This window comes from Amborella trichopoda, chromosome 7 (assembly GCF_054954075.1).
Source record: "Amborella trichopoda isolate Santa Cruz 75 chromosome 7, AtrichopodaSantaCruz75HAP2 v2.0, whole genome shotgun sequence".
Lineage (NCBI taxonomy): Eukaryota > Viridiplantae > Streptophyta > Magnoliopsida > Amborellales > Amborellaceae > Amborella > Amborella trichopoda.
The window spans coordinates 42,026,695-42,130,513 of record NC_142342.1 but is presented as its reverse complement, the minus strand read 5'-3'; the positions used below and the strand labels follow the sequence as shown (position 1 = coordinate 42,130,513).

The 103,819-nt window shown below is 36.2% G+C and overlaps 5 protein-coding genes and 1 long non-coding RNA gene across 10 annotated transcripts; 1 reads left to right on the top strand and 5 right to left on the bottom strand.

The window, feature by feature from the left end:
* Window positions 1–10,466: 10,466 nt before the first annotated feature.
* LOC18422898 (tubulin beta-2 chain) lies at window positions 10,467–14,197 on the top strand. The gene is made up of 3 exons (XM_006827617.4): window positions 10,467–11,046; window positions 12,224–12,493; window positions 13,134–14,197. Exons 1-3 carry the CDS (start codon window positions 10,653–10,655, stop codon window positions 13,808–13,810), a joined length of 1,341 nt encoding a protein of 446 aa, XP_006827680.1. The 5' UTR covers window positions 10,467–10,652; the 3' UTR covers window positions 13,811–14,197.
* Window positions 14,198–15,035: 838 nt separating this feature from the next.
* SR (serine racemase) lies at window positions 15,036–25,351 on the bottom strand. 3 transcript variants are annotated; one of them, XM_020671530.2, is made up of 8 exons: window positions 25,261–25,351; window positions 23,732–23,801; window positions 22,674–22,873; window positions 22,357–22,443; window positions 18,487–18,717; window positions 16,536–16,609; window positions 16,242–16,428; window positions 15,036–16,018 (listed from the first exon to the last, which is right to left on the bottom strand). In XM_020671530.2, exons 3-8 carry the CDS (start codon window positions 22,856–22,858, stop codon window positions 15,766–15,768), a joined length of 1,017 nt encoding a protein of 338 aa, XP_020527189.1. In that variant the 5' UTR covers window positions 22,859–22,873; window positions 23,732–23,801; window positions 25,261–25,351; the 3' UTR covers window positions 15,036–15,765. The 3 variants fall into 3 exon arrangements, with proteins under 3 accessions (XP_020527189.1, XP_011626104.1, XP_088727579.1); XM_011627802.3 differs by having other exon boundaries at window positions 22,674–22,852; XM_088871453.1 differs by lacking the exon at window positions 23,732–23,801 and having other exon boundaries at window positions 22,674–22,852; window positions 25,261–25,332.
* An 8,138-nt stretch (window positions 25,352–33,489) lies between these two features.
* AAE3 (AMP-dependent synthetase and ligase family protein) lies at window positions 33,490–38,080 on the bottom strand. Its single transcript, XM_006827615.4, has 5 exons — window positions 37,828–38,080; window positions 35,971–36,611; window positions 35,078–35,481; window positions 34,636–34,739; window positions 33,490–34,039 (listed from the first exon to the last, which is right to left on the bottom strand). The coding sequence occupies exons 1-5, from the start codon at window positions 38,065–38,067 to the stop codon at window positions 33,812–33,814; spliced, it is 1,617 nt and encodes a 538-aa protein (XP_006827678.2). The 5' UTR covers window positions 38,068–38,080; the 3' UTR covers window positions 33,490–33,811.
* Window positions 38,081–45,460: 7,380 nt separating this feature from the next.
* On the bottom strand, window positions 45,461–65,468 carry WDR55 (transducin family protein / WD-40 repeat family protein). Of its 3 annotated transcripts, none has more exons than XM_088871450.1 (17): window positions 65,428–65,468; window positions 65,265–65,342; window positions 63,354–63,476; window positions 62,802–62,840; window positions 62,530–62,594; window positions 62,101–62,188; window positions 61,105–61,177; window positions 60,709–60,815; window positions 50,633–50,675; window positions 50,223–50,279; window positions 48,418–48,494; window positions 47,788–47,833; window positions 47,650–47,696; window positions 47,381–47,454; window positions 47,239–47,294; window positions 46,848–46,965; window positions 45,461–45,669 (listed from the first exon to the last, which is right to left on the bottom strand). In XM_088871450.1, exons 3-17 carry the CDS (start codon window positions 63,446–63,448, stop codon window positions 45,596–45,598), a joined length of 1,059 nt encoding a protein of 352 aa, XP_088727576.1. In that variant the 5' UTR covers window positions 63,449–63,476; window positions 65,265–65,342; window positions 65,428–65,468; the 3' UTR covers window positions 45,461–45,595. The 3 variants fall into 3 exon arrangements, with proteins under 3 accessions (XP_088727576.1, XP_088727577.1, XP_088727575.1); XM_088871451.1 differs by having other exon boundaries at window positions 65,319–65,342; XM_088871449.1 differs by lacking the exon at window positions 65,265–65,342.
* LOC148781437 (uncharacterized) lies at window positions 51,439–55,042 on the bottom strand. The gene is made up of 2 exons (XR_016058994.1): window positions 53,188–55,042; window positions 51,439–53,010 (listed from the first exon to the last, which is right to left on the bottom strand). It is a non-coding gene; the product is annotated as an uncharacterized LOC148781437 (long non-coding RNA).
* Window positions 65,469–75,053: 9,585 nt separating the features above from the next.
* LOC18423046 (FT-interacting protein 3) lies at window positions 75,054–85,484 on the bottom strand. Its single transcript, XM_006827613.4, has 7 exons — window positions 85,156–85,484; window positions 84,727–84,803; window positions 80,672–81,895; window positions 79,755–80,089; window positions 78,217–79,143; window positions 77,411–77,836; window positions 75,054–76,151 (listed from the first exon to the last, which is right to left on the bottom strand). The coding sequence occupies exons 3-7, from the start codon at window positions 81,617–81,619 to the stop codon at window positions 75,731–75,733; spliced, it is 3,057 nt and encodes a 1,018-aa protein (XP_006827676.1). The 5' UTR covers window positions 81,620–81,895; window positions 84,727–84,803; window positions 85,156–85,484; the 3' UTR covers window positions 75,054–75,730.
* Window positions 85,485–103,819: the final 18,335 nt, after the last annotated feature.

Genomic DNA, 103,819 nt, shown 5'->3' with positions numbered 1-103,819 from the left:
TCGCCGATTTACCAATTCAGATCGATTTTTTGGAAACCCGATCCTGATCACCGATCCGTTTTTTAAACAATTGGTTGCAACCTTATACCAACTACACCCAATTTTAAAATGAAAAAAATACTAAAATCTCCCCCGTTTCAACTTTATAGGCACAGTTGCCCCACATTTTTTTTATACCACTGAATGAAATCCCAACACTCCCGAGTTAAAAATTTGACCAAAATATCTTTATTTTGACAGCTCGAGAAAGCACAAAAGTTGTTGTGCTAACGCACGTATGTTTTCTTTTTTTTTTTTTTTTAACATTATCGAATGATTCTTATAAAAAGAAAATCAGTTACAAAATACATACAAAGTCATTAGAAGGAAGTAATCATCAATAAGATTAGTGTACTCTTTCTTTTGCAAGACAATCAGCTTGGCATTAGACTCCTTGTAACCATGGCGGATTTCAGCATTTATAGTTTTGAGAATATCTCATATCTCATGAAAAATTATAATGTTTGTTGAATCCCCTTTTATGATTTTCTTTCCCTCAATTCTTGACAAAAGTGTAATGCCTTCCAAAAAACCTTTAGCTTTAGCTTTAGCTTCAGCTTCAGCTTCGTTAATTGTAGTGACACCATCAGGGCCAGAATACGAACAAATAATATGCCCCATATAATCTCTTATCGATCCACCAAAACCCGTTACACATGGGTTTCCAAAAAAGCTTCCATTAAAAATCAAATTGTATACATTTGCGGGGGGTGGTGTCCAAACACCACCCATTCGACTTGATCTATGAAAAGATAAACTGGCCACTGCTCTAAGATTAGCAATGATCTGTCTTTTTTTGGATGAATTTAACATCTTTATGTATAGAAAACCAATTTGCTGCCAATGCCAAAATATTGTGCCCACCCCAAAGAATACCCACCCATATTGATATCCACAATATTATGCCCATCTTTGAGATACAAGAGGTAAACCATTGGTGAAGAAGTTGACTTATATTTTCAATAATATATATCGAAAGGTTTACACACTAGCAAACCCAATCCCATAGAGTCATTACACATGGACAATTAAGAAAAAGATATTGGGCCGTCATATTATCAACTTTGCAAAAAATACAGACATTAGTTAAAATGAAACCCTTTTTCCTCAAGTTATCAATAGTAGCTAGTTTATCTTGACACACAATCCATAATAAATAGTTATATTTTTAAAGGCACATGGAGCTTTTTTATCTTAAAAAGTCCAGCATTTAACAGTCTACTCCGATCACAAAGAAGGAAGTCATAGGCTGACTTAACTGAAAAGGCTCCGGAGTGATTAAGATCCCAAATGATTACATCTTCTTTTTTTGGTGAGATATAAACACTTTGAAGCATTTCCATAAGCGATTGATATTCATCAATAAATCTATCATAAACTTTTCTATACCTGCAAGGTAAAGATCAAACAATATTAGTAGAAAACCCCGCATTAGCCTCTTTAACAGAAGCTAATGGGTTAATAACTTTGGCAAACACCTCCGGGAACAAATATCTTAGTGGGGAAGTCACCCATTCATTTATTAAACCATAATAAAGTATTTTCCTCATTCCCAATCACTTTCCGAAAATGTCTCAGATATATAGGTCTATCATAGTCAATACCCCTCCAAGCAAGAGACAAATATGACTTATTTATCGGATTTGTGATTAAGCCATAAAAAACATACATCCCATACTTTTCTTTGAGAACCTCTACCCAAAAAGAATTATGTTGCCGGTGAATTTTCCACCACCATTTGATAAGCAAGTCAGAATTCATATTTTTCAACCTTCTAATTCCCAAACCTCATTATCTCATCAGTGCATATACTTTCTCTCAACTTACCAAATGCAATTTCTTATTCTTTTCATCACTACCCCAAAGGAAATTTCTCATTAAACTTTCCATACGCTTAACAATCTATCTCGGCATCCTGAGTAAATACATATAATAAATTGATAAATTTAACAAAGTTGGTTTGATAAGAGTATGCCTTCCTCCCAGAGAGAGTCGTAGCTTTTCATAAATCTAACTTTCATATAGACCTTGGAGGATTTGAATTCACAAGAGAAATCCCCATAAACTTGCTAGGTAAACTTTCCACGCTGCAACCTAATAAAGTAGCTAACATTTCCACTGTATTTTATGAATAACCTACTCCAATCAATTTGGTCATACTAAGGTTAACCTTTAATCCTGTTACCAATTCTGCACATTTAAGAAAAATCCACATACTTGTAACCTCCCTTTTACATGGATCACACAAAATATGATGGAATTACTGCATACTGAAGATGTGAAACTATCAATCAATTATTTCCAACATTTATACTAGATATAATACCTTTTGAAACCACTCCACTCAATATGGCACTAACGCTTTCAACCACCAAAGTATATACGAAAGGTGATAAATGGTTACCTTGTCTCAAACCTCTAGAAGCTTTAAAGAATCCAACAACTTTCCCATTAATTAAGAGCAAAAATTGAGTGGAAATTGAACTCCCTTGAATCCATAGTCTCCATCTTGATCTAAAGCCCATCCTTCTCATTACGCAATGTAAAACCTTCCAATTAACTTTATCGTATGCCTGATAAAATTTAATTTACAGATTAACCCAGGTCTATTCTTCGTAATTCTAGAATGGATGCGTTATTGGGCTACCAAAATACTATCCATAATCTACATGTATTTCAAGAATGATGACCGATGACCTTTGATCACTAAGTGAATAACTTGGCGTAACATATTGGCAATGACATTGGTAATGATTTTGTAAAAACTCCCCATCAGACTAACTAATGTTACAGATATCCTTCACCTCCTCGCATACATTTTTTTTGGGTATTAAAGCACATATGTTTTTTTGCACACATGTAATGACTCCCCAACGCACATATGTTTTCTTGCATTGAGCAACGGCTAGCCTAGCATGAAAGTCGTTGCCATAAATGTTTCTTGCTTTTCTTTGATGGCTCAAATGCCCACATGAACAAATATATCTCCATTTTGACCCATATGTACGTCACCCATTTTATTTTTGTGCCGGATCAAAAAATGAGTATGGTCTGACACTAATAACGTACGGGACCCATTCGACCCATTGATTTCATAGAGCCGCACTATAAAAAAAATGGGTAAAAGGGGGAGAGGAGGGTATTTTGGTTATAAATTTATAAATTCTTTTATTAGGGAAGTGTGAAAGAAAATAATATTAATTATTTTTGTAGTGTTTTGGACCAGTTGTAGGGGAGATGTCCATATAGTAGAGTCAAGGGGCTTTCAATGATTTTCCCTTACTCTTTTGGCTTACACATTTTCATTTGTGCCCCCATACATTCTCCTTTGCTTTGTATGTGCATGATTCAGTGTGCATCGCCCCTCAGTATGCGCCTTGGGGGAATCTAGGCCATTCGTTATTTTCAAAAATATATCCAAAAAAAAAAGAAGGCTAACTCTAAAGGTGCAATGAAGGCTAACTCTAAAGGTGCAAAAAGGCAAAAAATATATCCACGCCGGGTTAACTTTCGGTTAAAAAAATATTAAGGAAACAATAATGATACTAAACAATGCAATTGTATTAACAAATAACAATATGAACAACCAAGGCTATATGATTGTTATTATGGAAAATAAAATAAAAAATAAAAAAGATTGGAGTTACAAATATCTAATAAAACGTATGATTATAATGGTCGTTTCAAATTGTTATGTACTGTACCACAATGAAATGACAAGAAATTAAAAAAAGCTAAAACCAATCATATTTAACTGTTGATTGAATCACTTACTACTCTTGTTTGCAGTAAGGCTCTTGGTTTAGAGAAAATAAGATTTCTCATCAGGTGAATTTTCCTCTGTATTAATTATATTACTATATTATACAATTTTCTTAGAATATCTTTATGTAGAATACGTTCACTGATGTTTAGAGAAATATGTTTTTCTTTTGATACATGGAACTTCTTTTATTAAATCAAGATTATTAATACAGTACTACTTAAACTGAAACTCAATGATTTCAAATCAATGAATAAATAGAAGTTTGAAGAATGTTTGAAAAAGTGAAGGACATAAGTTAGGGAAGAAGTAATTTTGGAGAGCCTTTATGAGAAAAGATAAATTGGGTGTTATATTAATTTCATAAAAACAAAGGGAGTATGAAAAAAAAAAAGATTTCGAGTCGTATAAATAGTGTATCTTGCAACACATTATTTGGATCGTCCATTCTCAATGTTTTCATGTGTTTATATATATGATTGATTTGAACCATTTTTAGAGTTTAAAACTTTATAACTAAAGGTGAAAATAAATTCTCAAGCCATCTTACGAATTTTTTACACCTAATTTATATTTATGATAAATTTTGGAGGTGTGCCTTAATTTGATTGTCTAAGGTTGCAAGTTTCTACATACCACACCCTTGTTTTATTAGATGAACATAAAATAACTAGAATTAGTAGTCATATTACAACTTACAAAGCGAGAATAGAATTAAGGTTGTAGTGGCAGCACCCACTGAGGCCCAGCTAAAGTTAGGCTTTCATTCTCACCAAACGCATTAAAAAACTACTAACTATTTACAAAACGACCAGGGCCTCCTTGTCCCTACTAAATTACCCAAAAAAAAAAAAAAAACACACAAAGGACATCCTAAATACAATTTATGGACATTGGACAGAATCAAATAGGAAAAAGAAAATACAAAACATCAAAAACAAAACCTACAGAGTAACCCATAAACCTTATTCCTCTAACTCCTTAAACAATCATGCATTTTTGTACCAACGCACCTTGTTTAGCCAAAATATTTGCTTCTGGGTTCATTTCCCTTGCATATGATGAAGGAACACCTCGATTCCACAACATAGATCTTTAACCACCTGGTATTGAGTCTCGAGTACTGGGTGACTTTCATTTCTCCCTTGCAACGCTTGATAATGTTCATTGAATCTCATTCCACAATGACGTTTTGATTTACTTCTTTAACCACCTTCAAAAACCTTGCATGAACAACATCAATTCAGCTTCATATGTCGTTAAACTTCTAGTTGGTTCTACTGTAATATGGTCGGGCAGGTCAATGCCAACAAACAAGAATGCCACACACTCGGACCAGATTCATAGAAAGGCTGGTTCGATGTTAGTAGCATCAAATTGTTTTATATATAGGTCATATTTATACATGACGCAAAACTGCGCTATATATATGGGGTAGTTCACCACCCCCACATATAGGGCAGTTCAAATTATAAAGTATCTTACCACCCCAGAGGTCACAAAAAAGAAAAAATTAAAAGAAAAAAAAAAGGAGCGGTTCAGTGTTGGCAATATCAACTTGGGGGCAAAACTAAAAAGCAAAAAAAAAGTGTGACCTATATGTAAAATTGAGAAAAATATGGACCATTTAGACATGACACAAAACTGCTCTATATATGGGGTAGTTCACCACCCCACATATAGGGCAGTACAATTTATAGGGTATTATTGTACCACCCCAGAGGTCACAAAAACAAAAAACAAAAAAAATTAAAAGAAAAAAAGAGGAAGCGGATCAGCATTGCCAACATCAAATTGGGAGCAAAACTAAAATAAAAAATAAAAAGTGTGACCTATGTGTAAAATTCAGAAAAATATGGACCATTTAGTAATCCTCTCGAGTATGTAATATTTCCTAGTTTTACATATGTGCCCTAATGAGGCAGATAGACCCTCAAAATTAATTTTTATTTTATTTCAAAAAAAAAAAAGAAGCTTGAAGTTTTGTGCCATGTTTTTTAATTGACAAAAGAAGTCAAAAAAGGAGAAATTTGTACTCCAATTTTCATGGCAATTCACTCCTCCATGAGGGTGGAAGTCCACATTGAGAATTTTGGAATTCCTTATAAGGTGGGAAACATACCAGGCTTGGGATGGGCCAATCCTAGGCCTGGCCCTCTTAGTGTTGGGACAGGCCAAAAAAAAAAAAACAGAAGACAGCTGGGCCCGACCAAACTAGGCTAACATTGGTTCTAACCCAGCCCTCATACCACAACTTGTGACCCATCACTACTTTTTAAGGGTTGGGCCAACTAAGCCAGGACGGGCCGCCTGACCCTTTGCCAGCCCTATTCCCATATACCAAACTAAAAAATGCTGCAACTTTTCAGATATTTTGGCATCTGGTGACCAAATTTCTTGTTGCCAAACCCCCCTTTACTTTCCCATTCCATCTACAGTGATACAACATGCTAACAACGTAAGAAGGGGTACTAGAGCCAGTATTATAGCTGATGAAAAATGAAACACGAAAAAGAGAAGAATAATATTTTTACATATGATGCCACCCACGTGTAAAATATATGTGACAAATATCCTCAATTGTCCTAGTTTTCGAGTATCCATAGTCTCCTGATGTGGTGCTTTATTTTTTAACCCTAAATACAAAAGGAAAAATATCGTATAGACCCCCAATTTCTAAACTTATTGTGTTATAGCTCCTTCCAACTTTTCTCTTTCAAAGTTGTATTCCAACTCATGCCTTAGAGAAATGTGTGTGAGAAGAGAGAGATGCATTTCGTTCTCAAGTACTACTTATACAAAAGAAGAGAATTTCATTTCATACATGGATCAATTTCTCATCTTGAGAGTATTGCATAAAAAAGTTTGAATTTGGGAGTTTATTATATGCACCAAAAAAAAGTGGTGAGTGTTTTTCATAGAGGATGCTTAGGTTGTCCGTACCATCACATGTAAATATATAATGTTGTGTGTGACAGAAAAAAAAAGTTCAATAAAAATCAAACAATTAGTGATGCAGGAATGTAAGTTATCAATCCATAACAGCATTAAACTTGTCTAATGTTTTGTTAGGTTATCAAACCATATCACAGTGTGAGTGCTGATTCATATGGAAATTGGTTTGGACTGAAATGGTTTCGAGATGGTATGAGTCCACGCTTAGTTTTCCCCGATAACCCTGTATTTTTTCTCTCTCTTTAAGCTTGTCTAATGTTTTTTTATTTCCCTTTTAAATTCCCACCCATAAAGCTCTAATCTGACATGGATATGTAGGTGAATGATCCAATCCATATGTGTATACCTATACTATGCATGGGCCAAGGGGACAAGAGAAATATTTGGTTTGCTTCTTCTAGTTTATTTGCTGACCCAGTGGACCAGCCTCTCAAATGGTACAACTTAGATTCAAGTGTCCCTTGCCCATTAAGGGACATACAACATTGAACCCATGCCTCAAATGATTAAAAATCTGACCTTTTCACCACATGACTTTGGGGACACTCTTTGTGGGGTATTGCCTACAATAGATGATAGATGACCCTTGATCTGCCCTACTGTGGGGAGAATACGTGACATTTTGCGTAAATGGCAATGTTTTGCATGGATGTGTACTGAATACATCCATGTTATATTTCGCTTTTTAAGTTTGGAAAAAGTTTAGGTAAGGGCGAGGCCCTAAACAATTAAAAATTAAAGCGCACCTTAAAAAGCTCACTTTGAAGAAGAAGTTTCGTTATTGAAAAACCCTCAACTCGATCATCTCGACCACAAGATGTATGGATATGAGAAAAAATAGATTTCAAGTATTGAAAATAGTACATCATGTAATATATTATTTAGACTGTCAATTTTCAATATTTTCAAGTGTTCTTAGATCTGCTCTATCTACATTAATTTTAAATATTTAAATTTTATAATTAGAGATGAAATTAAATTTTCAAGTCATCCAAAAGATTTTTGATACTGAAACAAAATATTTTGGCACTATTTGAAAGTCCGCCTTACTTTGATTGTTTAGGGCCTCAGCCTTATACAACCTCACCCTTTAAGTTTTAAGGGATGTGCTTTAGTTTGTAGCCAATGATTTTTTGAGCATATGTTGTTCATTCACTCTCTTGGTTAAAACTCTGCATACGATTGTTTTGAGAACCCTAATTTGAAGATGCAAGGCTCTCAACTTAGCGACCAACTTTAAAAAAGGAAAAAGAAAATCACATGCATTCCATTCTTAGAAAGAATAATGTTCCAAGATCAATGGAAACTTCCCATTTTTTGGGTAGACGGAGTTAATTATTTTGAAACTAAATCAATTTTTTTGTTTAAAAATACTTGTATGGTAATTTTAAAGTAAATCTAAAATTTTTAAAGGCACATTTGGTTCACGTGAAATTGTTTTTTAGAAATCATTTTCACATGAAAAATTATCTCATGCAGTCAAGTGTGAAGAATATTTCTATACTAATTGGTCTCAGTGGAAAGTAATCGATATAAAATTATTCTCATACTTGACCGCATGAGATAATTTTTTCATGTGAAAATGATTTATAGAGAATAATCTCATGCGAAGCAAACGTGCCATAAATGTAAATGATTATCGTAAGTAGATGTTTTGTCCGAGGGAATAAGTGTGTGAGGTACATTTGAAGGAGAACCACAATTTTTTTTTTTTTGTTGTAATTCAGTGGGGAAGACACATCCTACCTATTTTTTCAGACAGCTTAGGAGTTATTTTTTTTTAAGGTATTGGTGTACTTATTTTTTCAAATGGTTTAGGAGTTATATTTTTTAAAGTATTAATAGTATGATGTCAATCGGAATAAAAATCACAACGTGATGACTAAGGTGAGGGGGTGCTACCACCGCCTCTTTTTTTGAAACACAATATATTCTTCCAATGAGGAAGGGGATTACTATCAAGAAGAATGTCATAACATGTTACTTTGAAGTTCTAAATAGGCTTGTAATGATGTTTGATCTTATTATTGGAAAATTTATTTAAAGAATTATGACTCATGAACGTTGAATTATTTAACATTCTATCCATATTTTTTTTTAAACTTCAAAATACATATATAGGTAAAATGTTGAATAGTTTATTTCTCATACGCATTCTGATAAAATCCCCCCTTTCCATTCCATAGTAGATGGGTGGTTGAATTTTGGACAAAATTTGTATAGAATCCTAATTTCTCATACTATTTAATGGTAGATCCTCATTTCGTTTTTCTTTCGAGCGGCATAAGTAAACCCCTAAAGATTTCACCCTATCTTTTTATATATTATCTCCCTCGTTTATTGATTTTTGATCATAAAAATTAGCTCTAATAAATATTTTTGTACCATTTCAACCCAAAAATGTTTTTAATAGGTGGAAAGGGGAACAGAAGGTTAAAAAAGTTTTTAGAATAAAATGATATAAAAAGATTTATTAGGGTTAATTTTTATGATAAAAAATCAATAAAAGAGGGTGATGAGGGGTACGGTGAAATCTTTGAAGGTTTCCTTAAGAGAAAAATAAAAAGAGGGTCTACTGTGAGGAACTAAGGTTTTATACGAATTTTTCCCTTGAATTTTTCCTCGTACTCATTTCAAAAGTAATTTTAATTGTGCAGGATCAAAGTAAGGAGTTTGTAAATGTGAGTACATATTTTGGTGGGTTAAGTAGAGATGACAACTTATAAACTAATGCGTCATATATCAGATTGAGGCTCGGTCTCGCAAGGGTTTGAATCCAATTCCCCCTATTTAACTTGGGTGAGTTCGAGTTGGGCGATACAGTGAACCAGAGTTGGATTGAGCTATATTTAAATTTTTTTTTTTTTTTATTATTATGCAACCTCGTGTTTCTTTAGCATGGGTTAACTATTGATCCTGTCCAACACTAGCAACTCATGAGTGAGAGAGGCAATTTTTAGAACACTCCCATTTAGTGAAGTTGGGGTGTTTGATCCACATTAAGAGGATGATAATCGCTCAATTAAAGGGCAATTCTAGGGAATAAAAATTTTTTTTGAAAACGTTTAACCCAACAAAAATTAGGAGAAAATTTGAAGCTAGTTTGTTGAACCCAAAATTTTGACCACATTTAAGCCAAGTAAAATCTTGGCGGTGACCCTTTATAAAAAGAAAAAATTTATATAAGGGCACAATTTTAAAATATAGAATTAAAGTGCATCTAAAAAATTTATCATAAAAAATTGTTTTGATCTTACAACACACCATCTGGACCGTTTATTTTCAAGTGTTTATAAATTTACATAATTTGAATTATTTATGATAAAATTTAAAGGTGTACTTTAATTTGATCGTTTAAAGTTGCAACTTTATACAAACCATACCCAAATTTTTTTATTAACTTTCGTTTATGAAATTAGAAGATAAGATTTGGCGCCTCTTCCTAAAATTCCCTTTCCAAGCAAGACTTCTAATATGAAGGGTATTCTAGATATTATAGGAATAAATAATCGGGTTTCCAGTCATTTGTATCTAGGGCTTCAACACCCGCGATCATTTTGAAATTCAAAACAACTGAAAGATGCAATCGCCGTCAAATTGACGGCGAACCCCAGACTGCAAACGGCGCTTTCCCGCTCTGGCCCTGCTCACCGTTGGGAGCCGTTAACGCAAAGAGGATAAATACGCTCTTTTCCCTCCTGTTTCCCCCATTTCTCTCACTGCACTCGCCTCTCTCACTAAGACCAAACCCTAACCCCAAATCTCCATCTCCCGATTTTCAGAAAGCCTAACCCTAATTTTGTCTGAAGACGAACATCATTTCCCCTATTCTTCTCCACCAAACCCTAGATTCAGTCTTCCTCGAGCTTTCCTCCATTAATTTTCCTCTGCGAAAATGCGTGAAATCCTGCACATTCAAGGTGGTCAGTGTGGTAACCAGATCGGTGCTAAGTTCTGGGAAGTTGTTTGTACAGAGCATGGTATTGATTCAACTGGTCGCTACCATGGTGACTCAGATCTGCAACTCGAGAGAGTGAATGTTTACTATAATGAAGCGAGTTGTGGAAGATTTGTTCCGAGGGCTGTGCTCATGGATCTGGAACCGGGTACCATGGATAGTGTGAGATCTGGGCCTTATGGCCAAATTTTCAGGCCTGATAACTTTGTTTTTGGGCAATCTGGTGCTGGAAACAACTGGGCGAAGGGCCATTACACTGAAGGAGCAGAGCTTATTGACTCCGTCCTGGACGTTGTCAGGAAGGAGGCTGAGAACTGTGACTGCTTGCAAGGCGAGTTTTCTTTTGTATTATGTTTTTATTTTTTGTAGTTTTTTTGTTATGTTTTTCTTTCATTTTCTTGTTTTGAGGTTTTTTCTCCACTCTTGGCTTCTTTGTGTTTGTTTTCATGTTTTGTATCATTTCCTATTCGTGATTTACTATGGCGTTGTGGTACTTTACTCTGGTTTGAATTTTTATGTGACGAATTCTTCTAGTTTTTTCTCTTACTGGGAAAATATTACGGGATTATGGACTTTTCTTCTTAATTGTTTAAAAATTTCAATTCTTTTCCGTGGTTCAGACCAAGTTTGTTTTCTTGGTCTACTTTCTGGATCTGCATTTTTTAATATGCGCCCAATATACTTACTCTTCCGCATTTTTGGTCACCAACTTCCTTGGTTTTCCTTTATTTTCCCTTCTTGTGTTATTGATATACTCTTCTTGATCGATCTGTACACGAGTGGATTTCTGCATGATTTTGCTGGTTGATCTAGTTGTTTTGTTGTTGAACATTTGAATTTTAGTAGTAAATGGTAATTACTAAGTGTAAATTTCTTTTTGTTATGTAGAAATTTACTTGCTCAATGCAAATGATTTATTTTATTTGGTATTTAATGTGTCTTGTATGCCTTATTTTTATGGGATTAATATGGATTATTTAACAAGCTCCTGTACCATTTTGTATTCCAATCTCAAAATGGACGAGATTGGGAATCAGAAAAACTCCAATGGCCTTGCAGAACTTATGATCACTAGATTTTTATTATTTTAGTTTGATCCATATTCTCTTGAAATTTTCCCTTCATGATTTTCTACCCAATACATAATAAGCAATTTGTTTAGTTTTTCTGATTCCCAATCTCGTCCATTTTGAGAACTTATCTGTTCCTTGTGTTCAATGTCCTTTGTAACTCTGTATTTCTTAAACTCAGATGTCTAACCCTTCCTGTTCCACGATTATTGCATACTAATCTTGACATACGAGTTTATTTTTATTTTTATTCTCAAATTTTCTTTCGTTCTTACATTGACTGCAACTTCTAATAAGCCATTTGTGTTCTATTATATTTTCTCTATACTTCCTTTCTCTCAAGGACACCTCCGTATTTTTGTAATGCCCCTAACAAATTTTGTTAATAGCCATTTAATAGACATCCTATCCTCACGTGGCTGTGCACACATGTAACAGGTTTTCAAGTTTGTCACTCTCTGGGTGGAGGAACTGGCTCTGGAATGGGCACCTTGTTGATCTCTAAGATCAGGGAGGAGTACCCAGACAGGATGATGCTCACCTTCTCTGTGTTCCCTTCACCAAAGGTCTCAGACACTGTTGTCGAGCCATACAATGCCACGCTTTCTGTGCACCAGCTTGTGGAGAATGCAGATGAGTGCATGGTCCTTGACAATGAAGCTCTCTATGATATCTGTTTCAGGACCCTCAAGCTCACCACTCCTAGCTGTAAGTTACACTTTGTATTCCTATTATTTATCTTGTATAGTCCCCATGTTATATTGTATACTGGTGGCTTAATTTGGGTTTCGAGCATTACTCTTTAAAAGAATTGTTAGTTTCCTCTTATGAAAACTAGATTACAATTTTATCCTTTTGTTTTTTTTAATGATTTGATTTGATAATGTTTCCTTCTTCATAGGTCTGGCACTTTCTGAAATATTTTTTATGCATGGCTCATGTGAGCTCTGTGGAATGTTAGATTTCATACTCTGATTTTCTCTGTTTGAACATTTTTGGAATCAAATTTTAAATCCTGAGATCAAACCTATTTTATTTTCCACACATTTCGTTGATATTGCATGCCCTTGTTTTGTTTCTTCTTTCCCGGGGCTGGATTTTTGCTTTTAATTGAAGAAACTAAAGAGATCTATCTCAACCTCATCTGTGAATGGTGTTTCAATTAGCCTGAAAATCGGGCTTTAAACCATACCCTGCAAAAACATTTGGCAAACATCATGCTGATTTTTTTTGGCTGTTTCCATAGCTGAATGCATACACATTTCATTTTTGTTGCCACTTTTTCTATGCCATGTTTGTTCTTTTTCTTAGCAATGAAGTCCTCTCTCCCTCTCTATTTACTTTGCAGTTGGTGATCTAAACCACCTGATCTCGGCCACCATGTCTGGTGTGACCTGCTGCCTCCGTTTCCCTGGGCAGCTTAATTCTGACCTGCGTAAGCTGGCTGTGAACCTCATTCCCTTCCCTCGTCTCCACTTCTTCATGGTTGGCTTTGCCCCCTTAACCTCCCGTGGTTCCCAGCAATACCGAGCCCTCACTGTCCCTGAACTAACCCAACAAATGTGGGATGCCAAGAACATGATGTGTGCTGCCGACCCCCGCCATGGTCGATACCTAACTGCCTCTGCTATGTTTAGAGGCAAAATGTCCACTAAAGAAGTCGATGAGCAAATGATCAATGTCCAAAACAAGAACTCCTCTTACTTTGTCGAGTGGATCCCTAACAATGTGAAGTCAACTGTTTGTGACATCCCACCGACTGGGTTGAAGATGGCGTCAACTTTTATTGGGAATTCTACTTCGATTCAAGAGATGTTCAGGAGAGTTAGCGAGCAGTTTACTGCCATGTTTAGGAGGAAGGCTTTCTTGCATTGGTACACTGGTGAGGGAATGGACGAAATGGAGTTTACTGAGGCTGAGAGCAATATGAATGATTTGGTGTCTGAGTATCAGCAGTATCAGGATGCAACTGCAGATGAAGAGGGAGAGTATGATGATGAAGAGGAGGAGCCCCAAGAGGTTTAGTGAGTTGAGAGAGCAGGTCTTTCCTCCCTCTCTCTCTCTCTCTCTTATCTCTCTATAGTTTGTTCCCCAGGATGTGTTACACTTGTCCCCCCCCCTCTCTCTCTTCATACTGTGTGGGATTGAGTGCAACATCCAGTTGCTGAGGTTTGTGCTTGAGCTTTGAGGATTGACATTGTTTAGTTGGGTTTTTTTATAGTTGCAAACTCAGTTTAATTTTCTTTTTATTCTGTTTTTTTTTTCTTTTTGGGAGAAGTTTATGGTTGTGTTGTTACTCTACTACTTTTGGGGCAATACTGTTATAGTGTTAATTTGGGGCTGAACCTGTTGGTTTCAAGTTTTTTTTTGTCTTCCTTTTCATGGATATGTTGAACTCATATTCCAAGATTCTACTTGCTTCTCTCTCTCTCTCTCTCTATATGCAATGTGTTGAATGCTGAAGATCTGTTTGTTGCATGTGTGTACTTATTTTTCATATATGGACGGGGATGAATTCCAGAATGCCTATGGCTTTTTCTTACTTGCTTTTCCCACTGAGGATTCCTAGTGGCTTTTGCTGCTAGTCCATGTGGAAAAGATTCTCTCTCTCTCTCTCTCTTCCCTGCATGTGAAAGAAGGTTTTCCTGACTGCAATTTGGAATCATTCAATTATACCATGCAATATGTGGAATGCCTCTGAGTGTTACCTGTCAATAAAGAGAAGATTCTTCAGCAGAAAGAGTTCACCTGCTTGCTTGGTGATAAAGGTCTCAACAAAACCCACTGAAAAGCGGATTAAGATCTGAACATCTGTTACTGCCTTATTTGGTTCATTCGGTGGCAATGATTTTGCTTTAAAACACTCTTATTCTCCTTCCATGTGGAAGGAGATGCCTTCGCTTTGTTGCAGCCTGCTTGGTTCTCTCTGTGTACGTGCATTTGGACTCTCTCTACCCCCATGTGAATGGAGATTTCTTTTGCTGGCATGAGGTGGATGCCTCTGGGAATAAACTGTCTTCATATGGATAATCTACAAAGGGCATAAAGACTATCGTTTTTTTCAATGTGAGCCATATCTGAAAATTTTTAGATGAAATCTTGCGTTTGTTTCTGGTAGATCAGCTCGGTTTGCAGTTGTCTTACAAACCAGTCAATGGTTTGGTTGAAGAAATTCAGTAAAATTTGCTGATAGGGTAAGTCCCTTATTCATGGTAGGAATGGAATGGAATTTAAGACCTGCACCTTATTGTTTTGAACAATGAACACTTGCTTGTGACTTTATTTTCAATTTTTGGAACAAAAAGTAAACATTACACAACAAACAGAGAGAATTGTACAAATGGATTTAATCATACTAACATTCTTATTTGCATTCCAAAACAGTGGTGCCTGCGTTGCCATGAACAATAGTGATAGTTGTAATAATTTATGAAAGCCATGCGAGTAGCTCACGTGAAAGGTTAATTGCAGTCTTGAGGTTCAACCAAAGTACATGGCTACCTGTCTCACACCACTAGTGTAATTGTTAGCAAGGCGTCATCCCTCTCTCTCTCTAGAAAAAGGTGTATCCCGGCTGTCTTTCCCCATGTGATTATGCTTGGCCTTTCTATTTTGCTCCTCCTGCATTCTCCATTAACTAAACTGACTCCCCCCCATATTTCTCTCCCATCCGGTGCACATCTCATCCAACATCATCTCTCTCAGTGCACATCTCTCTCTCTCTCTCTCAGAGCGCACAACTCATCTCCAATAATCTGAATGGTCTCACTGAACATCACCATAAACATCAATGTTGGGATTTATGGTGGATTGGCAGAAAGAACCATGCTGGTTCCAGGTTTTGAGACCAGCGATATTCCATAATTTTGCCTTCTGTTTCAATTTAAGTAGAAAAAAATATATATATGAGAGAGAGTCATATACTTAATTCTATTTGGAATACCGCCACACAAAAAAAACAGTGATGCTCAATATGGGTATCAGCTTTGCAGGCTCAATGATTTCCAAATTATTTCAAGATCAACATTCCCTCCTGAAAGAACAATCACGATGTTTTTGCATTGATTCAATGTTGGCATCTCTCTAAATTGCTGTGACAGAACAGCAGCAAGGCCAACAGCTCCACTAGGTTCCACAGCTACTTTCAGTATCTCATAACACATTCTCATGGCTTCCACAATTTCACCTTCCTCCACTGTGATCACTTCGTCCACCAAATCTCGAACAATCGGCCTGGTTTTCATTGATGGTTCATATTTTTCAGGGTCAATCTTTATGAATAAAAAGGATATCACGTGAATGGAACTATAATAAATACACAAATGGACAAGTGAACAAATTCAGTTAAGTTGAGCTAACGTGTGTGTGTGTGCAAGAGAGAGCGAGAGAGAGAGCATGTTGAATTACAACCAAAATAGATAGATCAGAGGTTGCTAAGATTTAAGCATAAATTTACCAGGTTAGATCACCAAGATGAGCTCTCAGTCCATCTGCAATAGTATGGGTTTGAGCCAGTGTCACTATCTTTCCTGCTGCTTTGGATTGCGCAACATCATCTGCCCCTGTAGGTTCGGCTGCAAGTATCCGAATTGAGGGGTTCATGGCCTTGGCAGCCAAGGCCACCCCCGAAATCAAACCCCCTCCTAAAATTTTCAGAGGGAGAAATCAAAGTGAAGCAACTTCAAGTTTCAAACATGTTAAATGAGAACTTGAGACTAGAGAGAGAGAGATGACTTCAGTGAGAACGAACCACTTATTGGAACAACTATTGTGTCCACCATGGGTACTTGCTCCAGTAACTCCAATGCTATCGTACCTTGGCCACTAAAAGCATTAAAAAGCATATCAACAGTTGATTGTGATCACAGATTAAGTGCAAAAAAGAAAGTGTGAAAAATGGGATGGATGGTTTTTTTGGTCCCTAAAGATGTTAAGCATATTTTCACTTCTAAAATGAAAGGAAACAAGAATAAGGTCTTCCATGTGTGGGTTAGCCATTACTGTAATCTGACAAAGCAGCAGTATATGCCTATTTGATGATCATATATTTCATGCAGGTTCTTAGCATTTACATGATAATAATTTAAAGATGTAAGGATCAATCTCGTTGTGCATCTGATAATTTGCAGACATTTCTTTTACTGAGAAAAGCAGCAAACTATGAGGCGACCAGTGAGATTGAGATTTCTTTATTGAATTGGTAATTGATAATACCCATGTAAAAATTATCAAATTGGTAATTGATGATACCCAAATGAAAATTATCTCCTTTGCTCTGTTCTCCATTACCTCAGGGCCAGTTTGTATAGCACACTTAAGTCGCCAAACCAAGCCACCATCTTGGGAATAGGGAAATACAGGTTTTCAAGGTTTTACCCCATCCACAATATATCCAGTGTTTACATACTAATGAGACAAATTTTCTTTTTCTAAACATGCTATTAGTTAGCACCATAGCTTGAGATATGTAAGGTTGGTTCATTGTCAAGGATATTATACTTCCTAAAGGTCTTTGTGTGAAGAAGGTTCATCATTTATATCTCAGCTACAAGATGCCAACTTTTATTGATAATCAATGCTGATTTATAATTTTTCTCAGTTGAGTACAAATGATTTACATCAATATGAATAAAAGGAAAAGTTTGTAAGTGCTATTCAACAAGGATCACAAATGGCGACGATGCCAGTAGTGCAGTGTGTATATTGCTTAAAACGTGGACCAGGCAAAAATTGGCAATATTTATTTTTCCTCTTCAAAAGAAACAACCAAGTCAAGGCATATAGAGAAAACAACAAAGTAAATGACAAGAATTTTATGCATACAAGTGAAGTTGATTATGAAGGAAAAATCAATTATCTTGCCAAAATATATTATTGTTAGCAGAACCAATGGTCCTAGACCTCATAAATTAGGATAGAAAACCACCAGAAATTGATTCTTGGTTAACACACCATTGAATGCTTGATCAACTTCAAAAGGGCATAGTGTCACATTCCAGTTAATGATATAAATTTCTACATGGATTTCTCAATTTTTTAAAAGAACTTAGCATGGGAACCAGAAGATAGTTCTCAGGTAATGTATTATTCAATGCTTGATCAACTTCAGAAGATCTTAGTTGTGCCTTGCAGTCCCCTAAAAATCTTGGATGTTCTTTGTGTATTTCTGAGTATTTTTCTTAAATTCGGATAAAAAAAATGGCGACTTATGGCTAGAGTCATAGTGCACAGCATATATTGCTAGTTTCATGTGGTTGTCACTAGTAGAGACCATTCCCCAAGTCTAGCAGGTTCAATTATACGAAAACAAGAACAAGGTTTCCTTGGAAAAGGAAAACATATAGGTTGAATATGGTTTTCATTTGGCTAGTTCTAGTTATATATGAATGTCATGGTTCTCTTTGCCTCTATTATAACCCACTCCATCTAGTATAATACGCTTTTCCATGTAACATCTTAGAAACAATTGAAGGTTGTATTAGGTAATCTATGAACTCGGCATATTCTTGAATCCAATCAATCCACATAGGATTCCGTAAATCAACTTTTCTTTAGTCAGGCTATATTAGTAAATCAACTGTTCAAGGGTCATCACAGGAACCTTGCATGATATCTAGTTTGAAGAATTGTTTAAAAATAAGTACATAAATTAATATGGCACATCCCAAAAACTTAAAACTCAAAAAAGTAAAGGTACGTACCTTATAATGCGGCCATCATTAAATGGGTGAACCAACAAGGCACCAGTTTCATCTTGCACCTTTGCAGCAGTGCTCTCCCTTGACTGCATTGTGGGCTTGCTCCAAATAACATGGCCATCATAACGTTTGACATTCTCAACCTTACATTTTGGAGCATTTTTGGGTATAACAATATAAGCTGGTATTCCTCGTAGCTTTGCTGCCAAAGACACCGCCGCGGCATGGTTACCACTATATGAAACACCCCAGTTACAAATATGATAAGAAAGAGGCAATAATAAGTACAAAGAACATGGATGCTTAGATCCATGCATCAAGATTTTAGCTGGTTTTAAATCTAGGCAAAACAAATTTTGGTTTAAATTGGGCATTTAGGTTGGCAGCAAGTAGGGCAAGGGCTGGAACTTAGCGATTCCTGTCCAATAATGAATTGATTTTTTAATTCAACAGACTGAGTTTCTTTTAACAAATGGGCCAAAATTCAGAATCCATTTTTTGTAACTTCTGTTCAAAAGTCAAATTAGGGGAAATTTATTCACTACATATTTGGCTTTTCTTAATATCAATACTTTATAAGGATTTGCTCACAGTAAGTGCACACAAGTTTCCTACAGTGCCTTCATGTCAACCTAGCCATCCAGTGTCAATAGCAGATGGCCAGGGTGTGTCGCTCCTCTGGTCGAATTCTGTCATTTGTTTAAGGGACTTTACATGAGGAATGACACACCTTAACCATCCCTTGCTGATATCTGACAGCTGGGGTAATGTGAAGACACCATAGGAGTCTTTGATTCTTACTGAATATTTTCCCATTTCATATTTCACTAAAAATAGACAGGAACGGAACAGATCAAGGACTTCAGGCCCATAAGCTTGTTGAACAACAGCTACAAAATCCTTCCAAAATTCCTGGCATCTCTCTTTGGTAGTTACTAGACCAAGGGATCGCCTTGCCGCAGAGTGCCTTTGTCAAAGCTCATCAAATCCTAGATGAAGCCTTGGTAGCTCATGTGTGTATCAACACATGGTTTTGCTTGAAGAAGCCAGGAATCATTTAGAAATTGGAAAATATAAAAATCCTATGATCATTTTAGATGGCCAAAATGTCAAAAGCCTAGGATCATTTTAGATGGGTATTCTTAATCAATTAACATGCTCAACGGGATTCCCAACAAAATTGAGATCAATGTTCATGGTATCTCGATAACCCATTATTTTGGTCCTTATAAATGGTAGACTGCGAGGCTATTTCAACTCTACTAGGGGAATCTGACATAGTGACCCATTGTCTCCATTCTTATTTGCCATTATTGCAGACAGCTTTGGTAGATCTATCTAGCACCTCTATCAACAAGGCTTGCTGGAGGATTTTAGTACCCTCATATAATGAGCCAGTCATATCCCATCTCTTATATACCAACGACACTCTGGTGTTTTGTGATGCGTCCCCATGGCATATTTACAAAATTTGGTTGTTCCTTGAGTGTTTCGGGTCAAGCACTGGTCTACACATGAAAATATCAAAGAACAAGTTTTGGGGTAGGAGGGTCTATGGCTGATCCACCAAACCCATGTTGTCATCTTAGGTGTGTAACAGACAAACTAAAAACAAGACTAAAAAATTACCATTTTGTGTCAGAAAACCCCATAAATCACTATTTGGAATGATCGCTTTCTTTCATGTGAGGTAGAATAACTTCAATCAAAGCCACTTTATTCAATATACTAGTATATTACATGTTAGTCTCCAAAATGCTCATGAATATAGTCCATGAGATCAAGAAAATGATCTGATAACTACTGCAGAGCTGGACAGAAGCAGCCACGAATTTCACGTGGTTATTAGGAGGAAGTATGCAGGACAAAGAGAGAAGGAGGTCATGCAGTTGGAAAATTCAAAGGACAAAACACCGCTTCTTGGAAAAATAGCGTTGGCGCTTTGCAAACTACCAAAATCATCTATAGCAACAAGTCATCAAACATAGTTATGGCACTCAAATGCAACAAGGAGAGAACAAAGACTATTCTCAAGGATGTGGAAAGGAATTCCCTCCACATACGTTTATGAAGAAAGGGAATGGGTTAAAAAAAAAGAAGGGTAAGTCAGTGGGGATTTGGGCCCCTACTCTTTGGTGAGAATGGAGTCAGAGATTTCATCATAGGGTTTGTTGGTACTACCGCAAAGGCCCCAACCCATTCTCAGAAAGGGAATGGGTTAGTTGTTGGAAAGGTGTATGATCCAAGATTGTACGGTGGAATCAGAGTTTGTTACTGGCCAGAAATCGCAAGATGCAAATAGTGAGTGTGATTGATTGCCTGGGTGGCAGCAAATATGGACACCGACTTTCAGGTAAAACCTTTGTTATGAGAAGACTTTGGTGCTGCTAAACTTGCTTGAGATGGTCAGATCCTGCTTCATTCCTGACCATGGTGTGGACAAACTAATTCGGGGCCAAAACGTCTACGTCAACATCAATGTCAATGTCAACTTTTAGGTTTCATCTTTCTACAATGCACTATATACTACAGACCAAAGGCCAGAAATTGCTACGTTGTACGGTCTATTCCTGGCACCTCAAAAGTACAGGCCTTTTACTGGCTGTCATTTCCAAAAAGGCTCTGACCTGGACCATATTAAGAACAGGGCAATACTCCGTCCAAATTAACGTGCCATGTGTTTGGAGGAAGAGGAGATTGTAGACCATCTTTCTCTCAACATTGTAGTTTTGTAACATGCATCTGATCTTTTGTCCTTGGCCTGTTTGACATGGGTCTGCCTCGCTCCCTCGATAACCTACTTCTATCATGGATATCTCCCCCTTTTCTTGCCATTCGAAGGCTGCTTTCGTGCATCAATGTCTTAGCCGTTATCTAGTGCATTTTACTGGAGCACATTCAGCATATTTGGCTGTTTTCCAAGGAGTGGCTACCCAAAGAACAACACCATAGTCGAATCACGTCTTCAGTCATTTCCTGGGCCAACCTGAAAAGAATTTCTAAGTTTTTTCGCCAATCATGCTACAAAGCCAGTGAAAAAATGTCATCTGAACTATTTGACACAAACCACAGAACCCCTCAACTAGGATACCACCAAAACCAGGTCAAATCAAATTAATTTTTCACGGGGGACTAGAAAAGAAACCCAGGCGTTACAGACATTGGCAGGTTTTACTGAAATCATCAAGTACAAATCCTTCTTTCCTATTCCAGCCTGCAGAAGTCAGAGACTCATTGCATGTAGAACCAGGAGCTCTCTTAGCGGGTCTCCAACATTTTGACAGAAATTGGGGTGACAACCTCAGGATTGAGGGAACTTAAGCAAGCATTATCACATGGGCCACAAAACAGATCCTCTGCCCATGGAAATTTTACCAAGAGTTTAACAAAATTCAAGATTTTTGCACATGATTAATATCCAATTCTGGTATACAAAGTGAGAAGCAGATGAGCTCGCTGATGGCCTCACAAAAGAAAAAGCTCACTTGACTGTCACTCATGATCGCCATACACAATATCCCCATTATATAGGCAGGTTCATCAATGCCACAGTTTTACCCCAATTTCCTTTTCTTTTGCCTTTATCATTTTAATTGTTAAGGTTCAACACATGACTCAACACAATTTTTTATAGAGAAAATTATGCTTCTCATTTTTGTCGGGCCTTTGGGGCAAATCAGAAACGAGTACATTTCAATTTCATAAGGAAATTAAAGGTTATTTATCAAAAAGGAAAATGGGGACCTTGAGGTTGTTTCGGCCACCATATCCAAATTTGTCTTGGCAAGACATTGACATCAAAATTTAGGCAAAATGTCTCTGAAATGTAAGAAAACATGATGAACTAGGCATTCTCGAGAGCTTAAAGCGAACCTGCTGTGCGTTACGACCCCTTTAGCCGCTTGGTCATCCTGAAGTGAAAATATAGCATTGCAAGCACCTCTGAATTTAAAAGCTCCACTGGGCCGGGTATTTAGCAAAAAAAAAGTCCATAAATCAGAATGCAATAATGTAGATTCCCGTAATATATTTTCTAGCATACTTTTACAAATCTATAGAAGGGGAAAGAATCAGGTTTGAATTATCTTGTATCATTTTTGTGTAGAAGTCAGAGGTCAATGGATAACTCAGAAAAAAGGTAAAAGTGAGATAATAAAATGTCATGTTCATAATCTATATTGAATTCTTACCCCTTTTGAAATAACTCACACTTAAAAAACAATTTTCTCCCAGAGATAGAATCCAACGTGGAAGACGTGAGGACTGGAGTGGTGTGTATGTATGGCCCAATCCGAGTTTTAGCTTCTCTTATGGATTCTAGATCTGCAGCATAATTCTTTTGGGTGTGTGACAAATTATCTCCATCCATCTGCATTTATGAACAACGTAACTGCATCGTCTTTCATTAAAGAACATTACAAAATGAAAGACAGAAAAAAAGCAGAGTAACAACAAACAATATATCAAAATTTCTAAAGTACTATTCTCTTTCTTTCACTCTGAGATGTAGATATTATTTCTGGTGCTGAATTATTTGCAAGGTAGGGGGAGCCATGAGAACTTCCCTATTGTGGGAAAGGAGAAATACAAGGTGAAGGGCATTGACATTTGTTGAAGTGTACTATAACTCGCAAGCATTATGTTAAGGTGGTTGTCAAGCTAAGTCGAAGCAAGACATCATCACCGCAGAAATGGTCAAGATAGGAAGTGGGGCATTCATTGAACAACTCTTTCTGAGCAAGGTTGCAAGGGAAAGCTACGGCAAAATAGAGGCTATATTGGGGCCTCACATATTGTCGTGCTCAAAGTGGGCTGAGGGTAAATGCAGATGAGTGGAGTATCTAAATTACAGAGTAGGTGTGACAACATAGGCATATGCTTTTGGGAAAAATTTCGTCAATGTAGAGGGAGAGAAATGTGAGGTGTCATTAAAAAAGAATAAACAGAACCACTGTATGCTTGTGGGCTTGTATACTATGGACCATTTATCTTTGTTACAAGGAGGTCACAACTACTCCAAGTCATTAGATGTCAAATTGGATGGCTTGAAATGTTTCATGAAGTTTGATAATTTTTTTTTGAACTTTGAGTCTAGTCAATGACATTCTCACAACCATCTGATTTGAAATTTGATGGGCGAGTAATTGTGACCTCCTCGTATGAAAAGTAAATGGTCTCTTTGTACACTTTTCCTATGCTTGTCAAATACATTATGAACCTTAATAGGCACAAGGCAAATGATGCTCACAAGTTAACTGGCCCTTGATCAATGTATGGGCAATTCGTCCCCAAAGATAAGATTGATATTTGAATACCAGCTGCACAAAGACATAATTTATGATTGAGATTCTTGTTCATAATGAGCAGCTCCAATGCAGAAAAGAAAGGGGAGTGTGAAACCTTATTTAAAGCCTTGTTTGCAATCCCTTTTAAGGAATGCCAGCTCAATTTGAAACTAAAAGTGTAATTGCTTTCAATTTTTTTTATTAAATGACTTAAAAACACTCTGCAAAAGGTTGGAAGGAACCAAAAAAAAAAAAAAAACACAAGACGAGAAGGTGGAAACACCAAGCAATTGTTTAAGAATCAAGGCTTCAATTGAGATTCATTGGGGTCCTAATCCTGAGTCACGCCATCCGACTTGGCTGAGTCAGAACAAGACGTGGCCAAGTCTGTTTAAAAAAAATAAGAAAGTAAAAAAAATAGGTGAGATTCGGGGCAGTTCCTAGATTTTGCCTCCAGAATCGCCAGGGTTCCAGTTCTTTAATAAATGCCCCAAGCCATGGACAATATTGGAAAACTCCCCTTAAGCTAATTAGGTTTCTAACAGTATGGCTTCTTATGAGGCTCAGAATTCTGTATAGATGGTGTCATTTAAGTAGGAAAAAACATGTCTTGTCATTCATTTTCCACCAATTTTTATTTGTTTGATGGGTGGTGACTTTTATGTTTTTGTATTAATAAAATCATATTACACATCAATTTGCACCACTTAATTACAGTCCAAAGGGATCTTCAAGTCCAGTTGAAAGACCCAAACCAAAATTACCCCAACAAAATAGCGGGAATTTATCAAATACCCAAGAGATTAACTACTTAACATTTTACCAATTGCAACTATTCCAACTCATGATCATGTATCTTTTGATGGGTGTTTTCAAATTAAATCAAAAGATATAGGTAGAATGTTAAATAGTATATCTCCCATGGGTATTTGGATAAATTTCCCATTGAACAATTTCAGAGAAATTGACAATAACCAATAATATTCCATCAATTTTTGCGACCTATTAATGTTCATTTTTTGCAAAATTGTAAATATAGATGTATGCATTGCAGGATGAACTGTTGCATCCATTACAGGTCATCAGCTGGAATCCATCAAACAATAGTTTGAACACATTTTTCCTGTAACTACACTATAGTTCAAAATTAGCAACATAAAAAACTTAAAAAAGAAACCAATTCTTTTATGTCTTATTCTTCTAAATGGAATTATATGTCTTTTGGAATAAGGTTACGATCAGACAGTTGCACAAATAAATGTGCACCAAATTTCCCAGAAAAAAACACAAAATTCCACATTATCCTGCAAGTTACGCATTAATAAAACTAGGATTAGGTTCAAGCTCCGCAGAGATAGAAAGGAAGCTCTTTTACACCTACTGCGATAAATTTCCATTGTATATATCTTTAATGAGATAACTAATTTTGTCAGAGGATTAGTCAACCATCAATGTGCTCATAGGGATTAAGGGAAAAGGAGTAAGCACTTACATGATTCGTTGCAGAAATAATGCTTAGGGTTTACAGTGGCAATGGAGCAGATGCACCGTTAAACTGTGTATATATTTGAGAAATTTGAGCCCCATTTTCTCGTCCTCCTTATTTTTTCTGAAAGAAAAGGTTTGTGTGCGGCGTCGACCTTGTACTATTAAAGTAAGCCGCACCCCAAAACCACGGGTATATACTCTTAAGATGCTTAAAAAAAACTCTCAAATTGATCATGTCAACCTCGAAGTATGTATACATATAAATAAAACGGATTCCAATTTATGAAAATAATACATCTTGTAATATATATCTTGGACCATCTATTTTCAAAATTTGTAATTGTTTATAGATATACTCTACATCATTTTTTGAGATTTAAACTTCATAAGGGATTGTTTATAAAGAGTTCATTTATCTTTCGTACATCAAGATTATAATCATTATTGTTTCTTAAATTTCAAAATAGATGGTTGTAAGAGTGTATTGAATAGACACAAAAGTTCAAAAAAATCTTAATAATTAGCATAGTTTTGAGGTGCCACGGCTTTAATAATGGAAAAAATTATAAAATACCCTCAAAATAGACTTTCCAAGTATTTTACTCACCACTTAAGCTTTCCTAACAACTCCCTCCAAAACCTATGTTTCCTGGCAAAGACCTAATACAAAAAGTTATTTGTTTTTTAAGAAAATATCCTTCATTTACATAAAAAATCATTTTCGCCGGAGAGGGTAGTCGGTGTTTGGAAGAGGCGGTTTGGAGTTTGGAAGAGGTGGTCCGGTGATTATTTTGTTGGAATGGACAGTCTGGTGTTTCATTGTGGTGGTCCGGAGATTATGCTATTAGAAAAATGGGTAGCCTGACATTTTGAAATGGTAGTCCGGCATTTTGAAAGGGCAGTCCGACGTTTTGGCATTTTAAAGGGGTAATCCGATGTTTAGAATTTGTGGTCCTGCGCTTTGAAATTAGCAGTCTGGCGTTGTACAAGAGAGCTCCGGTGTTTCCTTTTATTGGGATCCAAAAATGATATGTTATGTATGAAAAAGGTATTTTTGTCAAAACTATTTGTATTGGGGGTATTTGCTACGAAACATGATTTTTGGAAGGAAAAGTTGTATTGGGGGTATTTGTTAGGAAACATGATTTTTGAGAAAGAAAGTTGCTAAGAAAAGTTAGGTAGGGTAAATTGATTGGAAAGTCCATTTTGGAGAGGTTTTTACAATTTTTCTTTAATAATTTTCATACTTAATACACGCTTCACCCTTTTTTGAAATACCTCCACTTTGGACATTGACCCTTTTCTGAAATACCTCCAATTTGGACATTGACCCTTTTCTTCTGAAATACCTCCGCTTTGGATATTGACCCTTCTCTGAAATACCCCCACTTTGGACATTGACGATCCAAGGTTCACACTTAATACACGCTTCACCCTTTTTTGAAATACCTCCACTTTGGACATTGACGATCCAAAGTTCACACTTAATACACGCTTCACCCTTTTCTGAAATACCTCCACTTTGGACATTGACCCTTTTCTGAAATACCTCCACTTTGGACATTGACCCTTTTCTGAAATACCTCCACTTTAGACATTGACCCTTCTCTGAAATACCTCCACTTGTGACATTGACAATCCAAAATGTCAGCTTCATGTATATATATATTTTTGGTGAAGTACCTCCACTTTTTATTTATTTTTGGTGAAATATCTCCACTTTGTACATTGATAATCCAACATTTTTTTTTTTTTTTTTGTGAAATACAGAAATACCTCCACTTTGGACATTGATAATAAAAAATGACAGCTTTGGATTCTTTTTTTTTTTTTTTTTGGGGTGAGTAAGTTGGGAGATGCCCCCTACCCATGATTGCAATTGAACCTAGAACGTAGAATTGCAAATCGTCAAGCGCTAACCAATTTTTGAGGTAGGCTCTTATTTAACTCTAAAAAGAGTGATTCTTTTTAGATTTCAAAATTAGGGATGTACTTAAGAATTATCAGATAATTATTTTTAGTAAATAGGATTTAGATTTGGAAAACGTTTATATAAGTGTGAGGCTCTAAACGATGAAATTAGGGTGAAAATTTCACTAGAAGAAGTTGTTTTGATGCATAAATATCATCAAGTTGAACATCTCGACCTCAAGATGTATGGACATGAGAAAAAAATGGATTTCAAGTTTTGAAACTAGTGCATCTAGTAATGAATTTTTGGACCGTCAATTTTCAAGATTTTCAAGTTTTCATAGATCTGCTCCACCTACACTAATGTTGAAGCTTTAAAATTCTATAATCAGAGATACAAATATATTTTAAGGCTATCACAAAGATTTCCAGTATTTAAACCACATTTCTTGATACTTTTTGAAGGTGTGCTTTACTTTAATTGTTTAGAGCCTTGGCTTTATACAAACAACACCCTTTAAGTTATGCAGCGTGAGTAACTTAAGTACAAAAATTTGGATACGAAAAAAACAACTCTTGGAAATAAGGTATCTTGTTATGTACTATCTAGATCGCTAATTTCCAAGATTTTTAAGAGGTCATAGATCCGCTCGATCTACACTTTTTTTTGTCTTTAAATTTTATAATTAGAGATGAAAATAAATTTTCAGCCAACAAAAAGATTTTTTATTCTAAAACTACTTGTATATGCCCCATTTGAAGCTGCGCCTTACTTTGATTGTTTAGGTCCTCAGCCTTATACAAACGACACCCTTCGGGTTTTCTCCTTTCTTTGTATGTGAATCACATTCCTCATCTACTTTTAGTGCTTTAGTGAAGACATCTCATTGACAAGTTAATCTCCTTGCTTAATACCTTGTTATGAACAAAGTGATAGTGTACATGGATTTACTTTATGCATGCATTCAGGATTAGATTTAATGCCAATATGACAAAGAAAGAGTTTATAGTAGAGTTGAGGCTCTAAACAATTAAATTAGAGCCCACCTAAAAAACTTCGCTAGAAGAGGTTGTTTTGATGCTCAAATATCCTCAAGATCTTCTCGATATCAAGATGCATGAACATGAGAGAAAAATGGATTTCAAGTTTTGGAAGTAGTGCATCTTGTAAGGCAATTTTGGATCATCAATTTTCAAGATTTTCATAGATTTGCACGATTTACACTTTTTTTGAAGCTTTAAATTTCATAATTAAAGATGAAATATATTTTAAAGCTATCACAAAGATTTTTAGTATTGAAATCGCATTTCTCAACGCTATTTGAAGATGCGCTTTACTTTGAATGTTTAGAGCCCCCACTCTATACAAAACCGCACCCAACAAGTATTGGTGTCACTGTGCATCGGGACAATGTAGTCTATGGCCACTCCAAACTTCTTGAGCAACCAAGTTAACGGCACACATCCGCATGTGGCCATCATAGCTGCTCTACATTAGGCTTAAATGCAGCATTCGGCTGCTTATTACTTGCCCACGAGACAATTTGCTATCCATTCATATATGGAAAAAGTTTATATTAAGGATGCTACCTTATAATGTATAACTATGGATGCCCCTCAAAAATCTATCGGAAAAGGTAGTTTTAATGTTGAAAAACCTTTTGATTGATCATCTCGATATCGAGATATATGACTATGAAAAATAAAAAGGTTTTACGTCTAAAAAATAGTGCATTTTACAACATATTATCTACATTGTTCATTTTCAAGATTATCATATGTTTATAGATCTACTTGATTTTAACCATTTTTAAAATTTAAAATTTTATAATTAGATATAAATATAGATTTTGAAATAATCCTAATAACATTTTACATCAAAACTATATACCATGACAAAATTTGAAGGTGCACCTTACCTCTACACCTACGGATGCATCCGTTTGCAAACTGCACCCCTTCATATATTGCGCTATGAGTTTTTGGGTCTCCTTCCCAATCAGCATTGCATTGACTTTCGGGCTTGACACACTCTCGCACTCATAGAAACACACCCTTACTGATGATTTTCTTCACATATCTCAAGGCTTATTGTTGTAGCATTTTTCTTCTCTTGTTCACTAATGTAAATAGTCCACCCATCATCAATATGATCAGAGGCAACTTTTTAAAACTCAGCCGAGGCCACTTGGACTCGGCCAAGTAACTCACGAGTTTTGGGCGAGTTAGGTGTACATCATTGTTTTTAGTTCAATTATCTTAATAGCTCAAATTTAAGTCAAATGTGTTATGAATTCTTTCTGGTTAGTATGATAGAATAAGTTTTAACCCCCCATTAAGCTGTTAGGGTTCGAATCCTACTCCGGGCTGGCCCGGTAAGGCCTGGCCCAAAATAAGTCCGGCATCAGCCCGGCCAAGTAAGCCCAGAAAATGTATAGAGGCCCGGGTCCGGCACGGTAGGTTTGTGGCACTTTCCTTTTACCAAATTTTAATGCTAAGTTTCAAACAAACTAAACAAGAAAGAAAAAAAAGAAAAGGAAAAGATATAAAATTGGTGCTATGTTGAATAGAGTAAGTTTTTCAAGATATCAGCTGGACCAAAGTATGGAAGAATGATCCATATGTTATTGGTGAGGGTAACATGGAAATGATGGATTGGCTATATCTTCATGAAATTTAACTTTTACAGTATTTTCCATTCTTCTTACCTTTCTTAAAGGAAAAAAAACGTTCTGCTTGCTGATGTATGTTTTTTATTAATACTGTGGACCTACATCATTCCATGCCATGTCAAATGTGTGGACAGTGCAAATTAATATTCATGGAAGTATTTAATGGATAGGAGATGCTTGCTCTTAAATAATTTAGAGAGTTGTATAGAAAATATTTCTAATGAAGTGGCTTTCAACTGCATATTCACGAAATATGCTTTAGGATCAGAACATGATGTAAAATTATTTTTGAGCTCTGCATTCTCATCCCTGGACCCAATCTTTATAGATAAGAAAAATGAAAACATAGTTCAAGAAATATCATCAGTATTCAATTTCAATCAGCAATGATCAAGTGATGGTCGAAGATTACTTCTTGTATTAGCTACTTATATAACATGTATAAACAAAACTTTCATGTCCCTTTATGTAGCTAGCTGCATCTCAAGTTTAGGAGTTCCATTTATGTGTTTTCTCTCATCTATCTGCACCAAAAGAGAGAATTTTAGAATTTGAGCATGTGTTTTCTTTCATCTATGTGCAGAGCCCATAATTCCCGAAAAAGTGTATAGAAGCTTTTGTTTTTGCCTTACTATACACATTAAAATTTTGAAGAGTGAAGCTTTTATTAAAACAAGAAAGAAAAAGCATGTTAAATGGGCTGGGTTGGGCCTTATTTGGGCCAAGACGAGATTAACGAGCTACCCAGGGACAGTCTGGCCTGCTGGATAAATTCCAGCTTTATCAAGCCCGGCCCCGCCATGCCCGATAACAGCTTATATTCAAAATGGACCGGGCCCAGCTCGAGGCCCACTGGTGGGCCCTGCCTGGTAGCTCGCATGCAGGCCCAGTCCATTGGCAGCCCTACTTGAACTCAAGACCTCGTGCAACAAGGTCAGTGCGCTATTTTGCGATGCATGTGAAAAATATGGTGCTTATGATATATAACCATTATTTTATCTTCATTTTGTTTAAAAAAAAGAAGAGCTGGACTCAGGCGAGTTACTCGGATTCGCCAGAGTAAATCGCCTTGGCCAGGGACCGAGTAAATTGCCTCGGATAGGGCCTGAGTATCTTGGTCGAGTCGATTTTTTTAACACTGATCAGAGGTGTTGACAAGTCAAGATTCCGGGATAGTCCGAGCATATTTCATGCAGTTTGAGGAGTGGACATGCATCCAACTTTAGTAGGATGGGGACCTAGTTGAATCTCTGATTGATTGGTTAGCACTACTAAGGTAGTGTCAACTGTCAACAGACGCTATCTCCCTCTTCGATGATCACCTTCTTTTCTTGGATCATCTTTTAGATAAAATATTTGACAGATCAACAATCTTCCGTTACGTCATGTAATCCATCCAGTTTTCAGGATTCCTGGTGCTTGAGAGTTCTAGTTACCTAATTGCAACAGTCGTTCAAATATCTTGGGAAGCAACTCATTGCTGAAGGAATACTTTTTGTTAAATCCTTCTTTTAAAGTAAGAACCTTTGCCTTTCCTTTTGTTTTGGGGAGGACGTCGTCCACCTCTAACTTATTTAGTCTTAGAAGAATCTTCTTGACTTTCAGAATCTTTCAGGTCCTCGTTAAAATTTAAGGCTTGTTGCTTGTTGATCCTTAGGATACCTTAACGACGATTCAGGATCTGTTTCTGGTTTGGGCATCGTATTAGAGAGGTCGAACCTAAATTAAGTGTGCTCTGTTTATTTTGAATCCATGAGTTTGTCCATGTGAATATCAATGTGTGTAATGGAAGCAGACAAAGAATTCCTCGTGCATTTGCTTCCAAGATGTGATAGAACCTGGGGATAGATGGCATGTGAGGTATGAACCCCAGAGCGTCTCCACAAATTGGCTTAACAGTAGGTGTTTGTTCTTGGTTTTATCCCCACAAGCCTCTAGGAGGTGAGCGATACGCTAATGTGGAAACCCACTGCATTCAAACTTGGGGGAAAGTGTGTATCATAGGTGTTGTTGATAACGATTCTCGTAGGCCAAAGGCCATCTGACAAATGAAATTTATGAGCTCTTCAAACCATCCATTGTCATTCTTTAAACCATCTCATCTGTAATAGCTGCCTGATTGAAGCATACGGAGCATTACAAAGAAGAAGGTATATTAGATGGGTCATTTTGATGAAGAGCCCTAATCAAGGGAGGAAGGACTGTGGCCCTTCACCTTCAGAGGAATTGGGATTAGTGTCCCATGTTGCAAGCTTCATCTGAGCCAGTTTTGATTTCAATTTAGCATCTTTTAGGATAAAAGATTCCTTACTTCAGTGTATTGCTTCTCTAGAGTGGGTTTGTCCACACCCACCAGCATTGTGTTTGCAGTACTTTCCGTGGATGAGATGGGCTCCCCTCATTCCTCCTTGAAAGAGTGCTTCTAATGCGATTCTCATCGTTGCATGGAAAATGTTATTCATCCTTGAAAGAGTGCTTCTAATGCGATTCTCATCGTCGCATGGAAAATGTTATTCAGAGAAAGAAGACTCTGATTCCTGATCCTTGATAAAAAGGATTTTGGAGAAATATGAATCAAATCTAGACTTGAGCCTTTGCTACACTTGAGGTGGTGGACCCCAAGTTATGGTTTTTGCCACTTTAATGCATAGGGGTTTCCTCCCATGGACTCAGAATAATTCTCTTGTCGACAATGTTGATGAAGCATCTTTGATCAAGTGGAGATGGGTGGCATTTGCTGTTGCTCCTCTATTTGGCTGGGTTCCATGTCCACATCCTTCCTAGGTTTTCGTCTAAATCGTTCTCAGCTTTTTTAACTTGAATCAGTCATGATTTTGAGACAAAAATCTTGTGGTTAGCCGAAATGGGTAAATCCTACTATTAGCCAGTCAGTTTTTCGGTGCTTGACACACTGGTTTGGGATATGTTTTGGTACTTTTTTCACCAATTCCAGTGACGAGCAAGTGCCACCAGGTATACCACACATCGGCTACTTCTTTCAATGGCTGTCCTTTGCGAGTGAAAGAAGAAGGGTTTGCTGGCGGTAAAATGACACATGCACAGTTTTACCACAACGATTCACCAATTCCAGCGACGAGCAAGAAGTGTGGCCACCAGGTATACCACACATCGGCTACTTCTTTCAATGGCCGTCTTTTGCGACTGAAAGAAGAAGGGTTTGCTGGCGGTCTTTTGCGACTGAAAGAAGAAGGGTTTGCTGGCGGTAGAACGACACATGCACATTTTTACCAAAACGAAAATTGGGCCACAATGGTTAGCTCTATGCCAAGCATGGAAGCGTTGTTTCTTGGACCTAGCCATACTGCCCTGGGTGTATGACAGTCGCTGCCCATGCCTCATGCAAGGCTTGTGTTCAATAAGGCGAATTTGTTATTCCATAGGTAACATGGATAAACATCTTTTTGATGTCAGCTGATGATTTACATGTTCTGATTGGTGAGAAGTCCAGATGAGTTCGGTAAAAAGAATCTGATGCTCAACTCTTTGTTAAATTTCATGGGGAGAATCCCCAAGAAATTATTGTATTTTTCTCGGAAACATTTCCGAGCAAAGATCGCTTCCTGCTTTCTGGCCATGATCATGCCAGTTTGACCTACAAAAGGCTTCAAGATCATTCCAAATGAACCATCTTTCACGCTCCAACCCTGTATTTGATCATTGAGATTAGATTCAAGCTGATTCAAGAGATCAGCTCTCTTAAATGAGTGTACCCTGCATTTTTTTACCGTAGAACCCTATTGATTAATTAAAAAACTACCCAAAAAGGGATCTCATGTCTTTAAAGCAGTAAACATCTTGATTGCAAACACGTAGGAAAAACAAGAACAAGAACGTGCACATTATTCTCGCTGATAAAGCTTCTCATAATCCAATGCTGACTAGAAAATGGAGAAAGATGGAGAAGCAAAAATGGGTATCGTAGACATCTCTTTATTTTTACCCTTTTTTACTCTATGAAGCTCCAACTTTAGGGGCATTGACGGCTGGGATTTTGGCTAGGAAATGCTGGGCAACTATCCGCCGTTGGATCTTGCCGGTTGCAGTCTTCGGGAGAGAATCAGGATCAGTGATGAAGACCCTCTTTGGGATCTTGAAAGAGGCAAGGTTCTTTTTGCAAAACCTCAGCACCTCGGCCTCATCGATTGAAGACTCCTCTCTTGGAATCACAGCTGCGTTAATCTGGAGAATAAACAAACATCGATTCAAATATTGTCCTTGCATGCATGGTAATAACGGAGAAAACTTATTTTGTTACTTTTTTTTTTCCAGAAAGTAATGGAGGAGAAAACTGATGGAGCAGAGTCTAATCTTTTCACCACCAAAATTGTATATGAAAAATTTTGGAAAAATAGCTAGAAATAAATGTGTTCTTGAATACACATAGGAGGAAACCAACAGAACTGTTCTTTTCTAGCAAACACAATCACTGTCAAGACCAGGACAAGATGATAAAATATTGTCACTTAAATGACCTGCTTCCTGTAAGTAAAAATAGGAGATTTCAAGCATCTCAATGAGCTCAAATAATGAACTTCTCTATGTTGAGAGGTAAATTTGAGCTGAAAACTAAACGCTCATTTTTTTATTTTATTTTTTTGGGAATCTTAAAATGCTAAAAAATTTTGAGTTGGAAACTGAGACTTTTGTGCTTTTCAAAGCAATTCCAGCCTTATTTTTCTTCAAAATGCAACCCCAACGTTCAAACCAGGAAATTTGTGTTTCAGAGAGAGAGAGAGAGAGAGAGAGAAGAGAGAGAGAGAGAGAGAGAGAGTCACCTCTTCGCCATATTTATCATCAGGAACTCCAAAAGCCACAGCCTGTGCTACATCAGGGTGCGACAGCAGAACTGCATCCACCTCAATTGGAGAAATCTTCTCACCTGATTCAAAATGCGCCCCATTATCAACATCATTAAAAAAAAAAACCCAGATAAACTGAATTCCTTCAAGACATTACACAATACTAATGGGAAAAGGCAAAGGTAAAATTCAGCTGCCCGCAACAAAATGAACATGCCGTTGAGAGAGAGAGAGAGAGAGAGAGAGAGAGAGAGAGAGAGGGAACCAATTAAGCCACCAACAGAGATATAGAGAGGAGAGAGAGAGAGGGAACCAATTAAGCCACCAACAGAGATATAGAGAGGACCCCTTAGAATTCATTTCAGTGAGGCAAACAACCACAAAGAAAATTAAAAAAAAATAAAAAATAAAAACTCACCTCCCCTGTTAATGAGCTCCTTGATCCTCCCCACCAAATGCAAATACCCGTCTGCATCAAAATATCCCACATCCCCTGTATGAAACCACCCAAACTTAAAAGCTTCTCTGTTCGCCTCCTCATTATCCTTGTACCCTTTGGTCACATTCTCTCCCCTTATACAAACTTCCCCTTTCAAGCCCACCCCTAACACCACTCCATCCTCGCTCAAAATTGCCATCTCCAAACCAACCGGAATTCCAACTGAACCCGGTTTTCTCTCTCCTCGACTCGGTAAAAGGTTTGAAGCCATCAAGTGAGCTGCTTCAGTCATAGCGTAGGCTTCTAAAACTGGTGCGCCAAAAGCCTCTTCGAGTCGTGCAAAAACAATCGGCGCCAAAGCCGCACTGCAACTCCTCATAAACCTGTGGTAAAATGGCAAAATATAAATAATGGTCATTGAGGGTACAGTTTGTTGTGCTGATCTAATTTGAGGGAGAAACATGAAAGAATGGCGAAAGGAGGAGGAAAACTAAAATAACAGAAACATTACAAAGAAAAACAAGTGGCAACAGATTTCACAATGTTCTCTACTTTATTATTTAAAAAAACAGCCCCCTCTCCAAATAACAACCATCTTCCTTCTTCTCACTGCTTTGAATCTGAAACTCAAGGGCCTCTACAAAAAAGCATTGGTCATTTCTAACAGAAAATAGCAAGCACAAGGAAAATTGGGGAAAAGAAAAGCAGAGAACATAGTAAAATACAATCGCAACTACATATATTTAAAAAGATGCTTCTGTCTCCTCCATTAGAAGTGCCTTATTTTAGACTAATAGCCATGATGAAATCGAGTTTCACAGTCATGATATTGTTATATAACAACAGCCACATTTTGAAATTTGACCATTTACCTGAGTTTCGGATAAACAGGCTCTGGTGCCGCAAGGTGTCGGTCCAGGAGGATCTGATGAATTGTAGGCACTGCAGTGTACCATGTGCCACCATATGATTTCATGTCGACCCAAAATGTTGAAGCAGAGAACCGACCCAAAGCCGGCAAGATCACTGATCCTCCAGCTATAAGCGAGCCCAAGAGCGAGCACATCAAGCCATGTACATGGAACAAAGGGAGGACCACCACCGTCCGATCATCTCGGCTCAGATCATAGACACCTCGGATGTTCTCCACCGAAGCTGCCAAATTCCTTTGAGTGAGAGGAACACCTTTAGGTCGGCTCGTTGTTCCAGAGGTGTGGAGAAAGAGCGCCACATCATCACCTTTGTATTGAACCGAAGGGGCTGGGTTCGGGTTGGAGTTGAGTCCTGAGAAAGCAAGTCCATTTGAAGAGTCAGTGAGAGACTCAGTGTTGGCGAATGGTAAGTTGAGTTTTGAGGCAGCGGCTTCAGCAGATTTGTTTCCATCAAAGGGGAGGAGGAGGAGTTTGGCTTTGGAATCAGAGAGATAGAACTCAAATTCCTCGCTCGTGTAGGCCGAGTTTAGTGGTGCAGCTACAGCGCCAGCTTGTATCGCAGCCAAGAAGCATATGACAAACTACCAAAGGAAGAAAAAAGGTAGAACAAGTGCTATTAATTTGCTGAAATATTAAGGAAAGTCTAAACAAAATTCAAATGCAAAAAGTAGTTTTTGAGAAGTCAGAGAAAAAAATATGGTGTTTTGCTGAAATTCTGGCAAGACCATTGTTCAAAAACTCAAACTCGAACTTAACTTGCCACTTTGAAATAGCTAACTCAAATGCCAAATCAAACAGTATTCATATGGCGATGCCATCACATTGGAAGAAACCACTAATCAGTCTAATCAATATAAGCTTTCGCTGTATAAAATTCGCATACTTGATGTGTGGACTAGTTCTAAGCAAAACACAATATAAATTTTGTTTCACATTCATATATAACTCAAGCAATATTTGAAATTGTCTCTACATACGTTCGAGTCGTACATTCTAATGTGTGTTGTGGTTTCATTAACATGGAAAAAAAGAAAAAAACCTAGGATATGCGCGTTCTATCAAGAATCAACCAGTTCTCCCTAGAAACAACATATAATTAGATGATTTGAAATTGCTATTTTACGTGCAATTAACTCCCATTTAAGCCAAATTAAATTTTAAACATTGCACTGTCTTGCCTCCTAATTCTAGGAGGTCAAGGTCACTATGATTTAGATCCCAACGAAGCCACAAGATGAGGAGATCGACTCTATATACATGAGATGGTCATGCGGCAAAGAATGAAATTCCTGCCAAAATTTGCACAAGGCAGCAGAAATTTGAATAGGGTGTTGGGTTCTTATTAAGGTGATTCAGTCCCAATTCTTAGTTAAATACTGATTTTAAAACATAAATGGCATTATGACGAAGACAAAATATCGTTCGGCAGAGTCAGGGGCAGTGTAATCCAAAAGTTTCAATGAAATTTTAAAGAAAACAGTTGAAATTTGGAATTCAAGTTTGGTGAAATTTTGAGCAAGGAAATCATAGTTCGAAATCCAGAATTGTGTTTCAGCCAAAATCTTAGAATTAATTTTCATAATTAGATTTCAAATTTGTTGGGAGTTTTTAATTAACTAAAATTTCAATCTTTATCCGAATTTCACAACGAATTTGAAATTCCCTGTTTCTGCTAGAAAGCTCAGAAAATAATATAATATTAGTTCGCATCGATTTTTCTCCATCAAAGGGCTAAAAAACTGCAAATAAAAGTTAAACTAAACTGAAAAAATATAATCTCAGAAACGAAAAGCTCACCTCGACTGTGTTAGGAAAAGTAAGGGCAACAACGTCGCCATGTTTTACACCGGAATCCTCCAAAATTACGGCTACTTCATTAACGAGCTCCTGTAACCTTCCATGACTGATCTCAAACTTCCCTGAAACTATCAGAGCTGTCCGATCATGATTCTCAACGGCAGATTTCTTCAACAACCCGGTGAGTGTTCGGTCTCCATGGCTCTGTGATGAAAGCTTCGAAACACACTCCTCCGTCATTAATGGAAAATATGAAACAAACAGGAATAAAAAATAATTAACTTATATTTTTTAAAATGGAAATCGGAAAAGTCTGCGGGATTTTATAGGCCAAGAGCGGGGCATACTTCGGATAAGTGGGAAACGTGGCAAAATCGTGGCCCACGATTGGCCCCCTTTTTTGAACGGTCGTTTGGGATGGTCAAGGCGATGGGTGGCGCCACGTAGATGATCATCTAGAGACCTCCTTATGAGGTTCGTCTACATACACATCATTCAACTCTTTAAGAAAAATTTTGCTTTTATAGAATTTTGTATCTACTTAATGTCACTCTTTTAAATTTAAGGGACAACACTGATTTGTAACCTTATTATACAAAAGAAATGTTTCTATATTTCCCCTCCAGATTTATGCTCCCCTTATCGTCTCCAATTTTGATCAAATCAAGAGAGTGATGTATTATTTGATTTTCGATCCGATGTCTCAATGTATTTTTTGTTTTTAATTTTTTTTATACAAATTGTATGAATATGAAATTTAGTACGTGTCATCTTCTCATTGAGACGTACCTATAAAAATATTTAAAATAGTTTTTCCATAAAAATATAATAACCAAACTACCTTTTGAAACTTTTAAGGGTATTTTAGTTATTTTATTTTATTAAAATTATTTTTTAATATTTTTTGCTAGTGCGAGTTTAATAAAAGATTGGACGTCTAAAAATTGGTGTCAAAATAGTTTATATAAAAAATAATAATAATAAAATATTGTAGAGATGTGACATTGTGATTGGGTCAATCTTAGCCCTCCATTCAGCATGGAAGGTTGGATAAGGGGAAGTATATAAATTTTATGCTGTAGGAAAAACATAGAAGCTTGCCTTTATGTAAAAGGTAAATAGTCTATTTGTAAACCACCTATTTGTTTTGTTTATCTTGTGGAGAAGAGTTGAAAATGACGAAACTATCCACAACAGTTTTACCTATGGCTAGTCTGGTCGAGACCATCAAAATAAGCATAGATGGACGAGTCGCCTCAACTTGGTGTTCGTAAAATTGAACTGGAACCGTTAACTGGATATGGGGCCGGAAGCAGTTTAACTGGTCTAATTGGTCGATTCAACTGTTCTAACAGGACAAATCCCAAGGCGGTCAAAAAATTCCTTATTTTCGAGATGTTATATATTATTTATTTATTTATTTTTTAGATTTTATATACTTTTTTTTTAAAATACCGATCGATCACCAAAATCGCCATAAACCAGAATGGGCCAGTGGTAAGTTACGATCTAATTGGGCGGTTACTGATTAGATCGCCCACTTTTTCCAACATGGCCTTGACTAGAGTTCTCAAACTTCAATCGGGGTTCGGTCGACGAGTGAATTATTTTTTTCTATATTTTTGGAAATTGTCGATAAAGTTATATCAACTGGACGTAGGGGGGCCGCACATCTACAACTAAGTCAGCTCACTCACTAAACACTTCTCCTTTAATTTTGTTTAATTTAGTCACATCCCCAAAATCTACGATCCTAAAAGTAGGAATCAAAATAATTCAGCTAGAGAAAAATGGCACTTCGAAATCGTGCCATTTTCATCGAGATATAACGAAGTTATTGGTCCAGCTATGTATAATTGGTAAATAATTCAGCTATAGAAATTTGGCACTTCGAAGTCGTGTCATCAATGTATTTACATGAACACGATTCATGCCAAAAAGTAGATTCCCAAAAGTGTCCTAGAAAAATGGTATCATAAGTGAAGAAGGGAGCATTTATTTGTTGGGTTGGTTAGGCATAGGTCAGTGTCATTAGTTTTTCAAGTTCAGGTTCAGGTTGTTATAACCGATACCACGCATGCAAAAGGTGTCGGACCGATTCGGAGTAGAGATTGGGTCGGGGTCTATTGACCAGACCACAATTGGTGTGCATCGGGCAGGGTCTAAATCAATTTGTATGGCACCATGAGAAGGTTTATAGATGGTTTGGTTGAGTTGGGTCCGAGCAGAGTTACATAGCACTACAAAATCATTTACCTATATAAGGTCGCACTTTTAGCATTTTGGTTCAAGGGTGGAAACGGGTCAGGCCAACCTTGGGTCTTGCCCGGTACTTGTCCGCATAGGGCTGGCCCAAGCTCTATTAGGGCTAGGCTAGACCAGGCCGCACCAATGTTGGCCTTTGGCCCAAGCCAAACAACCATGATACTCCTAATTGTCGAGAGTTGACAACATCAAACTATTATTATCATCATCATTATAGCTTTTTTCCAATTAATGGAGGTCGACCACACGAATCTTGCAATGTCATTCTGTTTTATTAAAGGTCATACCCACAATGAGGCAATAAGTCTCCATATCTTCTCGAACTACTTCTAACTGCATCCTTTCGGGCTTACCCATTGTCATTTTAAGTTCTTCCACTTGGACTAACTCACAACTCCTAAAATGTGTTGTACTTGGTTAGAGCCACACATGGTCAGCACACCTAAGTCTACTCTCTCTCATCTTATCGCCTATTGGTATCATACTTAAATTTTGTTGAAATGATTCATTTCGAATTTTATTCTTTCTTGTTTTGCCACTCATCCATCTCAACATCTTCATCACCGCTATACTCATTCTATTCGTATGTTGTTTCTATCCACCTAACCTTCTATCTTATAGAGCAAAGCTGGTCTCACAACTGTCATGTAGAACTTGCCCATCAACTTCATTGATATGTTGTGATCATATAAAATTCTAGTTGCATATCTCTTCTTCGTCCACCCAACTCTAATTCTGTGTGCAACATCTTCCTCAATTTCTCTATTTTACTGGATTATCGATCCAATATATTGAAAGTGTAGTATTTTTTGTACTTCTTAACCATTTATCTGAACTACTTCCTCGTCCTTACTCTTATTATTACTAAACTTGTATTTCATATACTCTGTCTTAGTCCAGGTAAGTTTAAAACCTTTGGATTCTAGAGCATCTCTCGACAGTTCTAACTTTGTGTTGACGTTATTTCGGGTCTCATCGATCAAAACCATGTTATCTGCAAACAATATGCGCCACAGTACCTCATCATGCAGGAAATTAGATAAGTCGTCCATAACTAAGATAAAAAGGTACATGCTCAATGTTGATCCTTGATGTAGACCTATTGCCATTGAAAATTACTCGTCTCTCCACTAGTTATTTGTACACTAGTTAACGCTCCATCGTACATATCTCTCACCAAGTCAATATAATGTCTGGAGACTCCTTTCTTTTTCAACACCCCACCAAATCACAACATAAAACTACCAAATTATGATAGTACTCTTGATTGTTATGCGTTTGCAATATTCTTGCTATAAAATCCTGTTTCATGTGGCTAACTCTAAATAATCATTGGTATTTTTATCATTTGACTCAAGCCACTAAATGGTGCCAAATTAGGAAAATGCACTTATTTGTATAAGGTTCCTAATATTGAACAAGGACAATTTAATCATTTTGTAACATAGTTGGTGTTGGTGAAACCGGGGTTGTAAAAATTCAAATTGTTGGAGGTTTTTGAAAATAAATTGAAGAGTGATCTTCATGTTTTCATGCACATCAACATATAATTTCAGGACGATATTGCTTCCAATCAATGACAATCAGTGAGCACAAGGTTCTTTGGGCAAAATTGTTCTCAAACTACCTGAAAACAGAATATCGTACAGTTATTTTGCATATTTAGCACCTAGAAATGGCAAGGTCTCATAGCATACGTGGTCTATGCTTTTCCTGTATGTATAATCCATACCTAACCTAGACCCAACCCTACCCAATTATCACATCTATGATATTGCTCCACAGTTACATTCTTTCAATATCCTCCAAAACTTGGTTTCTAAAAGGAAACTAGTTGGTAAATAAAGCAGTGTTCAAAACCACTATTCGGGCGAGAACTCGGCCCATGCCCAACCTGAGTACACAACCCGAGTTCGGGCAATGCAGCCCAAGTAGGGCCACATACCGTAGCAGCAAAAAAAAGTCAAAAAATACAAAAATATTAAAAATCCAAAAAATAAATAACAAATGTATGTTTAAAGTAAGATTAAGAAAAACATATCAATTTAAAGTAAGATTAAGAAAAACATATCAAAATAAGGTTAAAAGTAGTAAAAATATAGATTTTAAAAACTCAATTTCTGGCTGAGGGTATTTTTGAAATAAGTTTAAAAAGATGGAAAGATTTAAAACTAAGTATTCCAATTTTTGTCAAAATGATAGAAAATATTTAAAAAAAAAAAAAAAACAAATGTATTTCGTGTTTTATAAATTATTTATAATTTATAATTTTTGTTTTAATATTCCCGACTTAAACCGAGTAGTCAAAACACAAAGCAATTTAGGGTATAGTCGCCGAAGCCCTGGGTCAGGTCATACAAGGAATTTGTTATTTTCAGTGGCTATTTTTTGTGATAAAATACCACATAGTAACGTGGCATTGTCTGTTTCTTAGTTGTTCATGTGGAAAACCAGCTACTACTTCATTTTAAATGGATATTTTATCTAGAAAATAATTAAAAACAAAAGTGGCATTTATATTTTTTTATAGGTCATTAAATTGAATAAGAGCAACTAGTTTATTTTAAATGATTTTTTTCTGAAAACTAGTGAAAAAACAAACGTGGCATTTGAATTTTTTATAGTTTATTTATTATGAAAAAGAAGCCAATGATTGGTTTGAACTTATATAATGCAATAGTAGTTTCTTTTTTTAACAATTCCTTCTTCTTTTTTTACTACAATGGATATAGCATATTTTAACTTTTATTATTTATTATGGAATAAACCGGGAACATCTGTTGTAATGCTACAAGGCTAATAGAGACAGGGCAGTGCGGAGATGTAGTGCCAAAATTATTAATTAATGGGTGTGGGTTTTATATAGAACTTTATTTTTAATATTGATGTACTTTGAAATCCACGTTAAGATGGATTTGGTGCGAAAAACATGTACGAGCGGTTACACATTTAAAAAAGAATAAAACTTGTATTGTGCCTGAGTTAAGGGTGGATAAGTGTCATAAAAATAAATAAAAACTCTAATTTTATAGAGATTGTCCGAGACATTCACACATTTAAGAGAAAGGAGATATGTATACACTACATTATTAAAGGGAGAGAGAGTACATAAGAGGGAGCAAGATATGAAAAGACAGGGAAAGGAGAGAGAGAGAGAGAAAGGGGTGCAAGGTAGATAAAGGAAGTTTCAATTTTTTTGCAATAAAATCATGATAGAGATATTTACCATATCGAGAATAAGTGAGTGGGAGGGAGATATGGAAAGAGAGAGAAAGAAGTGTTATGGATGAGAGAAATGGGTGCGTAGTAGAGAGATGAAGTTTTTTTTTTATATAATAAAATCATGAGAGAGATACTTATTATTGTTGAAAATCTTGAGAGAAGAGATGGATCGACTCCCAAAGTCCTGAGACTAGCGACCGTAGAGATCAATCTTTTATCAGAACTGTGAAAATTCTGTAAATTTCTGTGTACCTCTCCATGGCATTAAAACCTCTCTTGAAGAATAGAAGACACCGTTTTCCAACATTCGGTTTCCTCTTGAAATTTAACAAAAAAACGTGGCCCTGTAATCTTGGAAAGTGGGTGGTTACTTTTTAGCCGTTATCTAGTGGGTGGTTACTTTCTAGCCGTTAGATAACGGTACTTTCTCTCTCTAAGAAATCTCACTATTTTAGTGATAAACATTAAATTATAAAAGAAGAAAAATTACACATTTAAAGCCCCCTACACACATTTAAAGGCAGTCGAGCTTGGCACCCTCGCGAGCCTGAATTACTTTGATCCCACTCGGGGATACTAAAAAATTTCACAAAAATTATAAAATATTTCACAAAATAAAGAAATTTTTTGTGATTTTTTTTTTGTATTCTCTATCATTTTGGTAAAGATTTAGAAAGTGTTTTTGTCCGTAAATACTTATTTTCACATTTTCCATTTTTTTTAGATTATTTTGAAAATATCCTATGTCAAAAGTTGAATTTTTAAAATATATATTTTTCTTAATCTTACTTTAAACATACATTTCGTATTTTTTATTTTTTACAATATTTTAACCTTTTTTTTTTTTTTTTGCTACCAACTCGGGCATGGAGCGAATACTCGGGCCAAGTTGACCTCTCTCTCTCTCATCTACCTATTTGTTTCTCTCTATTGTCATCCAAAGTTGGCAGCGCACCTTCCTCTTGCTCATCCAAAGCTATAGTAACGTCACTCTTTCTCATCCTGCATTTTCTCGGTCCTCGATTACATAATATGGTGGGCTGATTCTTACGATCCTTGCCTAAAAGGAATAGGGAGAACATTTGCTTTGCCAAAGGGCGAACCAGAGAAATGTCCACCCTCCCCCATTTTGCGGGCTTTATTAGTTTTTGCTTCACTCAAAATTTTACAGCACAAATAACTTCTTTACAGGAAAAGAACTGAAAATACTTTTTAGTAAAGAGGAAATGCTGTAAAAGAACTGAAAATACTTTTTACTAAAGAGGAAATGCAGTAAATACAGCCTATCCTTTCTAAAAATATGGGTAAGAGCTCGATGCCCTAGAATGATTCACTATACAAACACTTTAAAATGGGAAAAAAAATGAAGTTTTGATAAACCTAAAGAGCAGACTGACAATGAAATGGATGGCTTGAGTCGAATATACTATCTATAACAATGTTGTCAGCTTAGTTTCGAGGTCATCTTCGATTTGATGAAAAAATATGAAACAATTCGGTACTTTGGACAATTCGGAGGTAGATTTCAGAATTTTTAAATTTTTTATATAAATAAATTAGATATTATATATATAATATATAAATTTAATAGAAAAATTTTAAAATAAAAATTTCAAAAAAAATAAAAACTACTTTTATGTAGATATTCCTTTGCTTCAGCCTAATCGACCCGAATTTGACCGAAACGGCAGCACCAAACTTTGTTTCTCTTCGTTCTAGGCTTAAAATCCGAACGCTTCAACCTCTTTAGCCGAAACAAAACAAATTAGAATTTGGCCTTTAATAGAGAGCAAAATAGCATAACACAATTCATATAACCTACCCCAACCAACCTACCCCAACTAATTGGAATAACGATGATCCTTTTTTTTTCTTTTTTTTTTTGGGACCCACAGCTTACTTAAGCGCTTACGCTTGTGCTGATGTAAAGTGCAGGTGCAGCAACCAACAGAGCCCACTAACAGTCTTCTTCAGGTAAATCGGATCCTCAACAATGAGAGAGAGAAGAGAGAGAGAGAGAGAGAGAGAGAGGGGTGGGAAAGGGTTTGAAAGTTAGAATTGGAGTCAAAAGATACCCGGAACGTGTAAATATTTATAGAAGAGCTCGTCTGCTGCCCAGCTAATGCTTGTATTTGAGAGAATGCCATGGGAAACAAAATTTCACTAGGTAATTATCAATGGTCAAAAGATACATAAAGTGAAAAGTCTATTGTTCATTGCACAAGAAAGGAGAACAGAACCAAGAAAGAAAGTTCACCAAAAAACTCATATTCTCAATTAATCATAAATCGGCAAAAAAATCTGCATGACGAGAAGAAGAAGGTTGTTCCCCGTGTGCTTTGTTCTTATTGTTTTCTGCATGAGGAAGTTATTATCAGCTATAAGCACTGTTTTGTTAGCTAATAGCTCAAATTTTCTCCTAAAACCAGATCAGGACGAATAAAACGCTAGATGGATCTGTTGCGAGCAGGCATACAAGAGAGTGTGTGTGTGTGAGAGAGAGAGAGAGCATGGGTTTTACAATGTATCTAGTCCTCTTTTGATGATAAGAAAGATGGGTTTGAGAGAGAACATTCGGTAATATTTCGGGCCATTCAAGTGGATGGTGTGTGGATAGCCAGAAGAGTAGAGTGCCAAGTAGAAGAGATAAATATGCTCATCACTGTCATGTTTATATAAAAACATAAGCCATGAAAAATAGAAATAATGGCTTAACGTGGAACTCTAGAAATCTACATCAAACTACTACGCAAGGTTTCTACACATCAACAAAATGAGGACCATACCCAACCAAGGTGACAATGATAGGATGAATGAATTAATAATGGAAGAGAATAAATATCATGAACAGAAAGAATGGCCCACATGAATGATCATTTGAAAGAGAGAATGAATCCATGTTTACTATAATGATTATGATCAAGGGCAATACTCATACCACGTGAAGTGCAATAATGTGCATTAATTTTATTGCATACTAGTCATTATACTTGTGAATTGTGATCCATGAACAAACTAGGAGGGATGGTCTTGTGCTAGACATTCTCTACTAGTGTTGAGGAACAATGTAGCAATCACTTCAAAGAGAGAATGAACCCATGTTTACTATAATGATTATGATCAAGGGCAATACTCATACCAGGTGATGTGCAATAATGTGCATTAATTTTATTGCATACTAGTAATTATACTTGTGAATTGTGATCCATGAACAAACTAGAAACAGTGTAGCAATCACTTCTACATTCTGTCAAGAGTGGAAATTTCTATCATATAGTTGAGATGAAGAGCTCAATAACCGATAAGAAACACAAAGAATATGGGCAAGAAACCTTGGCCCTACGGTTTTGTGATAAGCATGGAATTTCAAATCTACCACGCAAGTGTCTCCTAATCTTTTTGGACATAATGTAAGGGATGGCAGCAATATGTAGATAAATTTTAATCATACAAGCTATTCTAGGAAATTATTCAAATGCAGGTTCAATCAATTTGTCAAATTTTTACCAAAAATACTAAATTAGTCGCTTTACCATTGGAATCTTCTTCGATCGGCATATCGACATCCATATCATCATCACTGTCTCTGGAAACCTCTTTCGTACACGAACCATTTTGCCAGTCTCCCAATAAGGAAGGCAAATCCCACAACTTCACAAATCCAAGATAAACAATCAGTGCTTGAAGAGTTAATAAGTATCAAACGTGGGTAGACATCAAGCACGTGCACACATTTGTATATCTACTAATGAAAATTGTGTGTGCGTGTGTGTGTAAGAGAGAGAGAGAGAAAGAGAGCTGGGACAACCAATTATTACTATAAACTCACAAAGCTGTAAGGCAATAGTCCATCGCTTAAATCAAACTTCTCTTGCATATTCAAATCTACAACAGAAGAAGACACATGAAAGAATGCCAACCCACCTTTAACATGTGATCATGAGAAATACTGCCAAGAAACTTCCTATCGTGCGAAAAGGCTGCCAAGGACATTTCAAAACCTTGAGAAATGAAGGGAAACCTTATCAGAAATCAAACACATAATTTGAAGGCACAGTGATTATACCAAGGCCCTCAATTGGATATTCTGCATGCTCTGCAATTGGCTGAATTATTCTGTTTGGTAGAATGCCAACCAACCTACAAATAAAGCTAACTTGTAAATCATAAATACCATAAATAAAAGGATTTTAATCACAGACAAGAAAACAAAGCAAACATGCACAACTCACAAAAAAGGAAACAACCCTTTGTTTTTTAGAGTAAATGTTTAACGCAAATGAAACTCATCTTTTAAAAAGAAAAAGACAGAAGAATTGGCTATATTGAAATAACCTGATGATGCCATCCTCCGAGCCAGAAATTAAAGTATCCTCGTCAAGCTGGTAAATTGGCCAGCATTAGAAAGATAACATTAAAAAGAAACTGTTTAGAGCCAAACAAGGAATAACTAGGTCATTGGCAAATTTTTACCTTCAATAATGTCTCAACTGACATGGGATGTCCAAGGAAACGGTCACTGTTAAGCCCCCAAGGAACAAGTTCAATCAGAGGTGCTGAGCAAACACATAAAAATGGCTTACATTTATAATTGCTGAGCAAGCATATACCCATGGAATAAGGGATTACGAAAAACCAAATGCTGTTGGGGTCATGACTGTCTGTTGAAATGATGGATGGCGATGGTGAGGGAGAGGGCCCCGTCATTAGGATCATCCGTCTCCTGTGGGGTCCCAATCTCTCTATCAATGTCTAATCATTTCATCAGATGGTCATGATGTTAATGGCCTATAACTTTCCACAGTCCATGTAGTACAGGTATACTTGCCCATTTTGTGCACAATAAGAACATTATCTTTCATACACCAAGGTCACAAACACCTCAAGACATCAGATGTAAAATTGGACAATTAGGGAGTGTCCTTTCTCTACACGAAGTCCATAGAAAATTTTCTTAGACTTCCAGTGTGACCAACGATACATCCCCTACAGTCTGATTTCAATTTGACAGCTAGGCTGATTGTGAAAAGAAGCGATCTTCTTGTATAGTCGCCAATAAGATAAAACTAAAGTTTGCATAAAGATTAGAGCCCAGTAGCCAACCTGCAGTCCTTGAAATATCCCCAGGAGTAAAGAAGTACTGGACCAGACTGAGTTCCACAAACTACTTTTCGACCATTCTGAACAAAAAATGAAATTACATGTCAAGCTTATTGAACACCTTATTTGTAAATAAATACTCACTCATAACTTTCTAAAGCCTGGAAAACATATAAAGTGTACCCAAAATCATGGTGTCAAGAATTTTATTGACATAATTTATAAGCAAAACAAATAATAAGGGAAAGTACACCATAACCCACTTGAAAATGGTTTCCAGAACTCCAAAGGCACCCACCATATGTTCCTAATGTTTGACAATGGAGTTAATTGTACCTTGCTGACCTCCATTGGATAGGTTTTTTATTATTATTACTATCTTTCCCCTTGCTTCAATTTTGGAATTTCCATAGAGACACTGTTTCCATCATTACCCACTTCAAACTATGTATCCATTTAATATTGCCATGCGGTTTCCTCAACCAAAAACACAAATCTTGGCAGTATACTCGCCTTCTGCTCTAAGAACAATTTTAGAAAAAACAATACACAACTTATGTGTTTAACAGCAAAATAGGCTTCGACAAGACAAAATCCACTGTCACAATGAAATTTACAGTTTTGGGTTACAATATATATATATATATATATATGGAAACACCTAAAAAACGCCTATAGGCGAACTTCTACAGTGTTTCACCACCACCACAGACTTGCTATGTCCGTGGCGGTTCATTAAATGAACCTATAACGGACGACACGCCATCCGTTGCGGTTCCACATGAATTTTTGACCGTCACAGACCTAGCATGTCCGTGGCGGTACTGTCCGTGAAGGTACTACCACGAACATGCTAGGCCTGTAGCGATCGAAAAATGCACGCCTTCTGATTCTTTCAGACGGTGATGAGCCTATGGGCAAAAATACTATTCATTTTCGCCCATAGGCATTGCGTAGTCTCTTCCTATATATATATATATATATATATATATATATATGGGTGTGGTTTCTATAAGGTTGCAACCTTAAACAATCCAATTAAGGCACACCTCCAAATTCTATCATAACATATACTTTTCGGATAAAAAATTCTTAGGATTATCTCAAAATCTATTTTCATATCTAATTATAAAATTTTAAACTCCAAAAATGGTTAAAATCACGTAGATCTATACACATGAAAATCTTGAAAATGGACAGTGTAGATAATGTATTGCAAGATACGTTACGTTACTTCTGGGATTCAAAATCTTTTTTTTTTTTTCATATTCATACTTCTCGTTGTTGAGATGATCAATTAGAGGGTTTTTCAACATTTTTTGCCCATTTAATGCTGCTAAAGTTTCACCTAAACCTACCAATTAGGGATAAACCTTTAAGTACTTAAAACACATATTCTAACAAGCTGCACATCATTTGCAGCATTAAATGGGGCAAAAATACACAAAGCAGTAGGATCGTAATTACTTGTTGCATTTCCAAGCAAGAAAATCAACAAAAGGAAGAAGAGAGCCACCACTATTCAATCAACCAAGTATGATCAACCTATAGAAGAAAATTCTCCAAGTATGAGATAAAAACAATACTATATGAGAAGAATATATGAGACAGTTCTGGAAAATTGAACCAAACAAGAATAGAAATCCTCAGATCTATTGCAAACTAAACTATTTATGTAACAGACAATTCAGATGGTTACATCCCAATCTAGAACAAGCACCTTAGGCTTTCTTCACCACCTAAAATGATGCTTTAAGGAGGTAACATAAATGGAAACGATAAAACATCATATAACACGCACAATATACCTTCATCACGACTACAGATAGCAGTTCATCTTCAGAGAACTCGGACTTCTCTTGTACCTGCCATTTGGAGCCCACATTTGATTCCAAATCCAACACCGACAAAATAAGTTAAAAGGGATTGTATGCTACGAGAACATTTATCATTGTTACAAGGTGGTCACAACCACTCCTAGTCATTGGATGTCCAATGGGATGGCTTAGAGTGCGTCACAAAGTTCGAGAAACTTTCTTTTGAACTTCAAATCTAATCAATAACACACAACACCCGATTTAAAATCTAACGGACAAGGGTAATTGTGACCTCCTTGTACTAAAAGTAAATGGTCTCTTTGTATACTTTTCCTAAATTAAATGCGCGCCCTTTTCTTTTCAGATAAATTAGATATATGAAAAATGACATGATAACGTGCCTTATCTTTCCGTAGATTACAAACTGAAAGTGTACCATCACCACTGTTCACAAAGAAAACCAGATAAATATATTAGCGCTACTGACCAATCTTTGATGCCAAATAGATATCTTAAAAAGCATTTTAATGTAAGCCCTAAAGAGTGGCACAACTCAAATGCCGAAGTAATATGTGAAGGGAATTTACACTTCAAATTCAAAATCATTTACTTCTAGTACAAGGTCACAATCACTCCTAGCCATCTAATGTGGACACAAACGGCAAAAAGTGTTTCACAAAATTTGAGAAATTTTTTTTGAGCATTGAGTTCAGCCAATAATTCCATCCAAAAATAAAAGACGGAAATTTGGTCAATAGCATACCCTTGACAGAACATTTCACATCTAACAGCTAGGAATGATTTTGAGCTTCTAATATCGAAGATAAACACTCTTATTGCATACTTCTCCATACTTGAATTATAGAGAAAATAAAATATTATCAAGGTAGAGTATACTAAAATCTAGTTGATCAGGAAAACCACCGTCAATCAGGGCCATCACTGTATGATGAAACAAATGGTGATGGAAAGACGAAGGACAAATCGTTGGGAGCATGTCATCCAGTTTGATTCATGGCCAACTGAGTATACTATAGCCTAATTAATTATAGTATACTTTTCCTTCCATCAGAACAAAATAAGGAAGAGAAAACAAAGGAAATATGGATAAAACTTTGAAGGACATAAAGTTCTAAATTCAAGGGTACACAATGACTGAGTGAGTTAAAACTGCATTTTTTTTTTTTGATAAACATTAACATTTCTATTTATAGAGAAGAAGTACAAGTATGGTTAATCCGAGAGTACCCTCTAGGCAGGACTCTTAGTAAAAAATAATAGGTCAACCGCCCCTGTACAAAAAAGGGGTTACAGGATGGTCCCCTTACAAAGTTTACAATGTGTTAACAAAAATTGGCCCCTTGCAAGGTTTACAATGAAATTACAAAAAATGGGCTAAAAACGTTGCCCGTATGCAGTAAGTTTTTCTTCTTAGTATGTCCTCAGCGGTCCAAGGCAGAAATGGGCCGGGTGAGATCTACCGTCATGGGGCCTTGCCCCGTCCTTCGCCAGGAGGTCGGCGAACTCGTTTGGCGTCCTCGAGGTATGCATCCAGTAGACGTCTATATCCCTGCGAGTGTATACAATCTCATCATAAATCGGTGCCAAATACCAAGGGGGTGAAGATCTCCCCGTGGCCCACGAAAGGATGTTTGAAGCATCACTCTCCACTATCAAATTTTGCCCCCAGAATCGATCGAAGCTTTGCAAGCCCTTTAAAAGGGCCATAGATTCGGCATACTGGGAATTATGGAGGCCAAAATATTCAGAGTAAGTGAAAAGGATATTGCGTTGGTGATCTCTAAAGACCCCACCTGCTCCAGCATGGTTGGGTTTCCCCAAGGAGCACCCATCGAAGTTTAGCTTAATAGCTCCTTCAGGAGGTGGCTTCCAGATGGATGGTCTTTTCTCCTTCTTGAACTGTGAACAAGGACATTCTTCCATTGGCATAGGAAGCAGTTCGTAGTGATACCCTTGAAAAGGTGTTGGTTTGACACCCAGAAGGTTACTGAGGTCGTAACCTTGTCGAAGAGGATTAAGACCGAGCATATCTGTCCTTGGAAAATCCTGGCATTTCTTTCTGTCCAGATCGCCCAAATGGTTGCTGACACCACTGCCCTCCATAGGATTTTACCGGCCTTCGGCCAATGAGAGGCAAAATCGACAGCTAATAAGTCTCCAACCGTCGGTGGAGTTACCCAATGGATGCCAAAAAGTTGATGCACAAAACTCCATAAATCGTGGACAGGGGTGCAATGGATGAAAAGGTGGGGATTGGATTCCTCCACACACAGACACATGATGCATCTGTTGGGGATTGGAATCCCTTTCTTTTGTAGGTGGTCGACTGTAAGTGCCTTTTGAGAACCTGCTATCCAATTGAACATTTGCACCTTGGGGGGTGCTATAGTATGCCTAACTTGAAACAGGACCGCTGGGGGATTAAGTGGGAAAGTGGGGGTTTGGATGAGTTCCTTGTAGAAAGAGGCCACTGAGAAAACCCCTGACAAAGCGAGGGACCATACCAGCTGATCCCTTCCTTGTATGGGGAGAAAATAATGGTGTCGCAGTGCCGAAAGGGAGAGAAAGTGGTTTGTTTCCTCCTTTGAGAGGTTTCTTCTGAAAGAGGGGTTCCACACTCTTCGACCTCCCTCCAGCACCATTTCTTCCTCTATTGTGGCTTCACTGTTCACTGCGATAGAGTGAAGGGATGGATAGAGGTCCCTTAGTGGAGCATGGCCAATCTAGAGATCAGACCAGAAGCTCACTATTGTTCCTTCTCTTGGAAGAAACCTGATGTATTTTTTGAACAGCAGGAGAGAGGAAGTGAAAGATTTCTACGCTCCGGATGCATTTGTCCAAGGTCTCTTCAAGAATCTTATATTTACTTCGCACTACCTGGGCCCAAAGAGAGTCTGTTTGGGTGGTTAGGCGCCACCCCCATTTACCTAAGCGCCTCGTTGTGTTTTCTTAAGAGCCTGATACCCACCCCCCCTGTCTGGGTAAGCATACCTTGTCCCAAGAAATCAAATGGAATTTGGTTTTCTCAGCCTGACCTGACCTGAGAAAGTTCCTCATCAGTTGGTCAAGCCTTTTAGCCACTGAAGCTGGTATTTGGAAATGGGACATTAGGTACACAGGTGCATTGGCTATTGTTGCTTTGATAAGAGCGGATCTACCCACTTGAGAGAGGTATCTCCCTTTCCTCCCCGCCAAGCGTCTATCAACATGTCTATCATATGGGAACGATGTCTCTTTTTAGGTTTGCCCAACCCAAGAGCTAGACCCAGATAAGTTGTAGAGAGGTCCTCACCTTTGGATTCCCAATTTGCGATGAGCTGTCTGATTTGGGCATTGGCAATAGCTATACCCATCATCTTTGATTTTACCATGTTGACCTTGAATCCTGTGGCTAATTGGAAGCATTTCAGAAAGAGCCTCAAATTATCCACTTCTTGGGGGGAAGCATCGAGGAAAACCAAAGTGTCATCTACGTATTGCAGATGTGACAATATAGGCCCACAATGAGAGGTTTTGAAGCCTGTGAGGAGACCAGCCTGGTAAACCCGGGACAAGGACCAGCTAAAGACTTTGGTTGAGATGGCGAAGAGGAATGGAGAGAGGGGATCCCCTTGTCGTAAACCCCTTGAGGAAGGGAAGAATCATTTTGGGGTTCCGATGATGAGTATTGAAAAATGTGAATTAGCGTAGCAACCTCTCATCCACTTTCTCCAACTAACTCGGAAACCCATTCTTGCCATCGTCTCATCGAACAGACCAATTGACGTGGTCGTACGCTTTCTCCCAGTCGATCTTAAAGATGAGGCAAGGTTTTTTTGCCAAATACCTGGAGTGTATACACTTGTGGCAATTAGAGCTCCATCCAAGATCAGCCTATCTTTAATGAAGGCCAACTGAGAGGAGGAGATGATTTAGGGAAGGACCTGTTGTAATCTTGATGCCAGCACTTTTGCCAGAATCTTATCAGAGGAGTTGAGCAAACTGATAGGACGAAATTCCTTTAGTTCTTCAGCCCCTTCAATCTTTGGGACCAAGGCTATGAAAATGGCATTAATGGCTTTATGGAGTCTTCCCCGGTGAAAGAATTCAGTGACGAAGCTAGTAAAGTTATGGCGGAACGTTTCCCAAAAGATTTTGAAGGGGGCAATGGGAAACCCATCAGGGCCAGGAGCTTTGTCTTTGGCTAAGTTATCTAATTTCAAGATTTCTTCTTCTAAGAGAGGACACTCCAGCCATTGAGTATGTTCTTCCGACAAAGTATGGAAGTCGAGGTCTGGAATGGCAGATCTTGGACCTCACGGGGCAGTGTACAGGTTCTGGAAGAAAGATAGGATAGCCGACTCAATTTCTCCCAGTTGGACCACATAGCTATTATCATATTTGATAATCGAGATAGAATTATCTCTCCTATGACAATTCGCTATCCTGTGGAAAAAACGAGTGTTAAGATCCCCTACTTTGAGCCAATTGACTCCAAATCTCTGGAACCAGTAGAGCTCTTCTTTTTTTAGAGTGGAAAGGTAATCGACTTTGGTTTGGACTCTCAATTCCGCTTCAGAGGTTGAAAGTGGATGGAGCACCTCAAGATGGTCAAGTTCTTGGATGGATGAAAGAAGAGAGAGGACTTAACTTGGGTTTGGTACCTTGGAATGGACTGACACCAAGCTTTCAGGGAGGCTTTAAGGAGTTGAATTTTAGATTGGAGTATAAAACCTGCACTTTCCGCTACCTGGCCAGAGAATGAGTTCCACCACATGGGATCAATGAAGAAAAGGATTTTTCTTCTAACCATGCTAGTTCGAATCTGAATCAAGGCTGGGGTCGTGAGAAGAATGGGGCAATGGTCAAAAGTGGGTTTAAGCAAGGCCAGGGCGTGGGAGCCAAGGAAACGTTCCTCCCAATTCAGGGCTAAGAGGAACCTGTCGAGTTTTGGGACAGTAGGTTGGGAGGAGTAGTTAGACCAAGTGAAGCGGTTTCCTTGAAGAGAAATGTCTAGGAGATTATTCCTGAAAATGAAGTCCGAGAATTCCATCATTCCAGGGGAGATGAGAGAGCTGGAGTTTCTCTCATAAGACCATTGGGTTATATTGAAGTCTCCACCCAAGCACCTGACTGGATGAGGACGAGAGGCCACAAAGTCCAAGTCAGTCTAGAGGCGAGCCCGCGAGGATGAAGTACAAGGGTCGTAGATGGCTGAGAGTTTCCATTCTAAGCTATCAGAGATGCAAGACAGGAGGATAGTAACAGAAAGTTCCTCAATATGTGAGGATAGCAGGAGGTTTTCTGTGGGTCCCAGATGACTCATATACCCCCAGAGGCCCCTATCGCGGGTAGGACGGCCCACTGGAAAGGCCTCCTACCCCAAACCTGTCGAATAAGATGGAGAGAAGGCTCGGATAATTTCATTTCAGTGAGGGCAAGAATAGTGGGACAGTGTTTCAAGGCCAAGTCCTTGACGGCCTTTCTTTTGGAAAGGTGTCCCAGGCCTCTAATGTTCCAAGAGAGGATCTTCATGGAGGTGGAGAATGAGAAGAGAAAGAGGCTAGTCTAGCAGACCGCCTCAAAGGGAGGAGGAGGTAGAGATGTGGGGAGGTGAACTTTAAAGCAAAAAGGGAGCTCCTCAACCTTTTCTCTTATGTCTCTTTTGGTGGCCGTCTGTTAGGAGAAACCGGTGGGCAGGACCTTCAGGGCCATCATGCAGAAATCTCATGACGCAATACAGTTCCTTCATTCTTTCCACGTCGCGGTTGTGCCCGTCCCCGTCGACTCCCTCGTCATGATCACTCGCCGAGCGAGGAGAGACGGGCGAACCAAGGTCGTCTTGCGAGTCTGAAACCAACTCTGAAGAAAGGGTGGGAGGAGAAGGGGACGGGTAGAGGTCTGAAGGAAGGGACGGAACAGAAAAAAAGGAGGATGAGGGGTAGTGAGGAGGGGGAGAAGGCAGGACTGATCCAGAGAGGGATCAAGTTGCAACAAGGGAGGAGATAGAGGGGGAGAAGGGAGAGGAGACAAAAAAGCCAAAGGAGGAGTATCCAAGTCCCCGGGGGAAGGGAGAGGGGGTGAGGAAACAACAAGAGGGGAAGGGACAAGGTGGGGAAAGGGGTAAGAGAGATAGGGGGAGGCAGGGTACGTGAGGAAGAGGGACTGGGAAAGAAGAGAGGTGGGACAGGCAGAAAGGCCCAACGCAACGGTGAGAGGAATGAATCATGGTAGACCGGATCAGAAAGGGGGGGGAAGACGAGAAAGGGGCCAGAGGAGTGAAAACAGGGGTAGGGGAAGAGGGGTCCGAAGCCGGCGAGGAGGCAAAGCCAGAGGGAAAAGGGGTGCGGTCCATCTAAGAGGAGAAGGGAGAAGACAGGGCAGAAAAAAGGGGGAGAGAGGAAAGGGAGACCGAGGCTAGAAAGGTGCCAGACCTAAAAAGAAGGAGGCGGAGAGAAGGTGACAGGGAGGAGGCGGAGGGAAAGGAAGAAGGCCGTGGTGTCCCCTTAGACGAAGGAGCAGCAGAAGGAGAGGAGGCCAGAGGGCAAGGAGGTAGGTGAGGGGGCAGACACAGGAGGCAGAGAGGGAAAAGGGGGCACAGCAGGAGGCGGGAAAAGGGAGGAAGGTAAAGAAGGGCAGGATCTCGGGGGACGATTTGCAGGCGGAGGCGACAAAGGCTGGTGTGACGGAAGGCTGGCTGGGGGCAGCACGACAAGAGACGTGGCACCGGAGAGGAGAGAGGGGTCAGAGGGCGTACCAACGGGGCCAAGGGATGTGGCACGAGGAGACAAACAGGAAGGAAACAGATGATGAGGAAGGCCGGGATCGAGGGAGGGACCCGACAAAGAGGCAGGCTGGACAGGCAGAAAACCAAGAAGAGGTTCTTTACCAGGTCGACGAGTGGGGGTGGAGGCCCACGCGGGATCTTAGACATCTGAAGGGGGGCATGTCGGGGGAAGCGCTCTATCAACCACCGACTCCAGTCCTGACCAAAGGACACTTGTAGCCTAGTGGGTAGGGTAAGTGAGAACAGGGCTGTAGCGTGGCCGTTCCCGAGGCAGACATCTGGGTTGCTAGGAGACCGAAGGAGGAGGTTTGGGAGCTAAGCTCCGGGACCGTACCGAGAGGTTCGGAGGAGGAGTTGCGACCCGCCAGGAATGCCTCCTAGGTCGGAGGTTCTTGCACACCACAGTGGTCCAGGGAGAAGGATCAGAGGGAGGGGGGGGGAGCCGAATGATTCAAGAAAGAGGCGGAAAGGAGGCGACGCTTCCACCCAAAAGAGAGAAACGCAAAAAAAGAGAGAATTGACTTCCAGCCAAATGTAAGAAGGGATAAGGATGGAATCCAGCACCTCCAGCAGCAGTCGAATGCGTCTACAGGTGATAGAAGGATCTCCCCAAGTGTGTTTTGCCCACCGTTCAATGACTCTCTCATCTTTGTGTCTGGGCCGGAAACTGGCCACCAAAGAAGTGACTAGTTTAATCTTAAGTTGGGCGGAGACAGCAGAGGGGGTAGAGATGATGCAAGGGAGAAAAGGGGAGGGGCAAAAGGAGGGGGAGGATTTTTCGAGCAGTTTAGGAAGGCCAGCCGGGCTAGAAGAGGGAGGAGCAGAGGAGACCACATGGGAGAAGGAAGCGTTGTGCGGTTGAATGGACACAAGCTCTTTGATAATCATTTTGATCAATCTCTCTATCAACTTTGTTCTAAGCAGTGACTAAAAATAGTTGATCCTACAAGTAATTGCCCAAGTTAGATAGGTATCATAACCTAGGCAATTTCTATTCAAAGAAACCATGAATCGGCCCGATTCTCCAGTTTTTTTCTTTTTGTTTTGTAGTTTTTTTGTTTAGTGTAGTTCAATCCAGCTTGGGAATTGCTCATGTTGAACAACGAAATGAGTAGGGATCCGATATCAATTTTTAAGACACTGGTCTTCGGGATAATGAGCTATGGATTGATTCCACCCCATACAAGTTCAAAGCCCTAAAAGTGAGAACTAGGGTGAGAGGAGGAAAAATTGTGCATCATCCAATAGTGTTTTAAAAAGATGCAAGTAGTGGTATTAGGATCGAACTGGCCAACCAAACCAGTGAGGGATTTGGTCTAGTCAAAACTAGCTCGACCATTGTCAAAGTAGTTGGAGCAGATTTTCAAAAATTAAAGAAAAAAGATGAGTGATAGTTTTAAAATAAAAAATATATTACAAAGAAAAATGCGTAGCTTTATTTAACCGATCTGACCAAGTATTAAGTGGCCGGTCCAATCGGCCAAAACTGGTCAAAACATTAGTTTTGACTAATTTTCGATCAATCTCGCTTTTTGCTTTAGACCAAACAGACCAAGGCACCAGTTGGCAGTTTGCCCATTAGACTGGGCAGTAGGTCGAAGCTTGATAACTATGGCTACAAGCATCACCACCTAGGATCTTGCCTCAAGCCCAAGTGCCCACCTCAAACACGCTTCACTGGAATGCCAGAAATGCCCACAAGTAACAATATTTGAAGATAATCTGGACTAATTTATCTATTTATTATATATTAAGCGAGAGGTCAATCCCAATTAATTGGGAAAAGGCTTTGATGATGATGATGATATATTAAGTAAGAGGAGGTCCCCCCTTATTATTTTGACAAGAGTCCCTTAAAATTCCAAATTAGCCCTCTTGATTTTAATTTATATCATATTGATCCTTTAATCTCTTCATAAATCTCTCTCCCAATTAATGTGCATCACCTCACTCTCACATTCTCTTTACAGATGGGGAGTTACTTATTCTAGGAGTCTCTCTCTCTCTCTCTCTCTCTCTCTCTCTCACACACACACACACACACACAAGTGGGATAACTGATCGTTAATTTAATGTGCGTCACGTCACTCTCACATCCACATATCTCTCTTTAAAGATGGGAGTAACTTATTTCAAGACTCTCTCTCTCTCTCTCTCTCAAGTAGGACTCGAGTAGGATACACATCTCTCTCTCTCTCACATCACCTAAAGATAATTGATCATTAATTGGACATACTATTATATTAGTAAAGATAATCATAAAATTAACATTTTAGATGAAAAAAAACATATATTGAATGTGTTAAAATAAATCATGTAAAAAAGACACAAATGACTTGAATTAAATATGCATAAATACAATGATAAATATGTATTCAATAATAAAAACATAATTATCTATTCAATAAATATTCTCTTATTTTCAGATTTTTGGTTGATATTATAAACGTAGTATGTGTATATGAACAATAATAATTATATTTAAAGCATTTTAAAAAATAAAATGTTAGAGATATTTTTATTACAAGTTTATCATAATTAAAATTAGTGTAATTTATTTTTTACAATTAATCTATTTTTATTGTAAATATTTTATTTTCTAATATGTTATTTATCAATAAATATTTAAATTATTATAATTAATTAGTTTCTTATAATAACTACGTAATAGTAATTGTTATCATGATAAAACTAATGATAGATATAAATAATATTAATTATACTAATAATATAATTTTTATAAATATTATAATAATCACAAAAACAATTAAAATATTATAAGTGTCTTATAATTATGCAATTATTTATTGAATTTATTGATTTATAAAGTGTCTTATAAATCCTAACTTTATTTATGGAATTTATTGATTTATATTATTATTTTAGTTTAATATTAATAAATATATTTGCAATTGAACTATAATCATAATAATATCATCTTTAAGTTACTTAATTTGTTACATTAATTTTTATATGTTATTTTAAATATCACATAAATAACTTACTCAATTTGCTATATCTCATAATATTTGCAGCAATTAACACATTAGTAATAAAACATTTCGATGAGACCTGCAAAGCAGGTGCATCTCACCAGTTTATTTTATAAGACAATTGGGTGTCAATAAAAATTTGTATCACAACTAGTCATTAAAACCATGTCAATCGCATTTTCCAGCAAACAAAACTCAATTCAATTCATAAAAACTCTCCAGAGTCAACTGAATTCATCAAGTAGTTGAATTTCATAAATAAAAAACTCTCGATGCGTAATTTTTCCTTATATAGAATTTTCTAAGTCGATTTGACAAAATACATGGTCTCTACAAATGTCACACGAAAACTTGAGAAAGCTGCTGTCTCAAATAGTTAACTCGGTTTTGACACTAAATGAATTGGCTACCAAATTTGAGATACTCAAAACTCAATTATCTTAATTCAAAATTTTGATAACCCATCATGAAAAGTTCACTGACAGCAATCACTGGGGACAGTGAAAGAAATTTTACTTCAAGCTGTCACTGAGTTCATAAGGTCAAAAAGAGTGAAGGAAAAAAAAGAGCATATATCCGCCAATACAAAAATTTATAGGCAATCAAAAATCGATTCTTGAACCTTTACGTTCTCACAATTAGTCTAAGAATCTAACTTACTCTTTAAAGGACCAATAGGAATAGATTGAAGTTGTACCTCGTTCCCAACAATTGCTTAGAATCAGAGATGAATTCCATGTCTGAAATGAATTCTTCATGAGCGTCAAAGGAGTTACAACAAGTACGACTCCGTGTATCCCACACCTGAGAAGACATGCAATTACCTCATACACAATCCCTATATAAAGGAGAACACAATTTTATAGGTGCATCATCTCTATAATAGTCCAACTTTTAAGTAACCTAGACCAGGAATGCAGGATCTAGATCCACTACAAAGAACTTAGTTCTCATACTGAAAGGGAAGAAGTGTATTGATTCTATACTACATGCACCTACTGAAAGATAACACATATAAACACACACACAAATGGACTTTCCAAACTTTCCAAAACCCCACATGCACTTGAGGTCACGAGTTCAATGAGAAGACCTTGATAACTCCCTCATCATCTCCTGAAGAAACTGTCGTTTCGGTCAAGTTGATCAACCTATTGACAGCTGATCTACATAATGACAACACAAAATTTCCAAAACAGACAAATTAGCAACAAAAAATCTATGTTATACTTTCAAAACAGACAGCAAGCAAAAGATGGCATGAAAGTCAGATTTAGCCTCCAAACATAGAAAGCATATAAATCATGCAAAGCGTGCAAAGAGTTCCAAAGCTCAGTAAACCAAAGTTATACTCTCACAAAGGAGAGCACGGAACAGATGACATGAAAGAAAGATTTAAGCCCCCACTATCGGAAGCATACAAATAATCACCATAACCTTTTCCCAACTATTTGGGGTCGGCTAATGGGAAGCAAGTTGTTGTTTGCATGATTTGTACGCTTATGGGAAGCATGCAAATCATGCAAACAATAAAAGGAATTCCAATACCAGTACAAAAGGAGCTTTGATTTGCCCAAGAAAACACATACTTATAATGTCTTGAAGCAAATGTTCAGAACACAGAAGATGCTGAGCAATTCTTATTTGGTGAAAATACAGTAATACATGCATTCCCAATCCTTACTTCATGATGACAGGATAAATTTAAGTTTCAACTTCAATTCAGACCACTTATATAACCATGATGGAAAAATGACCAAATTTCCTCTTCCGTTTTTCTTTTCCATCATATATGAATGGGAGGCTTGAACCTAGGATGCAAGTCACCAGCCCCACTCCAATTTTTGCATGTCAATTGCAAATTAAGGTTTTATTAAACAAAACACATTCAAGAATTCAAAGTTGCCTTAAGAAAAAGGTTGCAAAACCAGAGAGCAATTTCTTTTTCAAAAAATAATAAATAAAAGAAAAGAAACAAGTAATTTTGTGTTAAAAGGGGAAAAAATGAATTATGATTTAGCTGAGACCACACAGGTATAGAAATGGGTGAAACTGGAAAGTTGTTTGAGCAGTAAAGAAAACTACGCACTCATGAGCATCGTCGACACGGGTAATAGCTTTCCCAGTCTCAACATCAGTAGCGAGAATTGAACGGTCTGTTGATGCCGTAAGAATAACTGAAAATGCATAGCACAGCAATATGTAAATAGATTGCATCACGATTTTCACCCAATAAACATAAAACCAGGCTATTAATTCAATAATAAACCATTTAATTGTTAAAATCAACAGATTGAAGTCAACATTTTCACCAGAGAAATTTAGAATGATGCTCTCAAACTAAACCATAAAGTCATTAATGGCTAAAACTCTATGGACTGGGTAACCATTTTTACATAGAAAATGAAATCATGCTCTTGAAATTAACAATACAAACCATTTTTTTTTTGAGAATGTTAACTGTTATATATATGGTGAGGCTAAAAACCAATTAAAGGCTAAAAACCAGCATATTTACCACGCCCATCATCAATAAACCTAGCCGCTCTACATGACTTGCGATGAGCCTTGACTCTGATTAACCTGCAAAAAAGAAAAAACACACAATTAAAAAAAAAATGACGCAAGAGATTAAATTCCTTAAGCATAATTATGTACTGGATATGAAAATGACTATAATACATTCAATTTACAAAGACTAAAACCCCTAAATTTCAATGACCCATTTCAGTCAGCCTAATTTAGTTACAAGAATAACATTCTAATTCGGGAAAATCGAGTTTAAATTACTTTTTTGGTTGCGATTGAGATTCTGGGTCATAGTGGTACCTGCACAAATGCCACAAAAAAGGATCAATGAAATGCTTGTACTCATTAAGACACTCAAAATTGCGGGGGGGGGGGGGGGAGGGGAGAGAGAGAGAGATCCGATTCAAATTTGTTCTACATTCCTGGTTCCTGTACCGATACTATTGATTTCATTTTCATTGTTTCTGGCCTCCTAGCATTCCACTAATTATCCATTTTCATAAAGTTTGCACTAATCAAGGATGCAGAAGAAAGGGGCAACTGGATGCCACGCATAGGCGAGAAAGGACTAGAGAGAGAAGGCGACCAATCAAGTAGAACCTTACAGGGAGGGAGGGAGAGCGGGAGAGAGAGAGAAAGAGAGAAAGAGAGAGGAAAACAAAAATGACAGAGAGAGAAAGAGCAACTAAATCAAATGCATAGCTACTAATCAAAAACTGGTTCAATATTTCTTTTTTCGATTGACAAAACATGATTTATTAGAATAGATAAACAAAATTCTTAGAGAGAGAATAAGAAGTGAGAGAAACTCACAAGCGGACATAGCCAGTGATCAATCCAGTAGCAACAATGGGACTGGAAGGGTGGAAATCCAAATCAAAAGCGATCTTTTTGAGGTCGATCTCCATGTTTCTTCAATCATATGAAGTTTAAAACCTGTGAAAAATAGATAATAAACCACCTAAATAAAATTAGGTAAATCTAGGGTACTTTAGCCATAAACCCAAACCCATCATTTGGCTTGTATAAGTCTTTCTTTGAGAGAGCACACCAGTGCTGATAGCTCAAACTTGGGTGAAGCCCCGACTTTACAAAATACAAAATATGAAATAGGGTTTCCTTTCTTTTGTATAAGCCCATAAGCCATTGTTTCAAAAACCGTATTGTCCGGGCAAACGGGCCTTCCTATTCAGTTTACCTATAATTTACTTTGTATACATCCAGGAAAGGTTTCGTGGATTGGATTTTCACTGTATTTAGTTGATGTGAAGGGCTTGTTTGGTTCATGCGTAACAGTTTGCATATGTAAAACAGTTTTCATATATAAACAGTTCACAGTGCAATAGTTTTCCAATCCTGTTTTTTCCCATGTTTGGTTCACATTTCTGGAATTCTTGTAACTATCTCCCACGATCTGGATTAATACATATTTTTAACTGTCCAATTGCAATATAGTTGATTTGATATCGACATCTATCCCATTAAGATGATTTTTTTAAAACATTCAACTAAAATTCAATTGCAATATAGTTGATTTGATATCGACATCGACAGTTAGCAAGGCATGCAATTAAGATTCTCTTGCATGGGTGTTGTTGATAATGCTAACAACTGGCATCTAGTCAAGACTAAACACATGTAGCTTATGCACATCTAATAACATAAAAATCAGTATAAAGTTTAATAAAGAATGTACACCCTCCTTTTAGTAGCATAAAAAAATTTAGTCTTTTACAATGTTTCAAACAGTTGGTACAATATTTGGTATGGAAAAAAATTATTTCAAGAATTTAAATAGATTTCTAAAAATAGAAAACCAGCATTGCATAACTAAGTTTATGCCCTTCAAATAAGCAGTGACAAATATAAAGAAACTAAAACAGGCAATCAATATCCAACAAAGATACATAACTATGTCACTATCGAACTGCTTACTATGAGATCATAATCAGAAAGCACATCAGCGCAAAAGAAATGGAAAATAATCCATATTCTAATAAAGAGAAAAGCATTCAAAACGCAGCTTCAAAATTCATGGGAAGTTTACTCATGAAGCATTTGAGTCGAATCTTTTCTAGTTTTAGGATATAATGGTGGCTTCATTTCTCAGTACCCTCATAGTGAAAGCACTCAAGAATGGCTCACTAATGATAACAAGGCTTACAATCAATGATATTTTACAGAATGTTATAAAGTTCCAAACTGTAGACAACCCACATTAAATCCCCTACTATGATCTAATATTTACTAATGACAGTTTATTACTTCCCCAATGTCACTGCTTACCAAATACTTAGTAAAATCTAAACCGATGAAACAGATTTATGCACGATAGTGCCCATCCATTATATTAATTTTGGAATGACTTGGAGGGATAGTTTTCAAAGTCAATCCGGCTCAGCTCTTTCTAGTTTCAGGATAAAATTGAAAAAAAAAATCAATGAAATGTAAAAATCACAAAATGGCATCTATACAACATCAAAAAACCAGACAGAAATAATAGTTAAAAAAAAAAAACAGAAAAGGACAACAAAAAAAACCATACCCATATTTTTCTGTAGTAAAAATTGTGCTTCTATTCTCAATAAAATAAGCCAAAAATAAAAAAGCAACAAATTTCCCATGGAAAATCATAGAAAATAAATGTTTGCATTGGTAAATTAAAAAACAAACAGCACCATCGAAAGGGAAAAACCAGGAAAATCACAAGAATAAAAGCCATACCCTTGTTGAAGCAGATGAGTATTTTGTACGGGAGTTCGTACGAGGAAACCCTACCTTGTTTGGTGAAGAATCTTTACACTATGATGAAGAAAAACAAGCAAAAATAAAAATAAAAGAACACCAGCCAAAAAAATAAAAGAAAAAGAAAAAGAAACAACCTTACCTTGAAGATGAAAGCTTGATCCTCGCTTGTGCGTCTGTGAGCGATGACAGAGAGGGTTGAAAGAGAGTGGCTAGGGAAGCTTGGCTTGGCCAGAGAGAATGCAGGGCTTTGAGAGAGTGGCGCGATGACTTTGTGAGAAGGTAAGGGTTGTGAGAGACGGGCTACAGGTTTTTTTTTTTTTTAACGGATGAAGTTTTTGCAGGGCCTAGGTTCTATGCAAACAAAATAAAGCCTCACCTCAAATCCTCATTTAAAAAGCACTTTTTTTTTGGTATCCCAAATCTGTATCTAAAATTAAAAGGGTGCGGTTTGTATAGAGCCTAACCTCTAAATAATCAAATTAGAGCCTACTTTCAAATAGTATCGGAAAATGTAGTTTCAACACTTGTAATCTTCGTGATAGCTTTAAATTATATTTTTATATTTTTTTATAAAATTTAAAGCATAAAAAATAGTGTAGATCGACATATCTATGAAAATCTTGAAAATTGACCGTCCAAAAATATATTACAAAATACACTATTTTAAAAATTTGAAATCTATTTTTTTCTTATGGTCATACATCTTGAGGTCGAGATGATCAATTCGAAGATATTTGGGCACCTAAACAATCTCTTCTCGTGAAATTTTTGAGGTAGGCTTTAATTTGATTCTTTAGAACCTCGGCTTTATATAAACTTTTCCCAAATTAAAATTTGAAACTCAATAAATAGGATAGATCTTGGATATGTAAACACTATTTTTAGGGTGAAATCGATGGTCTAGATGATTTGTTGCAATATATACTATTTTTAGAATTTGAAATCTTATTTTTTTTTTCACAACCATAATGTTCAAGTTGAGATGATAGATCTAAGTTTTTTACTTGAATTGCAAATTTTTTATGAATTATGAGGTGAGGCTTTACTTATTGGGTGTGGTTTCTATAAGGTTGCAACTTTAAACAATCCAATTATGGTGCACCTCAAAATTTTACTATAACATGTAATTTTGATGTAAATTAGGATTATCTGAAAATCTATTTTTATCTCTAATTATAAAATTTTAGAGAAATTATCACTAATATACTCATATTTTCAAGAAATTGAAAAAAAAAACCCAACTTCCCAAAACCTCATCCAAACCTTTTTGCCCCATTTTCATGAAATTTCGGACAAAAGTGCCCTTTACGGTAGTCGTTGTACCGTAAAAACATTTACGGTATTTTTAATATCATAATCTAGATTGGTCAATTGATATAATTAAGAAAAAAACACCATTTAATGGTTTTAAATAACATTACGGCACTAAGAGTACCGTAATGCTCCAAGATAAGAAAAAAAAAAAAAAAACATTATGGTACTTTTAGTACCATAATGGTTTTAAATAACATAACGGTATTAAGAGTACCGTAATGCACCAAGATTAGTCAATCGATATAATTAAGAAAAAAAAAAACCATTAAAGTACCGTAATGGTTTTAAATAATATTACGAAACTAAGAGTAACGTAATGCTCCAAGATTGGTCAATCAATATAATTAAGAAAAAAAAACCATTACGATACTTTTAGTACCGTAATGGTTCTAAATAACATTAAGATACTAAGAGTATGGTAATGCTCCAAGATAAAAAAAAAAAAAAACCATTACGGTACTAAAAGTACCATAATGGTTTTAAATAAATTACGGTACTAAGAGTACCGTAATGGCCCAAGATTAGGATGGATCTATAATTAAGAAAAAAGACCATTATGGTACTCTTAGTACCGGAATATTCTTAAAGAAGATTTTTGTTATTGTTTTTATGGTACAGCGACTACCGTAAAGGGTATTTTCGTCCGAAATTTTGTGAAAATGGGGCAAAAGGGTGTGGGTGAGGTTTTGGAAGTTGGGAATTTTTTTCCAATTTCTTGAAAATATGGGTATATTAGCGATAATTTTTCAAAATTTTAAGCTCAACAAATGATTAAAATCAAGTAGATCTATAAACATATGAAAATCTCGAAAATGGACGGTCTAGATAATTTGTTGTAAAATGCATTATTTTTAGGACTCAAAATCTTTTTTTCTTTTTTTATATTCATTTATATCGATGTCGATATGATCAATTAGAGGTTTTTTCAATATTAAAACAACTTTTTTCGATGGATTTTTTATGTGCATATGTAATTCTACATATTAAGGTTGCACCTTTATATAAACTTTTTTCTTACTTATTTTGATAAGGTTGTAGTTGCAACGCTATTAAACTATTACCCCTTTTTTACCGTTAATTTATGTGGTTTCAGCGTCTACGACAAACTGGAATGAATTTTTTTTCTTGTCCGCTCAAGTAATGGTCCCCATAAACTTACTCCCCACTTTGTGGGGTGGGGATTTCTTTTCACACGATTTTTCCGATGGGACAAGTTTTCACCATCTTTATGCATGAACCAAATGTGTGTATATGTTTCATATGAAAACTGTTTCATGATGCAGTTTTCATTCGAACCAAATGAGCTCGAAATGTTTATGATAGTGTTGGAGTGCACGATCAGGGCACAGATGTGGGCTGGTCCGAGTAATCCAAAACTGGTTTTGGATAACTTGAAAAAACCATTCAGGTCTTGGCCCCACCAAAACTTTTCATGAAATAAAAAGACATAAATCCGAAAACATAAAAATTATGTTTAGAGTAAATTAAACAAAACACATCTAAATAAAGTATAAAAAGTAGTGAAAGAATTTGATTTTGAAAAAAGCAATTAGTGAACAGGGGGTATTTTTGAAATAATCTAATGATATTTTTAAAATAATTTAAAAATAAGAGAAAATATAAAAATAAGTATTCATGGCCCAAACACCTTCCAATTTGATAAAAAACATTAGAAAACACATTACAAATACGTTTCTTATTTTCGTTCTAGGGTCTTTACATTTTTTTCAACATCTTGGTGTTTAACCACAAAAAGGGGCTAAAATCAGACTGGTCAGAGACTAGTTCTAGGTAATCCGGTCAGTTCAACTTAAATAGGTTGTCAAACACCCGTCTAGAATATCAAAGCTTAATATAACACATCTCATATCTCAATTGTACATTGTGGCTTCCATTCCCACTAACAGTCCAGAGTATCAAAGCTTAGTATAGCACACCTCATATCTCAATTGTACATTGTAGCTTCTATTCTCACTGAAAGCTTCAAAAACCACTAACTAAGTCAAAAACGTATAAGGGGCCAGTCATATCCATTGAATTACCCAAGAACAGAAAAGCGGTTGTGCATAAGGAATTGACAATACAGTTATTGAATTAGATTATCAAGTAATTTCAAAAGATGCAATAGCTTTGAGGGAAATGCCTCATTTTGAATGTACCTTGATGAGATTACTATATTGGGATTTACTTATGGTGTTTAACTTCCGTTCTTATATTTATCGAGTCATTTGTCCCTTGTGTGATAATTGCTTAAAGAATGTGCATTTGAATAATTCTTTGCACTTTGCACTTCACTAGTTTTAGGTACAAGTGGGCAGTTTCCCTATTTATAACACTGAGAAAAGGTAGGTACAGGTGATTTTCTGTCAGTTCTTTTTTTAGGAGAATTGGTGGCAAATTGATGTCCAAATGATGGGAGAGCCTACAAGTATAGCTTGATGAAACTAATCAGCAAGCTTTTGTGAAATTAGTTTGTATCAACAAAATATTAAATGTTTAATTTGTGTTTGTTTAACCAAAGCTCTCAATGACAGTTATAAGAATTAATTGCCAAGGCCAACAAGGAGACTACTAGGTTATGGTAGATTTTAATTTAGATAAGGTTATCTAAAGCCCCAAAAAAGTTATATTTGAAGTGTATCAATGCCATATGGTGAGATTATTTCAGGTCATGGACATTCTTGGATCAAGTCTCTGGAATGTTTGGAAGTCTAAGGGTATGAAGTAAGAATCAGTCTCTTTTGTTTAATATGTCCATTATACACAGTTATTTGAAATGGGCTAATTGCTCTGACACATGGAACTGATGTACATAAATTGGGCTCTTTGGATTGCAGTGGAGGTAATAGCCATTTTTAAGGATCTTCAATCATATTCTCTCTCTTGCTAGGTTTGGTGATAACCAAATTATCATACTCATATTTTCTTCTAAAGATTAAAGGTATTATGATAAAATGAAAATCGGTTTTCTTGTAAAGTAAAAATTGATATATATATAAGAGACTCAATGAATGGAATTGGGTCTCCAAGAAAGAGAGACATAGAACGAGAGGCGGTATTCCCATGAGTTTTAGATTGGTTAACTTTGACAGAGAGAAAGTCTATTAGTTGCTCTAGAGGTAATCTTTCCGGTCAGTATTTGGTTAACTTTGACAGAGAGAAAGTCTATTGGTTGCTCTCGAGGTTATCTTTCTGGTCAATATTGTGGTTGGAAAGATGATGTTGATCGAAGATGTTGTTCGGTCAAGAGCGCGGGTTTAGAATGGAAGATTGGTGAAAGTCTTGGAAAGATGATGTTGATCGATGGTGTTGTTCGGTCGGGAGCGCGGGTTTAAAATGGAAGATTGGTGATGATCTTTTACCGATGTTTAAAGATATGTATTATCTATTGTAACAAAAAACTGTAGATGTAGAACCACGTAAATCGTGTGTTGTTGTGGTGTGATTTTTTATGTTTACTTTATTTTTACACTCAATTGTATTCATCTACTTCGCATATGGCTAATTGAGTACACAATCTTGGGTGGGATCTCGGTTCTGCAAGCTAAGGGGTTCCCGAGGACCCTATCTCTCTCTCTCTTATTCATGAATTTTATAATCTGGACTCTTTCTATTTGATGTCTATATTCATTCTCTCTATTACTGGTGAATAGAAAGAAATTCATGTTTTCTGTCACAGGCTTGTGCATGGAGATGTGAAGCCGGATAATCACCTGGAACTATTTTCATATTCCCATTAAATTCAGCATAATACTCAAAAAGTCCAGACTCATGTCTAAAAAACCTAATAAATGGTCCTAATTGACAGTGCTTTGTGTCTATACCCTAATATGGCTTGGAAATATTCAGCAACTCTTATCTGATTTCTAATTGCATTGTCTGTTGTTGGAATCCTTGTAATCTTTTTTAATCTTTTGGTGTAACAACTAGATGAGATGAAGAGTGATCTGTGAATCACATGAAGAGACCCAATGCCTTCATGCAAGTAAATTCATGTTATCCATGAACTTCCAAAGGGGAGAAGTGTAATGTGACATGAGATACAATCGTGCACGTGTGGTAAAGAGCTTTTTTTTCATATGTTTTTTTTTGCTGTGTACGAAAGCTCTAAAACTTGATGGATTGATTTTTTTTTGCAAATAAACAGCGATAAATATAGAACAAACAATAAGCTAGAAAAATAATGTATGAAATAAATAACACAAAAAAAAACGAAAATTTTATGGGACTCGTTATATCCATGGGCAAAGACAATAGACAATATTTCACTAATAAAAAAAAAAATACAAAACACCCACAGGAGAGAACCAGATACACAAAAGTCAATCTCTCAAAAAGCCTTCCTCTCTTTATAATTTATCCCTCTCTCCACCCGAAGTTTCCCTTCACTTTTCCTTATATTTCTCTCTACAAGACAAGCAATAAATAGAGAAGAAAACCCAAGAGGTACCTACATGAGGTCCCTTCAACTTTTTCCTAATTTTTGGAAATCTAATAATCTCTCTTGAAATATGGACTCTCATTACCATCCTAATCCAATATGACTTTATCCCCAAAACCAACTCTTAAATAGTAGCAAATTAGTTAATGGTAATTCCAAAATAATTGGAAACTTTCTAACTAACTAGGAAACCCAAAATAAAAAAAAGGAAACAAATCATTTAATAATAGGGATTCAGGACAAAATCGACATTTTTTAATTGAGGAAGTATACTATGATACATGTGACATGCTAACAACATGATTTAAACGTTTTGATTTGTATTGGTAGGGGCACATATCTAAATGCAAGGGTACAGGCCCATTTGGTAAGGACTACAAGCAGAAGGGATGACCTTGAGTCACTTCCTTACACATTGATATTATCAGTTGAGGGTTCTTTACCTTGGCAAGATTATAAGGTTGCATAGTTTTTTATTAGTCTCAATTTATATGTTAGAGGTCTTTTATTCATTGGATTCTTCTTGCCTTGAATCATAGGCCAAAGTGCAAAAATTATCAAAATTATTTTTTGGAAAATTATCGCAAATATACATTAATTTAAGGTTAATTGGAAAAAAAACCCCGAACTTTTGTTTATCTCGTCTATACTATTTTTTTTTTTCATTTTTAGATTTTTTTAGACCAAAATGGCATTTACGGTAGTAAGACTACCGTAATACACGTTATTTTATACGGTATTTAAAATACCATAGTAACTTCAAATAATATTATGGTACTTTAAGTACAGTAAAACTCTGGTCGGTACTTTAAGTACCGTAAAAACTAAAACCGATTATACGACGTTTTAAGTACCGTAAAAACTAACCCATCTTATACGGTACTTAAAATGCTGTAAATCCTTTTCTCATGTTGTTTATATTTATCTCTTTCATTTCTATTTATCTCTTCTTTCTCTCTAATTATTTTTAATATTTATATATTCTATCTCTCTCTAATTTGTTTTTATCTCTTCTTTCTCTCTCTACAATCTCGGCACTTAAAATGCCATAAAATCCTTTTCTCATGTTGTTTATATTTATCTCTTTTATATCTATTTATCTCTTCTTTATCTCTAATTCTTTTTAATATTTATCTCTTCTCTTCTTTCTCTCTCTACAATGTCATCATCGTTTCTTTAGATAGATCATGTCCTCCGTTTTGCATAGCCGAAGTTAGTGTTTGATTACTCTCCCTAAAAAACGATGATGAGATTATAAAGAGAAAGAAGAGATAAATATTAAAAAAAATTAAAGAGAGAAAGAATATATATACATAAAAAGAATTAGAGATGAAAGGATAAACATAAAAAAAAGGTTTACAGTATTTTAAGTATTCGTATAACATGGGTTAGTATTTTCGATACTTCAAATGCCGTATAAGGGCTAGTGTAAGTTTACCGTATAAAATTCCTTAAGTATTACAGTACTTAAAGTACCATATAACATGTACTAACTATTATGGTAATACGACTACCATGAAGGTCATTTTGATAAAAAAAACCAAAAATGAGGAAAAATAGTATAGATGAGATAAACAAAAATCTAGAATTTTTTCCAATTAAGCTCAAAATAAGGTATATTTACAATAATTTCCCTTTTTTTTTTTTTGCAAGGAAAAGTTATATGCTCCTTTCCATGGCCTACCTGCCCCATTCAAAGAAAATCTAGAGATGGTGACCAATATGAATTTTGATGAAGAACCAAGATATTCTGAACTAAATTTCACATTTCTATTGCATTATTGCCTCAAAGGTGAAATGAACCTACTTAGTATTCCATTCCTGGATCAGGGTCCCATGAAGTTGCATTATAAGAAAATGGTTGCCTGACTAAACTGTTTCAAACTCACCTGCATAGTAACAAGATGATATGTAGAAAGATGTTCACCAACCATGGGCTAGGGCTTAGGTGTGGTCCCCCAACCTAGAAAGAACCTTCTTTTATTTTACCAAATCACTTGGGTTTCAAGTTTTAATAGAAGGCTTCAACCCCTCGTCCAGAAAACCCCTATGATGATGACTTGAAAAATGTATTTCTAATACTAATTATGAAATTCAAATCTTCAAAAATAGTGAAGATCGAGCAAATCTAATATTTGAAAATATTGAAAACAGGTTAAGTCCAAATAATGTGTTGTATGGTACATTATTTTTAAATTGTCATTCTTTTGTTTTTATTTTTTTCATACCCATACATCTTGGTGTCGAGATAATCGACTGGAGGAACCTTTCCAACATGGGAACAACCCTTTTTGGTGGTTTTTGCACCTTACTTTTAGTATAAGGTTGATGCCTCATAAAACTTTTTCCCTTAACAAATATAAGAAAACACTAACAAAATTACTTTGAAATAGGTTTGATTTTAAACTCCCCTACCTAGCAGAATGTAGAGCTAAAGGTTGCTTACAAACCTATTGTGAATGAGATATAAATAGTGATTAAAAAATTGGCTGAATAAGAATGGCTCGAGTAGGCTTAAATTTGAGACTACTGCGATTTTGGAGGGAGCCGGCCAAATATTGCCCAAGTCTCCTGAGCCTAGAGTCCGTGTTGTTATATTCCCAGAAAATGGACCGAGTCTCACATTCGAGTCGGGCATGGGGCGTCGTGGTTCGATCAAGAGTCCGCATTTTTAAACTTGAGCTACATCCAGCAGGGCGAGAGGAAGTTCGGCTCCCTAGCCTCCAAAAACATTCAAGTTCAATGTCTATAGAGAGAGAGAGAGGCAAGTAAGCAAAATGAGTGCCATTCTCACAGTCTCACTCAGTGTTCGAGTGAACGACTCGAGCCAAGTACTTGACCTATGCCCCAGCCGAGTACTTGGCCCAAGTCCAAGTAATTTGGCCTGAGTTGTGACAAGTACTGTAGCAGTGAAAAAGTATTAAAAAATTAAAAAATCCAAAACAACAAGAAATATATGTTTAAAGTAAGGGTGCAGTTGGCATACAGACACCTCCGTAGGTGTAGAGGTACGGTGTCCTTCAACTTTTAGGTACAGTGTCTTTCAAATTTTATCATGGTATATAATTTTGATGTAAAATGTCATTAAGATTATCTCAAAATCTATTTTTATATCTAATTATAAAATTTTAAATTTAAAAAATAGTTAAATCAAATAGATCTATAAATATATGAAAATCTTGAAAATGGACGGTGTAGATAGTATGTTGTAAAATATCCTATTTTTAAGACTTAAAATCTTTTTATTTTTCATAGTCATACATCTCGATGTCAAGATAATCAATCAAAGGTTTTTTCAACATTAAAACTACTTTTTCCGATGGATTTTTAAAAGGCATCCGTAGTCCTACATCCTTATATAAACTTTTTCCTTAAAGTAAACATTAAACAAAGGTTAAAAAAGATTAGACAAATATATTTTAAAAATCAGTTTGCTAGGGAAGCACTTGTGCAATAATCTCAAAATGATCGGAAAAACATAAAAACAAGTATTCATGAATGAATACTTTCCAATCTTTGCCAAAATTATGTAACACAAATAAATAAAAATATATACAATGAGACCATTTACTTCTGATAAAAAAAAGTTTGTCATTATATTGGTAGATTTAAAATTGAAGGGTCGATGATATGTCATAGTTTTCCAACCAAAATTTTTTTTAAATTTGTGACACTTTCATTTATTGGATTTCACATCTAAAAGCTAAAACTGACTTGACTTTTTTGTATTAAAAATAAATAGTCTCATAGTATACACTCCTCTAAATAGATACTTTCCGATACTTGTCAAAATCATAAAAAACATAAATATACATGTTACAAACAGATTTTTTTTTTTCTTTTTTTTTTTTTTTAAAGATCCCAAAGTTGGACCCCCTACTCAGGAGAACTGGGCTTGGGCAGTTTGACTTGGTCGGGTCTGAGCCGATTTTTCAAACTCTGGTCACACTAGACATGCATACATCTTAGTCTTAAGTAACTATGTGCTCTTCAGACAGGTTCACCAATCATTGAATCTACAAACAAATATCATTCAATAATTATGAAATGATCGTCTTCATATTTGATACATACAGCATATGGTTTAATTGTCCATTCAACGTAAACAAAGGCTTGCTGACATTATTCTCAAAATGCATAGCTTATGACAAGGTAGTATATGGATACTTGGGCAGCTGTGCGTGGAAGATCAAGAAGTCAATTTACATAATACACCTTAAATAAGATAAAATGAAGCAGAAAAAAATTACATAAAAGAAAAAGAAAAATAACGAAAGATACCTATCATACCCCTAACCCTAGTCCACCAATGACCAGTAATCCTACCGCCAATGATTACAAACCCAGTGCAAAATCACAAACAAGTTGGCAACAATTTATTCTTCCCAGAAAGCTACAATGCACAAATTCCTGCAATAGTCGGCATATCAGGGTCTAACACATTTTAAAACCATGTAAAATCACAAAAAAGAAAAAAAAACTAATGCAGTTGCCTTCTTCATAGCCATATCCGAGTATCGGCAATTTTGCTGGTACCACTTCACATTGAGATCAGGTGTGTGAAAGTGGATACTACCTGCTTTTTCTAATTTTGGGTAAGCAAGGATTCGAACCTTGGAGATTTTGCCGAGGCCATCAACACCTTAAATGCCATGACAAGAGCCCAAACCCCATAAGATGCTCCTCTTCATAACAAACTATCAGTTCGAGCTGGCAAGCGCCTAAAGAAGTTGAGAGGAGCAGATGGAAGCCTGTGTCTAAACCTCGGGTGCCTCATATGGTAGAATCCATAAAACACGACCACTGCCTGCAGTGGTGTAACATAAAGAACCACAGCAGAAATAAAGCAAAAGGCCACAAAGATAGCGGTGGCCCTAGAGTCTCTCCAGCTGAGCAATCCCTGGAGCCTCTCCCCTTGTGTGGCCACATCCCCAACCACCGCCTGTATCCGCCCGGCGACACTCCGTAGCCTGTCATATCGCATGCGCACTATGTCAGCATGCCGAGATGTGGGGAATGAGTCAAACTCCTCGTCGAGCTCGTCTGGGTGTACAGCCTCAGCGTACGAGAGTCGCGTGTCCATGTGGGGTGGGTACCTGGGTCGATACCTAACGTCCAATGAAATAAGAATGGGTTAGTTAGCTTGGTTTCTTTCAATAAACTTCAAGTTCCATGAAATGGAAGCTTCCTTTATCTTTGCAAAGTTTATGGTTCGAATGTGTGATCTCTCTCATACATGCTAGATGTCTTACCACTACACCAAGGTTCAAAATCTTTTATAAATAGTGCTTAAAAAATGGGAACCAATGACCAAATCAGTCACTTGAAAAACTCAGTCCGATAGCCAGTTCCAACTCAGAGAGCCCAATCGGGGCATTCCTGTTCAAATTGATGCAAAAAATAAAACGTGATATCTTTTTTGGAATAAGTTTAGGTTTATCATGTATTCTGGGTTCCTTTGTAAAAGGAGTAGAGAGAGAAGGACCTAGAAGGAAGAGGAAGCAAGTAAACCAGAAGGAAGCTGGCCTGCTAGAACTGGGAGAAGACATCATTGAAGATGAACAGGTAATAGGGTGTGCCCTGCCCCTGAGAAGCCATTGCAGACATATGAATCCCAATCCCTAGTATCAATCATTCTCTTGCTCTAGTTTATTCAAAACCCTGATTTCTCTAGGGTTTCAGAAACCTGTATAAGGCTGAAGACTCGATCTCTCCCTATCAATCAATTGCACGAGTTCTCTGTGATTCTATTGTCATTCTCTGTTATTTTTGCGTATATTTCTCCCCTTTTTTCTCACAAAGGCATTGCCAAAAGGGATCCTTTTTCTCTGAATTCTATGCCTTCAGACTTTTTGCTCTTTTAAAACCTCGATTGAGGCATTCATGGCAACTTAAGTAACGCTGCAGCTGATTGGAATCTAAGTTTTCAAAAAAAGGGAAAAACAGGAGAAAAGGGATGCAAAGTTTCAGAGTCAGCTCAGCAATTTTCAAGAAACTATTTATAATGATCCATTTCAGATTTCATTACATTGCATAATGGCAATGACCATTACAACATACACAAAACAGGCAATGGTAATGACCATTACATTGCATAATGGTAATGTTTATAAATGAATAAACCTGCCATCATATTTGTATCTAATAATTCTTCATTAAATCCTTTATAGATTACAATACTACTAACGGATATAAAAGCCATTTTATTTAAAAATAAGCCCATTATTTATTCATCAGGCGGTTTACGTGGTTTTTCCATTATTGTTATATAATTTAACAGCAGAGGCATGTGTCCGTTATGATGCCCATTTTATAACTGTTAACGAGTTTTTTAACGATGCACTACACCAAAGCCTCAAGAACATACCTGAAGTTCCATAACCCAATCAAGAACATGTACAAGAAGGCGGTTGGGAGGATGAGGTCAGGGAAGCAAACGAGGATGAGGAATAGCACGTGAAAAAGCACCGTGGTAATTGGATTCCGCCATGCACAAATATTCCCGAGCCATTTTCCGGTAGCAAGGAGGCCAGAGAAGACAGACATGAGTCTGAAGAAGTTGGCCTTGCTCCGACGCATGCTCCATAGGTGGGAATCAACATCAGACATGTACTCGATAACCTCCTTTCTGAGGGGGGGTTCAGAGCGGCTAAGGCGAGCAGCCACAATGGCCGTAGCTTGGTACCTTAGTGAGTCTAGCTGGATAACAGAGAGCGGGCGAATGTAGTGCATCTTAGGCAAAAGCGGTTTGGAGTATAGGTACATCATGTTCAACATGGATGTACATGAGAACCTGAACGATCAAATGCTAACCGTTAATATGGGGAGAGATAAACAAGTGAGGAAAATATCACACTAATAATGTATGCTACTTGGGATAGAGTTTGTTGAAGGAGATAAAATGGATGCATGTGCATGTGTGCAAGTATGCAGATGTGCATGTGTCAGAGAGAGAAAAACCATTCACAAAATTCTACCAGCAAAAAGTCAGAGAGAGAGAAAGAGAGAGAGAGCATCTCTATACTACCACGAACTAGAAAACATTGAATGTTTGCGGTCCCCCCTAAACATCTAGAATTCGAACTATCTCCTCTAAACTTATGCAATTCAAAAACACAAAATCCAAAATAATAATATTAAAAGAAAATGAATAACAGCACCAAGAAGAATTACCTAATAGCAAGATGAAGCTCCCCCATTTTCTTTACCCCTGATGGGTGCAAGACAAGCAATGGGTATGAGTGTGTGTACACCCTCCCTGTCTCCAACGTTGATAGCCGCACTCGCACCTTCCCTATCTTCAAATCCTTGCCCAAACTTGCTGCCTTCTCTCCCGCTTTCTCCCCAGCCTTCTCTGAACCATGTGCAAGCTGCCCATTATCGAACATTCCAATGGTCAACACAGTGCAAGGGTCATATACCTCCCATGTGTATTGCTCATTCCACTTGGGTGCCAAACTATCCACAATTGTACGAGTACGAACCCACTTTTGCCCATACTTAGCCACGCAAAATGCATCACAAGTGCCTCGAGTTTCCCTAGATTTCATTGGGTTTAGGCCTTGAGCACTTAAAATCCCAAGTTCTAATACCCCAATTGATGGCTTCCAAAGCTGTTTAGCAGTTGCCCTTAGATCACTACTATAATGAGTCGACTCATCCAACACATGGTATCCACCATCTAAGCAAACCCTTACATGGAGTCGGCTCGAGAACTTCTCCTTTTTAATTGCCTCTTTAACTGCATCCCCATCGATCAAGATGGCATCCTTAGGCTTCTCTAGGTAGAGCCAGCGAGAGTGGATGAGCCGATCGTCGGCTCTACGCTCGACAGAGGTGAGAGAGAGATCAGCTCGACACAAGACTTCATCCTTGTTGGGGCCAGCTCGGTCTTCTACAGTGAATATGAGTGGTTCCTCAAATGGCTCAGCAGCTACAAACAGGAGGTCCTCGTTCCAAACTGGGCTTAAGGTTCGGCTTTGGACTGGCTTGGTCTTGAGGAATTGAGAGCCAAGCTGAACCTTCACAAAGGCATCTGGGAGCCGGGTTTTGTCTGGAATGTGCAGATCTTGGGCCTCAATCACATTCACACGCACATACCTATGATGAAAAAGATCCATGATTATCCACACCATCGGCATAATATGAAATATGACCATCATTATCCTCATCATCATCATCACTGTTTTCGGTGAAACATTATTAATTAGGAAAATCATATAATCATTAATACCATCATTCATAGTCATTATATTGTCAGGTTCCTTGATATTCGAGAAGTGAGGAATTTCATGGGGATATTACAGGAAGAACTTTTTAATAGGCATCATTGACAATTATTTTTCTACAATTAGCAGCTAGATTAGTGAAGTAGACAGTAGAAAGAGGTAGTCAAGGGAAGTGGATCACTATCCACACTTTAAACTCTCATGGTTAAAATAGATAAGGATACCGCTCATCCAAGCTCCAAAATTTAGGTGTAGGATTACATATTTCACAAGTAATGATGTAATTTATCAAAGGCAGGAAGTTTACAGTCCAAATACATTGGAAGGCATCAACAAAATTCTCCCTGATGAGAAGCTAGCTTACCCCTTTACACGCATTTTTTGTGTGACAATATCTATTGAATTATTTTTATATATATTTTGTTATATATTGATTTATTGTTGTTCATATTAAACCTATCATGGATACAGATTCATACATACCAGAGTCTGGGTGCAACGTACACCTTTGACCGAATGCTATTGACATTATCAGTCTTCAAAGTAGCTGCATCTGAGTGCCACGCTTCTGAAAAGGCCTCATCGGCTTGGGTCCCAAGCCAAACAGCAAGCATAAGCTCACCCTTTATCTTCTCTCCCTTCTTGTCTTCAAGGCGATACCATTCAGGGGCAAGGGGGCTATCGGGGGGCACACGTGTTGGGACCTCATTAAGGTCAAACCTCACACAACCCATTATATCATCCTTTACCAAATCCTTGTCCTTCACCACCACTTCAACCACTGATGCTTGCAACCGCTCTCTTGAGAAGGCAAAGACCTGTGTATCAAGGCCCAAAAACTATAAGGCCATGATATTTCTCGATTGAGGGTTATTGTTTAGACAACAAAAGTATTATTCAAATTTATAGGTTGGTAGGTCCACTCTTTCTCTCAATACATGTTAACTTAAAAACTTAATAAATTTTGGATTTGGATGTAAATTTGTTGAATTTAATGTTTTCCTAGCTAATAAACATTGCAGAATCTTTTGGGAATGTTTCCATAGGTGGATAGACAATGACACAAACCCCAGATAAGAATACTGAAAACCATTAAAGCAAATAACCTTCAGCAGAGAGAAAGATTTCCTTAACCTTGTTGAAAAAAAGATAATACTAATAACTCTACAAATAAAAATGAAGTTTTTTAAGACTGTTATCATGGTGCTTTTTTCTCTACCCTTTAGAATGAAGAAATATAGAAAAAGAAAATCTTCAGTACATGGCTGGCTACCCTCATCACTCTTTGAAAGACTGCGGTCTCAAAGGACCCTACATATGTGTACTAAATGTTAATTTGCCTTGCAAATACACACACTCACAGACATATTGGATATATGAGAGAGAGAGAGAGAGATTACCTCATTCCAATAGGGGTTTTGCTTCTTCTCGAAGTGAGTCGTGATGCCTTTGTAATTCCCAACCTTCACCTCCACAAAAGGATCACAACCCCCAGTCATATCAGCAGAAGGGAGGTCTCGAGCCTTCACTACTCTCACAAACAAATATTGCATGCTCTCAACCAAGTCATATGTGCTTGTTGGCTTACCCCCACTAGACCCAACTTGCACCACTCTCCCCCCTACCACTCTTCCCCCTCCCAAAAACGGGCTTGTTTCTTTTAATGCATAGTCACCTGAGGTCGAAGACATAGGACCTTGATAAGCTGATTGCTGCGGCCTTACAACCAATGGCGGGGGCCTTAGGTCACTTTGTACCTCACCCTTTGTGGGTTCTGAGTGGTATTCATTTCGGTTAAGGTGATAAAATTGCCTAGTGTTCGTTGTGGTGGCAGTGGTGTTTACATTGGGATTGATATGAAGCGGTTCATTGAGATGAAGTGGATCATTTTGCTGAAGAAGATCAAACAGTGGGTCAGACAATTTTTGCGGGTCGTGCATTTGTGACATAAAGGGATCAATCAGATAGACTTTCAAGGCTACCTCTCCTTTCACACGAGATAAAACCCATCGTTTCTCGAGTTGGTAGTGTTGAACAAGGGCTTCTGAGTCTGGGACTAGCGTTGTGCAAGAGAGGCGAACATATCCAAGGAAAGACTTGGCGTGAGAGGGTTTCACATCATTGTAAACGTAAATTTCTATGTATTTGTGAGGTAGAGATACGGGATCAGTTACAGTGAATACAAACTTCTCATTCCATACAGGGTTGAGATCTTTCTCTTTGATAGTGGTGCGAAACTTTTGGCCATCAAAGTGGGCCTCGACAAAGGGGGAGGAGGATCCCTGACCATCTTTGGGCATGAGGTTGAGGGCACTTACTACCTCCACACCCAGTTTCAGGTTGCTCATGGCTGCCTAATTTCTTCTTTTATCTCTCTTTCTTTTTTTGATGAATTCTCTTTCGCTCACTTCTTGCACTTCCTTCTCTCCAATGCCCTCTTTGATCAATTTTGCAATTAATCTTGAACAGGAGAAATGTGAACTTGTATCTTTTGGGGCCCTTTTGTGCTGTACTCTCTGTCTTCTTTATTTGGTGAGCTTTATTGCTTCTCTTCCTAAATTTCCTTCTTTCTATGATGCTCTCTATTGTGATTCCTTCAATCTTAGATGGGAGAAAATTTTGACCTGCATAGATAGAAAGTAGTTTGCATTTTTTGAAGTTTTGACATGGTATCCACTCTAAGTTTCAAAATTCCAGAAATGAAGCCGGGAATTAATTTACGTTGCATCATCCAAATATATCCCATTTTCATCCAGAATTCAGAATTTCAGATTGAAATTCTGAATGAAACTCGACATTTATTTTTATTAACTGGTTCATCATATAGTAACATAAACAAAGAAAACAATTGAAGCGAAAAAAGACTTTGAAAACTGGATCAATTATATGGACCACAAGAGTACAATACATAATAAAATGAACAACAAAGTACAATGGAATACTACAAAGGAATTTCCACAAACTGGTTAAAACTTGTGAATCTGAGCTCTACACATTTTCCTCATATTTAAATGAACTAACAATAAATGTAAATACGCAGAAGCCTCGCATCTACTGGAGGCATCCCCATAACTTGTGGAAGAATAGGACAGAGATGAATAAGTAATAATGCAGACTGCCTTTCGGGAGAGGAGTATTTGTGTACGGGTGGGGTTGGGTGGGTAAGATAACTTCGGATTTCTTTGGAAACTTCGGATTTCTTTGGTTGAGCAATAGGAAGGGAGCATGAAAAACAAAGACAAAGTTGATGCATAGAGTTATCTAACACTGCAATATACGTAAAGAGTTCTAAATGACTCAAAATTTATCATAACTCACCTAACAGATTTTGGCACAATATTTACAAAATATAACACACACACACTCTCATTTTCTCACAAACAAATTTAAGCTCATAGAGGTCAGCCAGGATTGTGAGTTTTTCAGTGGTGTTCCCTATCTTTCCTTAATAAAATAGTAATAAAAAAAAGTGTGGTTAAAATAGTAATAAAAAAAAAGTGTTTTTTTAACAAAATCATGGGGCATTCTATAGAAAAAGGTTTCCTTTTCTCTCTTCAAGAAAACTGAACAGGCACAAATGAGAGTCATTTCCCTGGTTAGGGACAGACTCTTCTACTAAATTGTAGGCTTTTCCTAGCATTGTGTGTCACAGAGAGAGTCCAAATTCAAAGGTAACAGATGTACTAAAGCATAATAGATAAGCCAAAAGATATTCTACTCCCACGGGAGTATACTGTCCATTTAATCCCTTGGGCAAAACCCCACTTAGGATTAGTTTTAGGACCAAATTTTGGGGATATAACCTCAATAAAAAAACTTTCCTAATTGCACGCTCTAAGCACTTGAAAAAACCAATGCCTGAGGATTGAATAGAAACCGTCCAATTCTTAGAGCGTGAGATGTGTTAGAAAACTCAAATTTCATTTTTCTTTTTTTTTTTTGAGAATAATCATCTAGTGTTCTAAGGTGGTTACCAAAATTTCATGCTGAAAAATCCTCCCAAGTAAGTCACCTGACCGTGGGAGTAGAGGTAAACTATGCTCCCTCGAATAATGTCTCAAGATTGAATAGAAACTGTCCAATTCTTAGAGGCTGAGATATATGTGTTAGAAAACTTAAATTTCAAATTTTTTGTTTGAGAATAATCATCTAGCGTTCTACGGTGGTTACCAAAATTTCATATTGAAAAATCCTTCCAAGTAAGTCATCTGACCGTGGGAGTAGAAGTAAACTATGATCCCGAGGGAGCATAGTATGCATGCTCAATAGATAAACGGCAAAAGAAAAAAGATAAAATTGAGACGCTATGATAATTGACTGTACGATCAAAGAAGGCACAGAAACCCAGCAGTTCTGGTGTTGAAGAGAGAAAAAAGATACCATGATTTACTAATCTTTGGAACACAAAGCTAAAAATGCATATTATTTCAGAAGCAACCTAGAAACAGGTGAATCAATCGATCAAAGCAGTAATTAGAATTTTAGAACGTCAAGTGCATCTGTCTAGCTGTAAAGGTGAACATAGGACTGAAACTTAGCCCAATATCACTCCTTTCTCAGGTTGAGCAGATGCAGAAAAGACATAAAGCAATGAGATATAAGAACTTTTCCAAGAAACCCTTCTTTTTTTCAAGTATATTCAGAAGAATATTCAATATTCTAAAACAGCTGAACTTTATAAAGGTGAAGGTGGGGAGAGAGAGAGAGTATTTGAAGCTCATATTTTTAAAGGCAAAGCAATGAAATGAACTAAAACCTAGCAGGGACAACAGAGTTCCCAAGTTCAAGCCAGAAGCCATTAAATCGCAAAGCAACAAAATCAACCAAAACCTAGTAGAGAGAAAAGAGTTCCCTTCTTAAATCAAAGGATTAGGGGGTTTACTGAAAGAATTATTAGAAAGGTAGAAGAATTTAGCATCGGACGAGAATCTCTCTCATTCAAAAGGCCACTAGACAAACTAAACCAAAAAGGCTAAATCAAATAGAGACGCCATCTTCTGCTTTTGAGCCTCCTAGAAAGAGATACAACACAGGATCTACAAATTACCTCTCACTAGACGTCATATATCCTAAGCATAAACCATAAAACGATTAAAATTCTAGTGAAAACAGAAAATAACAGTATCAGAAACTTCTTTTCCCCGGTGAAAAATCAAGAAATCATCTAAATTCCGACACATACAAAGAATTCTGACTTTTAACCGTTGAAGATGACAACAATTGTACAGATCTACAAGTTTCTCAAAGATTACACAAAAACTCATCGATTTACAGAGAAACATTAAAAACAGCACATACTGAGAGATTTGACTTAGCGAAGCTCTCAAACAGCAAAAAGTTTACTCCTTTCTCTCTTGGCTCGAATAGAAATCAAACTGATTTTATAGAGGAGCCTAAGAAGAGCAGAAACTGAAAAGATTCAAGAAAATAACTGTAAAATAGCAGAACAAATTACCTCTTCATTCATCTGTTATCTAATTGCTTCAAGTTCAGTTGAAGAGATATTGCTCCAAAGGCCAAGTCTTCTGATTTCTGTAAGGGAAACAGTTTAAATACTCAAAGAAGAGTACGAGACCCAAAGTAAGCCATAAACAGAGAGGAGAAACAGTTTAAATATTCAAAGAAGACTAAGAGACCCAAAGTAAGTCATAAACAGAGCGGAGGAAAGAGTAGAGTTATTCTCGGAAGAAAGAGTAGAGTTATTCTAGTGAGAGAAGGAGAACGAACTGAGGTACTATAGCAAGACAGATATAGAGAGAGAATGAATCGAGGTTTTTAGTTAGATTGGAATTGGATAATGCTTAAATGCAAAACAGTTCAAAAACTGATACGAAAATAATAGAAAAGAGTCGCAGAGAAAGAGGAGAAGAGATTGAGCTCTTACAAAAAGAAGCACACGGTTATAGAGGCCGATCCATCCGATTTCGAGGAAACAGAGGAGCTCAAATGTTCAGAGAGAACAAAGAGTGAGAAAACGGATTGCAGAGGGAGAAACACGGTGAAGTTGAAAATTAAAAGAGGCTTAATAAAGCATGATTATGAGAGACGAGACTGTACAAACGCTCAGAGAAATAACACGGAGAGAAGAAATTGCAGAGCAACAGCAAGAGAGAGAGAGTATTTTGCGAAAAAAGAAGAGAGAGAAACATGGAGAAAAGCTGAGAGGTGTAAGCCCCGAGAAAGAATACTAGGGATGAGAGAGAGTGTCCCTCCTTAGAGTGGGCAGTTTTATAGAGAGAAATAATACTCCTGATAAGAGTGAGGGATCCTTTGGTGAAGTTTAGAGAGAGAGAGAGAGAGAGAGAGCCGTATACAACAGAAGCTCGCCCACCATCCCTTGGACGGGAGAGGGAAAAAAAATACTGATTTTAAATATTTAAATTTTGTAAAATAGAAGAAAGGTCCGAACTACCCACTATTTTTACCCCAAAGACGGTTATACCCAAGCCCATTTATTTGAAAAAGACGAAAATACCCACATATAACGAAATCTCCATGTATGATGCGTGCAGTTTCGTCCTGTTCGAAGAAGTCATTAGAAAGAAGTTAAGGGTAATTTTACCATTTTTCCGTCAATAACCACGTATTGGTCAATGACAAATGATATATGTGGTATCGGGGGCATTACCCTAATCTTGGGGGCATTACCCTAATCTAAAGATCTATTGGCCATTGCATCCCTTCATCATTACTCCTTAGACTACAAGTGCCCCCTAAAGATTCAATGCGTGCTTTATTGCCATTTCTTTCCTCTTTTATGCACGTCGCAAGTGCTTGTTTTCTTTTTTCTTTTTTTTCTTTTTTTTCTTTTTTTTTTTTTATTTATAATAACTTTTGCAACTGTTTTAAAACCCTGTCATAGTTAATCCTAGGCTCGAGGAGAGGTCGAAGATTGATATAGGTGGGCAGCCAGTATATAACTTATATCTATTTTATAGCTTACCTCATCTAATAAACGAAGCTCAGATGAGATGATTTTTACAAGTGTTTTGAAAACCAAAATTGTAAGCTAAATCAAAAAGCTCATGCAGCTTTGATTAAGCTCATCGGATAAAAAGTCAGCAAAAACAATTGATAAGTTCACCAGACGTTAGACCCAAACTACATACACACCGATTCTAACCTGACTCATTGGAATTTGCAAAACTGTAAGCAAGAAACAATTGACAAGGGCCTGGAGGCTGTCTAAGGCATCTGCTCTCAAATTGATTCGTTTATAGAAGTTAGTACGAAGGGGTTGAAGCCCCTATCTTTAGCAATTCCGAATTAATATGTTTACATGAATCGATATTATTTGCTCGAGGTTTCAAACAAACATGTGTAGGATGGTATGAGCATTTTTATGAATTAATGGCCCATCAAATTGTATAACTATACTCTCCTAGAGTAATTGTGTAAAAATTTGGATTTAATAAAGTGAAGTCCTTGGAGCAGTGACCTAGCCTCGGCTTCAACTATAGTGCACTTATCAAGTTGCACAGAGTGCCTCATCGTCTTCTACCTTAATGATCCCTTACAGTATCTCCCCGCTATTTAAACTTATATATTTATAATTGCCATCAAAGTTTAGTTTAAGAACTCATGTTTACCAGGGGACTCTCCTCAACTGCAGTGCACTTATTAAGAGGTACAGATTGCCGCATTATCGTCGATACTCATGATCCCTTACTATTTCTCCCATGCCAATTAAACCAATAAATTTACAATTGGACTACCATTATTAAAGTTTAGTTAAAGCGTTCTCGTTAATTAGGGGACTCCCAAGCTATTTTGCAAAAAAAAAAAAGAAAGAGAAATATCTTTGTGCCTTTTATTTTTTGTTTTTATATTTTAATAGACTTAAAGATTCGAAATATATCTCTTAACCTTTTACTAATTTTACTTACTTCTAACTATTTTTTTAGCCTTAACAAATATAAAAAAAACATGCTCATTCTAAATCCTTCCTCTTTGCGTGATATATTTCCTGCCAAACTTCTCTCTCTAACATTCTCCCTCTTTCACTCTCTAATGGGGGAGAGAGTGAGTGAGAGACACAGGGGGAGAGTGGGAAAATAGGTAGAGAGATATTTAAGGGAAAATCATGTGAAGAGAGAGAATTGATAGTGTTTAGAAATGATATGTTTTTTTTATATTTGTTTAGGGTAAAAAATATGTTTTAAAGAGAAGAAGTTAGCTTAAGGGGTTAAAAGATATAAAACTTCGAATTTTTATGACTTAAGATATATTTTGAAATATTTGGTCTATTGAGATATGAAACTTCAAAATAGGGGTACGGAGATGTTTTCCCAAAAAAAAGCTCTAATTATTTCCTCATCATAGATGAAATAATGCTCAACTCTAAGCTTCTACCTTGCTTCTCTTCTTCCTTTCTCCCATTCTTTTCACCCTTCTCTCCAATCTTTTCTTTCTCTCTCTCACTCTTTCTCCTCTGCTTCCTTTGCTTCTCATTTTTGTTGTGTACCTCTTTTTGTAATCCTTCATTCACTTAATGAAACCACTGTTAACATTAAAAAAAGAAAAAAATCTCACTATTTTCAGAAAAATTGTTTCATGCGGGCTAGACCGCATGACTACATATACGGTCCAAAAAATGTAAAGCATCTATCTTAAAGATGGATACAAGTAGGTGTTGCATCGTAAAAAAATAGAAACTGACAATACAAATGTTTTCTTACTAGAATTATTGTTTCTAGCTCTAAAATTTTTACTTATTTTTTCATATTCATGATCTCCATGTTAGATATTACAGGTCTTTAAAAATTAAGTCAAAAAATCTATCTCAAAAATAGATTTATTAATTGGCCCGCATTTCTACATATATGGGCCTGGCCGCGTAAAACCTTCCTTTCCAAAATTTGAGATTGGAAGTGAGAATTTTCTCATTAACCAGGTTTCTCTCTCTTCCCTTAGTGTTGGATGGTGGCAAATCTCTCCTCCGTATTGTAGGTTGTTAGCTTGTCATTCTCTGGTCTAAAGTGTTGTCTCTCTGATTGGTGTTCTCTCTCTTTGTTAGAAAGCATGAGTAAATTTGATTCTATCAAGTTTAACATGTCTCTTCCTAATCCCAAACACATGGTCATTTGCATAATTGGTTGAAAAAGGTCATTATGGAATTTTATGCCCCATTTAGTATTATTTTCATTTGTGTTCCTTCAAACCACATATGAATATTTCTAGCTTTTTAATGAATATGGATAAGTGAATAAATCTACCAATTTATTACGTACTGGGGAGGGGGAAACACATATTTTAGAACAAAGCATAAATTGCAATTTCGGGAGACAAATTACAAGCCATTGCTTAAGCGTTGGGATTGTATACAATGAGACTCTTTACTTTTGATATAAGGGGTCACAATTACTTATAACTATCTGATGTGAAATCTGATAGTTTAGATGTGTCATAAAGTTCGAGAAAAAATCTTTTGAACTTTGAGCTTGATCAATGCAATAAGGGTAGCCACCCATTTTCACATCCAACGGTCTACATTAATTGTGACCACCTTATACTAAAGTAAAATGATCTCATTGTAAACTATTTTTTTTTTAAATTATTTTTGTGTCAACACGTGACACTTGTCTATGGGTGAAACCGTCCATGGCAATTCCCGAGTCGAAACTGGCGAGTCCGGTTCGACTCGGCGTTTTTTTAAACACTGTTTTTTACCATCAAAATTGCATCTTACGGCATGCTTTTGATATACGTCTTCCTTTGATGGTTTAAGATTGAAGCCTTATGCAAACCCCACCCCCATTAAATATATCAAATGTTAACATGCTTCATTTTTTGGCCAAGTAACTTGCTTAATGATTCAGGGTGTACTTCATTAAATTCCTAATAGTTCAAATCAGTGTTTAAAAAAACGTCGAGTCGAACCGGACTCGCCCGGTTCAACTCGGGAATCGCCATGGACGGATCGAATCGGCGAAAAAACGGGAATCGTCCGGTTCTAGAGAGAACCGGACGATTCTGTACAGTGACTCGCCGATTCAATGTACGAAATCGGCGAGTCCCGTACGTTTTTTTTTTTTTTTTTTTGTAATCCATGATAGATTTTTTTGTAATACTTGATCGATTTTTTGTAATCCATGATCGAATTGTTTTTTTGTTTTTTTTTGTAATCCATGATCGAATTTTTTGTTTTTTGTTTTTTTTTTGTAACCCATGATAGAATTTTTTGTAATCCATGATCGAATTTTTTGTAATCCATGATCGAAATGTTTGTTTTTTTTTCTTGTAATCCATGATCGAATTTTTTGGTTTTTTTTTTTTTTTGTAATCCATGATCGAATGTTTTGTAATACATGATCGAAATGTTTGTTTTTTTTTTGTAATCCATGATCGAAATGTTTGTTTTTTTTTTTTGTAATCCATGATCGAATATTTTGTTTTTTGTTTTTTTTGTAACCCATGATAGAGTTTTTTGTAATCCATGATTGAATTTTTTGTAATCCATGATCGAATTGTTTTTTTCTTTTTTTGTAATCCACGATTGAATTTTTTGTTTTTTTTTGTTTGTTTTTTTTGTAATCCATGATCGAATTTTATGTAATCCATGATCGAATTTTTTGTAATCCATGATTGATTTTTTTGAAAATTTGTGATTTTTTTTTTTTAATCCATGATCGATTTTTTTTTTGTAATCCATGATAGAATTTTTTGAAAATTTGTGATTTTTTTTTTTTAATCCATGATCGATTTTTTTTTTGTAATCCATGATAGAATTTTTTGAAAATTTGTGATTTTTTTTTTTTAATCCATGATCGAATTATTTTTTGTAATCCATGATAGAATTTTTTGAAAATTTGTGATTTTTTTTTTTTAATCCATGTTCGATTTTTTTGAAAATTTGTTTTTTTTTTTTTTTAATCCATATTATTCAAAGAGAAAATGAGAGAGATGATGATTCTGAGGCCACCCTATCCCAGCCATATTATTCACATATCGAGTCCTAACAGCAACAGTGTAGGGATGAGCACGACAGTGCAGGTGAGCATGAAGAATAGACAATCTTTGAGGATTTTAGATTGGGAACACAACAAAACACTAACACTCGGGGATTTGGGAATAGTCAGACACCTGCTAATATCGATGATTCGTTTTTAGATCGATTCAATGAATTGTTAAACGAATTCAATCAATGGCACCAGCGTGACTAAGAAGAACAATAACGTCGTCTATCATTTTATTTTTAGATCATATGTTACTCATTTTATACTTTATTGTAGTCCATGTATGTTGATATACTTACTCCATGATAATTCTATGTTTATCCTTTTGTGTGATGTAAATTAATGCTGAATGGCGGTTCATGCAGGGAAAGAACATATCAATATTCGCATATTTATTCAAAAACAGGAAAATTCTTAATGGAGTACCCTCATTTCTTATTGAATTCCTAAAAAACAATATTTATAATGAATTTTAATAATTTTTTCGGATTTTTTTTAAGCTTTATTCTGACCGATTCACCCGATTCCCGATCTGGATCGTCGATTCGCTGATCCGAATCGATTTTTTGGAAGCCCAATCAGGATCACCGATCCATTTTTTAAACCATTGGTAAAAAGACTTGCTATGGCATGAATGCAGATGACGTCGATCAAGCAGATCCATAAGCGATTAAAATTTTAAACATATGCCGTCCGGATAATGTATTACAAGATTCCCTATATCTTAAGGTTGTGATGATCAATTTGTGGGTTTTTGAGCATCAAAAACAACCTCTTATGAAGGGGTTTTGAGGTAAGCTTTAATAGTACAATGTTAACATCTTATATAAACTTTTTCTATATTTAATTACTCTGTAACTCTATATTGACTAAGTTCAAAATAGGTACGTAGGTGGCTTGTGGGGGGCCGAAGTTGCTAATATATAGAGTTTTAAAAGGGAAAGTAAAATGTGTTTATTTAAAACATAATAGTTTTAAGTAGTGTTTCAAGACCTGGATAAGTAAGGTGGATTGTTGAAAAACATTAAAAATAAATAATAAAAATTTACAACATGGGTTTATATGGAGGTTTTGGGGGTTGGGGGGAAGGGGACCTAAGAGAATGTTAGAGAAGCTTAAGATAAATAAATAAATAAAAGGGAAATTTCTTTTTTTTTTTGGGAGGGAGGGGGGAGGGGTCGAATACCAATAACTTCCCAAAACAGGTTTAGTCATGATCTGATTCTCAGTCTAAATCAGCTATTCCAAATCATCTTGCAAGTTTTTGAAATACTAGCTTTAGAGGTGATATTTGAAAAATATTTCATAAAAAACACTATAGTGGACTTAACAGTGGTGTTATTTTTTATTTATTAATATATTCAATAAAAAAATCTATAGTATAACCATTTTTTTTGTGGATAAAAAGGTGTAGCTGCTGCATAGAGCAAAGGTTCCATTTCCCAGATTTTAGTATCTCCTTAACTGTGACATATCTCACACTTAAAAAGTCAGGATCCGACTAGACACGAAACCATGTCAGGATCGGCTAATTGCTTGTTCGATAAGATTTTTAAAAAATAAGGTACAGAAATAATAGTTTAAAATTTTGATTTTTTTTGTTTTTTTGACAATAGTCAAAGTAAAATTCCGGGGTTGCCTTCACTCTCTATTTGGCACGGGCGGGCCAAGTATTCACCTTTCTTTATTTTCTCTTAATTTTGTTTTTTGCATGATTTTTTTGGTTGCCACATTTTGCACCCACTACAATCACTTGCTTTTTTTAGACACTACACAACAGACCGGGGAATCCCATAAAACCAACAAAAGTTTTCGAACTTTTTGATAAAAAAAAATTGCCCAAGCTTATTATTTAACAAGTGGAACATGTCAAAACCGGCTAATTTAACATATAAAAAATAAGTAAAATATTGGTTTTGATCAATTTTACGACATTCAATTTTAATTTTATACGAGATTAATCAAGGCACTTATAACTATGGTCTACAATTTATTTGTCATCGACATTTCATGTTTAATGTATGGGAAATTTATTAAAACGTCACTTTTTCAACTATTCAACATTTTATCCTTTTTATGCGGTTTCAAGTTGCAACACCAAATCAAGTGTATTTTGATAAGTATTTTTAAATTAAATCAAAACACATTAATAAAAAATATACAATGAGACTATTTACCTTTGGACAAGGTGGTGAAAATTAATCTTGACCATTGAATAGTTGCATTTATTTCATTGACCAAACACAAACTTCAAAATAAATTTTTTCGAACTTTATGACATAAAAGCTATCAGATTTCACATCGGATGATTATAAATGATTGTGATTTCCATATATAAAAAGAAAATAGTTTCCATTTATACAATCCCAAATGTTAAAGGAAAATGTTTATATAAGGTTGCAACTTGAAAATATAGAATGAAAGATGCACCTCAAAAATCCGTCGAAAATAGTTATTTTAATGTTAAAAACAATCTAATTAATCATCACAACATTGAGATGTATGAATATGAAAAAATAATAATAATAATTTTGAGTCCCAAAAGTAGTGCATCTTGCAACACATTATCTAGACTGTCCATTTTCAAGATTTCATATGTTTATAGATCTACTTGATTTTAACCATTTTTGGAGTTTAAAATTTTATAAATTAGATATGAAAATAGATTTTCAGATAATCCTAAATATTTTTAACACAAAAAATACATGTTACGATAAAATTTAGAGGTGAGCCTTGATTGGATTCTTTTAATATAGGGTGTGGTTTCTATAAGGTTGCAACCTTAAATAATCCAATTAGGGCGCACCTCCAAATTTTATCATAATATGTAATTTTGTTAATAAAAATTCTTAGGATTATCTTAAATTCCATTTTTACATGTAATTGGAAAATTTTAAATTTCAAAAATGACTAAAATCAAGTAGATCTATAAACATATGAAAATCTTGAAAATGGACGGTCTAGATAATGTGTTGCAAGATGCATTATTTTTTAGACTAAAACACTATTTTTTTCATATTCATATATCTCAATGTCGAGATGATCAATTAGAGGGTTTTCAACATTAAAGCAAAATTTCAGATAAATTTTTGAGGTGCATGTGATTCTAATTCTACATTTTTAAGTTACAACCTTGTATAAACATTTTCCACGTTAGTCAATAAATAAATAAATATATATATATATATATATATATACTCTGATAAAATCAAAAGCAAGTAAGGATATGTATGGTATTATGACTATTTGTTGGGAGACGTCGTCGCTCATATTTTATTGGCCCACGTGTGTGAAAGGGAGATCCGATAAATCCCTCTCATTGTTAATATCAGCCACATACCTAAACTTTTTTCCAATGGAAAAATCCGCCCATTCGAAATAAATCAATAATCAACCAACAATATTTTTTTTTTTTTCAAAACCTGAGGGTTTTTATTCCTTGTCAACCATTATCGATTATCTAGGCCAAAATGTGTACCACATGTTGCTCATACCCTTAAATTCAGTTTGATAGGGCCAGAGCCTTACAAGATAAGTGAAACCCCACCTCAAAACTCACTAAACAATTTTGGTTTTAAAAAACATTTAAATCGATAAAATCCCTTGATTATTTTGGTTATGAAAAAGTACTAGAATTTCAAAGTCTAAAAATAATGTATATTATAACAAATTATCGAGATTGTTTATTTCATCCTAAAAATAAATGTTTTTATATATGTAAGATCTAAACTATTTTTTTGTTTTTAAATTTCATAAACGGTGTTGGAAATTAATTTTAGTACCATCATGGAGATTTTCGATGTCTAAAGTGTTTTCCAAATGAAGATTCAAGATGAGCCTTTTGTTTGTTTCTATAAACCTACGTCTTATAGAAACTGCATTTTCAATAATGAAGTGAAGGAAATGAAAATTTGAGAGTGAGACTCAAGCAATTTGCCATAATTTGACGAAGGAGACAAAGTGGGAAAAATCATTTATGGAATGTGGGAAAAATCATTCATGGAATGTTTTATTATTTCTTTTATTTGAAGGGGATACAAGAGTTAGGCTACAAACTTGTGGGGCCCGAGCCCATTGTGGACCTAATTTGGTGCGGTCTAAATAAAAAATAAATTATATTGATTAGATAAAGGGAAAAGTTTATATAAAGCCAAGGCTCTAAATAATCAAACTTGAGCCTACCTCAAAAATTTTACCAGAAGAAGTTGTTTTGATGCCCAAATATCATCAAATTGATCATCTCGACATCAAGATGCATGGGCATGAGAAAAAAATCGATTTCAAGTTTTGAAAATAGTGTATTTTGTAATGCATTTTTTGACTGTTAATTTTAAAGATTTTCAAGTTTTCATAGATTTGTCGATCTACACTATTTTTAAAGCTTTAAACTTTATAAATAAAAATGAAAATGTATTTTAAGGCTATCACAAAAATTTCCAATATTGAAACCACATTTCTCGACACTCTTTGAAGGTACGCTCTAATTTGATTGTTTAGAGCCCAAGCTCTATTCAAACTGCACCCGTAGATAAATGAAGATATTTTGATAGGGTTGTGGCCCCTATCAAAAAAAGTAAAGCTTCACCTTAAAACGCACCCAAAAATTATAGTTCTCGTGTTAGAAAACCTTCAAATCGATCATCTTGGCCATTTCTATTATGATTATGAAAAAAAATCATAATCATGTATATTATAACAATAAAAAAATAATATACATGATAATACGTTGTCTAGACCGTTCATTTCTCCTTGAAAAATGAGGATTCATGGATCCCCATTGTCTGTACCACTTTTTGAACTTTAAATTTCGTTTTGGTGTTAGAAATGGAACTTTGGGCTATCACCATGATGTCCAATGCTCAAAGTGCTTTCCGAAAGAGGATTAGAGGTGAGGACATACTATGTTTTCATAAAGCCTAGACATCCTTAGATAAATATATAAATTTTATGTACATATAACATGTCCGGCTAGGTGACCCCTGACCCAACCTAATTCGGTCCGACCCAGACCCAGTCAGATCTTAGATCAAGTGACATGGACCCAGCTCATCGGGTTCACTTGATAGGTATCGATCAGGACCCGACCCAACTGTTCATTGACCCGACCTGATTATCACCCCCAACATATACGGCCCACTTGTTTTTTGTTATAGCATAAAACTATGAAACACTTATGAATTGTGATCCACAAGGTGCACACTGGCCTGCATCTAGCAACACTTACATCATATGATCATACACATTGAGAAAGAATATATATTACATGGAAAATAATGTATTTTTTACATTTAAAAAGGAGTATACATTAATAATGACGAGAGAGAGTGAGGGGAGGGGTGTTGAGGCCACGTTAGCAATTGATGAGAGAGAGAGATCCACTCGCCCATATCCTACATATTATTTTTCTTTTGCCTTATCTCCATGCTTTATTATTTCTACTTGGTCCCAAACCCCTTAAACAAGCTCTTTGAAAATCAATCTTTATAAATGGCTCATCGTTACCTGTCTCTTTCTCTCTCAAGCTTTATTTTTCTCTCAAACTTTATTTTGTCATGTCCATTTTTGCACCTCTCTCTTTCCTCCTTTTTCTTCAATGGTGAGCTTGTGGCCCCAATCTCTCTTACTCGTATTCTAAATATGGGCCACCATGGTTGGACTTTTCTCTTTGTTTTTTTTTGGCTAAAAGATTTCATAATTCAATTTAGAAGTATTTTTAGGACCCCAAACTTGGAGACATCTTTAAACCATATGCTAGACAACTTTTCTGAATTGAATTATCTATGGGCTTGAAAATAATATTGCTTCAATATTGAATTAAAACAATCCTATTTTTGGAGGGGGAGATCTAAGTGTTTGAAAACTCAAAATTCATTTTTTTTTTTGTAAATATAATCTTGTAATTATTTTTAGGCGATTTCCAAATTTTGAATAAAAAAAAATCTTCCCAAGTTAGTGTTCTACTTGAGGGAATAAATGTATAGTGTGGTCATGTGGGAACATAATTTACGCAGTCTTTATTTGGTTTTGATGGGTAAGTTTGTCGCAATACATTCTCTTTCATTTTCCTTACCGACATGGGAGATGCACGTTTAACCTTGAGTGCCCCTACTCAAATCAATTTTGGTGATGAATTTTGGATTTAAAATATGAGATTTTATATTATAAAATCATCTATCTTTGATATAAAGATGTAGTAATTCTTCAAGTTAATTTGGATGGTTTGGGGTGGGTCATATAGTTCAAGATTATTATTATCATTATTATCTTGTCAATGACACACTCTTAACCACCCAGTATGAAGTCCAATAAATAAAAGTGATTCTGATATTTTTGTACAAAAAGTAAATAGTCTTTTTATGTACTTTATCTTAAAATATTGCATGTCAAACATTTAGACATCACGATAATGAATTTCAAGAAATAGGAAAAAATATTAATTTTAGCTTTCAAAAATAATCTATCTTATACTTTCATTGGACCACTCAATTGGAATTTTCAAGGGTCATCTTGCTGCACGTTTTCCAAAGCTCAAGAAGCTCCAAATTCAATAGATTTGAGACAAAAAATGAATTCACAATGAATTGTAATGAATTTGGGGTCCTAAGTTTCTAAAAAACTAAGAGAATTTACATGAATTTGTGGACTCACCCTATGCTTTTATGTTATTCATCACTGGAAGGAGTTCTGGTGTGTCATTCAGCAGACTCACCCTATTCAAGTGTGGTCTCCTTATAACATTAAACTTATAGATAAACTTTGAATTTACAATTGGAAAAGTAACATTCAAATCTTTAAAATGGATGATTTTAAACTTTATTTTTAGATTATATTTGCAATCCATTTGAATTCTTAAAAATTAAAAATATATTTTTTAAGGTTTAAATTTCTCATTTTCTTTTATTTTTCACATTCGTGGTTGTCGATCATAACAACCTATAAAATTTTAGCCCTAAAATTTATCCCTAAGGTGGTTTCTAGAAAGGAAACATTTATAGATAACGGGTCAGGTTTTGGTGTGTCAGCATACTCAGGCTTTCTTGTGAGCTCCCCCTCAAAATATAAGGGGCTGATGACCTCAACTATGACACATATAAAAATAAAAATAATTTATATGCATATCCTTTCAAATTACAATTATTATAAATTTTTTTTTTTTTTTTCATTTTTTCCAAATTGCCTTTTCTTCGTATTGTCAAAATCCAAAGTTCTCTATATAAGGCAGGCTTGCTGTATGCAGAGAAAACTTCAGTTTTTTGCATTCAATGTTTGCTAGAAGCCAAAGAGGACCTTGGATTTTGAACATCAGAAGTTTAGAGAACTACATATTTTTAAGATCTGAAGTATTTTTAAGCCCTATAATCACTCAATAAGAGGTCCACGTATTTTATTATAGGACACTGTCTTTATGAGTCTTAGAACACATATATAGATATGCAGCCCTTCTTCATTATCCATTTTTCAGATGGATTTTGGATTTAATTTTGTTGGTATATAAAATTTTTAATGTAAAGATCATTAATATGCAAAAAAAAATAGTAAAATTTAAAAGTTAAAACTGACAAAATTTTGCGAAATTTTTAGACAGTCGATTTTTAGTCTTTTGTAGGGACTACCGCTTGACCTCCATCAAGATGGATTTGTGATGTCTCGGGGGGGATGCAAATGTAGTTATGCCTTTCCCATTGCATTTTTTTTTTATTATAAATATTAAAATTTCAGAATTTGAAGTTTTAAAGTAAATATATCTATCATTTTAAAAAAACTAAAAAAAAACTGAGTATGACCGTAATAATAATGCAAAAAAAAAAAAAAAAAAACCCTTAAATACTAGAACTTTGGGAGGATGTAAGCATAAAATACCCAAAAATTACAAAAGTTTTTAAATTTGAAATCAATGTTTATTAAATTTACATTTTAAAGCCATCAATTTCACTTCTTCACCTATCATTTGATGTGCACCATTCTTATAAAAAACCAAAACGTAATCTACGCGTCGAAATTTCTTAAACGAGAACCCAACACGACTTTGCTAAGCAACGTGTTTTCCATTGATTCTAGCAAACAATCCCACGGTAAGCAATGCTCTTTTCAATTGATCGGACGGTCAATATCGGCTTCGTCCACCAGCAATGGCTCACAAAGATGCTTAGCCGTGCCGCGAGGGATCCAACGGGTCATAAAACGCCAAGTTTCATGCTTGCGTCATAATGAAGTGTCACGTGGAGTATGGGGCCCATCCATAATGGGAACATGTGACTGGCATTGGAATCCTACATTTCCACAGGCTCATAATTGTCACCATTGAATCTGGTTCGCCACGTGGCACTTATGACTGTTGGTGCCGCTTATGTGGCACTGACGACTGTTGGGATGGCCACGTCAGGATACAGTTGAGCATATCGAAGCGAGAGTAGAGGCCATGGCCTTTTTCTATTTATTTTCTTTATTTTCCTTCCTACCATGAACCAAGACGGTAAGTTGACGACCCGTTCTTTGGTAATTATGGGGGAAGATAAGCTTAGGGGTGGTAATGGGTCGGGTCGGGTCCGGATAGATCCACACTCAACTCGAATATTATTTGAATTTAGGTATTGGACTCAGACCGGACCTGTTGGGTCTAAAAGTTGGACCTATATTTGTATTTGTCGGGTCTCGAGTCTGGTCAGGTCCATTGCCACTCTTACTATGAGATTTTGTTGCCCTTTTTTATCATCATATATCTATATTATTGGCAACAATGTCATGATCATCAGCCATTAGATTTCAAGCCGTCTAATTTGTCGTTTAATAACTAAAGATGAATATGAGTTCTTATTATCTACAATCTTTAATACACCCAAATAAACAGGCTTGAAGTATTTTATCTCCAACAGTTTACGGGTACAGGTCAGGGACGGGTCGCTTCCAACCGGACCCGAATCGGGACCCAAGTAGTGTTCGGGTTTAGGTTTAGTAGGTAGTAAGGAACGAAAACTACAGTACGGTGACTAAAATGCTGGGGTGCTACCATTGCGACATCGTCCATTTTTAAATTCTAGGCGACCTTTCTTTCGACCAAAATAATGATACTGCTCTTTGGAGTTTGGATGTTAGAGCGAGTGTCACCTTCTGCTGAGATTAGAAACTAACTCGGGCTTTCTCGTACTCATACTTTCGTTGTCAAGAATAGTGATTAAAAAATTGCAGAATAAGATCGTGAGGCTGGATATTCAATGTTGAAAAACCCTAAAACTGCCTATAAAACTGTGTATCTTCTCTTCTTCTTCTTCCCTTTTTTTTGTTTTTGTTTTTTGTTTTTAATTAAAAGCAACCTAGTTCGACTTGGAAATCATTTTGAGGGCACTAGAATCGGACTCAGTGCCTGATTCCAAAATTGGAATTATTGGTTAAGAGAAGAATTTAGTTACATGGCCAAAAAAGAAAAAAACAATTATTTGACTTTTTCTTTTTTGGGGTATTTAAGTGGGGATTATGGGCTCCTCCCCGTTTTATAAATTGTTAGGGGGGTTGGAATGGTTTTTGAACCTGTCCAGTAGAATTGGAAAAGCACGACTTGCTATTGACGTATGGTCAATAATTTTTTTGACAAGTAGAGGAAGAATTTAGTTGTATGACAGCATCCATACCAAAAAAATTATGTCAAAGGAAAAAATTTATATAAGGTTGTAACTTTAAATTTTAGAATTAAAGATGCACCTCAAAAATCCATTAAAAAATGCTGTTTTAACGTTGAAAAACCCTCTAATTGATCATCTCGACAGTGAGATGCTTGAATATTTTTTAAAAAGAAAAAAACGAAAAAAAAGGAAAATTTTTTTTGTGAGTCATGAAAATAGTACATCTTGCAACACATTATCTAAACCGTCTATTTTCAAGATTTTCATATGTTTATAGTTCTACTTGATTTTAACCATTTTTGGAGTTTAAAATTTCATAATTAAATATGAAAATAGATTTTCAGATAATCTTAAAAAAAATTTACACTAAAATTACATGTTATGATAAAATTTGGAGGTACGCCTTAATTAGATTGTTTAAACTTGTAAAACCAAACCCTTATATGAATGAGCAATGATCCAATGTAATGGTTGTATTATAGTATAATGCAACAACACTTCTAGAAAACCATGTTTGTGGTATTTGTATAACCCCAAATTTTGTACACATACTCTCTTCATCTCAATAATCAATCCCCCCCCAAACAAAAGTTCAATATGAACCCTAGATATGGTCAAAATGAGTCACCTCCAAAAACAAATCTAGACCATTCATTTTGTGAAATTCAAGATCTTAGCATTTATAAACTCAAAATCAATTTTTTTTTTTTAAATTGTTCATCTAATGATAATAAATCCATCCAAAAAAATTGGAAATGAAAAAATCCTTCCAAAGCCTAGATCTATGTATCTCACCAAAATGAACGGCCTATGTTAATTGGGCTAAAAAAATACTTTTTAAGTTGTGTTTTCAACTTTTTATTTTTTGTGATTGTTCATTAGAATGAAAAGAGTGTATATTTCAAAATTTGGATCAAACAAATGGCCATAAGATGGTTTTTTAAAAGTTGTTGTATCGTATTACTATACAACGGTTGCATGAAATTATTGCCCTGAATGAATAAGTTGAATATGTGTAGTGTTGGGGGTTTTTCTATAAATCTAAACGTGTAAGTGTTGCTATGATAAGAATAGCCATATTGTCCTTTGTCCCCTTCTGGTTGTGCAGGAAATAAATTGCAAGATACCCAAGTTTAAGGAGAATGGCCTGGGCCTGGCCGTAGTACTGTCGAGCTCCATAGTGAGATCTCATACTTCATTCTCACTAAAGAACTGCTTTATGTTTTTTAATAAAAAAGACACCCAAGTTTATGATGATAGAGACTCTCAAGTCTAGTGCAAAGAGACTCCAAGTAAATAAATTATTTGAAGTAAATGAAATGTTTAATTGAACGGTTCACAAGTCTCCCGTAAAGAGAAAAGGTTATTGACCCACAAGTCTCAATTCAATAAGAAATTATAGATACAAAGAAAGGTTTTAATCCCACAAGTCCAAGTCAATAAAAAATTATAGGTATAGAAAAAGAGTTTGTGTCAGATTTAAGTAACTTAAAGGGTTGATAAAGATACATATCTTAAAGTTGGTAGGCATGTTTATCTCTTAATTTGTTTTCTTCACTTTTGAGAAAGTGACTAAAAATTATAGGAAAAATATCTCTTTATCCTTTATTTTTTACTTATGTATCTCTTTAGGTCAAGGATTAAAATTATTATTTGAAAGCAAAAGGTATTTATCTTTTCTATCTTATAACCTCCTGGACCTTTTTGATCATATATTTTTTATTCAAACAAAATCTAAAATGACACCTTTTGTATGTATTGATTGACGAGAATTTTTATTTTGTTATATTTAACAGTAATTTTTGTTTTTCTCTCTATCCGAACTTTCTCTCTCTACTGTCTCTCTGTCCAAACTCCTCTATCTCTCTCTGCCCAACTCCATCTCTCTCTCTTTCTTTATCTGCTTGGACTCCATCTCTCCCTCTCTTACAAGCTTTTATCTCGCCCAAACTTCCTTTCTCTCACTAAATTTTCATTCTATTTCACTAAATCTTCGTTCTCCTATCATCAATTGAATTCGTCTCCCTTTTTACCTCAACCCTAATTCGACTTCCATTTCCATTAAAAACGAGAAAGGCTAGATCCCTTTCATGGAGCAGCAAAAGAAGAACGCAGATTCTCGTAATTTTTAACTAATTGTGGGTTTCGAGAATTTTTACAGACGAACAACAAGCTGTTCTAAAGGGGAGAGCAGAGTCGTTAACACGAAACACGGAGAGAGAAAACGGCTTATTATGAGTGTGAATAAAAAATCAAATAGAGACGAGGCATGTGTGATTTGCAGTTGAGTCAATTGCAGGAAGATATTTACAATTTTAAAAGCCAGTCAAGTATAGAGAGAGATAGCACTCCAACCGAACAATGAGGAAGTGTAGAGAGAGAAAATGTAGAGAGAGGTTAAGAATGCGACCATATAGAGAGAGAAAGTGCTGAGAGATTTACTATGCAGTAATAATGTAAAAGAGTAGAGAGAGGTTGAGAATGTAATAATATAGAGAGAGAAAGTTGACTGATTATTGTGTTTGGTTAAGAATGTGATAGTATAGAGAAAGTGTAGAGAGAAAAAAAGAGGAGTATGGATAGAGAGACGATAGAGAGAGATAGAGAGGAGTTTGGACAGAGAGACAGGAGAGAGAGGGAGTTTGAATAGAGAGAAAGTGCGGGTAGAGAGAAACAAAAATTACTGTTAAAAAGAAGAAATAAAAAATTAATATTAATCAATACATATAAGCGTTGTCATTTTAGATTTTAGTTGGGTTAAAACTTTATAGTCAAAGGGATCCAAGAGGTTGGAAGATAAAAAAGACAGAGACTTTTTGTTTCCGAATAATATTTTCATTCTTTGAGTCTTTAAAAAATAATGAGATATTTTTCAAAAATTATATATAAAGAGTTTGTGTGAGGTTGAAGTGACTTAAAGGTTTAATAAAACTACATGTCTTAGAGTTGGTAGGCATGCTTATCTCCTCATTTGTCTTATCCGATTCGTTTCAGGGAGAGAGAGAGGGGACCCTTTTACCTCTTTAAACAACACTTGCAACACGCATATAGAGCCATACTCTTCAGTTCTAGAGAGAGAGAGAGAGGGTCATTTAACTCATTAGACAACACCAGCAAGTTGCATATAGTGCCTGTGACATCAGAGGTGACCGTTTAGTTCCAGAGAGAGAGAGAGAGAGAGACGGTCATTTTAACTCATTAGACAACACCAGCAAGTTGCATATAGTGCCTGTGACATCAGAGGTGACCGTTTAGGTGTCTGATTTACTCATCAAACGAGGCTGGTCCATCTCTCACTAGACTCAGTTAGTTGTGCTAATTGGGTTGGGTTGATTTGATCCAATGTCGAATCAATCTCGCTCAAGTCCGGATCTGAACATGATGTTTTGGGTCTAGGTTTGGATGTGGCTTGATCCAACCCAGTTACACACAAATAATAACATTAGGTTGCACAACATGACATCAGCTTCGGTTAGGTTCTCAATAATTCAACCTTGAGAGTTGATTTTATATTTAAACTTTATTTCTTTTATAGATCGTTTTTAGCTGAAACTGTGGGGGTTTATAGCTCAATGGGGCAACCCATTAGAAATAAAAGGAAAATAATTCCAATAAAATAAAATGATCGAAATATCCGAACAAGTTATAGGGTATTCTGGTTATTTTTTTTTGCATTTTCATATCAGTAGTTGGGCCCCTTTGAGAACTACAAACACCCCTTTCAGTTGAAGTGATCTATATAAAAAAGTATTATTACCGAAGCAAAACCAAATATAATATTCACATGCCTCATAATGGTAAGTTCTTGGAAAATATGTCAAATTACCCATGAGGTATGAACAATTTGAAACATTACCCACACGTTTTGATTTAATTTCAAAATACCCAGATCTTGAGTTGCATTAGTTGCAAATGGAAAAAATATTGAAGTTCCAATTTTTCTACATAATTGTCTACAATAGACCATTTATCTTTT

Coding starts and splice junctions, on each gene's coding strand:
- LOC18422898 (XM_006827617.4), top strand. CDS start 10,653: ATGCGTGAAATCCTGCACATTCAAGGTGGTCAGTGTGGTAACCAGATC. Junction 11,047..12,223: donor GAACTGTGACTGCTTGCAAG/GCGAGTTTTCTT, acceptor CACATGTAACAG/GTTTTCAAGTTTGTCACTCT. Junction 12,494..13,133: donor CAAGCTCACCACTCCTAGCT/GTAAGTTACACT, acceptor TTTACTTTGCAG/TTGGTGATCTAAACCACCTG.
- SR (XM_020671530.2), bottom strand. CDS start 22,858: ATGCAGATGGATGGAGATAATTTGTCACACACCCAAAAGAATTATGCT. Junction 16,610..18,486: donor AATGATGGCCGCATTATAAG/GTACGTACCTTT, acceptor TAATGCTTTTAG/TGGCCAAGGTACGATAGCAT. Junction 16,429..16,535: donor AATAGTTGTTCCAATAAGTG/GTTCGTTCTCAC, acceptor TGAAAATTTTAG/GAGGGGGTTTGATTTCGGGG.
- AAE3 (XM_006827615.4), bottom strand. CDS start 38,067: ATGACGGAGGAGTGTGTTTCGAAGCTTTCATCACAGAGCCATGGAGAC. Junction 34,740..35,077: donor GGAGCTCATTAACAGGGGAG/GTGAGTTTTTAT, acceptor ATTTTGAATCAG/GTGAGAAGATTTCTCCAATT. Junction 34,040..34,635: donor ATGATAAATATGGCGAAGAG/GTGACTCTCTCT, acceptor TTTATTCTCCAG/ATTAACGCAGCTGTGATTCC.
- WDR55 (XM_088871450.1), bottom strand. CDS start 63,448: ATGGAGATCGACCTCAAAAAGATCGCTTTTGATTTGGATTTCCACCCT. Junction 47,697..47,787: donor CAGTTGAGACATTATTGAAG/GTAAAAATTTGC, acceptor CCAATTTACCAG/CTTGACGAGGATACTTTAAT. Junction 47,295..47,380: donor ATATCCAATTGAGGGCCTTG/GTATAATCACTG, acceptor TGTCCTTGGCAG/CCTTTTCGCACGATAGGAAG.
- LOC18423046 (XM_006827613.4), bottom strand. CDS start 81,619: ATGAGCAACCTGAAACTGGGTGTGGAGGTAGTAAGTGCCCTCAACCTC. Junction 77,837..78,216: donor GAGCTTCATCTTGCTATTAG/GTAATTCTTCTT, acceptor TTGATCGTTCAG/GTTCTCATGTACATCCATGT. Junction 76,152..77,410: donor ATTGGGTTATGGAACTTCAG/GTATGTTCTTGA, acceptor ATTGGACGTTAG/GTATCGACCCAGGTACCCAC.